General features: G+C 39.3%; 6 long non-coding RNA genes across 14 annotated transcripts in view; all 6 read left to right on the plus strand.

Moving 5' to 3' along the window:
• Positions 1–9017: 9017 nt before the first annotated feature.
• Positions 9018–51992, plus strand: LOC135415268 (uncharacterized). The gene is made up of 7 exons (XR_010431036.1): positions 9018–9379; positions 9541–9834; positions 11623–11777; positions 18322–18477; positions 20752–20956; positions 38998–39184; positions 51774–51992. It is a non-coding gene; the product is annotated as an uncharacterized LOC135415268 (long non-coding RNA).
• A 2382-nt stretch (positions 51993–54374) lies between these two features.
• On the plus strand, positions 54375–71218 carry LOC135414096 (uncharacterized). The gene is made up of 4 exons (XR_010430570.1): positions 54375–55361; positions 56406–56488; positions 57509–57553; positions 71141–71218. It is a non-coding gene; the product is annotated as an uncharacterized LOC135414096 (long non-coding RNA).
• Positions 71219–73339: 2121 nt separating this feature from the next.
• Positions 73340–77243, plus strand: LOC135415269 (uncharacterized). Its single transcript, XR_010431037.1, has 3 exons — positions 73340–73493; positions 74247–74302; positions 77099–77243. It is a non-coding gene; the product is annotated as an uncharacterized LOC135415269 (long non-coding RNA).
• Positions 77244–90106: 12863 nt separating this feature from the next.
• Positions 90107–96059, plus strand: LOC135414100 (uncharacterized). The gene is made up of 3 exons (XR_010430581.1): positions 90107–90218; positions 92726–92826; positions 95802–96059. It is a non-coding gene; the product is annotated as an uncharacterized LOC135414100 (long non-coding RNA).
• Positions 96060–99698: 3639 nt separating this feature from the next.
• On the plus strand, positions 99699–126772 carry LOC135414098 (uncharacterized). 8 transcript variants are annotated; one of them, XR_010430575.1, is made up of 10 exons: positions 99699–100197; positions 100310–100408; positions 100992–101111; positions 110099–110529; positions 111100–113559; positions 115287–116438; positions 117276–117434; positions 118154–118760; positions 120439–120571; positions 125470–126772. It is a non-coding gene; the product is annotated as an uncharacterized LOC135414098 (long non-coding RNA). The 8 variants fall into 8 exon arrangements; XR_010430574.1 differs by having other exon boundaries at positions 99700–100408; positions 118154–118361; positions 118699–118760; XR_010430578.1 differs by having other exon boundaries at positions 99700–100408; positions 110099–110158; positions 110466–110529.
• Positions 126773–130205: 3433 nt separating this feature from the next.
• Positions 130206–144179, plus strand: part of LOC135414097 (uncharacterized) — a 17401-nt gene continuing 3427 nt past the window's right edge. Inside the window, exons 1-2 of one of the 2 annotated variants that reach the window (XR_010430572.1) lie at positions 130206–130348; positions 132536–137556. This is a non-coding gene — a long non-coding RNA (uncharacterized LOC135414097). The remainder of the gene's footprint in view (positions 130349–132535; positions 137557–144179) is intronic. The other variant, XR_010430571.1, reaches the window with a different exon arrangement.

Here is a 144179-nt window from a genome sequence, read left to right on the forward strand (position 1 = left end):
GTAATGTTATGATTGCTTCCTTCAAGAAACTGTCTGAATTTTGGTAGATCCAGATAATTTGGAGCAGGGTGAATTTTTAAAGCTCTCATGGTATGTGTGCTCAGCTTTGAAAAGTGGAAAATTGAAGCTCTTGCTGGACATCCAACTATTCTCTTTATGGGCTCCTCTGTGTATGCTTCACTCTTCAGTTCATTAGGGCATTTGATCTCGGGGTTTTTTTCATTATCAGTCTTAGAAATAATCCTGTCACTCATTGCTTCCCATAGTATTCCTGTCTGTGAAGGACTGGGACACTGAGAAGCAGCAATGCCAGTGTTTGAATGCTGATTGAGAAAAGCTGATGAGACTAGGGAGATGTTCTTAGAGATTATTTTTCTTTTCTTTCTACTAGCCTCCACAATTTTAAACAGAAGTTTTTTCTGAGTTCCAGCATAGCTGACCAGGCAGCTTCCTTGGGGATACTCTGGTCACAGGCTCCGGACAGGACAACTCTCCGTTGTCTGCAGAGATTCTGAGGGGTTTGTCCATAATTTGGGAAGAAGCAGCAGCAGGAGGAGTTGTGCTCAGTGCTTTCTTTTCTTTGGCTCCTGCTGGGCCTTGTTAAGTTATTAGTACTTTCTTCAGAGGAATGAGACTCCTGCAAGGTCCCCTCTGTGCCCTGCTTTCAGTCGGCAGACCTGGCCTGGAATTAGTGGTTTGCCTTCACACTGCTTGCACACTGGAGTTGTTACAGCTGTGAGCAATTGCAGTTGGCCCTGGCAGCCGGGGCAGCGCTGTTCTTCACAGCTGAAATGAACACAGACCCTTTAAAAAACTTGAGAGGGATCTCTGAGGTCAGCTCCGAGGAGTTGTTTGTCCTGACTGTGAAAATAACTCGATTGTAAAAAAACATTTATGACACTTTCAACTCTATCAGGCAGTCTGTGTTGTCAAGATTATTTTGAAAGATAGAGGATAGACTGGGGATAGAAATATGCTTATTTTTTAAACAAGCCGAGATTAGAGCGAGCGTTTACGGTTTCGCAAATCAAAGAAGCCTGGGACTTGCGTCTTTGGAGACCCCAAAGGCCAGCTCTGCCAGCCAGAAATAAAACTTGCTAGATAAGACAGCATAGCGACACGCTGAATCCCCGTCCCTTGGCGACACGGTCCTGCTGTGCTGAGCTGCCTGAGATCTGCGCCATCCACGGCTCCCCCCTGGGAGAAGCACGACCTTCCGTGACCTGTCCATGCATCAGCTCGTGGCCCTGGAGGTGGAGCTGTTTGCACAGTCCCTGTTTGATTTTGTTGGTTTTGTTTCCCAATGGTTGCTTCGTTTTGTCCAGTGCCACTCGTCCCTTTCTTCTCACCTTTGGAGAATTTTGGGATGTATTCCGGACTTTGGCCGGTGTGGCCTTGACCAGCCCCTTTTTCTAGGGGGTGGAGGAAGAGGAGAATAAAAGAAACCAACAACCACCACTATTGATTCTGGCTTTGTTAGTGTAAATGCCACTGTGCTACAACAAAGAAAATCTAAGCATGCAGCCTAGATATCTGACTTAGAAATGTGTGCTGGTAACTGAGTTTCTGAGGGTTTTTTTCCTATTTCCTTTTAAAATTTTTTTCTTTAATTTTTTTTTCCTCCCTTGAATATGATTCAATTAAAGAACCTTTTTGACCAAATTTGGAGAGAATTGGGTTAAGGCTTTTGAAGAATGCCTTTCTGCTCCAGCTCTCAGTGAGATTCATCCAAATATATGAAATGAAAGGGTTGTTGATACAGTTTCTTTGGAAGCTGTGTTGTATTTTCTCCATGTTTCAGGCTGTGTCCCTGAGCTTGATTTTTGCCTGTTGCTCTTTTCACTGAGCCTGAATCCAAAGTAACAAAAATTAAGAAAAAAAGAAGAAGGACGGGAAAAAAAAGGAAGGGACAACAACAAAAAGATGAGAACTTCTGAGTCTGTTTTCATTTCTCTTCTGTGGCTGCCATAAAAACACTCTGCCAAGATTTCCAGTGAGCACTCTATGCCTGGACAGCTGTAAGGGTAAGCTGAGGCAGGGGAGTACTGAAACAGAACTGTTCAGAAGTCCTTTGTGGATTCAATAATTGTGGAAATCGATCCCAGTTTGACTGTGCCAAGCTCCATGTCCCTCAACAAGACACAGGATTTCCTTTCAAGCTTAATATCAAGTTTAAACAACAATTCCTCAGGTTCTACCTAAATTTTTGCCACTTTGGCTCAAAAGTTTGTCAGCTCCTTTTCATCTCGGTGGTGGTAACACCATCCCCATCCTCTTCTACCTCTTTCTGCCTTTTATGGAAAAATCCTTCAGCTGCAATAAACTGGGCCTTTTTCCTTTCCTCTTGCTATTCTCGTAAGCCTCTTCTGAGACATCTCAAGCATCAGTGCCTAAAGTCTGTAATAAACTAGAACAATAGTGGCCTTCCCTCTGTGTTTCCCTCTTGCCAGTCGTATTGGCAACTCCTCGTTGCCAAGACAAGTCTTTAAAGTCAGTCCTGCATATTACCAATCTCTCCATCTGACATTTTGTTCCATAGACAGTGTGCTGTGGTTTGTGATTATATTGTGTGTATCCTTGACTTCATGAGTAATTGCATGTCATAAACATTACTACTGGAATAGTTTTGACAGTCTTCCATAAGAATACTCGACTAGCTCTCCAGTATGCCTTCCCATAACATAAGAAGTTATTTATTAGAGATAACTGATTTGAATACTCTCTTTAAGAGTGGTCTAATTTTCTTTCTGCTGCTTTTTTTTTTGTTATTGTTGTTGGGTTTTGTTTTGTTTTGGTTGGGTTTTTTTTTAATGATTTCAGCAGTTTTAGAAATTGGCAATGCTTAGACTTGGTAAAATTTCTTAGTAATAAAGGATTCCCTATGTCTTTATGGTTCTGCTTTTGCTTTGTCTTTAGTGTGGTATCTTCTGCCTGATCTGTAGTTCTATTTCGAGGTTGGATTAATGTTTTTTTTCCAGTTTAGACTTCTCTGAATTTTTTTTGTAAACTTACACCTGTGGGGTAGGGGTTTTTTTAAGGATCAGAGGGGGTTTTTTGTTTGCTGGATTTGTTTTTTGAGGAATTAGGTTCCCCACACGGGCTGGTAGAAGAGTTTTTCACATTTTCCATTAACAAGACTGTTCCTGGGGAACAATAATCTCTCAGGTATTGCTAAGCAGTCATGGTATGTTATCTGTGGTTGACTTTAGTCTGTTACTGCCCAGACTGCCAGAGTGGCTCCTGAATGGTCAGACTGGGAAGTTTTCTTAACAGCCTTGTTGATGACTGAAGCCAGTTTTAGCTTACAGTGTAACTTGTACATATATGTGTGTTCTACATATCCCACTTTTCATGCTTAGTGAAATAATATTTACACTTATTTACATTCATAGTAGTATGATGCTTTGATGTTAACACCTCGGCTTAGACATAGTTGCCAAATGCTGTTCCTTAGCATGTTACATGTGTCCTTCCCTTTAAAGATTTTAATAATTTCAAATAATGATTTTTTAAAACCATTATCAGACTGGAAATGCATCATAATGATGTGCATATCATTCACAATAAGAACTCACTGTCTAACAAAAAACATCACCTTGATAGGGGGGCTCTTTCAAGGATTCTTGGCCACTGCAGGAGATTCCAGATTAGGATTTAGTGGTGACAAGTAGATTAAGTTGCTTCCAACTTAATCCAGAATGGACTAGAAGAACAAAATATAGATTGGTTTCCTGACAACACTTTAAAATCTAAATCCATATATTTTCCATCCACTCATGCTGAATAGAAGTTGTGAACAGCAAAACAAAGGAGTTTTAAGAGCTGTTAGTAAAAGGCTAAAGAGCTTTTGTCTGAGCACAAATAGACCTAATTAACTCACTGTAGGGAGCAGAAATGACTTTGTGTTTGTGTCACAAGCACAAAATCTGGCCAGCATCCCTGTTTCAGTCTCAGACATAGTCTGCTACACCACAAGAGTGACTTAATTTCTTTGAGTGGGACCTAGATCCATTTTTAGGTGAATAAAGAGTGGTGGATTTTCCAAAGTTTTCCATTGATTGTATTGATGTCTGGTTACAGATGATTGTGCTTAATCATCCAGGCTTAAAGCTGCTGATCTTAATTGGTGATCACATATGTCAGGCGTTATTGTGATGTCTTAAAATTATGGAGTTTGTACGGCCACTATCATAAGAGGGCTGCCTTGAACTGGGTAACATGGAATTTGTTTTAAGTCAAGCTCAGCCTTATCTGGTTGTGCCAAAAAGCTTTAAAACTTAATAATCTACCGTGATTGAGTAGCAAAAAGCTGCTCTTGCACTCTGTTTATGACTACCTGCTGCAATGGGAAGAGGTAGGAAAATAAAAGATGGTGGGAAATCCATCTGCTGTGATAAAACTACTGTTGGTTTACAGCATGACAGTGTTTGTTGACAATGAGAGGGAAAAACTATAGAGATGGGGTAACATTTCTTCCACCTGTTGTTAAACAAGGTGTGTGGGCTTTGTTTATCAAGGCTGTGTTCTCTACAGCACTTATTTGTGGAAAGAGAAATGTAATCAGAGGAAAAACTCTGCTGAAAAAAAAATAGGAGTGCTTTGTTGTGCTGCTGTCAGCAATCTTGTTACTGCTGCTGGCATGACTGTATGCTGTGATTTTTTCATTGAAAAGCATTTTTTCTGGAATTTTACATGGCATCTGCAGAAAATGCCCAAAGGCATAATGGCTGAGATGCCCAGAACTAATTGCCTGCAACGTGGAGGGAAGTTCATAGAGCTTCTATTTTGAATGAGCATCTCCAATTACTTGAGGACATTTTTAAAGCAGTGGTGTATTTTACAGAGGGAGGGGGAAAACCCAAACACAGCTTGTCAATGGAATCTGTTGACATTGGCATTCAGTGCTGTAGATATTAACAGTGGGATAATACTTGCAATTCATTTAGCCTGAAAACAAAAAGCAGCCAGAGTAAGGCCAAGGTTTAGAATAATGAGTCTCCAAAGGTAGGTTCCTCACTCAATGTTTATTTGCTTAATAAGGACGATAGCTTTTTAAAAAGGTGTCAAGTACTCACCAACTGCTATTAATATCAGCAGAATTAGTAGCAAAGGAAATAACTAAGAATGGTGGCATAGTCATTAAGTTGATTTCGGGCAAGTTAATCTGTGCATGTGGTCAGAGACAAGCCAAGTATTCAGTCTGCGGGTCCTGGCCCAAATGAGCCTACTATCTGATGTAAAATAATATCAAAAAACAGAATTGTGTGTTACAGACAGGAAGGTAACAGGGGTAGGAGAAGAAAGATCCTATTGTCAGCTCAGGGAGGTGTACATTTCTCCGGTGGATTTGATGTGGTGTTTTAACTGTCCTCATTCCTCCAGGCAGCATGGGAAGCAAACGTTGAGGGATGAGGTTGCTTGGCAGGTGGGCTTGGCCTGTGTGCCCTGTGCAGCAGGGGCAGCATGGAAGGTGACACTGAGGCACCTGTGTGCCTTTGAAGGAGGAGGCAGGAGACACGGGCAGATTGGAACACACATGGCCAGTGTGATGGGAGCTCAAAATGTAGGCTTGCTGTGCAGGGGACTGAATTAGTGTCAGATGACATCATATGCAATTACTGATTATATTTAGAATGTGTGGTAATATGTTCTGAGACCTTCCATATGTTAATTATGCAAGCTTCGATGTACGTCTACAGGAAGCTTGTGAAGTCAAAGCAAGCCAAGGTAGGGAAAATATTTTCTCTATATGAACTTTAAACATAGTTCTGCGAGAAGGTAACATGCCACAACCAAATTTATTTTTAGTTTAAAGTTAGTTGTCTTTAATGTACACAAGATTTGTGTACTCGAGTATTAGGGCTTAGTTGATATTTTGAGACATGAAAGTATTTGCTCCATTGTTATCAAATGTGATTTTTGGGAAAAGCAGAGAACAAATGTTTCTAATGCATTACATTATAAAATTAATTTTAAGGCTCAAAGACCTCTGTGGAATCTGCTAGCCAATATTAAAAATATTGCCTCTGAAATACCTTAAAAACTTACTGTATGTGGATGAGCTAAAAAATCCCACAAACAAGCCCCCTTCACACAACAAAAACCCCCAAACCAAGACCCAGAAAAGCTCTTGTAAATTTACATTTTATGTGTAAGGTCTCTTACTATCCTTCTGACCATCCTTACAGTGATCTCAGCAGCATAATACCAAATACTTGAAAATGTGACTGTTCATGCTGATAAGCAGCTTTGTGTATGTGAATAGCCTGGGCCCTTAAACTCAGGCAAAGGGAAGATTAAATTAATTAAAAGCACATTATTAGTCTAGGCTGAAGTGGAACTGGGGTAGACTACCTGCAGAACTTTCCCTCTACCTTTAAAAAATCCTAATCTATTTTACTGCCAGTAATGCATGGGTTTCAGCTAAACATCTGGGGGAAAAAAGTAATTTTTATAATTTTTTTTAAATAGAAAGTCTTTGTCTTTTGCAGAAAATCTAGTGAAAAACTAACTTTTCTGAACAGATTGAACAGTTTTGCCTGTGTACTTAACAATTTGATTTGAAAACACTGCAGGAAGAAACTGTTGGAAATTGTAGTTCAGCTGTCTTATGTTTCCAGTCTGTCTGGATAGATTTCATAATAAAAATTGCAAAATTTTTGGATAATTAGATATAATCTGTTTGAGGAGCTCAGTTCAGACATTGTGTAAAACAGTAAGTTCTCAAACTAGAACATGGTATCAATAAAGACTTCAGATTTGAGATGCAGTAGATATTTTTCTGTAGAAAGTCTACTCTTCTTTCTCCTCCTCCTCCTCCCCAGCATTTACTAGAAAGCTTAAATTTCAGAGTTTTTGTGGAAAATATTTGACTGACCTGCTTAAAGCTTTTTGTTTCAGAATAATGGTTCACTCAAAACTGCTTAAAACCAAAGCTGTGATTTAGCCCAGGTCGCATGGCAACATGTCAGGGCTGAGAGGTGTCTGGGGCAAGAATTTCCCTTCTTCCTTGTCTTTTGACAAGTACCTCTTCTCCCCCAGGTAATTTCTCTGTTATATGTGGGACTGAGCTACTACTCTGCACACACAAGGAGTATAAATACCTCTTGGAATATTTAATTGAAGTTGTTTTTGTAGTAAAATCCAACGTGGGAGTGTCCCATCACCGGTGTTTGAAATGTGAACTTGCGCCTTAACATTTCACCTAATGCTGCCTTTTTTTCATCAAAGACTTCCAAATATATAACATTTATTTCACTGCCATGGTGATATGAAAGAACAGTGACGGCACTTGCTGTCATTGGACAAACTGGGACTGTTTGCTCTTCTGAGCTGGCTAATGAGGAAATGGAAGAAACCAATATCATCAATCTCACATTTTTGCGCTCCGGTATTTTTGTGAAAAGAGAATTTTTTTTTTTCCTCCCCACGGATAAGGTGGAGTAATAAACTTTTCCATAACTTTCCTAAACCAGATCACATAAGTGCTGTGGAATGGGCAGGCAGGAGTTGAGTGACCCTCAAAGTCCTCTGTGGTGTGGCTGTAGCTGGTGTGAAGCAATGGAAATGACTGAATGCTAACATTGAGGGGGGTGAGGAACCAAAGGGAGAAATTTGTGCTGGTGGTAGGGAAGGTGAAATGGGCATCATAGGGACAAGGTAAATAGTGCACAGCAAAAGTCTTGACTGGAATAGAGGTGAAGGATGTTTGATTTTCTGTTAAGGCAGGCGGTTTTGCACCAGGTGTTAGTAATAAAATTTTCTGCAAAAGAAAAATGAAAAATCACCTGGGCGAATGCTGGAATAACCTCTGTTGGACACCCTCATTTGGGCTGACTTTAAAAGGGAGTAGAGGTATCTTTCTGCTGTTAGAAGGAGAGCAACAACTGGGAATTGTACTATTATGTGAAAGTTCAACTTCCCACATTAGAGACATAACGTTGCAGAGTCCAACAAAACCCAATGCAAGTGAGAGTATTTTAGGTTTGATTTTGGTAAGCTGTGAAGGCCTAGAAAATAACTTTGGCAAATAACTTTGAACAATATGATTGAGCATAAATACAAGAGTTGTCATAAAATGCATTTGCCTCCATTTTATGACTGCATTGTTGTAGTGGCTGGATAGAATATTTTCAGACACCACTGCCCATTTCTTCCTTGCCTGTTTTTGTCAGAGTTCTTCAAAAGCTGCTCAGCATGAACTCCAAACTGCTTCCCACGGGGTGCAGTGTTATCTCTTGTTCTGATTTACAGCTACCCAGGGAAGTTCATCTGCAGCATTGCTGTGTTCAGGTTAACTGTCTATATGAAAATAATGTGCTTAAAGTTTTAGAGTTTCCTGTCCTTTTAACGGTGCTGCAGCTTTGGTGTTTCGAGATGCTGGAAGCCGATTCTTTGCCTTGGAAGGTCAGTCTCTTGTTTCGTAAGAGACAGATTGGGAAAGGCTTCATGCCTTTGTCTTTTTTAAATCTCGTATTTGGCTTCTTATAAAAAAGAGAGATGCTTATGGGAGCGTTGATTTATAGTTTTGTCAGTATGAACAAATAGAAAAGCCAAGAGATGACATCTTGACATAGATTTTCTATACATGTAGAACCCCCCCAAAATGCTTAAAAATGGAAGTCTGTCTCCTACTGTAGGCTCATCTATAGGTGGGAATAGAAGAATAATGAGCAAAGAGAACTGCTATATATATGAGAAGTCAGCTGAATAGCATCCTTTCCTAGTGTTATGCCAATAGAATTACAGCTTGCCACTCCAACTGTCTTTAATCATTTGCTTGTCCAGATCAAGACACCTTGCCTCTTTGAATACTTCATAAAATGCAATATATGATATATATAATTTAGAATAATATATATAAATATATGTAAAAATAACATATAACTATATAATTTCTGTATAATATATATGTCATGTTGGATAATGAGCTGAAACAGACTCTTTAAAGAAATCCCTTTTGCTGTTACAGAAAGGAACAGGATTCCCATGATGTGTATGTACAGTGCAGAGGGAACTCAATACCCAGTTAGTAGTTCACTGCATGGCATTTAAAATCAGTATAATGATACCAAAATTAGCAATGGTTTATAACAGCAACCTTTTCTTTGCTTCAGGAAGATTTTAAATACTCATGGCCAGGATCTTACCGAGAGGAAGCTCTTCAGAGGATGAGGGTCTTCCTTTGTTGCTGTTGACTGGACAGTGAATTTCCCCAAAGGAGAAGGAACAGAATTTGGTGGCATCCAGAGAAAGCCACACAACCTCATTGCAATGCTCACTTGTGAACAGACTCACCTAAGAGGAGAATCATGCAATCTCTGACCATCTGTCCATTATCTGCAGCTGGAACTAGATATTGTCCAGAGGAGAAATGATGGTCAGTGAGTGAGTTCAGTTCAATTCCCTTCCCCCTTGTAGTGCTCAGGGATAGACCATTGAGTGCTTTCTGCTTACCAGGGTAACTACCTTGACTTATAAAGTCAAATAGTCTGACTGACTTGTTAGGCACTGAAAACACGGGGCTTGGTCTCTGCTTAGGCTCCCAAATGTAAATAATAGCACAGAGGTGCCCTGAGGATTGGAAGAGGAGCTTGGCTTGGATTCAAGGACAATCAAAACAACAGAAGAGGCAGAACATAATCAGTGGCCTCTCTGATAAAGGTCGAAAAGCATCTATGGCAAAGGTAAAAGGAAGGACCCTCAGAGCCCCTACAGTTGTGTTCTATCTTTGGACTGAAGGGGAAAACTGCAAGCACTGAACAGCATCCTTGTGGTACTGCACTCGAATTTAAGGACTTTTCCTGGAAACAGCCTAAGTGCAACTCCAACCAGGTAATAAAAATCCCTCCTCAGACATTCACCCTAAGAACTGACGTAGTTCTGATGCATAAAGACGCTGAATTAGTTGGACAATGCTGTAATCTTCTTCATTTCCCAATGCACAGGAATTAAAGAACTGAGTAGTGTTAAAACACTTTGAATGCCCCTAAGACCTGTTTGGATGGTTCTGGCTGGAGAAACTGTTGTCCTGCCATTCTTGTGTGACCAGAGCTCTTTGTCTGTGTACCTCTGGTGTATCTAATGCACACCAAGCAAATAGCATTGCCCCATGGCAATGCCTGCTGCCATTTCAGGTTTGAAACTCTTGTTATTTCAGATTTTAGAAAACTTGAAACTCTCCACTTTGGTCTGGCTTTGTATTGGTTTATCTTCATGTTCAGTTTCAAAAAGAGGTTTGGCTAAATGAGACACTGCATAGCTGTGTGCATAGTCACAGATGTGCACAGTTGGGCACTATCTGAGGCTTTCCCAGTTGTGCTTTCATTCCTTTCTCCAGTTCATACATCCAAATGGTTCCTGAGAGAAGTCGAGCACCAAACATAAGAGAAAATATTTTGCCCTTTCAAGTTTGAATCTCTAAATGTTACTGTTCCCCTTGAGGTCAGTGCAAGATTTTTATTTCCCTGTTCTAAGCAGGGTAGAAAATTGCCAGTATTTTTTTTCCTCATCTTCACAGGATTTATCCATGTGCAATCACTGCTGATTGGATTCTCCCTTTTCAGGCACCCAGCTGTGCTGCCTGAATGCTCACCCCAGCCTGCCTGCCAATTTTAAATGCTTTACAGGGTCATGTTTTTATTCAAGCCAATCTGAATTGCACAGCACATCAAATGTTCCACTTCAAAAAAAACCAAAAAAAACCCCACAAAAAATCTGCCCAAACTAGCTACCAAAAACCAAACCTACCCTATCCCCCAAACCCCAACCTCACGTCTTATATTTGTGGGATATCCCACTGCAGAATGACATTTGTCATGACAAGAGCTGCATCTGAACAGAAGTGAAGTTGGGCCTCTCCTGAGAATTTCGGTGGTTGGGTTGCCCTGTTCCTCCTTGAATATCTCACCTTTTCTACCAGGGCAGAACTTTTTCCTTAGTCATCACCTTTGGAAGCTTAAGTTGCTTTATGGCAACAAATCTCTTCCAACCACCTTCTGCAGGAAATGGAAAAAAAATGTCTTGTCATATAATGAATGAAGTTGCATAATTGTTTGCCCATGTTGAAATCTCCATTATTTTGTTCAGAAGGTCCTTTCTGAATGTACTTTTTTCTTCACTGATTTGAAAGCTGAGGTACTTTTGTGAGCCAACCCATTATGAGCTCGGGAGAATGAAAGCTGATTTTGTGGCTCGAGGGGAGTACTTTGTGAAACTTAAAGTATTCATGAGCTTTTTGACTACAAACCAGAGAAACTGCAGTAGTTTTAGTTTTGATTGCTGTGGCTCAAATTACTGTCAGAGACATCTCTCTCCTGGATGATTGTCTTCAAAGTATTTCTCCTCTTAATATGCTTGAATGATACCATGATATGTTCTGGTTAGGCTGCTGAGGCTGCAAGATAACAAATGTGTGTTTACATAAGTTGTCACTGTTCTTTCTCTTCTCTCTCTTTTTTTTTTTTTTTGGTCAAAAAGTGTGTGATATTTTTGTCAAAATCAACTCTTGAACACTTCTCCAATGTTATTGTCATAACAGCTTCTGCTAAGAAGGCTTTAGAGGGTTCATCAAAAACTAAAGATAATCTTTGAATAATAACATATGTAAACTTTAATTCACAGACCTACTGGAAATAGTGGAAAACTGAGAAAAAGTTGTCATGGAAACCACTAACACCGAGATATGGGTGAAAAAAGAAGCTTTCATCCAGAGACCACAATTATTTGCAAAGAATCTGTGAGCTTCTGAAACACTTTTTTCCTGCTCAGTTCTGCTGGTAAGACTGCTTTTAATTTTCACAAATATATGTGTGGATTCACATGTGTACACAGATGAGGAACACTGTGCTTTGTGCTAGATAAATAAAAAAAGAGTTCTGGAAGATGAAATTGCTGAGGATCAAAGAGACAGACTAAGAGGAGGATTTTGTTGGCCTCTCATGTTTGATTAAAGGTTTTTCATTTTTGATAAAATGTGTTTATGTTTTATTGACTGAGCACAAAAGAGAAAAACGTCTGTCTGAAATAAATGTATGGGCATGATGTGGAATAAAAAGAGAGTATCTGACAAGCCTGGCTGATCAGAAAATGAAATGGCAACTGAAATCAAGAAAAGGAAAGGAAGTCTGTGTTTATAGTCTGTATTTTAGATATTCTTCTGTTGAGTTTGCATTGCCAAAAGTTATTCAACATTCCTACCAAATGTGTAGTTTGTATTTAAATACGGATTTATACAGCAGTTGTTTTTAATTCAGATGTTTAAATTGTTTAAAGATTGCGTTGGACAATGACAGGTCTGCCTAATTTAGGTAGATCTAAAATTAAAATGTCGCCTCTATCTTTACAGAGCTCTTTCAACTCAAATATTTCAGTGTTACAAAATTCTTTGGAATGTACTGAACTGACAGTTCTGCACAGAAGACTCAGGCTATGTTCTCAAAGGCCTGTGACATACACTTTGAGAGATCTGAAGTACAGAGTGACTTCAAATAGGGAAAGACAAGTCAGATCTTGAATTTTTTTTCTGTTTCATTCAGCTTCATAAGAAAAATACATTTATAGAAAAGGTTTGAGATGGTTCTTCAAGACTAATAGAACTTAGAACAAGGTTCTAAGCTGGAACAGACAGAACAAGACACGTTATTCAAGGAATGAACAAATCTCCAATACAGCAAAATAGCATATGGATAAGGAGGATTACCTCAGTTTTTGTAATAATCTCATAAAAATAAGGCCTGGCATTTCTTGGTTTGTTCCTGAAACATGTATAAGCAATCTGTATTCCTCTGTGCCTGCCATGCAGCACTTCTTTTCAAAATTCAGCATCATTCAATAACAGGTTTTGTGTCAATTTTGCAGGAAACACTTTTCAGGTTGTGGTCTTTTTAGACCTGGATGTTCTTAGGTCTGTGATGTGCTAGTGTGCATGGAGTGGTGGTTGTTGTCAGTATTACTGTGATGGCTGGGCACTCAATCCTCCTTTTCCTCACAATGTTGAGAAGGCTTAATAACATACAAGAGGTAAATAAGTAAGACTTAAGGTCAAGTTCCAGCTGAAAGAGCTGAAATACTTGGAGAAAAATGAATCTTATAAAATTGTAATCCTCGTTGTAGCTCAAAAACTGGGTAGTCAGCTAAACACTAAATTTTCTTTCTAGAGGCACTGCAGGCATATTCTTGCTATTACAGATGGAGGGCCTAAAGTCCACAGAGTTCAGTGGATTGCTGCTTTTGGATTCTGACACAAAGCTGGGGAGACAGGCTTATACCTCAATATCAGGCTACTCTGTGCTGGCAAGCTCTCATCAGTGTCTTTCCACCCTATCTGTTCTGACTTGGAGCCCTAACAGCTTCATGGTATGGTTTTCATGGAGTTACTCAACTATTGCTGTCTTCCTTCAGTCACAGGCATTGATGACTTCTCTCCCTATTTTATTTGTTTGTTTATTTCTTACTCTAAGCCTAGGTTCCTATTTCTAATCCAAACAAACACATTTTTGGAGACTTGCATCACCTGCTGCTGTGGTATTTAAAATACAAATGTAAATAAGCTCCCAGCTCTTCTCTCTGGGGATAAGTGCTTTGGATGTTTGAGGGGTATTATTTCTGGTTTGGTTTGCTGCCCTCTGTCTAATGCAGAGTTTTTAAATGATGCTGTGCTTCTTTGATCACTAATACTTAGCCTTTCCAATGAGGGATTATTTACTGTTGCACGCTTGATTTTGACTAGGAATAGTGAGGCAATAACCTTACCTCTTAATTAACCAGAATTCATGATGCAGAGTTTAAGCTGAGACTCTGCTTTGGTGTCAGTGCTGTATGACTCACTAAAAATCCCAATACAATAGTAAAAAATCTTAACTGGCAAAATGATCACTCTTGTTTTAGCACTACAGGCCCTAGAGACAGAGTTAGTGAATAAAGATGTCAGACCCCTAGATACCTGATGAGAGCTGCTGTTGACTCATGCTAACAATTATATAGAAAAAGTAGGGTTTCTTCTGCATTTTGAGTTTGCCAATGAAACTTCATGTTGAACAAGAATGACATAACTGGGCCAGATCCATCTAGTCCTGCCTGTTGTCTCTGACAGCAACAGTAGTGGCAATAGAAGATGGGAAAAAAGAACAAGGCAGTGTTATAGTTCCTGAGCCAAAGGTAGTATCTGAGTTTAAAAGCAAGGTATCTGGCAGGTTGGGTAGCAGCTCTTTATTCCCCCTGCCTCATCTGTCCCCAGTGTGTATTTATTGCTGTCTGCAAAGTGCTGCACTGACATTACTGCGAGCAGGACCAAGGGCTGCAATGCCTCAGGCTGCAGTAGTGATGTCCTTCACCTGAAGAGAAGGCCAAACCCTAAGCCAGAGAAGTCAAATAAAATGGCTTGTTTTTTCTGTAGCTTGAATTGATGCTTTATCTTGAAATGTTAAGGGGCTGCGTTATGCCTGTGGTAGAAATCATTCTTACAAAAGCTTAGTTGACTACTCTGCCTCGTTCTGTTGATACTGGGATAAAACAAGTAAAGGTTTAATAAGGATTTCAAGCAGCTAGCCCACACTATTCATTTTACATGAATGGTTATATACTCATGGCTGTTTAGCTATTCATTACCTTGCCCTTCAGAGCAATTGCTAACTAAAGACTAATTCATTCCTATTTTTATTAAAGCAAGTGTACTTGGTGCTGTTATGATGAGCAACAGACTAAATCCATTGTGGAAGAGAATTACAGCTGGAGCCAGAAGGGGTTTAGGAGATCAACATAACAGTTTTTGGTGGAAGAGAATGGTAGTTTAATAAAACATGAAGCAGGATTAATGGTGTAGATAACCTTAAAATACTGACTAGCAAAGAGCATAGTTGCAATTATACATACATATATAGTAGTTACTGGCTGATGGTGAGTGCCTGTGTTTCAAAAAGACAGTGAAAATGGTATAAAAGGCCCTAAAGACTGATTTTTTTGTGTTCACATAGTTTAATTTGAATGTTAGCTAAGCAGAGAAGCAAAAAAAAAACTAAGTTATTTCTCCCATTTTGTGGAAACTTAAACTGGTTCTGGAAAATGAAATTCATGATAGCAAATTTCACAGAGTTTAACTGTGGTGCTGTAAATGCTGGAGCAGGCTCAACAATCTCTTGGGTTGGTTTTCCATTCTCAAGCAAACTGACTCTCTGTTCCAGGACCCCCACCATGCTCCAGGGGTGTCCATGTGGCAGGACATGTTTTTCTGCTGGGAGCAGCCTTTAACCTGCTCAGCATGCAAAGTGCTGCATGAAGCTCCCACAAACGGCAGATGATTTCTTTGGTGTCAGGTTTTTGGAGACTTTTAGCCATGGGCTATGCTGGGAAATGAAGTCTTCCTCCAGCAGATTCTTCCAGACCTCTGAGGGCAATAAACTATATTTTTTCCCCAAGACCTCACTCGTTAATTTTATAGATGCTCATTTTTTGAAAATAAACTCCAGCAAGCATTTCCCATGTGTCTTGGTTCAACTGAGATGTGTAATAGGTCTTTGCCATAGCCTTTTGTACTAATCTTTTCATTTAATTCACAGCAACAGTGAACAAAAATTGATAAGATAGTGCTGAGATTTGCTCACAACACCCAGTGTCAACAATATGGCATTATAGGAATGGTTTGTGACTGAATTGCCATTCACCTTTTGTTATTGTTGAGATTTAGGCTATGTACACTGAAATGTCACTTCAATGAGGGTTGTTGTTTTTTTCTTAATATTTAATGCATTTTTAATAATACTATGACATAATTTCAAAGATGTTGTTTTAGTTCTGCTAGAAATTGATCTGGTTTTATTACACTTTCCAACACCAGTAGTACCTGGACTTATGCTAACAGATATTTCATAATAGCTATGCTTTGTTTCATTTGTTGTACACATGTCAGGTAATCATATGCCCACAGGTATTTAGGCTTTGTTCCCCCAAGCACAGGTTTTTGGTGCTACATTTGCAGTGCAAGAGTAGAAGTCTTTGGTGCTCACTGAAGGAACTTGCCAAAGAGGTTTGGAAAAACGGAGTGGCTTCATGCTTGATCCTTTCTTCTGGGATGTACTTGTGATGTGAGGCAGTTGCTGTGTGACTTACGACCAAAACCAGTATGGCTTCTTTTAATAACGCTCACTTATCTTAACATCAGAGCATTTTAGTATTAAATCCTCCTTCTGGGCAATGAGTGTGGGTTCTAAGTCAATAACTTCAGTGTGGGCTGAACAGGAGCAGGGTGCTGTGTGCCCCCATGGCTTCTGCACGTGCCAGCCCCTGAGTGTGCTGCAGGCTGTGAGGAGGGATGCAGCAAATGTCTGTTACATGTTGTTTAGTCTCTCAGCTTTTGCCCTGGAGGGTGAGTGTGCATGCTGTTGTTTGTACCATTTCCTGGGGGTTCTGCTTCAAATCAACCCAAAACTGTATTCTTGTTGTAGAAACAGAAAAAGGAAAGGTTAAAGAAATGTGCTCTGCATACAGGTTGGGATGTGGTAAGACTTGCCTTTAGCTTCTGTGACAATTTTTTGACTGTCCTTCGGGAAAACTCCATCTCCAGCACAGTGAACTTCACCTCTACATAAACAAAGTTGTGTTGTGCTAGTGTGTCATCACTGCTGACAATGTGACTTTCAGCCTGCAGCTCTGGGAGAGCTCTTAAACATATACCTGCAGTACCTGAAGGACATTTTGTAACGAGCAGATGAGAACGGTGACCTGGCATTAGGCTTTTTTTTTTTTTTCCATGTGGAAAGCTGTGATGGGAGAGCAGAGTAAGTTAGAGCTGCTTCTGATAGTCTGAATTGCACAGGAGAGGTGTTTCAGCATCTTTATTTATTAGAAGCTCTTGGCTTTCTGTCTGTGCATGCTCTGCTGTTGTGCTAGTGTAGTAGGTGTGTGTCAGTTAAGACTGTGGCATCTTCCACAGAAACAGGCTAAATCCTTTAGTTGATTTGAGATGGTAAGAACCTACCAAAAAGACATTGCTTCCAGTTTCTCTGTGCAGTTGAAAGCAGGACGATAGCATTCAATAGGGAATTAGACAGGAAACAACTTCCTATTTCTAGAAATTCCTTTGTCTTTTTTTGCCCCCACAAAAAGTTCTGTAGAACTTGATAAAGAAAGTGGAGTTTAATGAGCTGCTGCAGCAGTATACTGAAGTACTTGTTCAAGTTTCAGCAGATAGACAGTCCTTTGGAAATCTGAAGATTAAACCCTGGCACCAGTGGAGTGAGTAGCAGACTCCCATTGACTTCAGTGAGCCAGGATTCAATCTAATTTCCTAATTAAATGATCCTGTTCTTCAGAAAAAGCATTAGAAAGATAAATGGTCGGTAATTGCTTTGGCTATTTTCAGTGAAATCTATTTGCTTAGGATAACGTTTTTCCATGACAGTGACATAACTACTTCTGTGATTTCAAACTGTGCAAGAGATGAATATGAAGGTGAGGTAGTATATTTGGGGATTATTCTCTCAAGGCAATGATGTTGGACTCCCTTGTTGTGGTGAATCAGTTTCCTTCATTTGCTCAGTGTCCTGTTTCAGACTGTTGAAATCAAAGACAGCAAAAGATGTTTAGAATACTTCTGCAAACACCAGCTCTTGAAATAACATTGCAGTTTTTTACATTCAGACATGAATATAATTATTTAGAAGATAAAAGCCTGTGCGAGGAGGATCTTTCTCTCGTGAACGATTTCACCATTATTCCTTTTGATCTAATTGGCCTAAAGCAAAATTCCTCTATATTTTCCATTACAGAGGAAGAAAAGGGAGGGTTTTTTGCTGCTTCAAGGAGAAAAAAAAAAAAAAAAGTGATTTGACTGCCTCTATTCAAATAAATTGTTCTATTTACTACTTTTGCACTGGAGAATTATTTCGCATTTTTAGAAGTAGTCCTAGAGATTTGAGCAGGTTTTCTGAATGAGGTGAATTGTGTGTTTTAAATAGAACAATAAAATCAAAACCAAAAGTTACCTGAACAAGTCCCACTGCCACAAAAGAAAGAAGATCACATTGTTACTGAAAATGTGGGTCACAGCAGGATATGCTTCATATGTTTAATTGAATCTTTTTATGAATGGCACACTTCCGTGCATGTCTTATGAAAGGAAACACAATGTTTTCTCTTATTGGGAGGTAGGAGCAAGACTTGTATTAAAGAGATTATAGGGTATGATTTATTCACCACCGGCTGCCAGTGCTTCTGACCTGTGAGATGATACCTTATGAGAGGGCTTTCTAAGGGCAGGGGAGTTGGGATTTTATCTGATGCCCTGGGGGAATATGTTGTTCAAGGACACGCTCTCCTGCTCCGTAGAGATCTCAACTCAAAGACCAGCTGGAGGGTGGAAGTGCCATTGGAACACTAAATCTGGTAATGCAGCATTTGAAGGAAGGTTGTTTCTCCTTTTCCATGTCCACGTTGAGCAAGGGAGTACAGCACAGAGACACTGAGTTACCAACAGCAGCTCAGGTGAGTATTCCATCCAGCATTCCATTTCCAAGCAGAGAGTTCAGCTGTAAGCCAGCCCTGTTTCTGGTTCCTCTGTTAGCTCACACAGAGAGCCACCTTGAGTGTCTCTGCCCTTCATTGTGTTGTCTTTCCATCTTGGACTAAGTTTGTCAGGGAGCCAGACAGAAGCCTTTCTTTATGTCAAAATATCCTCAGCAATGAAACTGTGACCCAGGCAGAGGGTTAACTGCAAAAAAAAAAAAATCTAAAAAAAAATTCTTCTCTACCTAGGAAAAATTATCCAAGATTACAGTTCCCTTGGACTCTGAGAGAAGACAAGACTCTAGCAAGACTGGAGAAGATGCAAAAGCAGTTTACTGATCCTCTTTATTACTACATCAATCCACAGGGATGAGGTAGGAAGATGATGCTGGATCCTGTCTGTACTGATACAGAATTGCGTGGGGATGTTTTCATTTGATTTAAATGTATTCCCTCTGATGGTAAGATAACTTCCTGAAAGGAAATAACATCTGATTTGGACAGATGTCTGTCATTGTAATTATAAGCTTTCAGGTGGTTAATGACAGCAAAAATGGTCAGATTCAAAATATTTAGGCTGCCTCCCAAGTGTGTTCTAAATCAGATTGAGCCCTTGCACAGAAACCTGAAATAAATAAGCACATCCTCCCTGGGGCCTCTTGCACATGCAGACAGAAAACAAATTTTGTCAGGGGAAGGTAAACTGTGTTTGGTAAAGCCAGAAAATGAATCCATACAAAAAGAAAGAATAAAATTCTCCTCTGTATCATTAGCATGAATCCACTTCACTATTTCCTTTCCAATAACGTCCAGAATTGGGCCACAGTTTCAGTCCTCCACTTCTGATTTGAAGCAATAACAATAATAACCACAGAAAGGTTTTAGAAAGGCTTTTTGTTTGGTCCTCCTTAGAAGGACTAGAATCATCTCAGCCAAAGATTTAGGGGGTTGATTTTAAGATCTCAGCTCTGCTGCTTTCTTTTTTTCTCTCTCTCAACAAGGTCCTCAGCTGGTGCAATTTCTTATCACGAAATAATCTGTTCTATGTCTTGCAGGGAAAATATAATCTTTGTTGTCTATGTTAGCCAAGTCATCAGCAGGGAGAGAGAAGAATATTTGAGCCTCTTGAACACATTCTTTGCTTGGATTTCTTGCTTGCTTGGGAGTGTTTTCTTCTCCCCAAACACCATTCAAAGCAAGCACTTTTCCAAGCCCTGCTCATTACCCAGGACTCCCTTTCAATACCAGATTCATATTAGTCAATGTTTATGCAACTTTCCAAATGTTACAAGAGAAGGAAGAATTCTTTGCCAGCCATAAATCTGGGATGTGGGCATATTTGATGGTAATAGCTCATCACATGAGCTAATTAGTAGGTGATTACTTTAACATGAAAGGAAAACATAGTATAAAAACTTTATTGTATTCCACTTGTCCTCCTCATACAATAACCCTGAGTTACTTCCATATATTTTTTCCTTTTTGTTTTGATTTTAACATCCTAGGGCTGTTAAGTCTGCTTTACTGCTTTTCCATATCTTATTTCAAAATGTGACCTTACGCAGGATTCAGTTCATCAGTTAACAATTAACAAACAGGCTTCTTTCCAATCATAAATAGTTAAGTTCTTTAAATGATGTTTATTCTGATCTCTCTTAAAGCAGAATAATTTATGCAAACTCCTCTAACCTTGAAATGGAATTCAGACTGCCTGCAATTACCTGCAAAGTTCAAATTAACACAGAAGCCTTTTTCACTTCACAAGCATCTTTTTTTTCTTTAAGTTCAGGGTCACTCCTCAGCCTCACCTACAGAAGGCAGAATGGTTTTGGCTTTTTGTGTCCTGTTTTCATGTCACATCTTCTTAAAAGGATGAGCAGCACTGGCCCTGCTCCAGTGTGGGCTGAGCGACAGGTCGCTGGCAGCAATTGGCAGCTGCCAAGTTATGAGTGGGCAAATTTTCTGTGTCCTGCACCCCATGTTCCCACTTTGCAGCTCTCTTATAGCCATGGTTGAAAGATGGCTTGCAACAGGTAAGAAATCTCCCCAGTTAGTGGAGCTTCCACTGGAAAAGGTGTTTCCTGTGTACCCATCCACTCAAAATTTGCCATCTCTGCGTCTGTGACAGAGTGAGGGACTCTTGGTTTTTTTCCTGCTAGAGTAGAGCAATCATGGAATTTTCTGTTTGATAAAGGTTTGGAGGTTTTAAAACTGCACTTGCATGGAGCTAATATTACCTGTCTTTTTTTGAAGTGTCCATCCTGCAGCCACCCCCGATCTTTGGGGAAAAAAAAGCGAAGGAGTAGCCATGTGGAGAGGCTCCTGTCTGGATGATTCCCCAGCTCACAGCAATCTGCCAAGAAGCTGGCAGGGCCTAGGCTCATCCACAGTGAAGCTTGGGATCCCAGATCACTTTGAGAGGCAGCACCAGTGAAGCCAGCCTGTGAAAAAGCTGGAGGTAGGTCTGTGCTTGCTTACAGGCTTTCAGCTCCCTGTCACACGGTGAGGAAGAATTCGGGGATTAAGGGTAAGGACGAAGTCAGCTTTCAAGCTGATCCTCTCTCTGAACCAAGTCATTCCAGTGGAACATTTCAGTGAGAGTCATTTCCCAGTGGAAAAATGTAGTGCTGGAACATCATCCGGCCAGCTCTTGTTCCTGTTTTATTCAGGACTTGAGCACTCTGGTCCTAATTCTTCAGTTCCTTAAATTTCATCCAGGCATTTACACCTGTCGGATGTGGGTTTAACAGGCTTTGCTGTTCTGCTTTTATGCCTTTCTTTGTACTTTTCCCAATATAAATAATACTAGAACAGCAAAAGCAACTGAATAAATGGCTGGAAGAAATGAGATGCAATAAGAAACCAAGGTGTTCGTTTTCAGAAAAGCAAGATCTATTCAAAGCCATTGCCTATCTGGTTTTTAGGTACTATTTACTCAAAAAGGGAATAAAGTATATTGGAAAATTTTTGAAAATCGGTCCCTCAGAGGAAAATCAAGGATTGTACCTGCTGGCAGATGGTTTGGTTTGCAGATACCTGTGGTTTGTGCCATGTGCCAAAAGTTGTGCTGAGTTAGTTCAAAGGCTTGGGATGTCAGGGGGGAGAACAACAGGACTGCCTGAGTTCTGCAGTCAGCTGGACTCAGCTTATGAGACTAATGCAAGAGAGGAGTTATCCTCCTATCTCTGTCCTTAGGTGCTCTGAAATTTAAAAAAGTTTTTATGGCATTTTGGGAAGCCTGTGATCTGATTCTCCACAGTGTAAAAATCAAGCAGTAAAGTTAGAATTGTTAGAAATTTCTCAGCTGCTCCTTGTGGCTCTTGACGTGGTTGTAAGTGGAGTATATGTGGCCTGACCATTTCCATAACTGGTTGCTGATGGTGTCCCAGGGCTGGTCCTGGCAGTTTGGGCATTTGGCATGCTCTTGAAACAAGCTTATTTGTGATAGGGAATTGACTGGGCACTCATCTCTCCCTCAGGTTCTCGAACACTCTCAGTGCAGCTGAAGGGACATAATTAGCATTTTAAATAAAGGCAGTGCTTCAATGAAATTATTTTGGTTAAGATGGCCCTGTGGAAGGGTTTCAGTGTATATTTTATGCACTCATGATGGCTTGCCTCACCTGAAAGACTGAGGTCTGCAGTAGCTGAGGCTTCTGGTGGAGTTCAGGAACCTCTTCAAACAGAAGTGGGTTATGCCAAGTCAACTTCGAAATAATAAAATTTGAATAATCAGTGGCAAGAGATTGCCCTGCTCAGATAAACTTTCTGTAAGTCCATGTGTTTTTAGCATTCATAGTAAGATAATGCTGAGATAAAACTGTAACAAGGTGATCTAGCTCCAAGATCACAGAGTTGAATTTGGAGAAGCTGATGTATAGCTGCATTGCTTTAACAGAGAAAAGTGTGGGTCTGAGTCAATGGTGTGTGTTTGGGGTCTTGGTGTGTATCCTAAAGGTCAGACACCTGCAGAAGGGAGAGACTTTATGACATATACACCACCTTCTTCTTAACACTCAAGCAAGTCAACTAGCCAGTTGAAAGTTTGGTGTCTGAACATACCAGTTGGTCATAAGATGAATGGCTGTTTAAGAGAAAATGGCTGTTTATGCCTAATTAGAATCCTGCCAGCTGTGTCTGCATGGCTTTGGTCTAGTGAGGCCCAAGAACATCTGGTCCTCATAAAGACTATGAGCACAGAGAGGGATTTTGGTCGATGGGAGGAATGCATCGCTCATGTGACTGCGAGGCAGATGGCAAGAAGTGTGATGGTAGAAAAGTTCCTCTGGGAGTCCCTGGTTAAGGGAAGCATGTCAGAGTCAATCTCTAAACACTGCAGGCCATGTTAGCTGGAGGAACTTTCTGCCCACTAAATTGTTTCCTGAGGCAAACTGTATCTGAACAAAATAGATTTTTGGTGTAGCATGTTTTCTTCCTGCCTTGATGAAACAGCTGGCCTGTATATCCACAGAAACACACCATGGCTCTTATATTATTTTCTGCAAGGGATAATCAGTAGTGAAACACTGGAACATGGAATTCTTAGCCTTTTCTCCAGCTTGTTCAAGAAAGTGATTGTGATTAAAATAATGAATGAATGAAGGAAAAGAACTTGGCCTCCCATTGTTAAAATGTTCTGTATTTCACCAAACTCGTTAATACATTAATCTTCCAATCCTGTTACTGCTGGATTGCAAATAGCAGGACTTTCACCAGCTGTAGGGAGTCCTGGATCCCTGGAGCTTTGATAAGCAGAGAGAAAAGTCTAAAAGTTCAGCATATGAGGAAAGAAGCCCAGATTCCTTTTCTGGTGAATAATAGCAGTGAAGTGGTATTGTTCCTGTGTTTGCATTAGCTCGTGGAAGTCACACAGTATTCCCCTTGTGCGGCATCGTTTTGCCTGTACGTCCTCTTGACCTGACTATTGCAGCTCTCTGGCCCAAATCCCAGCTCTCCAGCAGGAGCAGAATGCTGCAGTCTGCCCTCTTATAGATGTGTCAGGAAACATGAGTGTCAGCCTCGTTTTCTAACAATTATGTTGACTCCCATCTGCTTTAGGATCCAGCTCGAAGCGCCCTGCTCTATTTAAAACTCTGTTTGACAATCTGGATATTAGCACCAAGCACAGGACAGCACAAGACTTCTCTTGAAAACAAAATAGATAGAAAGGAAATAATTTTGTTGAAACACGTTAGTGGATATTAAAAGCTGGACTTTGTTTCAGTCACTGTGTTCTCCATGCATCTGACAAAAACAGTGTCTGGCTTATCTGTTACAGAAAACTCCTGTGATCAAAACTCATTTCAGCTGCTGGAAACCATTGTAATTTTCTTATTGCTCATTATTTACACCAGGAGAATGAAACCTAATTAATTTTTTTAGGTACTTTCTGTGATTGCTCGGCTTTCTCAAGGGAAAACTGAGGTCAAGAATCAGAATTCTTGGAAGGATTTGCTTTTTCGAGATGGTTTCCAAAGGTTTTCATTGCACCTGGAATTTGTCAGCCATATCCCCTTGGGCTGTGCAGAGAGAGCATTATGCATGAACTTTTGGAGCTAGTGAAAGAGGATGCTCCAGGATTAGAGTCTTAAGCAGTCACACACACTGTTCTTCCTGTTCCATTTCCCCTCCAGTCCCAGCACTCCCAGGTCCAACCTGCTTTTTTTGTGGCAGAGATGATACTTTGGGGGTAGGCAGTGACAAGATTGTGTAGTTAAACTGTGAGTATCTTTTGAGATAAAATTCACAGCCTTTACCTAATCAGGTGAGATTAAAATACTGCAGCTCAACTAAACTTAAAAACATTTATGGTTTTCTCTTTTTGGTCCAAAGACCCTCTTATCTAAAACAGATGAGAGCTTTTCTTTGTCTTTGGAATTCATTATTCTTAAATTTTATGCTTATAAACAAACTATCAGCACTTAATGAAATGAAATACTTTTTAATAATGGCATCTATACTTTACAGTAGTAAGAAATAAAACTTCACAATAGTCGTATTTAATGAACAGATAATCAGCACCTCTTCTAACATATTTAAATGAGTTTAAGGAAGTGGGGTTTTTGGTTATAATATTTGGTTTTCCTTTATTTTTTTTTTCTTACAATGAGATTTGGGCATTTAAATCTTAGAGTGCTTGGAGAACAGAAGTCTTACTCCGTTTTTGGCCTAGAATTCAAATAGGGGGGAAAACTGTCAGCCTGGAGCTGGATAAAACATTTCCCAGATTTTATAGGGAGTTTGAACTTGGGATTCTGAACTCATTCATTCCAAGGAAAGAAGCCAGACAAGAAGCTATATGTATTGAAATATTTTATATGTATTAAAGTATTTGTATGGCTCTCATCATGAGTTTTTGAGTGAATAGGTTTGGATCTAGATTTCAGCAGCGGTCGAGAGCCTGGATCAAGGCTTTAATTTAGGGCCATCTTGCGTTTTAAATGGCTTCTGTGGGTTTATGACCTTACTTGCATTGATTTTTTTTTTGTGTTTGAAACTTGATGCATTTCAGACACTTCAATGATTTAAATTGGCAAAGCATAGCAGAGTTGTTTGCAGGTAACTTATGAATATCATGGGAAGCTGACACCTGTGATTGTCAACCTTGACCTCCAGCCATCTTTGCTTTAATTAAAATCTTTGTGAAGAGCTTTGTCTAGTCAAAGGTCTCTGAGGAAAGGCAAAAACACAAGTATCATTAGTAGTAAGTGCACCATAAAAGCTTAAAAATAGAAATTAATTTCTAATGATAGAAAAAAGGAGAAACATGTATATATTATATATATATGCACCAGCTCAAGCTTCAGGATAAATTGCCTAGGGATATGGGAAAATCTAAAAAGGCAAGAAGTTCTGTGTTGCTTCCTGACATTTGAGCAAACAGGTTTTTGCAGCTGTGTGTAATTACAAGAAGTTAGAGAACTGTTTATTTAACAATGATATATTTATACATTTACTAGGAAATACAGCATTAGTCAGGCATTAAAATATCTGTTAAGCTATCCATTATAGTATCTGCAAACTGAAGCCTTTAAGTAGTCATATTCTTCCGTAGTATTCTTTCATACAATCATTTTTCAGTTTCCTGTAAACACAACAAGAGAGGGATAATCCAAGGGGGAAGTTCATGGAAGTTCACACAGAAACAGAGGTGTGCACCTTGAAGTTTATTTCTCTCCCTGATATAAATTTAACACCTGTTTACGTGTCAGGGCTTCTGAATTTTGGGGTGGTTTTGGTATGTTAGCTGCACTTTTGTTAGGTTAGGAAAGTGTAGTATAGTATATTCATTCCTGATGGGGAAAACTGAGCTCTGGACTGATAAATGCAAAAGGCAGAGGGGAGACTTAGATGCCCAAATCCAAGACTAACCTCTTACCTGCAGGCACATCTGTAAGTGAAGATTTTTGACCATATGAAGTAGTGCATGTCCTGAATGACTTCTGTTACAGCAGAGCAATCTGCTGGTGTGCATTCCCTCCATGGCCTGGCTCCTGTCAGGATTCACTCAGGGTTTATCCTGTAGACCAGGCTTCACGTGGAGTGTAGCAACAGCCTCAGCATTCATGAGAAAAATGTGTGGAGAAGGGCTGGATGGTGACAGTGCTCCAGTTTCCACACCAGTCTCGTGGTTAGAGCATTTGATGATGTGATGCAGTCTCTTCCCTATGGGATTGTAGTCCACGTGCCATAGATGGGGTATTCTTGAAAAAAGAATGCCCCAACTATCTGAGGATAAGTGATATATTGAAAATACTTGAATTTCTGTTCTTCCTTTAAAAGTGTTCTGTTAAGTTAAAGAGGACAGGGAGCTGAAGCCAGTTTTTCAAAGTCACAGGCTAACATCTTACATATTCATATTGAAACCAGAAGATGGAATTTAGTTTTAATATTTTTCTTGGGTAATTTGTCTTCCTTCTTCATCTTCTTGAATTAATTTAGTGGTGCTGAAAAGTTCTGAAATTATTTCCTGGACTAGTTTAATTATTTAAGACAATGGGACTTGTTTATTTGACTTCACTGTGAATTAGAACAAGTAATTTATTTAAAGGCAAGATACAGCACGAACAAGCAGTAAAGCCAACTCTCCCTTCTCTTGTTCCTCTTACAGAGACACAGAGGCACTCTCACTTGTAATTTCAGCTTTGATCTCTAATCATGGAAACACATTGTTCTCCAGACTTTTTCACTTCAACATTGAGAAAAGGTTACTAGTAATGATGTGCACACCTTCCACCTGGAAACTGGATTAGTACCATAAATTCTCATCACAGAATTTATCAAATGAGTACTAGAGTATATAATAAGTGTTTAGAATAGATTTTTTTTTTCTGGTTTGAAGCAGTTAGATGGTGTTCATAATCATATGATGTTCATAATCATAGAATATTAGAATCATTTAGGTTGGAAAAGACCTCTAAGACCATTGAGGCCACCCAGTAAAACAGCACTACCAAGGCCAGCACTTCAACAATGTTTAAATGACTCCCTTTCTGGCACTTCTGCCCAGTAGATTTCAGGGGTGGAGAGCAAAACAGAGACTGTGATTGAAAATGAACAACCAGTGGGATGAATTTGCTATAATGCAGCATCTTATTATTGGTACTGCAGTGCATCTTGCCCCCTCACCAGTAGGCAGCATATTACTGATGTGCTGTTATTGCAGCTGCAAGAGTTTTTCTGATTTGCTGATTTTACTGATAGATCTCCTGAAGTGGGCAAAGCTCTCCCATCAGCCAGCTGGTTTCTGCTTGTGAAGGGTAAATGTGGGAGCCCTTTTTCCCTGCTTGCAAGAATATAAGTTTTTGACTTAATTACTAATTACTCCAGATTCTGCTCCTGTTCCACTCAGGGTCAGATCTTTGCAACTGATATCAATGAGAATGTGATCAGGGCAATGGAGGAGAGGGTGCATCACAAAGAGAGAACCCCAGTAACTGTGTGAGGGATGTTTTCCCATCCCTGCAGAAAGCTGACTTTCAATTTGGTGTAAAAGGCAGACTAGGCACTCTTAACCCATTCTAGGATTTCTTCCACAGATAGAAAATTAAACAGTCTCTGAAGTAAACAATAAAAGATGGGAACCTGAGGGAGTAGCACAGGAAAGGCAATGTTGTCAATCAGCTGGGAGGTAGTCTGAGTGGTGGAGAGAGTATACAATGTTTTATCTCACAGTGGAGAAGGATGTTGGTACTCTACCTGATGTAGAGTTATTGGGTCTCAACCCTCTTTTGGGCAAGAGCTAATAAGACCTTATTTCTTTTGATGCCACCAACTATGGTTAGAAAACCAGCACTGAACAATGCTGTGACACTAGGGGGGGAAAAACCCCAACCCACTGACTTTTGCTTTTGGTCTTACTCTTTTAAACTCTGCTAAAGAGGGATGGAACTGATTGGAGTTAATTTTATGGAGAATCTTAAAGAATATGCCTTAAGGCTTTTGCTTCTTTGTGCTGTTGGTGATACTGCTGGAAGGCTACATGTGTTGCTCTGGTAGAACAATCATAACTTCCCATTGACTTAAAGTACCATCTTATTTACTTCAGTGAAGGTGACTTGTGCAATCATGATTGCATTCAGACAAGGTGGTTATTTGCATGACATGTTCTGCCTTAAAATTATTGTCTGCTTGCCTTCCTTAATTTTAAACAGCAGGATGCATCACCCTACAAACACCCTTACCCTGCAAACCAACCTGAATCTGGTTTTGACCTTTCTATTTTAATAATACTTTACTTTTCATAATGTTAAGAATCTTTTAATCTCATTCTGCCTCAGGATATGATTTTCATCCTTCTCCTACTGAAGTTAACAAAAAGGCTTCCATTACATTCAGTGGGAGGCAGAATTCAACCAACTTTAATCCTTTTCAAAACAATAACTGGTTCATAGACTCACTTGCTGCCTGAGCCCTCAAATAGGAAATTACAATCTTAAAAATAAGGGAGGTTCAAGTCCCTACTTTTCTGATGCTTACATCTGCAAAATGAACTTATTTGTCACTTTTAAGAGAAAGAATGCTGTCTTGTAACTCTTTCATCTGTTATTGCTCCCATCTGTGCATTCAGTGCAGGGAAAAACTCTTGTAGTAATGACTCCAAACTTCTCATGGTAGTCCTAAATTGACTCCTTATTAATTCTGTGTTTTCCTGGCTGTATACAGGGATGGGAATGTAGACTGTATGGTGAACTGCTGTGAGGTTACCCTGCTGATAGTAATATTACTCTAAAATTATATTTCTACAATACGTTGCTTGAATCTGCACCCTAAATTCACAAGGAAGACATAATAAATTCTGACTCTTCCTGTAGATTCCAATAATCCCCAAAATCACAGCCAATCTTAGCTTTTCAACCCTCTTTGATACCCAGTGGTCCTGTATCTTTTACAAACAGTCATTATTATTATTGCTTGATCTTGTTGCTGCTTTCTGACTATTTTAATCCTGCAATTAGTCACGTGTGCTCCACAGAGCTCTGTAGAGGCATAATCAACTTTTCTGTAAAGACAGGAGATGAGCTTTGCAACTGGCATGTTGTGATGGGACCATTTGGGACCCTAATGAATATATTAAACGGTCTGGGGGAGATGGGAACTGTTTTGGGTTTATCTGAAGACAATCTTTGGAGCAATTCAGCAAAACAAAATAAGGGGAAAAAATTTGTTTTCAGCACTTCAGTTGCGACATTGTTTGCTTCAAAATGAAATGCTTCAGTTTTAGGTGACTTAAACTTCAGGCCCAGTTCCAAAGAAAAACATCTCGATTTAAGAAAGAATATTTTAGCAAAAACGTTTAATTATTTTGATGGACTGCTCCTTTTTTGTGCCCTCCCCTTTCCTGTGTCTGAAAATGCCAAAGTTGTGGCACTAGAGCTGTAGGCTGACCTTTACTTTTTTTGCCACTGCATTTTTTGCATAGTTCCAGTTGTCCTCACTTCACACCAGAGTGAAAGACAACAGTGAAAGCAAAGCCTGGACAGTCAGAGTTTCCTTGAGCGCCCTCACAGGCCTTGAGTCACGTTTGAAGCCACGTCTCTGGGCTTTGCTTTTGTCATCTACAGAACACAAATGGACTAAAGATAAAGGCTAACAGAAATTGTGTTCAAGAAAAATGTCCTGGGAGAGACTTAAATATTCCTGTCTTAAGGGTGTAACCGTTGGAGATGAAGGGGTTAAAACTTCTCTGTGCTTATTTTCTGGTTTCTGATTCTGCCTCTGGAGCAACTGTGCTGGTCACTGCAAGGAGTAGGAACACTTAACCAGATAGAATACTAGTTCCAGCTGGTACAGCCACTTCTAAAATCTCTCCTCTGTAGTGAGATGGTTATAATTAACTGTCCTTTCTGGTGTTTGTGAAGACACTCAAATAAAACCCCCCACCACTATATGAGAACAAAGTGCTATCAGTGGGTAATGCTGATGAATGCAGTTACTGGTTCAACAGAGCACTTGTGGGAATTTGCCCAGGATTAATCTTGATTTCCCAGCACATTTGCAGGTGAAACATATTCTGAAGTGAAATAAGAGGTTAATCATTAGAAGGCAGCTGACTGCTCTAAGCAACGGCCTTTTTCATCAATGCTTCTGATGCAAATAAAAACCCCAAACAGCTCTAAAACTAAATATAGCATAAAAGTCCTCAAAAGCCAGTCAATAAACAGTAATTATCTCTCACAGCTGGAAGCATGTTCTGCTTTGAGTGCAACCAACAAACTGTGCTTGACTGTGTGATGATTATTTCAATCAGGTTATAAAGGAGAATGCTATTTGGGAGCTGCTCACTTGGAAGGTGTTCTTGTAAGTGTGTTCTGTTTCCAAACCCTTCTCCTCCTTTCCATATTGCTACAGACCTTGATAAATGGTAAAGCCTGGCTGACTTGAATGCAAAATCAATTTATGATTCAGATATTGCTCTTGGGAAGAGCTTCATCAGCTCTCTGCCCTGTGTTCCCTCTTGCTCCCTCCTGTGCAACCACTGGCCTCAGCAGAGCCAAGCAGACTTTGAGTATGGGATTGATCCTACCAGGTCCCATGGATGAATGCCTCCTGAGAGGTGGTGAATCACAATATTTTGGGAAGGGGAAAAGGAGCAGAATAGACAATTTTGCCATGTTTCATCGTCCCAGGCACAGCCATTTGAAAAAACCTTTGAAAAGAGCTGAGGAGTGGCCTAAGCTATGGGAGCTTAAGAAACACAGTCCTTCCTGACTGGCTACTCTAATGCTGTCAAACTGAAGGACAGGTTTGAATTGACTCTCAAAATTAACATGTCAGCAACCATATCAGGAAACTGAATTTTATGACGTTCCAGTGATGTGTCCTCCTTATTCCAGGAAATGAAATTCTGTGTCCCACCACCAAACAGTTCACAGAAATCCTGGGCTGGTGTGCATAATGTCCATTTCAATAAGAGCCACATTTTTCAGTATCATCTTGCAATACATGGGACCTGTTTTAGAAACAGCATGACCTTTGAGGTTTTGTTTTTCCATGCTAGAATGATGGTTGTCTTCTGGAAAATAGCATCTATTCTGATGTTCATTCTCCATTTCTGACAGTATCCACGTATCCAGTTGTTTTCTCAGGACATAAATAAAATAATGCAAGGCCCTTGTAGATGGATGTGCACTGCGTGTCCATACTCCAAATTGTTGCAGACTTCCCTGTATGTGCTGGGTTGTGAAAAATTTCTACCTGAGATGCAGCTGCAGTTTTTAGATATTCCCATCTTTCTTCTTCCTAATTGGGTTGGTTGAAATTTTCCCATTTGTTTTCATATCTTTGGTAAATTTGAGAAAGCAAAGAGGCTGCCAGTCATTTTAGTTATTAGTTAAGCAGAGCTGTTTTACTAGAATGACATGAGCAAGGAAGGTTTGTTGGTTGTTTTTTCAAACACTGGCCTCTCTTACTTGGAAGACATTTCCATTTTTGTAACTAGTATCTTGGGATGCTGAATGTACCTTTTACTTCATTGAGTTGTTCAATTTGTATTTCATTACTTTAAAAGTATTTAGATTGTCACTAGAAGTTGAAAATAAAAGCTGTTTCCATTCTAGGTCAGGTGCTGCTTTCTTTTGATTTTGCATTATTTGTGCTGCGGGTTAAATTTGAAATTACTTCAATTCACATGAGGAATAAGAGTCTGAGAAGTTTTGTGGAATATCTCCATATTTTTTTTTTTTACCCCTACTGTAGCCAAAAGGGAAGGATCCTCACTGTGGTTAAAAATTGTGTTTGATTATTTTGCAGTATTATATTGTGTCTTACTATGCTTGTTTTGGGGATCTTTATAAACTGGTATGGAACAGCAATTTCAGCAACGATTTCCAAGACAAAAAGAAGTACAAGAGCAAAGCAAAGTGAGCTGTTGGTGGAGTGGTAAATACTCAGCTTGCTTGCTCTAGGTTATTGTGTGCCATGGCATGGGATGGCTGTGGAGTCTCGGGATTTTTTGCTAAACTAACCATTCTTCTAAACAGAATGTCAGGCAGGACACATAAGATATGTCTGAGGGTTTTGCAGTGGTGCCATTTCTAGTGTGTACCCGATCTATTCTCAAGAACCATAAAGCTTGCTCTAGTTCAGAGGTATTTTTTTCCTTTCATTGCTTTTTTCCTCTTCCTTTTTTCTAGTCTTTCAGGAAAGGCTTTATCAAGACCACTGAGGAATAGGATAGATGGAGTTGGGTGTTCGCAGGTAGCCCAAAACATTGCAAAACTGTGATAGACCATAAAAGTATGATACAGTGCAGAAATTCATCACAATCAAAAAAAGTTCTCCCGAGATTAGTGTAGAACAACATATCTTGGTGTAGTTCAGATGTTCTCTCAAGGCTACATTCTTGGCAGCTCCTCACTTTGGCTGGTCTTTTTGTTTTTCCAACTGTATATGGACTTCTTTTGTTTCAAATTAGCCTGTTGATTGGCTGCAGATGTACACCAAAATGTCCTTTGTTTTAGTGTACATTTTCAAGTGAATAATGATTAGCACTGGTTGGAAACTTTTCCGTTGAAATGATTTGACAGACATTTGTGGTTACAGCAAAATTGATATTTTCTGTGGAAATGCATCACTTTTGCCAAGGAAAAAAAAACACAACTTTTTTTGTCAAGTCATCCTGAAATTCATGGTTTATTTTAGGTCAGCTCGTTAAATGGCTCTAAGTTGTTGCATTGTTTCAGGACACTACTTAAGACTTGTCTTTTCATGACCTCTTTTTTCTTGTTGCTCTGGGCTCCATTAATCAGTCTGTTCATCCATCAGTACCTCTTGCTGGAGATGGCAGGATAGCAATCTGGGAACTGTAGTAGCTGGGATGCCCTCAGAGAGAGAAAATATCCCAAAGAGGAGGTTGTGGATAAGAGCACAGCTCTTGTGGGGAAAGTGCAACAGCACTAAGTTTGCAGTTACAACTTGGAAGGGTTTTGGTTGCTTCCTGTGCCAAATGTAGTTATGGAAAACATAAAGCTTTCTTTGGAAAACATTTGTATCTGGTAATATATAATAATTAATAATTATTAATAATTTAATCCTGTCCAGGATTACAATCTTATTTATATGATGCCTCCTGTTAGCATCTGTAGTTTTATCATTGTATTTCATTCTGCTGAGGTACCTTCATGCTCAGTCTTAAGGCTTAAAAAAACCAAAACCACAATAATAATAATAAACTCTTTTGCTTCTTTTTATTTGAATTTTGAGGGTATTTTTATGAAGCCTTTAAAACTCCCTCAAGTCCCATCTTGAAGCTCTTCTCTACAAGCACGAAGGCTTGAAACTTAGCTTTCATTAAGAAAACACAAGATCATTAAGTAATTACTGTTTTTCAGGAACTGTGGCTCTAAGGGAAAAAAATAACATTACAAGACTTTCATTGGTATATTGAGAGCTGGGTATATATAGTGCAAGTTTTCCAATCACATGTGAGAGCCATTGCACAGGAATAGTGGTGATACTTGTTTTGGTGGTGATTGCAGCAGATTCCAAGCCTTTAGGAAAAATTGGAAGCAACTTTGACATTATTATCTTTCTTCTTGCTTCATAAGGACCATAGTGTACACACAGCAGTTATGTATTGTGTGTCAAAGTGTTTTTGACAGGACCAAATCAGTCAAATGAAAATCCTTTCCCCAAGAAAATAATGGATTGAGGGAGTAAAGAAAGGAAGAAAAAAGAGAATATGGAAGGAATGAGGAATTAGTGGCAAAGAGGTCTGGGAGAAAGGCTGCCAGACCCTCCCCTGGTGTAATTTGTTTTCACTGACTCCAGTGGAGCTGTGTTGTTCCATAGGTGAGGAATTGCTGAGAGTGCACAAGGTTAGCAGGTAATGTGTCATTGCTTGATAACTGGAAAAATGTAAGATGGAAATTCTCCTGGCAGCGTTCTTACCCCCTAGCCCCAGTGGCCATTTCAAAAAGGCTGATGAATATCTGTAGCTGCCCAGGGTCAAACCATCAAGATCACTTTTCAGCATCCTTTTGTCTTCTCCCACTAAGATACATTTCTGCCTGCAAACTACAGCTCAGAGCTGCTGTGAGCTCAGTTGTGTCTTGACAGTGAGAATACCCTGCATAAAAATATTTTTCCTAGAACTCAACAGTGGGCCAGAGAAATTTCTCTGAAGCCTGCAGTGATGTGCTTGGGGTGAATTGAATCCACCAAGTGTAACTTGGGCCAAGCTATGATGGGATATAAGCAAGCGAAGAAGCCAAAGTCATTGGAAAACTTTTCACCTCCAACTTACCAGTGTCCTGAGGTGAAAGTTTTCTAGTATTTGTTAGTCTGATTTGGAGCTAAGATAAAATCTTTTTTTTCCTCCATTGCATTTATACCTCACAAGGAATTTTGTTGGAGTTTGTGCAAGACAGAGGAAGTCCTTCTTCCACTGCAAAATTACATTATAAAAAAATCTACAAGATTTTTTTTTTGTTATACAAAAATGTTTGTTTTTAAAACAAGCAAACAAAAGGGTACATTTTTCTCTTTTGTGTCCTTTCTCATACTTTTGCTAAAATGGTTATCCCTAGCCTTGATTTTTGCAGTGGCTCCGTCTCTATGACTGTAAGTCATTAAATGTTCACAAAAGTGAATAAGCTGCTTAATGTCCTATTCCCCTATGACTTGAGACTTTATCTAAAAAATCCCCCCTAATAAACATCCTCCCAAATCCTTAAACATCTGTCTTAGTACTGTGCAATTGCAGCATGGAGGAAACAGAAGGGACTCACTAACCAAATGTAATTCCTGTAAAACAGGGACATAAGGAGATCAGATTGATAACTGAGCACATCAAGGATTTAACGTTATCTAAATACTTAAAGTCCATGCTTAGGCAAGTACTAATAACCTCAGACAATATCTACAATATCCTTAATTTCAGAGAGAATAGAAAAGCCCACTCTTTTGTACCAAGTAATGTACACAGATAGGGGCTCTAACTTATTAAAATTAATTTTACAATTAGAGAACACACTGAATCTGTTAAATTAGCACATAATGACGGGAACAGATGTCACTTACTGCTGAATGAGCAACACAAAATATCAGGAGTGTACTGTGCAATGCTGTCTCATGCTCTCTGACAGCCAACTCGAACTCCCTGAAGTCAGCCTGCTCCTTAAAAACCTTATCCTAATGTTTGTCTAGCCAGAGGCATATTGCAGTGGTGACAGAAGGCACCCCCACTGCAAGTCCTAACCCTTTCCATCCTCTTTCCTCAGTCTGCCAGAAACCCTAGGCAGAGTCTATTCAGTGTAGTCATTCCCCTCCAGGGATATGTCAAACAGAAAATCAAAGTTAATTCTCCAGAGGCCTCTCTTGGACCAAGCCACATACAAACCTAATCCATAATTACATAATTTTCTATTGTCAAACATAATTTCTCTGGGTCAAGATGTTACTTATATCTCACGAGAATGCAATTTTTTTCAAGCACTAGGTTAATTTAAGGCAGAGTTGTAGACTCTTGCTTCTAGCTGTGTGATGCCAGAAAAATCATAGGAAGTATTTTAAAGGAAGAGCAAAAGGATTGAACACAATTTTACTGTGATTAAAAAGAGAAAAGAGAAAATATGATGATTGGAGTGTAAAGGGTGAACAGTCTATAGGTTCCACTAGGGCAGACATTGCTGCTACTTTGGTGATGGGAACCTGTAATGTGGCTTTTGTGTATTTGATTAATAAGCAAGATGGGGTTGAAATATTCTGCACACCATAGGCATGCACTGTTGGCTGCACATTACTAAAAATATGCAAAGGAGTAATCAATAGCTTGGAGTCATCTGTAGGGTATCTGAAGTAACCTGGTGGAAAGATTGGCCATGCAGTGGTTCTTCAGCATCCTCAACACCCCTACAATGCTGCTGCAGAAGGCTGTTGCTGTCTCTTCTCTCCTCCTTGTGGCTTCACAGCAGAAATTGTACAGGCAAATTACAGCCAAAAAATGAAGTGATAGTTTAGTACTAGGCAGCTTTTAACTGAGTGATGTTATAGTGTGAGAGATTTGAAGAGACAGAGCCCTCATTCCCAATCTGTTTACACAATTACATGAATCAGTCATGGATATGGATAGTCATATAGTCCAGATCTACTTTTTGTGAGCGAGCCAGGGACAAGCTGGTTCCCACGTGCCCCGAAAATGGGAGTAATGTGTTTTTTTCAGAGTGCCCTTTGCAGCAGTATGACATGTGATGTGAGGCACTTGAGGTTTGCTGGCCATACAAACCCTGTTCCTGTTCTTGTTTGGTTCAATGCAAGTGATTTTGTGAGGAAGTAATTAAATCAAATGAAAGCATTATGTTCTCCAAAGAAACAGCAGAAAGCCAGAACAGTATTTACAAACCATATACTCTTGTTGAGCCTCCAGCTTGTTCAGGAGGGCTTTTCTGCTCTAATTCTTCTGATTTGCTTTGGTGCATCGAGCAATTCTGTGACTTAACAAGTGTTCCTATGGACACATACACACAAAGGTCTTGGATCACGTGGGAGTTTCACTGAGTTCTTCTGAAACAATAATATGGTTGAGATGAAAGAATTCTGATCCTGTCAATTGAAACACTGAGCTTCAAGCTCCACGTTTGGCAGCCATCGCTAATACTTGCTACGTCCTCGTTTCTTATTTTGGAAAGCTCAATTTCCTCTCCAGATCCTGAGTGGCTGGAATGTGTCTTTCAATTCCAAGAGAGAACTGCAGGCATGGTCTCCAGGATGCCTGTCCAGCGTTAATTTTTCTGCTGAGGCGTGTGAATATGAGAACATTGCATCCTTGGAGCACACCTGTCTTTATCATTGTTTTTGGGGGGGAAGTAAACTTGTTCTTGGTGGTACCTGAGTGTGCTTGGTGAGTTGAACATGTAAGATCCTGCCTTTCTTTAAGCTAATTATGTTTATGGTACATGTGTATTGTAATGCTGGGAAAGCCATATGAGACTTCAGCCTGCTGAGAATGCTCTCAAGCATTTCATTTCAGCAGAAACCACTCTGGTCCCTCAACATCGCTCACTGTGAGCTGCGGCGGGCGGGATAAGCAAAGTGGCTTTTGGGATCTATTTTATCACACCTTTAGGACATAAGCTCAACAATTTCTTTCGTTTTGCTTGCAGCTGAAATGAATTAGCTTTTTTTTTCACCCGATTCCCATCCCGGGCCCTCCCAGGCATCCCTGTTCCAGGCGAGCCCACGAGAGGGCACCCGGGACACGCCGCTCCCGAGCCCGGGCAGCTCCGGCGCTCCGCTCGCTCGTTTCTCCCGGGGAACTTCGATTCTAAGGGACTGACGAGCTTCAGCTGCTCCATGTCACCCTTCCACAGGTGTGGGATGGACCGTGTGCGTGGGCACCCTCACCTCCGCCCGCTAAAATCCGCTGTTCGTTTCGCGAAAACAAGTAGGCAGCCAAAATTGAACGGGCAGCCCCGTGGCAACAGCCCGTTTTTGTGCTTGTCCAAGCAACAAGAGCAAAAGTTTTCTAGTAAAGTCGGGAAGCTCAGAAAAATATTCCAGCTTGCTAAAGCTAAAAAAGAAACAGAACTGAGTTGCTTTGAGTTTCCAAGTTTAAATGATGTTTATTCTCATCTTACTAGGCAAACTTTAATGATTTTCCTGGTGTTATTGTCATCCGTGCCATTGGTTATGGCAATCACTTTGTACCTCTGAGTTCGGGTAATAAGTGCTCAAAAAATAGATGCACTTTATAGATCCAGGCACCTCTCATGAGAAGATGTAGGTCAGATAATTCCTGTCCTCCACCTTTTTTTTTTTTTCTTCATCCTTCTCTATCTGTGGTTGAAAAGGACTGCTGCTGGAACTAGAAAGAAGTCAGAAATATTAGCCAGATTAAAATATGCTTCTGCCAGCTCCACCTAATTTCTTGGGAAGGGATTAGCTGCCTGAAAGCTACAAGCCAAATAAATCATCAATCTGCCATCAAAGTGTCAGAGAAAGAAACACTTAGCTAGAGAACTGTAGAATCATAGAATGGTTTGGTTTGGAAGAGACCTTAAAGGTTATATAGTTCCAATGCTCCTGCCATGGGCAGGGAAAGCTTTCACTAGACCAGGTTGCTCAGAGCTCCATCCAACCTGGCTTTCAACACTTCCAGGGAGGGGGCACCTACAGCTTCTCTAGGCAACCTGTTCCAGTGCCTCACCACCCTCACAGTAAAGAATTTCTTCAAATTTCTAATCTAAACCTGCCCTTTTTCAATTTAAAGCCATTCCCCCTTCTCCTATGACTCCATGCCTTTATAAAAAGTCCCTCTCCAGCTCTCTTGGAGTCCCCTTTAGGTACTGGAAGTGACTCTAAGGTCTCCCTGGAGCCTTCTCTTCTCCAATCTGAACAGCCCCAGCTCTCTCAGCCTGTCTTCACATGGGAGAGGTGCTCCAGCCCTCTGATCTGTTCCTTCTGTCTATCTTGAAATAGTATTTTACAACAGGAGGAATTGCTTCTTCAATATTCTTATTGTTTGGGGTTTTTTTGTTTTGACTTGTCTTGGTTTTGTTTTTGTGTTTTTGTTTTGTTTGTTGTTGGTTTTTTGTGTTCTGTGGTTTTGTTTGCTTGTTTTTTGTTTTGTTTTGTGTTTTGTGGGTTTTTTTGGTGTGGATTTGTTTTATTCCCCCCCCCCCCCCCCCCCGGGAATGATAGTAAAAAACCCTAGGGGACTTGTTTTTGATGGCTTAGCTGTCCAAGTTGAATGGAAAACCAGAGGACCAAAATGGGCTTGCAATAAGTGAAGAGAGTCTAAGATACTTGTTGTCTCACTAACATTACTGACCTTCTCATGCCAGCAGGTAGTCTGTGAAAGCTCTGTCAAGAGACATTTATTTGGCTGATACCATTCCATATTTTAATCCTGGGACTCTCCTTAGTGAAAACATATAGATTTCAGTTTGTTTGTTATATAAGACAATGGGTATCAACAAGGGAGTAAATACATCACAAATAAGACATCTGCTGTTACTTTTTCTGACTTTTTTTCTTTTTTTTTTTTTCTTGTTTTGCTAGAAGTTTTTGGACAAAACGTGAATGATTTTAAAGCTGTTGGAGACTTTGCAACTTCAGAAACAGGAAGCTAAACTTTGAGGCTACTCTAAGGCTGCCGGAACACTGAGCAGAAGTTGAGGAGATACTGAATGTATCCCATGGCCTGAAGGCAGGATTGACACCAGACCTTCTACACTTTTCTTTGGCTGTGAGTTCCCCAGACAAAACCTTTCTCTTTCTTTGTGTTTTATAGAGCTTTGGACAATAACAGCAGAAACCCAACAGGACTGGGACTGTTTGTGATCTTGTAATAAGAGTGATCCATGGCAAAACACAGGTATCTACTGTGCTCTTCAATACAGCAGCATCATTGTTATCTGTCCTGGGTTAGGCACAGAATAATTTTAATTAATATAGGGAGCTCTATATGCTAAAAAAGCCATCAATATGCAAAGGAAGAGCATATGTATAAAAATTTGGCCAGACTGCAATTTTTGTTTTGTTCTGGAAGTTTAATATTTTCAGGAAAACCTTATTTAGCCCTTTATTATGTTTTCATAACCTTTTAAAACGCAAGAATCAAGATACCTGTGATCACATTTTAATTCATCACATCCATATCCTTTCTGTAGCTTTAAATAAGCTTTTTTTCTTTTTAACTTACTAGTTTGGTTTCTCCATTTGCAAAATGTAGGTCACTCCTTTCTCAGGGGTGACATCAGGGTAAAATCCATTCATGCTTTTGAGGTGTTCCTATTAAAGTTTTGAGGACCGTATAAGTACCGAGGCGTCAAGGAATATTAAACTATCTGCTGCAAATGTCTCTGCTTTTTTTCTGTGTGGTTCACTAGTGAGCACTCAAGAGATGACCTTAGTGTTGCTGGTGGCACTCTTTCAGATCCTGTTTAAAACAACTGTTGAATGACTCACTGTTTCAGGAACATGGAAAGTTTCCCAGAGTGTGTTTGTGCTCCACTGTCTTAGAGTCAGGAGATGGAGCCGCTCAGGAAGGCTGTTGCAGATGACTGAGTGTGCTTATAATGGGTGGACTATTCTCCCCTGCTTTGGAACATCTGCTGGTGATTTTAAAAATGAATCTAAAAAAATAATCTGTTGGCTGGTGCCTGGTAGGAAGCAAATACAGGTTGTTTTTGTGTCGCTGGTGATGTATCTTTAGAGGATTACACATGCCAGTTGCTTGACTTCAATGAAAATTTTCACAGTGGGGTGATGTAGTGTTGATTTAGAATAATTTTTATTTTTTTCCCCAGTACTTCTATTCTCTCTTTACTACTTTAGGCATGGCACTAAGCCTTGCAGCTCAAATCTGAACTCCAAGATCCTTAAAATGTGATTTAGGATGTAGGGTTTTCACACGAGATACTTTCAAAATTGGCATCTCCTTCTTCCCCTGGCCAGGGGGAAGAACAGTCTTCTGATTGTTTCTTCAGTGAAATTTATGAGCCCATGTTTTTGCCATGGCATGCTGTCACTTTGGGAATTATTATGATTTCATGTATCTGAAAATTATTACTTCAGATTAAAAGGAAATAGACTGCCAAGCAAACAGAACCTCGTTGAGTATACAATTGTGTTGGAAACAGATGAGTGAAATGTGAAGTGAGGATGCAGAATCTAAATTGTGATGGGAATTTTCCCAGAATTGGAAAGGCAGGAACTCAGTGCATGGTCTCCAGGTCTGTTCCTGCTGCAGTCCTGAGCACGATGTCACAGTCATCTGTTGTCTACAAGTTTATTTAGAGGGGAAAAAAGGAAGTTAGATATAAGTGACATCTGATATTTTCATTTGAAAATGAAAACTATTTGAGATTAGGAAGATTTGATTTCTTACTTGAATTGCTGTTTTGCTTTCTACATTCTCTTTTTCTCTTTTCCTTATTTTTTTCCCCTTCCTGACTGAAATTCTTTAGTAATTTAGTTGTGAGAAAAGCTTTGAAAACAGTGACAGCAGTGCTCATATCTGCCTGCAAATGAAGGTGGTGTGACTCAGTTGGTCTGGAAATGAACAAATCCTCTCATCTGGAATAAATGTAAATATCTGGTTTATATGTCAATGTTTACTATTTTACTGCTGGTCAAAAAAATGAAGGGTGAGGTGGTCAAAGGAGGAAAATGTGCATGAGATCTTATCTTCATTCAGTCAGTGAAAAATACCTACAGATCTGAGTGGATTGGGTTTCTGAGGGGTTTTTTTATTTTTCTTCATTGAGCATGGAGGAAGACAAGGGAAACAGTTGTGGAGAATGGTGTGTCCTTTGGACTGACTAATCAGTAGATGAAGTTATGAATCTGAACATAGCACCCAAGCTCAGCAGAGAAGAAAAACCCCCAGTACTCCTAAATTCTGCTAAGAGTTAAGGGTACAGAAAGTACACCTTTCTCTCAGCTGAGTTTGAATACTGGAACATAGAATCAAAAATTCATATATTTAGCTGTAGCAACAATTTGAGTGGGTAAATTCAGGGGAAAGATGGGCTTCACTGATAAAAGTGTCTCAAAAGCTGGAAAGTTAAAGTATGTTGTTCTTCTAAGATATTCCTGTCACCTGCAAATTACCACTGCCTGAACAAGATACAGGGCTAAAAAGATTGGAGGTGAGAAGATCTTGGTTGTGATTTGTACTTTGCTTTACAGTGAAACAATTAAGATAATTGTGTCTTGTGAAAAAGAAATAAGTTCAAGTAATGATTTTTGAATGCCCTTATTAGTCTTCATTGTTATGATACACCTCTTTACAATGGTTTTGGTTGTCTCCTAGATCACTATTTTGTTAATTAATCATAATTTCATTGGTTTTTAACTGTTATTATTATTGTGGTTGTAAAGCTTTGCAGTACAACACAATGAAGTCTAATGAGCTGTTGTGAATAAGGTATGAAGGTTACTTGGTTTAAATAATATCTGAAAGAGTGAATTTGGCTCATGAGCTGCTATGACCTGAATTTTCACTAGATAGGGTTCATTTTAAAGTAGCATGAGGCTATGTGGCTTGTTTAAACTTGGCAAGATACTGGTTTTAACTTGCAAGAACCACCTCACTGTATTTTCAGAGACATCTCTCTCTATCTATAATCAATGAGTTTGTAATTTTAAACTTTATATATATAACAACTATGTATGTTTATGTGCATTTAGAAGTTAAAGTGCTGTTTCTATTGTAAAAATTGTATTTGTGAAAAAAATGTTCCAGTAGGCCAGGAGTGAATAGTGTCCTGCAAAGAGCATCAAAGACACGTCAGGGACATTTTCTTGGATGAACTTTTCCTGTGCTGCTCGTTGATTTTATGTTGTGAAATGTTCTGGCTGTTTGTGAAGCAGAGAACAGAGGAGTTTCCTGTAGTCCTAGGAGGTGTCAGGGATATTGGATCACAGCATTTCTCCTAATTACAGCTGAACACACTGGTGCCTTGTGGTCAATGTGACTTAAAAAGGAGAAAAGAGAGATGCCAAGTCTTTGTGCATATTCATTAGACTGATGTATTAAGAGAGAATATTTATGAGAACATACCATCTCACTGAAGTTATCAGAGGTCTTTGTTGGGGGTTGGGTTTGCTTTTCTTTTTTTTTTTTTCTTCATTTTTTTTCCTTTTTTCCTCTTTTTAATTTTTCTTTTTTTTTCCATTTTCTTTTTTGCTTTTCTTTTCCTTTTCTTTTTTCTTTTTTCCTTTTCCTTTTCCTTTTCCTTTTCCTTTTCCTTTTCCTTTTCCTTTTCCTTTTCTTTTTCCTTTTCCTTTTCCTTGTTCTTTTTCTTTTCCTTTTTCTTTTCCTTTTTCTTTGTCTTTTTCTTTGTCTTTTTCTTTGTCTTTTTCTTTGTCTTTTTCTTTGTCTTTTTCTTTGTCTTTGTCTTTGTCTTTGTCTTTTTCTTTTTCTTTTTTTCCTTTTTCTTTTTTTTGTTCTTTTTTTTCTTTTTCTTTCTTTTTCTTTTTTTCTTTTCCTTTTCCTTTTTCTTTTTCTTGTTCTTTTTTTCCTTTTTTTTTCCTTTTTTTTCTTTTTTTCCTTTTTTCTTTTTCTTTTTCTTTTTCCTTTTTTTCTTTTTCTTTTTCTTTTTCTTTTTCTTTTTCTTGTTCTTTTTCTTTTTCTTGTTCTTGTTCTTGTTCTTGTTCTTGTTCTTGTTCTTGTTCTTGTTCTTGTTCTTGTTCTTGTTCTTGTTCTTGTTCTTGTTCTTGTTCTTGTTCTTGTTCTTGTTCTTGTTCTTGTTCTTGTTCTTTTTCTTTTCTTTTCCTTTTTCCTTTTCTCTTTTTCTTTTTCTATTTCTTTTTCTTTTTTCTTTGTCTTTTTATTTCCTTTTTCTTTTCTCTTTTTTTTTTTTTTTCTTCCCCCCCCTTTTTTTCCCTTTTAATTTTTTTTCTTCCAGGAAAAAGATCTACTGGTACCTGGATAATGAGGCACTGCACCAAAAGTATTTCTTAAGCGTAGGTAGTTAGAATAAATATTACCGAGAGTGGCAAATTATCTGGAATAGTTCCTTTTTAAAATAGCCCCATTTCCCACACACCCATATAGTTGTACTCAAGAAAAATGCTGTGGTCCCCCTAGTCTGTATTACAAAAATCTCAAAATCCTGCCCTGAGTTTCCTTTACTTCTGATTAGGATTTGAGAGATTTATCTTATTGCACAGGCTGTGGTGCAAGGCATCTCCTTGATCATAACCCTGCCATGCCAACCCTAAATACTGCAGTGGAAAAACTGTGTTTTCTATGAAGTAATTCCTACTGAAAAGATATTTTCATGGGTTCAAACCCACAGGCTGATGTGGGCCATGAAAACACAACCAGGGTTCTGCCAGCAAAGTTTGGGTGAAATAGGGACCCTTTTTACCCTGCCTAAGATTTAAGTGCAGATAGGCTGCTCTTTGTGTCTTACCTTGGATTCAGTACTACAGGCCATCCTTTGAAATCAGTAGGAGAGCTGATGGAGGGATGTGCAGCTCATCAGAATCCAGGGACAGAGGGGGAAGAGAATCAGGTCAATCACTGGCATTTTTAGCAGCAGTGCCTAAGGGGCTTCTGTGGCAGAATTCCTTTTCTGGGTCTGCAGCTGGCTTGGCTTGGTCTCAGTTGGAAAACATAGGGATGGATCTCATATTAGGGCTTGTCTTTGGGGGAAATAATTTTAAGAATAAGGTATGATCTCAGGTCAGCATCATTATTCTGCAATAAATTTCACATAGATGCTTGGCTTACATTTTAGCCCATGCTAGTTTTGGATATAGGTTAAATTAAATAGTGTGAAGGCAGGTTTACTGTGCAAAAAGAATGTCCATTTGGTGAGCTACAGCCAAGTGATTAGTTACAGCCATTTCCTAATATTAGACAAGCTCTTACAGGTGTTTATACAACCCCTGTCCTGTGAATGATAAAGCATATGGATCATTAGAGCTGTCAATCAAGCCCTTTCATTCTATTAATTTCTGGTGACACAAAAATGCTTTTCTTTCTTGATTATGAATTGAGTGGGATGAGCTAAAAGCCATGATGAAACACATGGTCTCAATCCTCAAACATCCACGTAGGAGAAAGAGTTCCTCTTTTTGCAACATATGTGTGTAACATTCATCCTGAAAATGGCACAGCAGAATTTTAGGCAGATAAAGAACTTGTTTGTACTGTAGATCTAAAACATATGAGAAATTGGAGCTTATAATATAATCACAAATAACCAAAGGTGATTGGAAAACTATTTACTCTTAAATGACAGCCCAGAATATTTAGAAATAGAGAAAAAGATTGTGGTCTTTTTCCCATCAGAAATATTGAAACACATCAAAACAAACTTTTCATGTTGCTTCTAAACAGCCTTTCAGAAATGGTTTTGAAGAGCATGTAAGAAATGGAAGAGAGGAAATGTAATTTTCTATTTCTTTTTTAAAGGAAAAAAATGCTTAAAAAAAAAGAGGTTTGGTTTTTTTTCTCCTTCACTAATAAGTTCTATTTGGGGCTTTTGCTTTTCTCAGCTTTTCCTTTAAAAAAGAAAGACAAATGAATGGAAAGGGATGAAATATCATAAACACCACATGAAAAGTTGTTAAATTTTGCAGTTCTGCAAAACGTGTTCAAGCAACATTTTCAGAGGAAATGCAGTGGTATCATTTTCTTTTGACCTGCAGTCTCAACCGAGGTTGAAGCGTTGAATTCTTTTTTGAAAAATTAAAAGAATTAATCAAAATTCCTTGGCCAGATACAACATGTGAAAGTCACACATTTCATCCTGCCACTTTTTCAGTGCTTCTAGCAACTTGCTATTTGAGGCTTTGTGTATATGCAAAATTTCTTAAATGCTACATGTTGGTCAGGTATATTTTTTGTACGCTGTTGTATGATTCTAGAAGCACAAATTTTTATGCAGGAGATTGAAATTAGCTTCTTCTTGCTTGCAGTACTGAAAATATCATGAACTGATCCAAAGTAAGGGAACTATTTTCCTGTGAGTCCTGGCAATTGGCAACTGTGTGGTTACCTATTTCCCATGACATTCACCTCTTGTCCTTAAGGATAACAATTTTACTGGCAAACATCTTATGAGCAGAGGTTCCAAAAGAGGACCACTCCCAATTTCACAAAAGTCTTTGATTCTTCTTTGCTGTAACTTATTAGTTTGATGTTCTGTTAAGGCAGAATTTTTTAGGGGTAGATACAGATACTTTTGGCTGCAGGCACAAAGTTCTTTAGACTCTTAAATTGGATTTAGTTGTCCAGAAACCTTTGCAAAGCTAGGTCTTTAGAGAGCTGGAATTCACAACATTCTACATATCATTCTCTCATTAAGTCTAAAATGTCTCGAGACCCTTTTGATCCCTAATAAGTTGACCTGCTTATGGTAGAAAGACTGAGGATGGAAATAAAGAGACATAAGAAGTATAACAAGCAGCCCTGATACTGCAGCATGAGAGAGAAGTGGTGAAGTCTCTGGCTTTATGAAAAGATGGATTTTGATGTGGGAGCTGAAGAATGTCATAGGGAGGCTATATTACATGCTGAGAATAGCATCTAAAGACCTATATTTAGGAACCTGACACATTCCTGAAATGTAGCTCTGTAATTATTTTGCATGTTATTGTACGGTCAGATTATTAAAAATGCATCTGATGTTGGATACTAAAAATGCCAGCTGTCATGCTGCAATAATAGCTGTAATTAATTGTTGGTAATAGTTAGCTGTACATGCTGTTTATCTACTGATCTCAGAGCAGTTCATAAAGATCATCAGTATTACTGTCCCAACTGGGAAAGTGTCTTTTTAAGGAAGCCAGGTTTCCTAGCTCTTTGCTGCAGTTCTTCACTTGTGCAGTTCTATTTCAGCTTTTTGCTCTGCCTCAAAACTCCTTCTGCCCATCTCTCCTGACCCTCTTATGAGTGATTTCAGTTCTTTTTGACCCTCAAGGCCATTTTGCTCTGCCACTCACCTCTGAGATTAGCCTACTTTTACCTTTTACAGTACTCAGGCTTAAGTAATACAAATTCTGACACCTCTGGTCAAGCAAGCAATGTTTAGGCCTCAGTAAAATATCCTTATACGGATGTGTTTTCTGAATTGATTTCTGAGAGGATGAAATGGAATAAAAATAGAGGATTCACCAAACTGTGGAGAATGAGACAGAGATCTAAACTGCAGAATCTGCTGCCGCTGTTATCAGCTAGTGAGTGGGTAAAATTAAAAAAAAAGCAATGATTATCTATAGAATCTGAACCATCAGAACAGAAGCATGTAAGTCAATCTGTTTAAAAATCATGGAATCATCTCTGCTTTTCCTGTTATGTTGATATAATTTGCTCTTGTCACAGTTTTCTTGCTTTCATAATGAAATGAAGGAAGTAGAGAATACTGTCTTCTGCACCATAAAATTAATCACTGTCTAATTTCACAGTTGCTTTTTTGACCATTAATACAGTACCAGTTAAGGGGTTTTTTTTTCCATCTGTGGTTTCTCAGCCTATATATTCTAGTTAGAATCTGTGGAAGTGTTCAGGAGTCTACCTGGAAGATGAATACAACCAATCTTTTTATGTGTACTGATTGGCATCCCAAAATCAGTCCCTCAAGACAGGCTTTTCTTCTGTTATCCTGTGAACTCCTTCATATCCGTATCATATGTTGAGGATTTGCTTTCATCATTTTCTCTGTTGCTTTCTGTTGCTGACAGTGTTTATGGGTGCATCAGTGCCTACCTCTTTGCTCTCCAGAACAACCTACTGTTTCAATTTACTTTCTGGATGTTGCACAAGTCCCTCCCATTAGAATCCCTGGCCTGTTTAGGAGTCAGACCTGAAATACAAAATCCATCACAATATTTTGGTTCAGAACAGGTGCTGCTTGGTAGCATGTTCTTGCTGCTCCAGCTCAGCTCATGCATCCTGTTAGTTTATACTCTTTATATATTTATACTTCCTACTGTTAGTTTATAAGTTTATTAAGGACACAGGTGAAGTATAATTGTCACAGCCTTTTAATTAATACTCTCTTGTTTTGCAAGGAGAGAGTTGTTTTTTCTTCTGGTGCATTTAATATTTCTGAAAGGTATCAGATAAGTGGTGTAAAGTCTTCCAGATGCCCCCAACCCATTCTGACAATATGTGTCACAGTTCTTATTGCAGTGTTTCCTTACTGAATGGCTTGTTTATGGGTAAGAGGTTTAGGAGCAAGACAAGTGGAGATCTGGATTTTCTCAGCTGAGACTCCAGCTTAGGCTAAAGTGAATTTTAATAGAAATAGCTATGGACATAATCTCCAACTGTTAAATAGTGGTCTGAGAGAGTGATCTGTCTTCATGCAACCCACTGACTCCACCTCCAAACGTCAGAAATTCTTGATCACTATTAACAGTGTCTCACAATTTAGAAAAAAGCTGTTTTGTACTGTGGAGTGACAAATAGGTCAGGAAACAGAATGTTATGACGTTCTCTAAAACAATATATTGATCCAACCTCAGAGGAATTTGTACTGGACAGAAAGCAACAGTCAATTTGTCAGGGGAAAGAAGAAAATTTACTAGGATTAGGAGAATACACAAATGGTGAAAAGAAGCTGTACTTCTGGAACAAGAGATTTGATGCCAAGTATTTATTTAATTTGTCTTTAAAATTTCAGAGCAACTATCAAATTACTCCTCAAATCCAATTTGGACAGCTTTTTTTCCTGGCACATGTTGGTGGACCAGTACAGTTTAGAAGCCATGTTATGTAGTGAAAGAGCATTTAGGATGAGAACCTCATCTTTTCCCCAGTTCCTAGTAGCACTCTGGACACCTAAGCTATTAGATAAAGCACGTGAGATTTAAGCAGCTCTTTGCAGAAGTAGCTGTCATGGTTTCTCATTTGCAAATCCCATGAATTTGGAGTAGTATGGAGCTCTCCCAAGCTACTTTAAGATTGTTTTGCCCTAAAGCACGTGACTGATGCACTGGTGTAAATTCAGTCCATGTAGACTTTACCTGCAATGTTTGTTCAAACTTGTGGGTTACGGAAAACTTCTTTGTAGCAAGTTTTTCTGTTTTCAAGATGTTGGTACTTCACTTGCTGCAATTAAAAGGAGTTGATTATAGCTTCAGTGTGTTAGGTATCAGACATTCCACGTCTGATTTCATGGGGGAACTGTTAAAACATCTGAAATAACGTTTTGGAGAAACGTTATTTGTGAAATTTAGCTGTTTTATGCAAAAATGAGTTTTATAATTCAAAGAAAAAGACTGCATGTATTTACCCAGGGACACAAATATAGGTTTGAGACGAGTGTGGGATAAAGGCATTGTCTGAGGTTTGAACTTTAAAATTCTGTCCTTACATGCATTTCTCCATGTCACATTCAGAAATGGAAAAGCCCCTTTTTTCATGGATCCTGTGTTGTGGTAACTGTTGTTAAAATTGACTTTTGAGTAACAACTGTTGTATGTCTGATTTTATGAAGTTCATGTTCTCATAGCTGGCAAAGAACGTTACTAGACTAGACTTTCACAGCTAAAAATTAACTCCAGCTCTATCTGAGGTTTCTTTTCAGTGAATAAAGTAATATATTCATTAAATTTCCCTTACTTACATTGTAAGTAAAATTATAGGGATTGACTGCTATGGTCACCGAAAGCAGCTAAAGAGAATATTTGTGGGAAGGAAATTTTAAGCTCATAATGATGACTATTTGCTCTGGAAAACTGATTCAATTCTGCTCATCTGAAGAAATGGAGCATGTGACCTGTGTGTCAGTGCAAGGAAGGTGGTTATGAAAAACTAAATGCTACAATAAATTTAAGTAGAATTTTGTGCTTAAAGTGGCTGGAAGTTCCTAGTGTTTAGGCGAACCATCTCTTCCCTTCTTGTTTCTGCATGTGAGTTGTTGCTTTTGCTCTGTTTGAATCAAAGCACAAGGCTGAAATAAGACAGTTTATGAAGAGCCTGATTTGAAAACTGTTGTCATAGTTATGCATCCTACAGTCACTGAAGCCACTTATATTCTGCAGCCACTCCATCTGATCCTGGGAATTGCTTTCTCAGGAGACTAGTCCCAGAACATCTAAATTTGGGTGCAGAAATACTGGATGGTAGTTATAAAGTAGATCACAAATTATTTTATAAATGGTGACAGCATATATAGTAAGATCTATATTTTCAGTCTAAGTACTGTCTGATAAAGAAAGCTATTGCATTATATCCTGTTGTAATATATGTCATGTTATAACAACTGGAAGCTCCCAGTTAGGAATGTGATTTTCCTGTACTGAGTGCTATCACAAAATACAAATTAAGTTCCCTGCCAAAAATGTTTTACAAACTGAAATTTCAAGTCGAAGTTCTGTGTTTTGTTCAAATGTACTCCCAGCTACTGGAACCTCTGTATCCTTCCACTAAGTTCTGCTTTCAGAGTTTAAAAAAGCCTAACTGATACCTCAGCTTCATGCCTGTCTCTCTCTAGCTTGCAAGAACACACAGTTCTGGAAACTACATTTGGAATTCAATCACTGCTTGCACTGCTTTGTCACAACCCTTAATATTTCCTGTGACTTCCATGCAGCAATTGGGGTTTGTTTTTCAGAAGTATGTGCAAATTAATTTTGGGTACCTATGGGAAATTAAAGTAGCATTTTTGCAAAACTTGTATTTGCAACGTTATTTGAACATTCGAAATTATTTGGTCTACTGAGAAAGATTCAGACCCACTGTTCAATTATACAAAACTGGCATTTGTTCTCTCTGAGAACATCTCAGGGATGCTTTGTATGAGCTGTTTACAGACCCTCATTGCTTCAGAGACTGTACCAGCCTAATAAAGGCTTTGCTTGGTCATATGTTTATGGGAACAGAACCTACACTGTGACAGATCAGAGGTTTTCCCAGGATTACAATCCTGTACCATAACTTGCAAATCTTCTGGAGCTCTTAAGCTCTATGTCCATGGAGATAAAATGTCTGTGTGTAAACAAATGCTGCACTTTACTGTCCAATGCTGTAAATAGGTATGGTAACCTCTCATTGTGACTGCAGATAAAGCTGGGCTGATGGGTGTTGTTTTCTTATATCAAGAACCTGGTAGAATATGACAACTACTAGAGAAGTGTTTATTTAACCACAGATCCCAAATTTTGAGGGACCCTTTAAAAGGAACATACCTTTTGGAATACCTGAATGCTTTCAGAGTGGTGTCTTTTTTTACCAGCTGCATAAGAGGAATGCAAATGGATAATGGGATGCTTTTATTTTTGTAATAGTTAAAAGTTTCAAAGGCCAAAGGTACAGACCCCTGCTATGCTCCATGGTGAACACCCCGGTGGAATGACTTACCACGATAAATGTGTCCATCCATCTGTCCTCATACTATATATAGTCTTTATAAACTTGCAGCTACATAGTTATGTCTTAAAAACAGGGCAGATTTTTCCCTTGTGTATTTGTTCTGGCCATGAATCTCAAAGTCATTCCTTTCAAACCAGGACAGTGTTGCTTGAGGCAGGCAGATACAGTTTTCCTGCGATGACAGTTGTTGTTTTGCCTAAAGGATCAGTGTAATCCTCTTTTAAGTGTATGCTGGCTACCATGACAGGTTGGGGCTGGGAGGCAGAAGGTCTAACAACATGCTTTGCCCCAAGTTTTCCCCACTACACATGGAGAAAATCAAGTATTGAGCCTGCTTTGTGTGTTGTAGTTAAATACCAATACCCCTTCACTCCCTCACGCTACTAGTGCACATCTCCAGCAAAAGCAGGTGACAGTTTTCTACTAAAATCTACATATTCAGAGAGTCAGGCCACTGTGGTGAGAGAAATGTAGAGCTTTCAGTTGTTTATCCATTTTCCTATTAGTCTGGCATTCAGCAGGCTTTTTTTGTTAGTTTTAACAAATTTGCTGCTGATAACATCACTGGCACTTCAGTTCCATCCCAAGAGACTGTTAAAACCCGTCAGAGGAGCAAAAATCCAAAAGCTGAGTACAAATCCTCTTTCACCCCCCCTTGTACCTCTTAACAATATACTTCTAGGGAGATTTCAGCCTCAGTGGATGGGGTGAGATCCAAATGAAGGATAAAACATTGTTCCCTTTACAGCATATTGAAGAATGGTGTACAGTCCTCATCCAGCCAGTCCTCTTACTGCTAAAATCAGTAGTTAAGTTCTGTGAAGAAATGTTTTGCCCTTCTTTGTGCTCCTCAAGTCTAATTAGAGATGATGCCCACATATTGCCTCAACTGACAGTTTCTCAGGCATCAGAGGAGTCTGATCTCACTCCCACTGAAACTGCCAGGAGACTTTCCATGAATTTCTCTGGCAACTAAATGGGAAACTGTTTTTACCAGGTACTTTGATACTTAAAATATTGATGAGTCTGGAGGCTGTTTCAAAACTTGAAATGACAGAAGAGAAAAAAATCCCCCAATGGTAACAGAAAAATCTGTGACCTGAACAGTCTTGAAACAATTGGTGAGTAGTGAGCAGTAATGGAAGCTTGAACAGGCTCTGATTGGCAAATGTGGAACTTGAGATGTTTTACAATGCACCAGTAATGAAGAACTGGTTTATAGACCACAAAATTTTAAGACTTTTTATAAAAAGTGGGATTTTTTGGCACAATGCAGCAGTATAAAGTTTGCTATTCCTTTCAGTTTGCTCACAATAGGAGGGATTCTGCAACAAGATCAGTGGCAAAAATGCCTTTATGTTTCCATGGTGTTTCTCTAAATTAAATATACTTAGAGGTCTGAACGAGTGGGTTTAGTTGCAGGGCTGAGACCTATGTTTATAAAACTGAGGTGTCATCAGAGGGAACAAGCATCAGTGTGGTAACCCTGATGTGCACAGAACAAATCGTGTAACTGGACTCTGAGCAGGGAAATACTTTTTTAAGACTGTTTACTAACAAACTCAGAGGTCAGTAGTACCTACCATCAACCCCCTCTCTTTAAAAATCTTTTAACTGGATATTCCCATATCAGCTCCTATGCAACATGTAGAAGATAATATCATCAGAGATTCTCTCATGCAGTTTTGGTGACTGTAACTTTATGTATGTGATTATTCTATAACACACTAAACACCCTCACTAGAGCAGAAGGTATTTCTGGTATCTCTCCCAACTGATATATATGGCAATATCTCCTAAAGCAGTGCAGGAGACAGGACTCAAAGGCTATTCAAACAACTTTTCTAAGCTTTTTTGTTTATTTAAGAACAAATATGTTCTTTCTGTAACTTGGGAACAAAACATATGCAACAGAGAATAATTACAGAGATATTCTTAGAGAAATGGTATCAGTTCAGCCACTACAGCTGGTATGTAACATGTGATACTTCAGTGAAAGGACACCTGTGGTGGAAAATGAGTCTCAAGTGAGCGGTTCTGTACTTCCATACACCCAATTCAAAGCCTTTACATCCAATCCTAGCAAGCTTGAACTGAACCCTACGAAGCTGTTTTAGTTTTTTTATAATTGAAAATGTTTTCCAGGTTCTTTTTTTCCATGTTTCTAATGTAGTTATTTTTTCCTGTCAGATAAGGACATATTTGGCTGACCATCTAATTATGACACACTGTTGATACAGTAAGTCAAAAGAGGTGTGAGACTGATAGATATAGAGTAGCACTACTGATAAGTTGCTCAAATATTGCATTTTATTTACTTTGCCTTTGCTAACTTGCATGTTTGAACATTACAAAAGATTGAGCACGTGTGAGCAAACAAGCTTCTTACTGTAATCTACACTCTAATAGCCACTGTTTGTAAATGTTTGTGTTCTGGTTTGCTAGCTTTGGAATATGTTTTGGTCCTCCAGTTCACACCTTTCCCTTTCTCCTGGAGGCAAGAACTTACTCCAGCTGAAGCTGAGATTCTTGGTCAAACTTCAACAGCTGGAGCCTTGACAGCTATCAAATCTTGTGAAATTTCACAATAATTGCAGAAATGGGTATTAAAAGTTGTTCCTTTCTTTTATTAGGAATATTTTGTGGGGACTTTGAGCTATGAAGTTGTGCAATTTTTGGAAGGCTGTGTGGATCATGATTAACATATTCTAGTTGATCAGGACCAGGAAATTAGCAAGGTCCTTACTGTGGTCTCTATGGATCACCACATCTACAGTGCCAGAGTGGAGTGGGTGAAGTCACCTGAACCTTTCACTCTGATGAAAGACTGGGAAAACGAGTACAAGGCCTCCATACTTTCCTAGAAGCAAAAAAGTCTGAGTGGCTGATTGCCAAGTGCACCATGCCAAGAGTTGTTGGGATCTCCCACACATTCCAATGGGAATATTAACAGGTCTACATATTGCTGGGTAAAGTCTTCCAAACTTCCAAGAGAGCTATGAATATCTGCTGTTTAATGTATGTACGGTTTGTGGTCCCTTGCTATCCGGAAACTCTCAAAACTCTGCAAATACCTTATGAAACTCTCACACCCAGACAGCTCTCCAAACATTCCTTCTCCTCTCTTTGAACATATGTGGTCTCAAAATCCTAAAACCATCTGGAAGTATCGGCTATAGGCTTCCAATCATCACCTTGTAATAGGATTAGCACCCCATCAAGCCCACAGATGCTGGGCATCTGCTGAAATAGCTGTAATACTTTGAAATAGAAAATGTCATTAAAGGGGTGTGTGCAGCCTGAACCAAAGCTCACCAAAGTCAGTGAATTCTGCTATTCCATGTTGCTTCAGTGGGTTTGGGTTAACCCATGGTCAATAATGACTTTGGATCTTTTGAGTTTTTATCCCATCTGAATATACTCCGAAGTAACTTTTAAAGACTGACTGAGGTGTGTTCTGTCCCTTTATGCTGTGTGAAAAGAAATAATATAAAGTGGCTACCAAAAGTCTGCTCCTGGACACGACAAAGACACTCTGGAGAATCTCTGGAAGAACCTGAATCCACGTCCTTAGGAAGGTGACAAAGGAATGTGACAGTGAGTACTTGACTGACTCCTAGCAGCACTGTAGCCTGTAAAAGGGTAAAGTCCAAAAAAGTTCTAACTTAGGTTTTGGGCTGTCTTAGTGATGTTCCAGACAGAAATCCAATGACCTAGAGTTGGGGTGTTTGAAAGGTTCCTTTGGTCTCTATCCTGCTGCACTGTGGGTGCTGTGCTCTGCCTCCAAGGAGAGCAGTCAGGGAACCCCAGGCTTCTTGGCACCTATTAAGCTCAACTTTCTTCTGTAATTTTATCAGAATGACAAGAGACTTCAGTTCTAACCTTAAAAAACCAGTTATCATTGATAACTTTTACTATTTTAGGGGATCTACCTAAGCCCTATCTATCTTAAAAGACAAGAGCATTTTTAACAGCTACTTGTAGATTCTTGGTCTGTAGGTTATAACTTTTTCATTGCTTGTTTGCCTTTATTCTGTGTTCTTTTTGGTCATTCCATTAAAAAGTGCATCCTGTGTTGAACAATCAATCCTTCCAGCAAATTATAAGCCATTTGGAAAACATCTAAATTAGTGCCATTTTTGACGAGGAGGTGACAATGGCTCTGTCTTCCAAGAGACATAAAAAGGTTATCAGGTATTATTACTTGCCCACTGAGAATTTGGCATGAATTCAAGTCCTTTGCTGGATGTGAAATTTCCTGAAGAAATACAGAGATGTTGTGGGATTGGTTGGTTGTGGGCTTTTTTGAGCAACATGAATTTTCTACTGGAAAAATGAGATATGAGTCAGCATCGAAATTTCTGCAAGAAACAGCAGGCATCTGGGTTTTTGTGTTTTTTTTTTTTTTTTTTTTTTTTTTTTTTTTTTTTGTTTTTTTTTTTTGTTTTTTTTTTTTTTTAGTCTCATTCATATTTTCATTTCACCCATCAGGGGAAGGAATCTAATGATGCTTGTTTCTAGATCTGAACATCATCTGAGGACATTTGGATCTCTGTCTTTGATGTGGACCCATCAAGCCTTCTAAGTAAGTTCGTGAGAGAACAGTAAAGGACTGGAACTGAAAGTCAAATTAGAAATTCTTCAAATGGGAAGGCATGTGTTTGCTGACAGTAAAGGAATTTTAAGAGGCAAGCACCAGCTGTTACACTAATGGAAGAAAGACAGAGCACATTTGACCTGGCAATTATTTGGGGATTTTATTGTAGTAGAACAAAAGGAAAGTCTGAAAACACATGAAAACTCTTATGACTGGGGGAGGGGGAGGTAGGGGGTGGAGAGAAGGAGAAGAGAAAGAAGGAAATTGCACGTGCCTTCAATTGCCCTTTACAGAGTGCCCTGGTCCCAAATGAAAATTAAGATGCAAATTGTTTTGTCTTTTCACATAAACTGCAGAACTTATAAAAGGAAATTCAACTCAGCACGTTCATGTTGGGCTTAATTTGCTCATTCAGTTGTGTTTTCCTGGAACAGTTGAAGGTGGGAAGTACTGCAGGAGTGGTCACCTTCCCCTGAGGTTTCCTGCCAAGGTGGTACCTTTATGCTGTAGCTGCAGGTTGCCCACAGGGTGAGTTTTATCACTGTTTCCCCCTACACCTCACTCATATGCCCACAACACCTGGCACTGTTTCTCTGGAGTCCAACTGGGCAGCTGTGAGGTCCCAGCAGAGAAAGGTGATGGAGATGCCAGAAAGGTGATGGAGATACCAGAAAAGCACAGACTCACATCCCTAGAGAGACTTTCTGCTTCCTGAGTTGCTGTGGCAAATGTCACTAAACGGAATTTAAGATTAGGACAACTGTCCTTGAGTGACAGAGACATCTTTTGCAAAACTTGAGTCAGATTTCTGGCCGAAGTTTGCAATTATTTGAGTCTGAGATTTTGGTGTGGTTTTTTTTCTCTATAGTAGGAATGAAGAAAAGGGATTTGAACAAAGTGACAAAGAACTCAGTGTTCACTCTCAAAATGTACTGAAACAGTACATTTTTTTTCTGTTTGAAATTAATTTTAAGTTATTAAAAAAACCCAAACTGAAAAACCCTAATGTTTTTCATCATCTCTTTTTTCCAGATTTGGCAGTGAAAATTAGCCACCCTTGCAGAAAGTCTGTTACAATAGTCTCATCAGCCAGGAAATGCACAATCTTATAACTGGTAAATAAATTGTTGCTTTGCTCACTTCATGTTTAGACTCGTCATTTGTTATTGTTACTTCTGGCAATCAATTTAATAATTTGGCAACTTGAACAAATATAAAGCTATACATCCAAAATGAAAAAAAAAAAACAACACAAAACAAAAAACCCCAACCCAGTACAAACACTAGAATAAGAAAACTTTGTATTGAAAGGTAACTTTGCAATTAAGAAGTTGAAAAATGTTTAGAAAGAGTGACATTTTAACAGTGTAGTTAAAAAGTACTTCAGTGAATGAATCCACTGAGCTCTGACAACCATGTTTTTTGTAGGTATTCCAATGTAATAGTGGTATGTGTGGAATATTGACTTGATGGATGATGAAGCCACCCACTCGGTTTCAACTGATTGTGAATCAAGCCCTAAATGCCTGGGGATGTTTCCTCAAATTCTTTTGTGCATCTTATAGGGAAAAATGAACCATTTCAAGGGTGGCTGATATTGGGCTAAGACAAATAGTTTTAGAAATGTGAGAGAAGTTGTGAAAGGGCTGCTGTTGTTTTAAGGAACTTAAACAAAATAGATTGCAATTATTTTTCTGCAATAAGAAATGTGGAGAAAAAAACGCAGGATAAGGATGCCATTATCATCATTTAAGAATAACTTTGTTTCAGAAAGAAGCCTAATAGGCTTTTTTTAAAGCCTATTAGGAATAGAAAAGCCATTTGTTTATTATTTCAGTGATATATTTATGACAGACCAAATGTGTCTGGTAAACTGAAAAAATCTGTTTAGCAAAGAGTGATCACTGGAGTAATGTGAACCTTTGCTTTATTTATTTCTGTGGTGCAGCTCTTTTGTGACTCTTGACTTTTTTTCTGACAGTAACACATGATGAGGGGCATACAAGCTACTAATTATATTGTACAAACACACATGCAACACAAAAACTTCGTAGTGCTTCAAAGAAACTACAGTTTGTGTTTTTCACATGGTGTTTGTACTTGTAAGGATCATGTTGTTATTTCTGTCATTCCAGGAGGAGCTGATTCAAAGCCCAAGGAAGCTGTTGAGTGAAATAGCGGTGAGTTTAATGTCATTAAAAGATGTAACTATTAAAGAGAAAATGATTGTGTTACATTCAGTCTAATGTTACAACAGCTGACTCCAGGTGACTGAGTTTGACCTCTGTGAATGCCAGAGATGAAATTGTCAAATTATTCAGGTACTTATTTGGATGAAATGATGCAAAAAGCTGAAAAAGATCCTAATAGGCAGGGAATTCATTGAGGCTAGAAAGACAAGGGTACCTAGTGAAGTGTGAAGACTGGGCTGAGGTTCTGAAATAAAAGGAGAAATCCCACCTAATGAGACCTGAAGTAAGATGAACTAACTGAGAGAGAGGAAAAATTTGCCTGTGCCTGCTAAATCAGGTTCCCATTAGAGAACCAAAATACATTATTTGTGATTTCAGTGTGAAGTGGAGGGAAAATACTGTACCATCAAGGAACCGAATTGGAGGAAGAGCATGCCATGGGCCCTCACTTAGTGCTTTAAAAATATGTTTTTAGCAGTCCTAACTGGATGCATAGCTGAATGACAGTGACCAAGGGAGGAATGTAAAGCTGCCACCCCTCCATACATCATTTGGGGATTCTCTGGGGTTAGGGAGACTTCATCACCCTCTGAGACTCAGACCAAGAGCAGATGACAACAATACCTGGGAGAGCAGAAAGAAATCTTTCTTGGCAAATGTAAACCCAGGCGGGTGTGATGAGCACCAGGCAGCTCCTATCACAAGAGTTAATCCATCCTGTGAAAGTAAGTTTGTCCCATTTCTTGCAACTATTCCAATCTAGCACTTCTCCTCTGACTGACAATTTTGAGCAGATCAGTTAGACTGCTGCCTCTTTTACCTGTCTTTTTTTTCCCCCCTCAGTCTATCCTATTTGCAGGCTTGTCTTTTTGCCCTTTCTGTACTATCACCTATGTCTTGCACTGAAATGGTTTTCTCATTTGTTTCTGTCCATGAGGGAGAGTGAGAAGGAAGAATATGCCACAGGTACTTTAGGAATAATAGAGTGTTCCTGGACTAAAATAATCAAGGGTTGACACACTGACCTTTTCCACAGCTCTGTCTGGCAGGAACAGCTATCAGCTGCTTTGAAGGGCATTCCAATGAGACTAATGAAATGGCAGCCCCACTGCAACCAGCTACTCTGCCTTTCTTTTGTCAGCCAGTGATTATCTGCCTTAGGGTGACTCCCTTTTCTGTTCCGTAGCCAATTTTCGGCTGATGGAGACATATCTTCTTCTGCTTGTCCCCGCTTCTCAAGACATTTGTTGCAGCTGAAACATTAATCTCCTGTGAAGTTTGTTACATGTTTTCTGAGTGTCTCAGGAAATGCTGTCCCCCCCCTCCGTGTGTGTACCCTGGCCAACATCCCCCGTGAGAACCCCAGCCAGTCAGCAAGACGTGAACTCCTTTTTCCTGAAGCCTGGTTGGCCATCATTAATCAAGCTGTTCTAATGGCTTGTTTTGTTCTAAAGTCAACTTCAACTCATGTGTGTGTAATTTCCTGCTGCGTCCCCAGGATCTTTCAGAAGCAGTGACATGATCTAGGGCCTTTTCTGGTTGCTCAGGCTGCTGAGGGATCTCACATGTTATAAAAGCCATGGCTAAGAGAGCAGGACCTTCTTCCTCAGCCCTGCGTGAGTATCATGCTGCAAGACTGTGATGCTTTTCCAAGAAGGGAAATAAAGTCACTGTGGAGATTTGGGGCACACCCTGCTCATTCCTGCACCAGCACTTTGTGAGAAAAAACACTCCCTTGGTGTGGTGCTTTGGGTCACTACCTGCCCCTGATGACTCTGGAAAATCAGAGCTAACTCCTCTGAAGGGACTGATGGACTTATGTGAGGATTATTGACATCAGAATCTCTCTTCTGAGGGAAAGGACAGGAAATTATTAAATCATGGAGGAAAATTATGCACCTTTTCTAGATTTTTTAAATTAATCTTGACAGGGAAGGAAGACTAGGGTGGCAACAGTTTCTCTCTTGCTGCTAATGTGGAGACAGAAGTAGACAGTGTAGGGTGGACTCCCCTCAGCTTTTACTCATGGAGTTTATAACCTTAATGTTGTGTCCCACAGTTATGTGGTTGGTCATCCTGCTGGAGATATTCCACTTCAGTATTATGTATTCCCTGAATGAATCAATGGCAGAACTTCCTTGCCGAGTATATTTATTCCATTTATGATATATTCTCTTTCCACAAAACCCATGCAATTAGTTAGGCCAAACAAAATTATATTCTTTGAAGAAACAAAAGTGTCCAACTGTATGCTTAGGTAAGAACCTGAGAAGATAGTATTCACACCTGATTAGGAAAATAGAGGCATAAAGCTCAGTCTTCAGCATCCTGTAGTTCTTCTGTTCTTCTGTGAAAGCAAAGCAATCATGAGAACTTCAAATGTAACTCTTTGCTTTGCTTTGTTTTTCTTGGTCCTTAAAGAAAGGGTTTCTTATTCGGCTGTATGGAATGTTTCATTTGACACAAACCAGATTTCTCTCTCTCTCCCCACCAACACTCACCCCCGTAAACCCTGTAAGATACTTTGATTTCTACAGTTTCATCATGATATGTTTTTCAAAGATACGTTTTTGATTCAAATTCTGAACAAAAAAGGATTTGTGCTGCCCTGCTTGATATATTAAGAATATTACTTTGTATTAAACTGGTAGTTTAATGGCTTTTTTTTTTTTCAGTCAATGAACTGATTTTGTAGCCTTTGGATGCTCTCTCTATGTTCTACCATGCAGTACAATGAGTTGTATTGCATTTTATTTAGTTCATTATTAGTTCCCTTCCACTTATGATCGTCTTAGTCTCAGTGCTGCAGCTTAGCACTAGTCCTGACACACTGCACTGTTATATTGCCAGTATTGACCAATTCAATCTGTCAAATGAGCTGTGAGATCATCTTTGTAAAAAAAAAGTAATTAAAAGTGGTTTGGTTTACAAGGGATCCTATTACTTGCTTACAATTCTTTAATTCTTATTTTTTTCATGATAAAAAAATGAAATGTGAAAAATATGTGCTACTGTTAGACAAATGGGATGGGTCCTCTTCAAAACCCTCCACTTTTTTTTTTTTTTTTTGCAAGATGAAGTTTGATGTTTTGCATCAATAGAGATGTAGCACAAAAGGAGCTTATTTTTCTGTAGGCAAAGACTAATCTGTGATTAACAGTCGAGGAGGCAAAACTTAAGGTGGTGTCAAGTAATTTTTAAGGTGGCAAAATGCCTGTCAAACTTTTACTTTGTAACGTGTTCATTTTACATGTGAAGCTCCTGGTTCTTCGATAAGTCTGTTAAAAATATGAAGCTGTTCTTATATGGAGGTTTTAAAACTAAATTCCTCTTGCCCTTTAACATCCTTCAGGAAGCCATCTTTCAGAAGGCTTTAAAATATCTGCTGCCTTCTGCATCTTTTCCTGTTGCTTGTCAGGCAGGTTTAAAAAAAAAAAAACAACAGCAGTCTTATATTGATCCATGGCACCTTCCAAAGTAATCATATGCCTTTTATGTGGCTGAATAAGTGCCAGGACTTTCATGGAGCAATGTGAGGGACACCACTGCTGTGACAAAGGCCTGTAAGAGGGGTGTCTCTCATGGGAGGGGAATGCACAATCAGCTCATGGACAGGGGCTGCAGGTGGGGTCAGCTCCAGCCTTTGGTGAGGCAGTGGGTTGCCAGGTTGTTAGAAGCCTTAAGTTCATCCTGCTTGTGAAGGAAACTTCCACAGAGCCCACAAAGGGTGGGAAAACCAGAGGGGTGGCCCTTTCTGGGCTAAGGGTGTTGAGCTCTTGTCAGCACCAGCTACAATAGGACAGGTTGGCTGACACCAGAGGGGACTGGAGCTGGGTTTGGTGGGCTGAACAGCCTCCAAAGGGCACCCCAGCATCCAGTCAGACCTTCACACAGAGGCAAAGGAGAGGCTGGCAGAGATGTGCGGGGAGCAATTCAGAGAGGGGGGTGCAAAGCTGTAAATCCTGCCCACACGCTGAGTGGTGTGATACTTCTGCTTCCTTGCTGAGTGCAATGTAGTGGTGCTGCTGGGAACAGTCCCCACAGCCACTCTGCTCTTAGGGAGCCTTTTCTTTGTTCTGGAGGTTTTTTTCTCTGTGCTTAAATGTTTATAGACTGCAAAAATGCAGGCTGTTCTGTATGGAAACTATACTCCTGTTTGCATCAAGAGGCTTTGTTTACTAAACCAAATAAGAATTAGACATAATTTATTATAATTATTCACCAGCTGGTCATTTAAAAAGCAAAAACCTTGGTACTATGTGCCTGGTGTGCCTGAAGCTGTTCAGTTTAAACCTTTATTAATAATGTTCTCATGGCTTTTTCTTTTAATTCCCATAATGGCCGGATATTGAGCTGCACATCAAAGGAATTTTGGTTTTAAAAGCAATGGTGAGTGCTACGCATTGCATTCCCTCCCCTTTGATCGCCATCAGCAGCACAAATAAATCTCATTAATCAATATTTTCTCTATTTCCTCCCTGCCTTTCTGTCAGTGCCAGAGATCTGTTTCCGATTTGCTTTGCTTTGTTTTAAATGAGGGGAAGATTTCTATGGCTATCTTCTGTCTAAAAGGTAAATTTATCATTACTTGAGGAATGAAACTCTATCTGTTGTAACTAGGACTTGATCTGAGCCTCCTCAGCTTGAGCGTCAAAGCAGGAATATTGAAGCAATTAGAACAGACATGAGTCTGTGAGCAATCCATTGGCCAGGATTCATTCACAGAAAATATTTGGTGTATTCTTGCCAACTGGAGGCAAATTAATAAAAGTCACAGTCTGTTCACAGGCAATTCTTGAGAAAAGTGATAAATTCCCTGAAAAAACTGTGACTTGCCCATCCACTTCCAGTTGTGACTAGAAATTACTACGAGTAACTGGTGTACTCTCCACAGAAGCCTCCGAGACACGGTCCTCTTTCATTTCCTCCTAAATACACAGCTTTGTAGTTTTGCTGTGTGACCCCACACTTGCTGCTGTGGTGTGAACGAATAACCTGAGAAGCAGTTTCAGTATAGTGAATGTGAGGAGGAACTGGAGACCTTTGGATAAAAGCCTCAGTCATCAGCAGTCTCCTCCTCCACAAAAGAGAGAATCCTAACTTTCAAATCCTGATCTCCAAATCCTAACTTTCTTCAAGCCAACTATTTAGGCCATATATATGTCCAGTATGTGGGAATATGGAATGCCTCAAAGCACTGTCTGTCCTTGAGAGCTGTGGGTGACAGAGAGGATCCGGTAGCGGTAAGAAGCTACATCTACATAACTAATTTTGGGAACCAGGAGTACATGATAACTGAAATGTTATCTCAATGTATAGGATGTTCTTAAGGTAAATAAAACTGCTTCTAGCCTCAGAGCTGCCCCATTCCTAACCTTGACTATATGTTAGCCATGCCATACTAACCATTACTTCACCATTCCAAGTGTGTTACCTATTTTAAGGCTTCAGTGTAAAACATGAAATGCAGCTTCACCTCTCTGCATTACCTACACTTGTAGTTTTTTTGTTTTGTTTTTGGGGGTTTTTTTATGTGGTGGGTTTTTTTCCTCTGTTTCCCCCATGTATGTTTTTTATTTGTCTTCAGTTTCCTGGTGCCAAACATTTTGGTGCATCTGCTGCCACCAATGAATGGCTGTGCCGGGAAAATCCAACTCCTTGGGGGCGGAAAGGGAGAGAAAGGATGATTATTTTTCCATTCTATTGAACAAAGCTGGCTTCTGTTGCCATTTTTAACACTCCAGTATTACTGGAATTAATTTGATGCATCTGTTCCTGAATTACCTCCCATAGTTTTAGTTCTTACTAGACTTCCAAACCACTGTTGATTTAGGCCTGTTTGTTCCAATCCATATTGCATTCCCATAAACTCTCTGCTATTTTAAAGCAATTTAATTGCTTTTTAAATCCTTCAATATTAAAGTTACAGTAAATTTCAAGCTTCATTATGTTATTAAACGTACATCTCTAGATTCTCTGTAGTGCTGTATAAAGCCTGGCACATATCACCTTGTCCAAGTATGCCGTGAATATTCATGTTCCAGAGCCTGGTCAGGAACAATTTTATGGGAAATCCACAATGTGTAAGCACTCTTTTTATAGGGATTCTCCAGATCCCAGCTTGAAGCAATTGCTGTTGACTTAAACAGCATAAATGTTGAGAGAATAAGTGCCTGTTGGTCATGGATAATATTTTCTCACAATTAACCTTTTCAGGCAGCTTGCCATTGACAGATAGTTGCTTCACCTTGAATTTAATGTTTTCCTACTTAAAACTATGGGAAGATAAAGACTCATTTAATCAATATATATTTGAGCTGATCTTGTTGAACACATAATTTCATTTGACTGGTGCCACTGTTACTCATCCTCTGTTAGTTTTCAGAGATGCATGTCCTCCTGGTTCTTATGCATGGATTTATTCAGAAGCAGGAGGAGAAAGGTGGGGGAGAAGTGTCTTGTAGATAGGGGTTAAAGAGATAATTCTGGAACTCCCATTAAAATGAAAGGCACCCTATTAAAAATCAGTCTTCAAACATGCTGCTGGGGAGATCCATATTTTCTGCCTTCTTCAGGTTAAAATAATTTAACCCTCTAGTCCATATTTCTCCCTTTCCTTTCCCCTGCCCCAGGAAACAAAGCTGAAAACACAACGGAAGACCTAAAAACTTCCCCTAATCTTTGTCCAGCCTGGGACATAAATTTAGAACAGCATTACATTACACTTCCTATGGCCCCAAGAGGCTGATACAATGGCCAAGAATAGCTGAAATAGAGCAACACTCTGGCCATGTTCCCTCAAGCTCTCTCACACTGGGAACCGAAGCGGGAGAGGTACCGAGTTGCTGGGAAGGTCCCACGCTGCCCAGGGAAACCAGCTGGGCCAGTGCTGCCCTCCCTGCCTCCCTCCTGGGTGTGCTGACATGGATGATTTACAGCACCAGGAAGGGCCAGCAGGCCTGGGACATGCTGAGGAGCTGATTTTGAATAGGTTGTCCATATCAACAGTGAGAACAGTGAGGGGTCCAGAGGTGAAAGATTTATTTTAGGCTGTAAAGAGGTAAAAAAATGTAGGTTTGATACATGCCTTTTCCTATTATTTATCTAACCAGAGTTTCAGCTCCTCACAGTTAGGCTAAAATCCATTTGAGATTTTTTTTTTTCCTTTTTTATTTTTTTCCCCCCTAAAACTGAAGGTAAAAATAACTACTTTACCCAGTCAAAAGCACTTTGCATATCAAACGGTTAGATGATTTTTTTTAATGAAAGAAAGCAGTGGCTTATTTAAAAAAAACAAACTGTGAAGAAAATAATTATAGCCTATTTGAGTTCTAAAACCTGATATTTGGAAATCAAGTAAAGTACAAACCTGTAATAATGTGCTTTATTTTGTTTTTAGTTTATTTGTAATGCTTTTCCTTTGTATGCATGAAATAACAACAGCTCCAGATAGGCCAGTTACCAGCAATTGTAAGGAAAGAACCCACAAAGCATTAAGTCACTCAATTTAAGAGAAAAACTCCTTGTCCTTAAAACATTCCCTGGGGGTCAGTGACTTCAGCAAAGGTGGAAGAAGAGGTGGTAGGTAAACATTTCTGCTTTCTGTCCCACTCTTTTAAACCCTACACTACCTTGGACATTTTGAGCATAACGGATTCCTATGAATAAATGAAGTTACTTAATTTTGTTCTGGTGAAAGAGGAATACTGGTGCTAGTTGTTTTGGTTTTGTTGGAGGAAAGCAATAGTGAAGAGCTGTTAGGGGTGATCTACCTGGTTTTTATTCTTTTCTGGCTAGTCACATCAGTGAATGAATATTTACTCAGGCATCACTTATAGTCTGTATTGCAGGAATATTGAGAGAGAAATTCTTCTTGGTCCTTTGCTTCAGAGCATAATCCAAGGCATATTTGATCTCAAAATTGACATCTTGGGGAGAAAAATGCATACTTGGGATGATGTCCACCTATAATTTTTGTGCATGTAAACCTAAGCAAAATTCAACAACTTTCCTTTCATGTGTAAAATATTGTAATGCACCTTCCCTTTGAGGAGACAGTAACTTTTTAACCTCAATCGGGTGGTTTAACCTGAATCAGAAATCTCAGTCCCATTCTTTGGAAACCTCAAAAATTTCCAAGTGTTGCTGTGCTCAACTTTTTTTCTTTTTTTCTTTTTTTTTTTAATTCACCCCTCTGACATAATGCCCTTCAGATTCCCTTTCCCTCTCTTCAGCAGCAGAAGTGGCATTGGCTGTGTGGGTAGGACAGCACCATTCTGTATTTACTTCATGCAGCTGGAATGTCTCCATTTCCACCACCTTTCAACTGAAGGCTCCAGGTATGCTCTCAGGAGGTCTGTGCATTGTGATGGCACGGTACATGTGTGAGGTAAGCATACAAATTGAAGGCTACAACAGGTGTGCATGTGCCTGTTCTTACAGGAGCCAGGCTGTAAATCCCTCTGTGGGAAGAAAGGAAAAGCAAGTTCAGCTGCCAGACCCAGCCATCGGCTCTGCTCGTTTCAAGCACTTTGTACCCACCTTTGTGCTTGTGAATACAAGAGATCAGGGTGGTGCTGAATAAAGCAGGAAGATTTTAAATCTACTGTTCCTAGAAGTGAGTGACTGTGCCAGGTGCAGGAGAAGAATCAGTCAGGCTGAGACTGAAAACTGAGTTAACTTTTTGTGTATTCTTGGTCTTTAGAAGCAGCTAATTCCTTTTGGCAACAAGCAGAAGACATGCATATTGTAAGATTTTTTTTCTTAAGTGCCCAAGGGGCTTGGGAAAATGAGTCCCATTAACTTTCAATGAACTTGTTCAGCTCAGCCCTGAAGATGTTTTGGGTATTTTTCCCTCTGAGAGACGGTCCAAGTAGTTCCATATCATACGCAGTGGAAATAATGTTCATGTTTGCTTTACTGTTTCTACAATTTGTGGAAATAAGCTGGTGTGAAATTAAATCTGTTTCCTTCTGTCTCTCTGTCCTTGACCTTGCCAGTTCTTCTTGCCATTTCTTCCTTGGCCAAAGCCTGTATAATGACAAAAGCATGGCAGTTGCCTTGCAGCTGGAGGAAAAAAAATATAGATTAACTTCAGTCCTGCATTTGTAGAAAACTTCTTCTTGGCCTGATGGAGGAGGTCATAAATAACCTCTGGCTTCTACTTCAGCCACGATTTTACCTGGGAAGGTCAACTACATACCTCATTTCTCATTTTCTATGGTTATTACTAGTAGAAGGCAAAAACAGAACAGGGAATCCACTGGGACTACAAAAATGCTCGAGAATGCCAGGAAGTGCAGTGAAGCTACAAAGGGAAGTGTCCCCTCTAATTAGAGTTTATAGCTGCTTCTTTTTATCCATGACTGCTTTACTGAAGGCACTTGTCATGGAGAAGCACCCGCTGGTCCGAGTGTAGTTCAGTCTTCTCTTCCAGCTTGGGATGTCTGTGCATTGTACTGGCCCAGAAAGCCTTGCTGTCTGACTTGGCTCTGCTTGGCTACTGTTATTTCTGGTTTACCTCTGTGTGAGCTGAACCACGGGGATGTTAAGTTCATCCAGGCTGAGCAGTTCATTTGCTTCGCATCAGCATAAATCCAATACAGAAAGTCCCTGATTCCAGACTCCCACGGTGTGCACAGCACTGTGTTATCTCTCCCAGCTGCTGTGATGAGCCAACACTGAGTGCTGTGGTACCTACTCTGACTTTTCCATGATTAAGTGAGTTTGGGTATTCACAAAATTAAAATATCTTAACTGTGTAGAAGCTTAACTCAGAGATTGTTCCCTTTTTCTTTATGCTCCTTATATAGTCATAAGAGAGGGAGATAAGATCGTGTTTTGCCTGTTTGGAGAAACAAACCATCAAATCCTGTCAAATCAGAGTCGGCTTCTGGCTTACGTAATCCATATTTAGAGACTTAAGGTAGAAAGTGTGAGCAATTAAGGAGGAATTTATCTGTGCTACTAAAACGTGTGTCCATTTAGCTGCATGCATTTGGCTGACTGGATTTGAAGCTGGTAGCAGATGGGTGCCCAAACAAAGGGATGATACAAGGATCACTTAGAGTAGGAGCAAGTGGAATTTTGGTTTTCCAAGCAGAAAGAAGAATGTGTCAACCTCTTGCAAGATGAATTGTTCATTTAGTGTTTATTTTCAAAGTCTGCTGAAATAAGATGGTTATCTTAAGAATTCCGCCCACTGAAATCTGTGGATTTCTGTAGTTATCTGGTCCCATATCTTTTATTTTTTTGTGAGCTGGAAAGAAAGCAGGGCTTGTCTGGAAGGTAGTACTGAAGTTTCAGTGTCTTCTACTGAGTTAGATTCACTACTTGGCTATGGAAATGATCCCCAACCTATCAACAACTCTGTACACTGACAAACCTAAATTTATTAGAAGAGTACTGACTTTTTTTTATACACACAGTAGATTCTAAAGTGCTTTTTATATAGTTCAGTTCAAGTGTTTAAAGAGAGAAAGCATGAGAAATGTAAACATTGTTGACATGAACTGTTTTCTATTAATTAACTTATGCATATCAAACAGAATGCTGTTGCCAGCACTTTACATGCTGTTCCCTTTCCCCAGAAGCTTGTTTGCCAAACACAACACAGGTTACATGGTGGGAAAAATAATCAGGGGAGTCAAGGCTTGATCTCAACTTCTGCTGCCATGTACATGTCCCTGGCACACCTGTGGACATGTTTACAGGAGCAAGTAGTTCTACTACATAAACACAAGGGGCTGGGCTGCTGAATTACCTCCCTGGAGCTTTCTAATAGGTGCATTTGGAAGTTTTGGGTCTAAACAAGATCTCTGCACTGCTTGATGCCTTCTTGGAAAACTGGCAATCAAAGACTGAGGTGCTGGCTGGGTACTTGCAGCCTTGCTCCTTGGCATCCAGCCCTGGTATTCTTTTGTCTCAGTTCTGCCCAGCGGTTATCACACTGCCTCAGCATGGAGAAGGAGCAAAAACATTTTTTAAAAGTGCAAAGGAAGAAGTAGAATTAAGATAAACATTTACATAACTGGGGAAAATTACCCAGGAAGGACTGGAAATCTGATGACATTCTGTTTACCTAGTGCAGTATTAAAGCAGTTTGTGAGAGATACAAACCAGAACACTTTGTATAAATCACTGTGAATGTAAGGACCTGTGAAGCGAGACAGTAAACATTAAAATTATCAAGCTGGCTCAGCACAATAGAACTTACTCAAAACAAAATTTTGCACCATACCTTTACTAAAATTCTCTTGAGAAGGGAAAAGAAGAAGGTGGTAAAGAGCTTCATGTTAAGAAATGGTACTATATACTCAATATGTAACATCTACCAACTTTGCCCATTCTAACCAAATCTAGGCCTTGCTATTCTGTAAATGCAGGTCTTTCTGAGACCACAAAGTGTTCATCCTTGCTTCATTTTGTTAGAATGCTGTCACTAACATTAGGTAATCATGAGATGTGCTTGCACTTCTCATGCATTTTAGCCAGCAAAGTTGTGCAGAAATCTGGGCTTTGTATTGACCAGTTGTCTGCTTGATACAACCCTTGCAAGATATCAGACCCCATGTAAGAAATGCACCCTGTTGTTTCACAAACAGAGGCTTCATTTGGAAAGCTACCACAATATTTGGCTCCTCTTTCTGAAGCTAGTCTGAATTTTTCATGCCCTCAAATTAGATTAGATGCGTGTTTTCTCCCAAGATTTTGTTGTAATCCTAAGCAGGATTTCTCAAGAGTTAGGGTTCAGTTGCAATATTGGAGGAGGTGCTGGCGGGCATGGAAATGGATATTTCCTTTTTATTTTGGCTGGGCTAATCTAGCAACCCTCTTGATTACAGCATGTGGTGTGTGAAAGCAAGCATCAAACCAATCAGATAGGCAAGGCTGGAAAGGGAAGTAGCTAAAGAGGTCTGGGAAAAATCCACAGTGGGAGATCTGAGCAGAAAAAGAAGTTAGGGAATTATTAATGTGCAGATGGATAAGAAATTCTTCTCCAATGGGAAAGGACCACAGCAGCCACAAAATTCATGTTTTCAAAATAAAACACAGAGATCATTTCTTAATGAAAGCTTCTCAATAATAACATAAGACAAGCAAATGAATTAAAATAACATAACCACCCTTCTCACTGCCTGGGAAGAGAGAGAAATAGTTTTGTGCTCAACTTAAATTTTGTAATAAATACTGTATAAGAACATAAGCTTGATAGCATATGTCATGATAAATGGAGTCTAGTCTACCAGGAGGCATTTATTAATAAAAACTGCAGCGACAGCCAAAACAAACAGGCCTCCACAGAGCTCAAGTTTCTGCTTCATGTTCTTCACTTGCCAGTGATGTCTAGAGCTCTGTGCACAGCAGTGAGACACAGAGTAGCTGAATGATAAGTCAGAAGATGGATACGAACTACTCAGTTACACCAGTAGATATGGAGACACGGAAAAGAGTCTGGCATGAGTCTGATGAGACCAGGGAGTGGTGAAGAGGCTGATGAAGCCCAGGGAACACAGGAGCGTGACAACTGTGAAAGGAGTTCTGGGAGGAGGAAGGATGAGTTGCTTGAGTGCTGGAGCTGATTTATTCACTTTCTGTGGGAATGAAAACTAGCGGCAAATCCCAGTCCACTGTCAGTTCTGAACATCCAGACAGATTCTGGACTCGCATCCAAACAGTGTGTTCCCCTTTTCTTCTCACAGTTTCTTGCCCTTCTCTTTGTCTCTCTTATGTGTCTCTGCTTGCTGTGGTGGCAGCTGTGTGCTCCTTGAGAATGTAGTGTTTGAGGATTTCCCCATGGGAAATGTTTCTGGACTTTCTCAGGTCAATGGGAAGCTGCTCCTTGGATGAGTACCTGTGGTCGATGTGGCACAGTGCCCACACCTACTAGCTGGCAGTAAAATGTAAATGCACCTTCCTTCATTCTCTCTTTGTCAAAGCAGCAGTGTTCACACAGCAGGAAGATGTCAGGGCATTTTGGGTGGTCTAAGCATGTTCATATTGTGTTCTATTTTATTTAGTTTTATTTTGTTACATTTTTTTAACCTTTGGAAGCAGGTTGTGTTTTCTTCCCTTTGAAAGTAAACAATTGATTCCAAGGCCAGTAAAAATGTAATCTCTTCACAAGGCCTGAAGCCGAGCCTTTCCCAGTAATGTTATGGCAGGTCATTGTTCTGTCAAAAGATTATTAACTTTTTTTGGTGTTAAAATATAAATAAATAAATAGGAAAGTTGTACGTGCCCCCTGGGCACTCACTCAGCTATGAAAATACAAAGTACAAGTACATTTCGTGTCACAGAAAAGAGAATAGGGATATGCTTGGAACAATAGCAATCAATTTCAGAAATGCTGTCATTTATTAGGCATGGCTGCTTCAGATTTTTAAGGCATGCATAATACAATCTTTCTCCCTTTTACCCAAGCAGATAAAACTTTTGGTGGAATCAGGACACAACTCACATGAGGCTGTATGCAGGCAAACAGTAATTCATGACAATTCGTTCTGCTCTTCTCTGAGACAGATTGTGTTACCAAAGATTTGGTGTCCACTCTAATAAGAATTTTTTTTTTTTTAGATATGGTTCATCACTTCCCCAGAGCTTAAAAGCCATGTATATACCATGAAGAACAAGATGAGAATTCTTCTCTTCCAGGTCAGCTGCTATTTAGGTATTATAGTACATAAATACATGTCTCTCTATTTCTTCTCTAAGACACAGAGTATCATAACTCGATTTATTTTCCATTACAACAGTGTTAAGTAGCTGTTATCAATGACATAAATGAAGAGTACCGTAATAAAATTCTTCCATAGTATCCAGGAGTTCCTTTTTCACACAAGAAACTCCCCATCCCAATACCCAGAGCCGAACTTGCTGTTGGAGCCCTGGCTTACTGGTGTGTTAAAAGTTTTTGGCACTTGAAAGTAGAACATATAAAACTGATTGGTGTTGAAGCTTAGTTTGGGGAAAAAAACCAAAACATTTCATATCTGATCTCTTGCTCAGCTTTTGCACTTGGGAGGTCTCTGGCTTACTATAAAAATCAGATAAAATTTCGTGCCAAAATCAAGAGTCATAACAATCCATTTAACAAACTTGCCTGATTTGCTGGAAGATCTAACACTTGATCTTCAGACATTTGTCTTTGCTCTCTCTCTCTGTCACTCAGTAAAAGAATACTGTGTTCCTAGTTAAGCTTGTTTCTCCCCATACTCAGTGAGGCCATTTTTGTCATCCTACCAGAGACTTTGTGACCCTAGTTTGGTTGCTGTGGCTAAAAAAGATCGTTGTGACTCTCATTCAGTGTGAAGCTGCTGCCACTAAAAATGACAGGCCAGACTTTTGCCTTCTTTTTTACATGAAATCCTTAGTTGTCTCTACCTCACATCAAGTCCTGGTTTGTCCCACCACAGCTGCTCCCTGGGAGCTTGCTGGCGGAAGGACGGTTCTTACACTTGTCACCTATTAAAAGATTAATTATTTCCGTGTTGAAAACACGTTGGGACCTTTTGGCCCCAGGTTGTGATCTGTCACATCCACTCTGTTCTTTCTCACTTGCTGGAGCATTGGGCAGGGCCAGCACGATGCCATCAGGCAGAAGGGTTGTTCTGGGACAATGGAAGTGGCAGATGTAGCCAGGAGCAGGCGATGACTCACAGCAGAGGAGTCCTCCTGCCGCGCTGGATGGGGTCCTGGCACGCTCCGCTCTGTGACTGGGAATGTCATGGCTGGCTTTGGCGAGATGTGCACAATAATTATCCAGTGGCTTAAGGAGGAAACACAGAATGAAAAACATTCTGTAACTTCAGCCTCAGTGACAGCAGGGTTATTTTGCTGCAGTGTGACTGCTTCCCCTCAAGCCAGCTCATGTATGGCATTTTGTAGCCGTAACATGACGCTCACCCTGCTTCACCCCAGAAGGCTGGAGCTTCTCTTTGCCATGTCACTTCATCACCTAATTGTTGGTTGTATGCATTATGAGAGGCAGTGCTTCTGCACAGCAGGCAGAACTGAACCTTGTTGCAAGTCCATTAACTCAGATGGAGCTACCTCCAGAGATGAATGTGTATGGAACTTCAGCGCTACTTTAATCAGAGTATTTCATATTCATGAACCTGTGTGTAAAGGGAGCTGTGTAATTAAGATCATTCATAATGCTGTAGGGTATTCAAGCTAAGATAAGGAAGGTAACTTTTTTTTAAGGGCACAAATTGATCTCATGCTGGTGTTAGGAAAGCCTGTTCCAGTGCACGTGTTCGGTTGTGCTGCTGTTCTCTGAGTGCATGTAAAAACAACAATAAGGTTTTCTGATAAATAACATAATCATTTTGCTCAGTGTTGATGACTGTAACCAAGGCTAAAATACAGTGATGTGCATAAAAACTGTGGTGAATCAATGCAGTGCTTGTCTGTAGCCTCCTCCTGAACACTGGGAAAGGACAAGACTTCGGGTGATAAACTGCTGTGCCTTTCCCTTCTCTCATCCTCCTTAGAATTCCTCAGCATGTGAAAAGACATGCATCTTCTTCTGAAGGGAAAGAAACACAGCAGGTATAAGGCATATGCACAGTCTCATAGTATCTCACTGTTTGCCTGGCTCATTCAGAGCCTTGAAACTCCCCTTCACCTAAAATATGACCTGCTGTGGGAAAACAGAGGACTTTCTGTCCCCAGGAGTCTGCAAATGGTAGTTATGGAAGAGGTTTAAAAATGTGTTTCAACACATCATGCAATTAATAATCAGCTTTGTACTCCCTTCTGGCTTAAGTTACAAAGGAAAGAGGCATTCAGCAAGGCTGTCCTTGCTTTCCACAAATCTCACAGCAACTTGCCATGAAATTGTTCGGAAGAGGGGCCTGAGAGCTGATCCACGGAGGCTTGAGAAGCAGCTTGTCTGTTGTTGCAGACTGAGCCCTCTGCTTTTGGGGTGAGTTTGGAATTTTCCTTGAGAAAACTCATCTGAGGTAGAGGAAAACACCACCTTCTCCCTCTCTTGGTGAAGTGCAGATCCGATCTGGAGAAGAAGCAATGATTTTTGTTCCACTTCCTTACCTGCTGGTTCTGAAATCCAGGAGACAAAACTTCCTTCTCCCATGGCAGCATCTGTTAACCTGTTGTCAGTCCCTCCTCTCTTCAGTGTGGATATCTCTAGGGGCTTGTTTGTCCCACAACCTGCACCAGGTCCCCTAGTTCCTGACTCAGTCCCATGTATTTGCCACTTTTTGTGAAAGTGGAAATGTTATTGCCAGATTAATCACCTGGGAAGCTCTCTAGGTGGATCTGAAGTCTTTGCTTGGGGTTCAGATTTACACAAATGCTCCTGCTCTTATTTTTGTATCACTTTACTGAAGAAAAATGCCTTCTTAAATTTGATTCTGATGTATTATTCTTATTTCCAGTCGAATAGTTTTCTGTCCTCAAAAACAGTCATTTGCAGTTTCAGTGAAGGCTCACTAGAAGTTTCTTTGATATTGTACTTTAGAAAATATGACAACTTTTGCTGTATTCAATTCTATGCCTGGCAAGAACACTGTTCTAAATGACACTGGAAGTCCTGAAAAGCTGATATAATTTGATATAGCAATCTTTGTGTCTCTGCACAAATAGTCTTTCACAAGAATAATGGTATTGTCTCTGATGCTCTTGTCAGGTTCTAAACAAGATTGTTCTTGATTTGCAGAACTTACCAGGATGCTGATAAATGGCTGTCACCCCTTATTGGACATGAATTCATTGGTGAGTGAACTGACCCAAGGTTTAGATCACAGAGAAGTAGGTCAGGTTTGCAAAGGGGTTTGAGACTCTCTAAAGAAATGCACTGCTGCAAATAAGATTGCAATGCTGAACAGAGCAATCCTGAACACACTGTATGCTTCATGCAGAAAACTTGCAGCAGCTGAGGAAGAACAAACGATGGTTGCAAGTGGCAGCACTTGCAGAAATTTATCTTTTAAGAAAAATAGACTTCTAAATGCTTTTCTTGACATGGAAATCCAATATTGTTTTAGCATCCAAGTCCAGTCTCGGGCCTATGGAAATACCTTTGCCATTTCTTAGGGCTAGATACTTTCCAAAGCATAAAGTAGCAAATATGAATGACTACATGTAAGGCATTATGCAGTAATGAAGGTTTTAAGTGAAAGCTAAAAGATTGTGCCATAGAATTTTCCATGAACTGTAATGGAAGATGCATGGTTAAACCACCCATACTGCAATCCTTATTTTCATTACAAGTTCTACCACTGTCTTCTTGCCCTTCACTGAGGTCTCAGTTGGTTTTTGTATTTTTCTTTTTCGCTTTTTCTGGTTTAGACAAATACCACAGTAATGAATATTTTAGAATAGCTTCTAAAATAATGGAATTTCTATAGTTTTTCACTGTTTTCCCCCCTCTCTTTATCCATTTTTACAAATAGATAACCAAGAGCCAAAACAGTTCTTTGGTTTCAGAGGACTCCAAGCAAACTATCCAGGAGATTCTAGAAAGCTCAAATAATTTATTTCACAGTAACTCATATATTTATATTCCTGGGCATCTCTCAGCTCTGGAAAGAGGGAGAAACACCAAAGTACTGTGGCACAGTCACTTTTTTAATGATATTCCTGCTTTAACCTCAAATGGGAGAACTTGCCATCTAGACAAATGTCCTAACCACCCAGACCTATTCCAGTATGAGATCCTCTAAGTTCCTGTGAGAAGCTTTAACATCTTGGGGTTTGTTCTGAAGAAATGCTTTGGTGTTTTTAACTTCCTAAGCCATTTCAGGACAAAGAAATTACTTCAAACTCTCCAACCCTTTCCTAATATTACATTTTATAGGTAGGTGGATCAGTACCTTTTATTTCTGAAAGCAATAACTGCTAAAATGCATTTATTGAGTAGTTTTCCAAACAGTAAACTTATTACTGGTAAATTATAAAAAAATAGTATCTAAATTAGTTTGGTAAATAGTATCTAGCTAGCACTTTATATAATTTTGGTGCATATGGGATAGAGAACTAAGATTTTATCTGAAGAGTTGTGCTTTGGAAGGAGATCAGATAGAGTTTCTCTTCTGATGGCAATTTTGTTTTGCTTCAGTGTTTTTCTCTGGAGGATCTGGATTATTGTAGCCAAATAGAAAAACATCTTTTCCCGCTGATTTGAAAGCAAAATGGAAGAAAAACTGATGTTCTAAGAAAAATTACTCCATAAATACAGAAAAGGAAGAAGAAAGGAATACCCTCAAACCAAACAATCAAAGAGACCCATTTTCTTTTCGGGTTTTCTTTTTTCTTTTGGTGATGACATTCAGTGGTTGATTAATGTTGCGTCAGGCCAGGTTTTGTTTAGCTACATAATATCTTTCTGCAAACTCTCCCCACGCCTTTGTGGATGGTGACAAGAGCTTGGATTTTCCTAGTGATGATTAGTGCCTTGGGGCTGTTCTCAGTGTGGTGAGTGATGCTCTGATTGTCCCTTCTCATCAGGCAACATTAGAAGCAAGCGCTTTCTATGGAATTTTTCTTGTGCCAGAGGATGTGCATCATTATTCCAACTCTTTGGCTTCTCTCCTTCATTGAAATTCATTTGGATCTGCAAAGCTGTCCCGTGAGCATGAACACTGTGCAATTGGAAATACCCCATTCCCCTCTAAACTCTCTCTCCCTTTATACCCATTTGTACAAGACATGGCTCATTCTCCTTTCTCCTGTAACTCAAGCACTGAATCAGGCTCGGTAGGTTCTGCTAATGCTCCTGTCACTTCTTTTTTTAAATGTTCGAGCAAAAGTGACCTGGCCTTTTGGTATCTCAATCGCCTCGTGTTTTAAACAAGGATAAAATCCATTCCTCCTTCACTCATTACCGATGTTTCTCAATCAGAGCAGCCAAGTCTATTAATCTGAAAAGGAAAACCAGAGTAGCCACAATTGTGTGTTCAGCCTTTGCTGGGAACTGCTCCTCCCGGACAGCACCCCTCTACTCCTTGTTGTGCTCCCATTCCTGCACTTTGGTTGGCCTTTCCTGAAGAGTCTCATTCACGAGCCATATGGGGCTACCTGCCCACTTCCAGATCCGATGGCACTGGAGCCTTCCTCGTGGATTCAGTAGCACTGTCTGTGGTGTGGAATGTGTCAGAAGAACAGTCAAAGTCAGTATGTCTGCTCGGGTAGCACTGACACATAGAGTTCAAAGAGTAGAGAATTATATGTCTGAAATGTAATTTTTTAGAGGCCAAATAAAAAGAACTGAAGAATGTATATAATACACTCTGAAGTAATTGGGTTTTTTTTAAAATTTTCAGAATTTGTTTTAGACCAGTCTCCAGAAATTACATTTGAAAGTTTTTTGGTTTGGGTAATTTCGAATACTCTACTCTTTCATTGTGTGGTAGAAAATCACGTAAGTTTGCTTCAGAGATTGGTGTTGCTTCATTTCAGTATTAAATATAAATGCATTCCATTTTTTTTAAAGAAACTGGTTAATTTACTACATAATTTCCTGCTTATTTTATCTGTATTTGTATCTCTTTTGCAGTCCCTGTGTTGCAGTACCTGTGTAAATAAGGATTTAAAAATTGAAAAAAAAATGTTTTGGTTCCTACAACAGAATCACAGAACAGAAGAACATTTACAGAACCACAGAATAGCTCAGGTTGGAAGGCACTTCTGGAGATCGTTCAGTCCACCCCGTCTGTTCCAGATCAGCTACAACATGTTGCTCAGGGCTGTTTCCAGTTGGGTTTTGAGTATCTTCAAGGACAGAGAATCAACAACCTCTCTGGGCAACCTGTTCCAGTGTGTGACTTCTCTTATAGTAAAAATCTTTTTTCTTATATTTAAATGGAATTTTCTGTATGAGTCAGACCTGTCTTATTTACTATCTTCCATTGGGTAGGATTCTCCCATATTGGTAATATCCTCCTGAGACATTTTTTTTCCTCCAGACTGACCAATTCCAGTTCTCTCATCCTTTTTATGGTCCAATTTTTTCATTGGCTTTGATGGACTCAGTCTGTTAATAAAACTGTGTCCCTCTTGTACCAAGAAGTCCAGAACTGGGCACACCACTGCAGATGTGGCCTCACCAGTGCTCAGTGGAGGGCATGGATTACTTCTCTCAACCATGTTGTCAACACTCTTCCCAATGTAACCCAGGATATTGTTGGCTTTCTTTGCTGCAAGGGCACGTTGCTGGCCCGTGTTCAGCTTGGGGCTCTGACTTTCCTCACCCCGTCCCTTCACACTCAAACACAGTCTCTTTATTTCTCCTGAGTCACCTGTCCCTGCTTCTACCTCTTGCATGTTTTATTTTCATGCTGGAGTCATCAGGAACATCTTGTTCACCCATACAGGCCACCTGTGCATGACTGTTCTCTTGTCAGGACAGAAGAGCAGTTGGATGAGTTAGTCCCAGCTCTCCCTTCTCTCCAGGACTGTCTGCCATGGGATTCTCCCAGGCAGACCCCGGAAGAAAACAGTGTGCTTCTCTGAAAGTCCTGCTTTTTGCCTTGTTTCCTCCTTACAGGATCCTGAACTTCACCATCTTGTGGCATTTCAGAGAAGCACCCACTCATGCAGATTCCCCAGAAAAAAAAGAGGTTCCCCTGTAGTGTCCTCTCAGCAGTTCTTTGTTTGGGTGTACTTGGCCTCCTTCTGCCCTGTTGTGGTGCATCAACTCAGGACACTCAAAACAGAAATGTTAATTGCTGATAAGATTAAATGCGTATCATAAATGAATTTCCACTCATAGTATCAACACTGGATATTAAGGAAAAGACACTGACTTGCAATTGTCAACTGTGGTATCTTTTTTTTTTTTCTCTTTTTTTTCTGATATCTGCATTTACACTCAACCCTATAGCTAAGCTGATTCGAACTAGCTGTGGTAAGAACTGTTCTGCTGGCTTGCTGCCCAAAAATAATGTTCCATCATTTCCTGAGGGGGAAAAAAATTCTTGTAGACTTGCGGCCATTTGTCCTCACATCTATTTGCAGCTCCCTATTTCCCTTGAGAAGCGTCCAAGAACATTTGGAAGTTGAATTTTCCGATGTCCTCACTGATCTCCACCCCCTTCCCACTCCAGTTCTTGGAAGGACCAGCTTATGAAGACAAATCTCCCACATTCCTTAATTCCATTATTCACTACTATGTGTCCATTTTATTTCTACCCATCACACAGCGTTTTTTAGCTCCTCCTTTTTCTGAACTTACTTGGAGATCTGCCCCCTGTAACCCTTACAGATGCATAAACATAAAAAGTGGACACTTCGTCATGTTGCAGATCTTATTTAACAGCAGATCCAGCTATCAGTTTATCATTAGGCAATGTGCTGACACACACATCCCTGAGGGAGGTGATTGTGAGCTGTTGGAGACAAAATGATCGAGATTAGTCTGCCAAATATATGGTAGGTATTAATCATCATCAAATACAAGCTGAAACAGCATTTTTTTTTCTCAGAAAAGCACTAAACTACAATTCAAATCTTGTCCTTTTGTCTGCAGAATTACTGTAGCATGCAGTGAACTGGTTTTTTTTTTGACTGAATCAACTTTGACAGCGTATTGATCTAATAATTTTACAGTTGCTTTCTAACATTACAATGTTTTCTTTTCTCCTCAGAATTCCCCTTCAACACATAAACATATGGATTTTGATAAAATTCGACTGAATACACATACAACTTGCATTTTCTCCATAAGGAGATTTCAAATAAAGTCTTTATTCTCTTTACTTGATATTTCCCCTCACTGAAAAGACCAAAACCTACTGGACCTTTCCAATAGGTGTGTGCCTCCTTATGCTTGGAACAGAGTTTACTTAACATTGCATCTTTGAATTCAATATCCACTCCTCGATACACAGAATTAAAGTTAATATGCTTGTATGAACTACTTAAGCTTAAGTCAGGGCTTGATATCTTCAGCCTAGAGAGATTCAAATTCAGATTTTTCACAGAGTAGATTGAACTGCTCCTCAAATGCAGTAGATGACTCAGTTTTCCACTTCTCAGTGTATCTGTTTTGTCCTCACTGCAGAAATCAGTCTACCTTTCTTTAAAATAAGTGCATTCAGTGTTGCATGTGATGTCAAGGAGGGAGCTCTAGTTATGCTGATCATGGTCTTAGGAGCATGTTGCAGATCACAGTGTAACTGGTGACACCAATACAATAAAAAAGAAAAAATGTTTTGTTGTTCTAGTGCCCCTAAATTTGCATTCAAATAGATATTTGTGTAGCTAACAGATCACTTAAAACTGTGCTCTGGGCACCTCCTAATACTGGGAACTCAGTATAAGTAGCAATTTGCCATTAAGATTTTGCCAGGAGTGACTAAATGGCACAGTTAAATTTGCAGTGTTCCTTCAAGGTTCATTTCCTTTCAGGAAAAGATCAGCAGTCAAACAGAACAAGAGCTGTTCTAGAGAAACAGGATAATCAATTAGCGACTACTTTTAGCCAAATGATTTTACCCATTAGTATTTTTTTCCCAGCACTGTTTTATTAGAACAGCTAATGATGTTAAACTTCAGAGCCCAGATGGATTTCTTGCTTCAGACTGGGGACTGAATATTGTAGGGAACTTAAAACTAGTAATTTTGGGAGGTTTGATCAGGAAAGAGAGTAAATTTCTCCATTAAATGACTCTTTGTGGATAATATCATCTTCTACATAGAAACTGCTGAACTATTAATATAATACCACTAAAGCTTTTTTAGTTCCCATTTTTTGGCATAAAGATCTCATGTTATTCTGCTGACAGCATTGCCTTAAATGATACAACACAGAAGTATGTTAAATACATTACTGTTTCTATTTAGATTTGCAAGAACTTACATCTGAAAAGAGGAGGTGAGAGGATGGCTATTTAAAATGCTTTTTCCTTCCTCACATCAAATACAGTAGGTAAATCTGGTGCTGAAATATTATTGTCTTCTAGTTATGAACACAAGGTATCACTAAGCACAGCTTTCTAAAAAATCTCTTGTAGGAGACCTCCTGAGAATGAATTAGGGAGTGATAACATTGAAATAAAAGGGTTTGTGTAGCAGTAGCTGGAAGTAGAAATTGGTTTGTTCTCCTGCCAAATGGATATATACTGACTTCACTGGGCTTATTCAGTACTGGGGGAGCAAACTGTGTCTTTGTTGAAACCAGTGACAGAACTCTCACTGACCTCAGCAGAACCTGGAATTAATGCTCTGTTTCTCTGTAACTTATGTTTCCATGTAGTTTATAGGAGGGGACTTTTTTGTCTTGGTCAACGTGGTAGGAGCCAGTCAGAACGTCAAGGAGATCTATGAAGTAACTGCAGACTAATGTGAGTGGAAATGAGAGGAGAGTTTGACCTGCTGTCTGTTGGAGAGGAAATGTGAAGTAATGAAACCAGAGTGCAAGGAGACCACTAGAACTGGAAGATGAGCTGCTATTTGGAAACAGCACGACAAGCTGGAGCTCCAGGTTTGCTGTAGCTAACATGTGACATGGAAAGGAGGGTAATTTCTTATACCCAATCCATTATCATTACAATTGAAGCTAGAAAATGTTTGACTGCAGTGTTTCTTTCCAAATTCAGGCAGGAGTTGTAGCAAATACGTAAAACCTGTGGCTTTCCTCAGCAAATGGAAGGATACGTCAGCTGAGCTTTTCCTGTACTCTCAGTTCCCTGGAAAATTATGAACATCGTAACATATTCAGAGATGACATTGATGCCAGGTCACACAGCTACTGGCTGAGGAGTGCTGAAGTGCTCTCTGAGGATGGTTAATGTTTCTTTTTATTGCATAGTCAAAATAAGACAGAGCTATACTGCAGACTCTTTTCCACTTGTACTCTGGGGATTCTTAAATATTTCACTTTTCCTGGTGGCTATATGCAGCAAAACAAAACATCAGCCAGTAGTTTATGTTTTTGCTGCCTGCTTTATTTAGCACCAACCCTGGAGTGACTCTGGGCATTTATAAAAAGAGAAGTCTCACAACACTAAGCCCATGTGAAAGCTGGTGTTGGCTTTCCCCTGTGGAGATTAAAAACAGAGGGTGTGCCGTGCAGTGCCAAGCCCAACTTCATGGCTATGGTAAGCCAGGGAGCCTGTCCCATCACTGACTGTGTAATACTCTCTGCAGAAGTGCGTTGGGGATTAATGGTATAACTTTTTCTGTCACTGTATTTCCAAGTGAATTCACTCATCTGAGGATGTGACTGATACTTAAAACCGAGCCCTGAATCTAAACCCGTGCAGGACAGTCCTTCCCAAGAGAAGGATGTGTTGCAAAATGGACATGAATTGCCATTTGTCAAAACCTTATATTAGTAAAACTGGTACTAGAATAGAATATAAACATTTTATATCCCTGAAAAGTTAGGAAGTTCTCAGTGTTATCGTAATGAGACCTAATTTATTAGAAGTTATGGAAATATAGCTTATTTCTTTCTGTATTTCACTGTCTTCATGCCAGTAAAAGATGGTCAATGACATGTTAATGTTAGGAAAACACTCAGGTTCTTTTTAGATGTCTTAAATTTTACAAGCTAAAAGAAGAGAGACAGCCTAGTGGACATTTTCCTCAGGTTGCTGTTCAGCAATGGCCACAGTTCAGAACTTCCTCAAAGAGTATCAACACCCTTATGAACAATGTAAACCAGCCTGCTGGCATTGGAGAAGTACCTGATGGTAAGGGCTCTGAAGAAAGCATGCTCTGACAGCCTGTTTTGCTTATAGATATGGATGCTCAGAACAGGAATCTTTTTTTTTGAGGAGGGCTCAGCACAGAATACCAATAAATCAATACACCAGAAATGCTTGTGGGACAAAATATTTCAGTCTTTCAGGCAGTTGAAGTCCAGACATTCAGGGGAAGTAAGTTAAATAACTGGTGGTGCATTTGAATGAGAACATTCATCTTGTTTGTCAAAGTCTCACAGAAATTCTTCAAAATGACAGAAGCGTCTGACCACATTTCCCCCTTTCCCTACCCTGAATGAACTTGTGAACTAGTTAGGCGCTGTCTGGGTTCCGGACATTTCAATAGTTTTGGCTCTATTCTAACATTCAGCCTAGAGGAATTCCTGTTAATTTTATTTATGCTCTTTCTTAAGCTTTTGTTTTTTTACTTCAGGCCTTTTCTGCATGTTGAATGGGAAAACCATTTTATCTGATGAAATCTACGCTTCCACAATTTTGAGAAATGGCTCCTTTCTCTGAGAACATCTTATGCAAAGACTGAGAGTCGAAAAATTCCTGAAATTTATACTGTTTGTGAGATACACATGGATCTAGACTTCATTTCTGTGAGTGACTCTGCTCTATATATAATGAGAAGAAAGAAAAGTTTGATGCTCTGCATCTGAATTTATTATGGGCAGCTCTAAAGCCCAAACAGTTTTGGGGTTTCTGCCACTGAATGTATGAGTATGCTGGAGAAGTGGTGATGGGGAGGGGTGCTTGCTACTTCCTTAGCAGGAGGTGATCAAATAAGCAAACATCTGGGGTGTACTGGGTATTATTATGTGAGAGTCTACAGATAGCAAATCCAGAAACTTGGGTTTCAAGCATGTTCTCTTGGCACGTGTTGGAGCATCAGGAGAACTACACTGAGAAGCCTGGAAGAGATCAAGGTTTCTTTTGCAAAACGTGATGTGGAAATAACCATCCTCATGCCACAAGTATTGTGCAACTTCCACCGTCAAAAGCAACGTTCTCTCTCAGCTGATTTTCTGGATAAGCATCGTAATGCAAATAATCAAGGTGAAATGGTGCCAAATTCATCAGTCTCGTAGATCCTGGGTTAGTCTGGCAGGTGGGTATGCTACCTAAATTCATCCTGTTTGATGTTTGTTTAATGTGGTGAGGCAATCCTGCTAAGCCTTCTGACTTAATAAATCTGTGGTTGTACTGACCAATCCACTGAAACTGCACATCAATTCCTTTTGGTGTAGCTTCAGACATAACTGCCATTTTGCCTGATGAAGCTTTTAAATATGCCCTGATTTTTTATTTTTATTTTGGAGATGTCAGGAAGCTTCATGAAAACTTGTATTATAATGCTTACACTTGGCTCAGAGTCAATGAACGTTTTCCCCTCCCTGTTCTTTCAAAGCCTACGGACCTCATAGAGAGATTTAGAACGTTGGGTTTGCTTGACCATCACTCCTTTTCTGTCTCTGTTTTTATCTCCACAAATGTAAGGCATAAACCAACATAATCATCCTTGGGCTATAAGGAAGAAGATCTTGAAGGCAGTAAAAAAAAATCTGTTTTTATGCTCTTTAAATTAAAAAAAAATACAATTTTACATGTTTTTGCAATTCTCTGCAGCAGATAATGCTGAAGTACAAAATATTAATGAGGACTGTACCTTGTTCAGTGGAAGCTTTATGGTCTGGTTCTGCTTGATTTACGTAAGATGGGTGTTTCTGAAGAAGAGAAACACAAAAGAGTCTGCAAATCCTATGCCCTGATAGATGGTACATGCTTTTTGAATGGCATTTTAAAGGAGCTGAGCAGCAGTTGAGCAAGGAAGTGAGAAGAGTTGATGTTATATTATTGCTTATGAGACTCCTGATTAATTCATGTTGGCCTCCTGCCACTGTGGACTCGTGGCACCACGCAGTATTCACCTGAGCTGTTTGTGCAACTCCCGAGGGAAGAGAGTTACTCCCTTCTCCATCTTCCCACAAATTGTGCAAGACAAAAAAAAATTGATGTCTCCGTTGGTTTTCCAGGTACAGTGACTGATACTTGTCTGAAGTTCTGAGATCAAACTGGGTGAAACAAATCTACTGCAAACAAGAAAGCGAAACAGAAATGTGTTCTAGCTGCTTAAAACTTTGTTTTCTCCCCACTTCACACTTAGCTCACCAGGCAGATTCTTCCCGTAGAATAACTTGACAGTTCACTTTGGAAACAGTCTTCTAGGAAAGGTGAGACTGCATCATGGGCTGTGTGATGAGGTAGGACTCTGGTCAGATGAGAACTAGCTCAATACATTATACACCAAATTTATAAAGCTGGCTTTGACTTTACCAGGACAACAGGAGCCTTGTCTAAGCACCTGGCCCCAGGACTGGCACTAGTTATGAGACTGGGCTTGCTCTTAGAGTTTCACTGGGGAAAGATTTAGCACCAGGAAGTTTCCATTTGCTTGCCTGCTTGTGTAACGGAGGGTACGTCTCCTTCTTTACTGTTTCAGGTTTTTCCTGGCTCACACAGCAGCATCTTGTAACATCATAACACCCTTTATTTAGACCCATCTGAGGAGGAACTCAGATTGGTTGTTTATTTATGCTTGGAGGTGGGTTAATGTCTTTCTCCACAGCTTTCCTTCAGCATAGGGTGAGAAGGGACTGACTTAGCTCAAAATGAGGCAAATTAAATATTGGCAAAACTAAGAGGAAATCTGATTTCACTGTCAGACTACTCTAAATGACTAGTTGATCTACTGATTATTGGGGAAATTTTTTTCAAGAAGAAAAAGACTTGAGTTGGGTTTGCATTTAAAACTTAGAGCTATGTTATCAGACTTCTTTCACAGCAAACCTCTCTTAAAATTTTCTTTCCTCTATTGTTTTTCACATATCTCTGCATTTCCAGACCCTGACCTCAACTGTAACTGGCATGAATATGTCCACTTGGGAATTTTGGATGTTGCAGTACTTGCTTGATAAGCATCCTCATCTGGTGATGATATAGGCAACCTATCATAAATATAACCTCTTTCTAGTCTTAAACCCATACCTTACATTGAATGAGCAGTGTTCACAGGTGTGTATAAGTACTAGAGAATCATGGTGAGACTGAGAAAAACTTCTGTAAATGCTTCCTTTAATGCTATGAGCATCTCTGGTTGGATTGCTCAGAAAGAAAATTTCTGCATTAAAAATGGTAGTGAACCAAGTGCTGCAGAGGTAAATGACAGGTGAAAATACGTCATAGCCCTGCTAAATACTTTGAGTTCACATTTAACAACCAACACCATTAATGTGTAAGGTGGTTGACACTTCTGTTTATGACTTAAGATGTTTGTCTTCATTGACCCACAAGGATCTCACACATTTGGTGCTTGTTCTTTGAACTTTCTGTAAAGGCCCCTGGCAATATGAATCTGCCCCTCTGGAACCTGATGGTAGGACCCAGCTCAGTTGTCTTCCTCACCTTTAGCTTTGGCTACGCTTTGGTTTCTTCCTGTGTGCGGTGGGACAGAATTGGAACGGATCTCTGTCATGAGCAAAGTGATGCCACCTTCAAGGGCTCTTTTCTGCCAGTAGGACAGTGCTCAGATAACCAGGGTGGGAAGGGTCTGCTGCTCAAAGCTGCTGGGTTGTCGGGCAGGCACAGAAGTCTCTGTATCCTACTAATTATTTGCCTTTTTTTATGCCAGTTGCTAGAAAGCATCTTAAATGTGTCCAGTTAGGTCTCCTCCTGCTCCCATTTAATCACAGAGGAGTCTCCAGCTGACTTTACTGGGGCAGAATCCAGCCCATTGTGCTGGTGGCTTTGTTTTCAAGTGCTTGACTGAGACCACTAATTCACTGCACCCAAGTCAGATGGTTGATTTAATTGACAGCTTTTTCAAAGAGAAAGTTTGTCTGCACAGGCTTTTTCTTGATGCTGTCTCATACATGGTTTGTTTCGTTGTTTCTTTTTAAATCTCTGTTAGTTTTTAAGATAAATCTGTTACTTTTTAGACAGTAAAATTAAAAAAAAAGCAATCTGTACTTTAAAAAACAGCATGCCTCCCTCCTCCCAAGTTAAAAGAGTGTGCATAACCCTTCATGTAGAAGTAGCAAATGATTTTGTTCCCAGAACCACTTTGAAAGGTATAGGACCTTCCTCCTGGGACAGCCCTGCAGTGGGACAGCTCCATACACTACTGATCACCAGACTGTGCCATGCCAGCCCGTGCCAGCTCCCTTTGACAATGGAAGGAACCTTTCCAGTGACTGTGAGGTATCCAGCTCTAAAGCCACGTTTCACCCCCAGCTGCTAAGCAAACTCTCTGGACTGAATTATGAACTCTCGACCCCTCTTACTTAAATTTGCAAAGTCAATATGAGCAGTTTGGAAGTTTACCAAAACAAGTATTGCCAAGGTGAATTGTTGGACAAGAATTTACAGTGTGGTCTTCAATGCCTTTGACTACAGTTGTTCTGCATAATGATATAAGGTCTGACTAAATCCAAGATACTGCTAAGCATTGTCAAACCTATCTTGTGGTTTGACAAAATATACTTTGTGATCTATTAAGAACGTTTTTAGCTGATGGCAACTGTTCTTGCTAACCTTAAAATCAACACAAAACTATTTGTTTTAAATATTTAAATCAAGGTTTCCAGCAATGCAGAGTTCTTTTTGTCCCACATAGAGAAGAATCCCATACCACTAAATGAATTTCCAGTTTTGCTACTACTAACAGAGCTCAATACGATTATGAATATGTCAATAATTTCTGCACCCTGTGTTGAATGGAAGGAGAACAAGGGGTCACTATGTAGTTCATATTCCACAGCAGGATACATTCCACTGAAAAAGTCCAGTAAGTAAGATGTGACTATGGGAAACAACAAAAAAGGGAGGAATCTTGAGTTATTTAATTTTTCATTATGTAATTAAGAGCCGTATTTTTCCTTGTGAGTCAACTAGTATTGGGACCAAATTTAATTTTGGGACCAAAATTTATACCTGAAAATGTGGACTGGAATGCTACTGATGGGGGGGGAAAAAATGATGCAAGATCTTCAGCTTGTATTAACTTTCATGGTGCTTCTGAGCACCAGAGTTGTACTGGTCAGGACAGTGAACTGTACTGGAAGGACTGAGTTTGTCAAAGTTAAAATAAAATTATAACCCCAAAAGCCTTGATCCTCAAAACTACCAGTTTCTTAAGCAGTTTAAACATTTTATCAGTTGCATTTAGTATCTATGTATATGAATTGCATCTATAATTATACTCAATAGAGAGATCCCATGGTCTTTCATTAATGAGGTAGAAAAACACTGAGAAGAGATGTAGAATCAGGCCTATGCTCAAAATGTATTGCTGCCACAGTAAATAGCCCCAGTTGAAGAGCATGGCAGATTTACTTCTCTTGCAGAAGACATAAAGCACAACTGTGGCCAAAACCAAGCAACAGGAGAGATTCTGATGTACAGTCTGCTTTGCTTTGTGTGGTTTCATGCTTTGCTAATGCCACAGTACCTTCCAGCATGCATAAGCCAAATGATAAACTGTCTTAGGTGACTGTTCTGTGTCAGTGTGTCCCCAAGAAGAAGCATCAGGATGTTAAACTGGCTAGGTTTTTCTTTTTAAAAGTTGTTGAAACAAACTTGCATGGAGGAGAAACCTCAGACAAAATCATGTTTTATCATCTGTTAATGTATATTGTTATTATGTTGAATAATTTCAGTCTATTTTTATCTTAAAAGCCTTTATGTTTAAAAGGCTGACAGGCAGAAATCATCTTGGTAACTGGGCAAATCTCATTTTGAATTCCTTGACAGCTTACAAACCTGCAACTATGTGAATTTTTTTAGAGTGATATTAGGAAGTGTAGACACACTTTCAATCGAGATCAAATACGGATCTTAATATACAGATTGGATAGTCAAATGTCCCCTGGCAAAATCTGATACAATACCAAGAGAGATGGCCCTTGATGCCAAAAAATCAAGAAATACTTGAGATGTGGCTTATTTCAAAGGCTGACTTTCTGTGAGAAATTCCAAGCCTTGGCAGACGAATCCAAGAGGAGGACTAGAGGCCTTGGGGTGTGTAGAAGTAGAACATGATTTTATAGTTTATGGTTCTTGATGAAACTTATTTGAGATATTACCAGTGAAAGCATGGTGACATTTAAAGGGAACCTGTGTTTCTGCTTAGAATTTCTTGGCTAGCTTATTGAATACTAAAGTCACAAAACTAATGATGGAATCAAAAATACTGTGTATTTTTTCTGGATTTGTAAACATCTATCCCTACTCCAAATTAGCAACACTGAGTGCAGTAAATTAGTCCTAGAATGTTAGGTAGGTACTGTGTTATATGTGAAAAACATACAGGGTTTGTTGTTGTTTTCTAATAACATCATTTTGTAAACAAGGACAGAAGTCTACGATTGTCAGTAATATCATAGAATGGTTTGGGGTGGAAGCAACCTTAAAGATCATCCAGTTCTAAACTCCCTACCATGGGCAGGGCCACCTTTCACTATTCCAGGTTGCTCAGAGCCCCATCCAACCTGTCCTTGAATATTTCCAGGGATGGGTCATGCACAGCTTCTCTGGGCAACCTGTGCCAGGGCCTCACCACTCTAACAGTAATTTCTTCTGTAGATCTAACCTACCTTTCCCCTCTTTCAGTTTGAACCCATTAGTCCTTGTCCTATCACTTCATGCTCTTGTAAATAGTCTTTCTCCATCAGTAATATATGTCCTTAGAACTCAAAGAGTGTTTCTCTAATCAAGGCAATTAACCCCCTTCTCTTACAGTCTTGATGCTGAGATGAAAAGTCTCCGGCATGTTGGTGCTGTGCTGTATAAAATTTTGACTTCTAAGAAGGGAGAACATCTTAAAATTCTACGCAGAAAGCAGCTCAGTTCTCTGAGTGGATGAGTCAGTCAGTGATGATTTTTCCTCTGCCAAATCAGTCAGTGGCTGAGGCCCCTCTTGCTGTGCAAAACCAATGGAATGGATGAGCAATATCTGGTGGGCTAGAGAAGAGGTCTTTAGATGGTCTCAATAAAACTAGAGAACACAGGGCACAATATGCAAATGCTCTTTCATAAGCTGCGCTGATCAAATGCTGTTTCCTAACTAATAAAAAACCTAATTGCTTGAAGGGAAGGTCACATATGGTGATAATAACCAGGGATTGCACCAAGGACAAAGATCTTCATTAAAAAAAAAAAACTTTAAAATTAAAAATGTAAATTTCTACTTAATATTGGGTGCAGAACTTACTAGAAGCCAGGAACATTATTATATTCCTCTCTGTGCAGGAGACTCAGAAGACACCTGTCAGTGCATATTGTTTAGCTCTTGTGGCAACTGAGTTCTGGTGTCTGTCAGACTGTCCAGTCTGCCTGTTGACACTGGAAAGCCCTTAGGTGCAATAGAAGCAGAGAGCAAGCCAAAATGGATGGTATTGATGCTGCATTATCAGCACTAGGTGTGTTTTGAGGCAGGAATTGGACTGGATTTGGTCTGGTCCCCTCTAATGGAAGTCCCCAGGATCCATGTCATTTGAAGCTGTCGGCAGGGCTGATCTCCTCCAGGCCCTGCGTCCCTGGTAGAAGCTGGAGGACATTTGGTGCACATCTGGAACAATGTTCAGTTTCCTCCTAAGGAATTTAGTCCATGTGTAGTGAAATAACTCTGAGAATCAAACTAATACCCAGCAAATGGGCATGACCTGGGAATTTAACTCAAAACTGCGTGACTGCTCTGAACCGAAACAAATGTAGGTGTCATGTCTTCTCTCCTTTGTTGGACTTTGTGCTGGTAGCCTGGTAAAGGTAAAGAAGGTCTGTCTTCAGGAATAAAAAAAAGATTTTCTTTTTTTCTTTGCAGGCAATGTGGCATTGCTAATTTGAAAATCAGCATTTTTGTTGACTCAAATGCTATACAGATGAATCCTGTCTAACTCTGAGCACAAGTCAGGTTTTCCAAGGTAAATCCTGTGACTGAGAAACATTAAAAAAGGGAAAGAAAACTTTTACAATTAACCTCAAATGTGCATTCATGTGTAAATACAATCATGAGACCTGTCTAAATGTGAAATCTTTAGATGTGTTTGAATTTGTTTTATTTTTCTGAATGCAAATGATCATGTGTGCAAAGAATTATTTTAATTAGCATAACTGATATAGTTTCTTTTGTTTAACTTCATTTCACATTGCAGTAAGGGGGGATTTTGTTTCTCCTGACATGGGTACAACTCACCTTTTTGGAAAGAAGTACTGTTACTTCAACAATGAGTGTTGCAATTTATAAAAATATTTTGCTGCTGCCCAATAGTCTTGAAGGGGAAGAAAAATCTTTAGAGACTCACAGCCTGATTCTCACACATTTTTGCACATAAAAATAAGGCTCATTACTGAGCCTTAACCCAAAAAAAGATCTCCAAAGAGACATATCTTATTAATATATTACCTTTTTAAAGTCACTTTCCCAAACCTCTGCTACACTTATAACACCATTCCCTTTCCCCATGGTACCTGCTTAAAAGAGATCAAAGGATTTTTTACAAATTCATATTGATTATGGTGAACTGGTTTACTCAGAAAAATATTCTGAATTGTTTCAGGTTTAAATTTAAAAAAAACAGCATCTTTTTAGTGTTCAAATGGTTTGAACAGAGTTCTGAATACTGAATGCACTACTAAGCACTGCAGTACCATAGGAAGTTTAACTCACACAGTTTATACCCTCTTTCAAATGTCAAGCAAAGTAAAAGGTGCTGTTTGTGTAACTCTTAGTGGAAGCTCTCCTGCATGCTGCCAAAAGGCAATTCTTACCAAGTTCTTATGGTCTACATATGAAGTATGTAGACAGTATGTGTATAGTATGAAGATGGCTAATCAGAGCTTGCTATGCAATTCTTAGTAGAGTATAGAGAGAAAATGAGATAAAAGTGTGAAGGGCGAGGTTCAAGAAGAACCAAAGAGGGAAAGTGCAGTGGGAAGAGGGATAAAAAAATATGTAAGCTCCTATCTGCCCCAAGGAGTCCAACAGTGGGGGACCAAGTGCTCTGCAGTGAGTGTTTGGGTTTAGAAAGGAGATGGCAGAGAATCCTGACTTGCTCAATGGAAATCTTGACAAAACGTCTGGTCTCAGACTCATTTCTCTGATAGTCGTTCAGATTGCTCCTGTCTAGTTTTCCCTATGCATTCTTTCCCCTGCTTTACTAGGGCCTTGAGACATAGAAAAGAAGATGTCATCTCAAGCTAATTCTATAAACACTGCTATCAGAAAAGACATTTTAAACTATCGTAAAAAGACTCATTGTGCAACTGAAGTCTTGGAACAAGAGTGGGTTATAGCTCAACCATTGTTAAAGGTTAATGTTCCTATCATTGCATTCCTTTTTCTAGTTCCCATAACCAGGCTGTAATGATAGATAAATATATGAGCTATTTCTTTGTGTTGGCAAAATCACAATTCAGAAAGACATAGTTTCCTAAGTTATTTTTAAACTAATATGCTGGTTTATAGCTAGATGAACAAACCCATCTTTTTTTAAGTGAAAGGAGAAAGACTTTTTATGTTATGTTGCTTTTGCAGAAAGTGAGCGTTTTTATCTATCAACACAGAGTAGCAGCTTTATGAAGTCAACTCATGAACTGAAAAGGAAACTAATTAAAACAATAACATTAATTTTCTGTTGCCAATTGTTAACCAATCTGGTACTTTCCAAAATTATTTTTACGGTTGTAAAATAATTTGAGTGTCTTTGCCATTGTTTTGTATTGTTACGTTCCTGTAAGTGCTGAATGCTGATTCCAGGGCAGAAATTTTATTTACTGTTAGCTGACTGAGCAACAGAGTGTGCACATCTCTCTTCCCAGATCTTTCAATTCCCCTGCAAGGAGCAAAGTAATGTCTTCTCTATTTTGGTGGATTTCTGTGCTTCTTGATTAGTGCACGAAGAGTGCCTTTTATCAGTGAGGTATTCTGATATAATATTATAATTCCTAGGCAACTCTGCAGATTGAGGCCTAAAGGTTTTCTTATGGCGGGGGAGGGGTAGAGCATCTTAGCCCAGGCTTTCTTTAGAAGTCAGGAGCAAGAATATTTACTATTCACAGTTTAATCAGATTTGGAGAAGCTTCTGAGTTTCCATAAAATTCCTCTTGCCCAGCACTACAAGTCTGCTCAACCACCTGCAGAGTCTCAGGTGCTTCTGAGCTGGTAGTGATGGATCTCGTGTGTTGTTCACTCTGTGTTTTACAGGCAATTTTCTGAGTGAGTCTTTAGCACAGCTTAGCTGTGCTGTGCTCAGCACCTGTTCAAAAAGCTTGAATACCATTTTACTGCCACTGCTTACGGGTTTTCTCATTCAGGGACAAACTGAGAGGAAGAAGCAGGCCAGTTGCAGCTACCTCCTATTTTTGGAGTCCAATCTACTGGAAATGTTTCTGAACTAAAAGTAATCCCAAACAATTTTTTTTTTTCCAGGAAAAGAAAGCATCCTCTTAACCCTTTCCTGGCTTGTGGTGGTTTTGAAGGAAAGTAAATAATTGCCTCTTTAACAATCTCAAGGGAAATACCTGTGAAAGGTAAGTCAGATGAGACATTTTAATAGCATGATTCCATGGCAGTGGTATATCCTAGTGAACAGAGCCACTCAAACTGGGGCCCCAGATGGTGTCTGAGTAGAAGACCGTGGTTCCCTGCAGAGGTTCAATAATCAGATTGTTCTTTAGAGTGTGTGTTAAGTGTCCTTAAGCAAGAGATGGATGGGGAGCCTTTCTAAGGAAATTCTTATTGAAACATTCTTGGTTTTTTAACACAAGACAAAACAATGAAGGTACTTCTGAAATTGCTTTCTGTCTATTAGTGGTATATCTGCTAATACTGTTTAGGTAAATTGTTAGGTAATCTTTTAATGAAAAATTTAGCCTTTTTATTTAAAAAAAAACCCAACAAACAAACCACAACCCCCCAAAAACCTCCAAAAAACAACCAAAGGGAAAGGCAAACATGTATTAACCTTTCAGCAAAGAACAAATACTGCCAGTGCATCTTTGTGAACAGTGAACCCTTTATTCATTTTCTGAAATTGTTAACTCTGAAATCTAACAAGCCCTCAAAAAATTTTGGGTGCTAGCTCTTTGGTTCCTGCTATATTGACCCTGAATGCAAAGAGCCAGTAATAAACAATTTTAAACTCTGTTATCATTAAAGTAACCTCCTGCATCTCTTCTTTTGTGCAGATCCACTGTTCACGGTGCTGTGTGTTGGTTGTTTACACAGAGGAGCACATAGTACTGTTTATAAGCCTCATGTGAATATAACTTAAATTTGCCCCTTGTTAGCACTGAAGTAGCAACTCTAATATGTTTTTTCAAATTCTACTTTTTCTCTATAGACTGCTTTTAGTCTCCTGTGCAACCCTTCTGTTGTGTCTGACAGAAAACATCAGAGAAAAGAATCTATGGCATTTGAGGAGGAGGTTATTAGGGAGAGCGTGGTGGCAGTAGTTTGGACTAAATATGTTTTAATAGATACAGGGGTACAAAACTGCTGCTTCCATAGCTTTTGCCTCTCTTTCAATGATTTGGTAAAGATTTGAATTTCTGATTTTATTCCCAGCTGTGGGGTTTACTATATTAAAATTGAACAAACATTATCTTTAGTATTGTTTTATGTGCTGCTGAGACGGATATCACTAAAGGATGAGACAAATGTGTTGTATCTGTACAGCAGGAGAAACACAGGGCAGGGATACCTGCCCTTTAAAAGAGCTTCAGTGACTAGTGCTTATATGAAAAAATTATGTTCTTCTTTTCTTGACTGACACCATGTACTCAGCTCTTTGCAAAACTTAGAAACTCAGCATCACACATTATGTCTGGTTTGTCTTCACTGGGATTATAAAATTAATATGGTTTCAGGTACTAGTTTGGGTGCAACCTCTTCAAAATCTATGCAAATTTTAAGCAATGAAGTAGGCCTATAGATTTTGGCCTCTGGTAAAAGACTATGATAATACAACTAATTACATTGTTTACCCACAATATGCAAGTATTTGTAAGAAAGCAAAAAAAATCAGTGACATTGAAAGAGGTCTAAGAGCAGTTTTATTCAAGAGATCTCTTTAGGGTTAAGTAGTATGCTTTTTGTTTACACAAAAAAGCTCTGTTTAATTAAATAGGGTGATATATAGTATACACACTTTGGTTGATGACACATAACATGAAGAATTGGGAGGTTATGCTATATATAATAACCCAGTTTGCTCAAGGCTGTCCCCTGAAGTTTTACTGAAGATGTTTTCAAAGCCTGCACAACTACCAGATTTCATGAACTTCCTGTAAAATGTCACCCATGCTTATGCAGTACAGTTTATTCCTCCAATTTTTATGGAATATAATGCTAAATACTGAGGTTCTGCAAAAATCAGCATGACTTTATTTTTTGCACATTTTTATTCAGCATAGAAATTAATCTAACTCTGAAGCATTCTTTTTATTAGAAGCAGCAAAATTATAGAGCAATTTTTGCTAAATTGAAAATTAGTATGTGATTTGCTGGTTTCAGAGTTAGAGATATTATTTTGTTAAATCCAGTTTTTCTTTAGTATTGCTTTAGGTTTTTAAACTTAGTTGTGACATTTCTGTACAGTAAATTAAATATTTTTCAAAGTTATAAATTTTTAACTTGGACTGGTGTTGAAATTGAAAACTTCAGCATTGAGACACAAATTTTAACTTTTGAATCTTTCACAAAAAATGAATAAGAGCATAATGAATTGTAAGAAAGGACTGCATTTTTTTTCACTGTAGGTATTCTAATTAGATTTTTGCAAACCCCAAAACTATTTCTAAAAACATATTTTGCAATCCATTCCACTCCCTCTGAAAGCACAGTGCTTTAAATAAAAACAGTTCAATTTATCTTAAAGAAGTAAACACTCAAAATCTTGCAACAAAGGAAATTTTGACAGACATTTTTAAACTGCATCTGATCAGACTATCACATTAAAAATATGAAACACGATTTGTAAGAGGATATGAACAAGTTTGGGTGGATTTTTTTAATACATTTGTGACATTTCCATATGAAAAGGAAAATGCATTTTTGAGAAAGTAATTTTTATTTCATAGTAATAAAAAAAATTAAGCCCTGATCCTCCTTTTACACTTAGGTATTACTAAGTAATACTTTTTTGAAATATACATATGGTAGTCCTTCAAGTGCAAGGGAACTACCCCTGCCTTGGAATCAGTAAGAATATTCATTTTAATTTATCTGAATTATCTTCAGTGTTTGAGGATTTAGGATAAAAAAAAAAAGTCTATTATTTCCAAAAGAGGGACAGCATTTGTTGTAATATTCATTGATAGGAGAAATTATCTTCTATTAAATATGACATAATATGTTTACCTGTAAAGATTTAGTTCAGAGACATGAAAAAAATTAAATAGAGAGAGAAACTGATAGCCCAGAGTCTCCATACATCTTAATTTTTCAGCAAGACTTTATGGTAGCCCCTGAAATTTTTCCATCTTGTTCTTCTGTTTTAAAACAGGCTTTGCACAGATTGAACCCCAGAATTTTCATTGTGAGAAACTGCAGCATTTCAAACCAGATTTTTGTTTGGCACAGGTAGTCTAGATGTCTTTTACATAGGAATTTCAGTCCAGAGGCACTGGATAATTCCAGGTAAGCATCCAGGATGGCCACCATGCTCTTACTGAAATGGTTTTGCTGGTCCCTCAGCACCCTTCCACTGAGTGCTGATTCCTCTCTGCCTTCTGTGCACTGGAAAACGTTGACAGTTCGATCATATTTGGGTTGTTTTGACATTTGATTATCACCTATGACTGGTGTGAAAAAACCTATCTTGCTGTGCTGGTGCAGCTCTATCTTATGGTGGAGCTTTGCAGATCTGCAGACTGATCTGTGTGTGCACTCAGACTGTACACTTAGAAGGCTCTCACAGATTTAGTTGTCTTGCCAACAACTTTTGTTCAGTAAAATTGGCCGGCTCTTCCCAGCCTAGGAAAGAGAAGGCAAGGCCAGAGTTGGTCCTTACAGGAAAGGGAGGGTGCAGCCCTGCTAAATTGGTGAAGACTTTTCCCTAGCTCTTAACTGGGACTTAAGCTGGATGCTGTGGTGCAGTTGTGAAGAATGTTGCTCTGCAACCTGAAAGAGAAAGATTGATTAGGGAACTTACACAAAAACAAACCCATCCTTCCCTTTCTTCCCCCTTCTCTCTTTTCCCAGCCCTTCACTCAAACAACCTCCTGTAACAAAAAAATATTACTTAAAAATGTGTGACACATTCTGAGGAAGATTGCTGGACCTAATTTCCTTTCTGTTTTTCCTTGCCTCCCTATATAACCTTCAATGTCACAGCTCAGAAGCTTTCTTTGGCAAGAGGAGAGGGTTGTGTCAAGAACAGAGACAGCAAGTGATATGCTTTAGTGTATCATGATATAAATGCAAACACATAGCTTGGGTACCAGGCGAAGGAACATCAGGAACTGCTGGGGGGAGAGAACAGGATGAATGTGGCCCATGAGAAATGCCACTGTAGGATACAGTCATGCTTTTCATGGTCCATGTATTGGTCACATCATGAATATTTTTTCTTACAACTGATTTTGTTGCACATATAAAGTTGTTTTTGTAGTAACAGACCACGCAAAGATGGCTGGTGATGAATGTGTCTGTCTCTTACCTGTAAAGCAGATTCAAGTAACAAGAAGTAATTGTCCTGCTCTGTTCTGCTCTGCAGAATTTTGAATATTGTGGCAGTTTTGGGCACCACAATATAAGAAAGGCGTTAAGCCATCAGAGAGTGACAAAAGGAGGGCAATGAAGATGGTGAGGGGACTTGAGGGGAACCTGTATGAGGAGTGGCTGAGGGCACTTGGTCTGTTCAGCCTGGAGAGGAGGAGACTGGGGGAAGACTTCATTGCAGTTACAACTTCCTCAGGAGAGGCAGACACTGATCTCTTCTCTGTGGTGACCAGTGACAGGACCTGAGGGAGTGGCCTGAGGTTGTGTCAGGGAGGTTCAGGTTATATACTAGATAAAGGTTCTTCACCCAGAGGGTGGTTGGGCACTGGAACAGGCTCCCCAGAGAAGTGGTCACAGCACCAGGACTGGCAGAGTTCAAGAAGAATTTGGATGACACTCTCAGGCACATGGTGTGACTCTTGGGGATGGTCCTGTGCAGGGCTAAGAGTTGGACTCGATGATCCTTGTGGGCCCCTTCCAACTCGGCATATTCTCTGATTCTGTGAAATGGCTGCCTTGAGAGTGTAGTCAGTGCCCCATTATCACTCTTTGGGTGTTCCCATTTACAGTGCAATCCTCTCAGCATCACCTTCATCCCTGTATGATGTCAATAGTTGTTAGATCCCGTCAAACATCACAAACAGCAATGACTCATGCTGAGGCAGATGTAATTAATTACAGTTGCATTTTTTGTGCTAATACTGATGTTTTTCGCTCCTTATGTAAAAGAAACAGGGAAGAAGGGAAAGGGACAGCATTCTCCTTTCTAGTAGCAACGTTATAAAGAGTTTGTAGCTTTCAAAATAAATGACTGTTCTTTTCCAATTTTTTTTAAGGGGGGAAAAATATCCTGCTGAGATGCAATCTTAAGCAAAGTACAAGAAGTTCCCAAAGGATGCTGAACATGAACAAAAACATTTCCAGCATTCTTATAATAATACTGTGTTTACTTTGTCAATTAATGATTCATTACCCAAAACAGCTTGTGCATTACAAATGGCTCTGCACTGTATTTATGGAGCTGCAAACTGTAAAAGGCAAAGATGGCTTCACTTTTCTTGCAGCCATTTGTTTATCTGAATAGCAGAAAACAGACTTTTAGAGAGAGTTAGTATATTATATGTTTGTTTACTTAGTCTTTCTTCTAGTGTCTTTGATGAGGAGCTCATATCCTATCAAGTTTACCACACTAGAAACGAACAGGTCTGGGTTATCTTTATTTTCCTTTACAAAGTGACAGTAGGAATGTAGGCAGGACTTACAGACTGGATATACAGCCAGGAGTTAGTCCCCTAAGTCTGGGAGTATCAGGTAGAGGACTTCTAGTCCTGTTTATTTCTTCAGATTTAAAGAGAGCCATAGCATGGCCTCTACCACTGCCACTGCTCCTGGGTCTGAGAGACACCTGGGCCACAAATTACCTCTATTTCCCTTTCAAGAAGACGTGTTGCCCCATTACCAGCACGGGCAGAGGAGCAGTGTGAGCCCATGACTGCAGTGTGCCCAGAACTGAAGGTACAGAGGCAATGGGTTTCCAAGAGCCATCACAAGTTGGTCATGCAATTACTGCAGGACAGGAAAGAGGTCAGACCAAGCATTCAGCTGGCGTAAATCAGTCCAGCTTGTCACTGACTTTAGTGGAACTGGTTGATTTATATCCGTTGAGAATCTGACCTGTCACAGACAGAGATGGAAAATGTAGCACAGTTGGATTCAGTGGGAGTTGTGCTCCCCTGTCACGTGTGTAATATAACTGAGTTCCTGCAGCTGTGGGAGCTGCATCTCGGATTTCCCCACTCTGGTGGTGTTCTTCAAATTATGGCAGAGCTCTTCAGTCACAGAACATTTTTGTTTTATGTTATTGCCATTAGGCCATCTGAGCTTGGCTAAACATGTGGTTGTAACTTTATTAGACTTCTCCTAAAATTAATTTCACCCTTGATGGCTTTCACCTTGATAAATTGCATCATAAATGGACATAGGTGAAAGCTGGAATCTTCTTAGATTAGTCTAAAATGACAGATTTAATGGTTTTATTTTACATATAATAGTTACAGAATTTGATCCAAAGCCCAACATGGAGAAACTCTCTTGTCTTCAAAAGACCATATTAAACAGACATTGCCATTGCTGGTGCCAAAAGATTCAAGTTGTTTATTTGCAGTCTTATCTTCAGAACAGTTTGTTAGACACAAATCCACAGAGGGATTTGCTCAAAAAGCCTCAGATATTCAACTCTTCCAAGAGAGTCCAAGGTGCACAGACTCCATGTCTAGCATCCAAAGGCAGAGTCAGTACTTCATGAAAAGAAAAACAGCCAGGGCTTTTCATATCAGCAGGTAGAGAGGATAAAGGACAGCAAATATCTTGTATCTGAAAAGGAGAGGAAGTACACTGTGCTCAGCATCACTAGACTATACTGCTCTCCACTTGGGATTCATGTAATTGAGCTCACTTGAGAGTTGTGAGACATAAGAGCTTTGGATCCCCTTAGAAGTTATTATTGTTTTAAAAATAAACCTGGCATTTCCTGATTGTGCAAAATTTGCATATTTCTTGAATATTAGTGTATCAACACAGAGATATTAATCAGTAGTATCAGATAGTGTCTGCAAAATCATCTTTACCTCCCAGAATTTTTTTTCATTCTTATCATTATCAGTTTTTATGAGCATTATGTATCTTGTGAATGTTAGCTAACTAGGCTGATATAAATCTTTGAGCTGTGAGAACTGAAAAGATACTTGCAAGCAATTGTGCAATAACTATATTAAAATAAAACAAATTGGGTCCAAAGTCTAGACATTTGCCTTTTAGCTATATGATTCTTATCTCTGTCATAGAGTTTCTCCATGGAGATGGTCAGTCCCCACAGAAGAAAAGATAAAAGGTCAGCAGCAGCGTTGGCCAAACAGTACAGTTTGAACTGGTATAGTATAATTTTTCCTTATTGAGTTAATTAAAAGTGTAAAGCCAAATTAAGCATTATTTTCTCTGATAAGCCTTCTATATGTTCCAGTAGTAGCTCTTCTGCTCTTCGAAAAGCCCAGGTCTGGATCCAACACCTTTTGGAAAACAGTAAAATGAGGCTGATTTCCAGCTGAGCAAAAGTTGAACTCAGATATGGAAACTCAATAAGGACTTTACTCTGCAGGTCAGGATTCCAGAAGAATTTCAAGGTATCACAGGCAAGTCCATGCTCTCCAACTGGTTCCACACATCCTTTGGCAGGGAATGCTCTTTTCAGGATTTTCAGGAACTTACAGATGTTTCACCACTGTGTCGTTTCAGGGCATGGCATTACTGTTTCCTTCCTGGAAAGAACATATGGGGAGTTAGATGGAGATAAGGCCATGCAAACTTGAGATCCTCTTTTGAATGGCTTCTTTTGTGAGTATACTGTGTATCTTTGCAGACTAGTGCTGGTAGCCTTTAATTTCCCCTGCAGAATTTGACTCAGTGACTTGAACTAAGGGCTTTGCATGAATTAACACACAATGGGAGTAAGTAAAGAATACCTACAGGTACAGAAAACTGCTCAAGAAATAATCTTATGTAGAACTGAAAGGATGCTGTGGCTTCAGAGCATGTTCAGTTTGCAGTTACATTAGCAGTCCTACAGAAGCCACTGGGTGTTGTCACATAAGAGAGGTTATGAGAATTTGGACTCCTAAGCAGATTTTACAGCTATTAAGTGATATATTGTGATTTGCTTTGGATTCTGTAGAGGAGCTTTTGTCCTCAGAACATACAGTGGAGGAAAGAGAAAAAATAATTATCTTTTTGGAGAAAACAGATCAAGATAGCAGGGTTGGTACCAATCCTAAGTCTGATGGGATACAATTGTCTGTTTTCCCTAAATGCTTCTCATTCTGTTTTGATTTATGAAGAAAACTTATGGAAGTTTCATTGTAAGGCACTGGAAACTAGACAACCTCAGAATACAGGTGATCTTTTGTTTATTTAATGTTAGGCAAGCAGACAGAATGGTGGAGAATTCCTGTGCTTACATCTTTCTTTCCAAAATCCTGTTAGATGGCCAACTCAGATGCTTTTGTAAACCTGGACTAGTGCCTTCATTTAGCCTGTCTAGGTAAGCTTGTATTGCATTCATCAATGTCATAGTACTCCAGCCATGTATTTGATATTTTTTTTTCTTTTAACTTGAAAGCATATTTATAAAGTGTATTATTTTTATTTAATGGTTCCTCCTTTTGGAAACTCTGGATAACCATTAATGTATGGGCACTACTGATGATTCTTTTCTATTAAGCATTTACACTTTCAACACTGGAAATAGTTTGTTTAAAGCAAAAGCAGTTTTATCTACCTGAGCTTCAGACAATTCTCTTTATCTTTTCTTTTTTGAGGGGGAATTGGCAATAATTCTTAAGAACAAGTATTTTCATATATAATAAGAAAGAATATGATCAGAGAATGGTTGGAGAATTGCTCACAGCACCTAACAAAGATAACTCAGAGGGTGTTCATTATTAGGTAGTAGGTAAATTGCTTGAGATGTGGTAGAATTATTGCCTGTTGATATGTAAAATGAGTAACTGGTTCACATGGGTTCTTATGAATTGGCAAATTCAATAATAATATATTTTCACTGTTTCCACAAGTTTTGCTGTTTTGAGAACAGAAGAGATTTCAATTTACTCAAGCATAACCACTATATGTTTTTACAACCAAGTTCACGATTCCCAGCTCAGTTTGCTCCCTACTTTATCAATTCCCTCCCACCACGATTTCTTGTTGCAAACAGAGAGTCAAGACCTATGAATAAATCCCCTGCTGTCACCTCAGACATGCTGTTTTGAGGTTGTTTTCTAGCTTATTTCTGTGTTGACATCTCACAGTCATGATTCTCTCTCCAACCTCTAATGTTATTTCTGAGCATTTTTTCTTGAACTGCTTGAGACTGTTGACAGGAACCACTTACTGAAGAGCTCTACTGACACCACTCATAAGAATGCCAGAATCAAAAAGACAGAGGATCATATCTTTATAAACTGAAATATTTGAATCAGTAAGAATATTCCTTGTCTTCTGGAACCACATGATTTCACCCTAAATTGCTTCTCTAGCACTGAGTGAAATAGCAGTCGAAGTTATTTCTTCTTGGACAATTCTTTTTTTGCAATTAGTTTAGGTGGGAATTGAGGCTATTACCATCTCTTGGAATGTTTCTCTCTCTGTTAGATCTCCTTCTCCCAAATTGCTCATCTAGTGTGTTTGTAGTGTCAATTAGTCTCCCACAGGGGTTTTCTTTTGGGTGTCTTTTTAAAGAAGGCGATTTATGAGGTTACCCTTTTAAAGTAATGAGAATGTGCTTTATTGCAGGACAGACATGGTTCAGCCTCTCTCACAACACTAACTCGAAGTGTTGGAGCCAATCTTTTCAGGGGGTTTTATTCAGGAAAGTTTGCATGGAGCTGTGTTCTGTCAGAAAAAGTGAGTGCCAGCCCAAACATCCTAAGCACCTCCTGACACAACCTCAAGAGAGAGAAATAAAATTCGAAGTTTTGAACTATAATAATTTAATAACCCACCACTTCTAAGACTGGCACTTGACTGCTTGCATCCACTGATACTGGCAGACAAGGAACTTGGCACCCAGAACATTCAAAATCCTTCTCCTTGAAGTTCACAGTGTCAGTGCTATGCTTGGATAAAAATTTTTGTTTTAAATTTCATACCTGCCCTCCAGAATTGGGCCTGTAAGCATCTGAGGTTTTGGATTCAGGCTTTTTGCTAGTGGATGCATTCTCTCCCTTTATAGACCCTGTAGAGTACTACAATTAAACAACCTGAGCTGTTTCTGTGCTCTAACACTTTCCTAATCTCGATCCTGGACTAAAAAACATGAAGAAGTAGCATACTTCAAACCCACTAGAAAATAACTTTCGACATATGATAGTTAAAGCTTAAGCTAGTTCCTATCTTATCCCTCTGTGTATTTATAATCCCTCTTGAATTCCAGCACATTTTGTTTTGACATTTTTCTCAAGAGTTACCAAGACTAATATGAGTAGTTTCAATCTACTGCAAAACTTTGATACAAAATAAAATACACCAAAGATTTAAATGATATAAACAGCTATGTAGTGAATACTTAACCGTATCGTGGCAGGAGAGCTCAGGGACTCAGTTTCAAAATGGAATTTTCTTTGTCGTCCCTATCTGTTAAAATACATTTAGTTAAAGTGGTTATGATTCTAAACCATGAAACATAAAGCACTGAATGTACAAGGCATCCTTAAATGATTTATTTTGATACTTAAGAGATGTATAACAAACAAACTGGGGCTTTTTTTCATAGGTCACCCTCCTGCAGGAGCTCTTCTAGCAAAGCAAGTGCCTTTATGGCACAACCCCTTTGGTGTCCCCGTGGCAGCCTGTGTGGGAGATCCCACCACATTTAGCTCTGTTCAGGCTTAAAACTGAAATCAGCCTCACCATGTTTACACTGGGGAAGACCAGCAGCTGCCCTGGTAGTAAAAGGTTGTCTGAAACAACTGGTAGTTTTACAAGATGAACCAGTACTTTTTTTCCCTTCCACATCCCACCCCCCGACCTTCTTTCATTGCTTAATCTTGCAAGCCCATTCCAGCAAAACACAGACTCACTTGCCACTTAGCCAACACAAGTAGTGCTGTTTCCTGTTCATTGCTTACCATGTTCCCTGCTTTTGGAGAGCTGGCAATTCCAATATGGCAGAGGGAAGCAGCTGCTGCCCCGAAGTGCCTGTGGGAGGGTGCCTGCTTTTTTTGGTTCTTCATCTCCTCCGATCAGTGAGTGCCTGGTCTGCCTTCCACATGGTCTGAGACCTGCACGTCCTTTGCAGCATTGCACCACATAGACTAGAAAGGTTGAATTGTGCAAACAATTCTGTGATAAAATCCCTGAGTTGTCTCATCCCTTTGGAGACCTTCTCCTGTGGGAAGGCAGGGAGCTGTGCCCAGATGTCCTGATGGACATATTTTGAAAGTATTTCCAGGCAAGGCTGAATCGACGCTTGTGGACAGCCCTGCTTTAAATGCATTTTAACCTTGTGCAAAATTAAGCCACAGTGTAAATGTCTTCAGATTAAAAGTCTTCTTAAGAAAATTGCTTGGATATTATGTTGTGAAGTACTCACAGCCCTCAGCTTGGATCTTGTGCACCTATGTCTAAGGCACTATGTCCTACTTAGAACCCACCCTCGTAAAAGAGACAGTGAGAAACTGGAGCAGTTTAAACAGTGACATCAACTGTGTTTTGAGCAGAATGTTGGGCCAGATGGCCTCCATAGGTCCCTTGGCCTTATATTATTCTGTGGAGCATTGATCCTCTCAATTTTGTGTTACTGATGTTTTCAATATGAGTGTCAGGCTGTTCCTAAATTACTGTACTTTATGTGTATGGAGAAAAACAAAAGCACACGGCCTATTGCTGCAGAAATGACTGTGGGAAAAAGGATTTAGGCATGTGGTTGCAAATGGTTGTACGTTTTCACTAAAAAAGGAATCAGCAGTAGCATAAGCTCTACTATCATCTATGTTCTTTATCTTGTCCTTAAATCACAGAGGTTTGTATACATACAAATTAAGGACACACTATACAATGGAAGAATCATTTCTTTTTAAGTCTCCAGTTGATTGATAGTGCAAATAAGAGAATTTCTAAAATGAAGAAATGCAGTCCTAATTTCCTGAGTTATGTGCTTACCTTTTTGTACTATATTATTGAATTGAGATGTTTAGATTGCATTTTTTTTACTGTCATATTGCAGTTATGCCTGGTTATTTTGATTTAAGTTTTTTTTAACTATTTGTTTAAGGAACTTTGGAACTACAGTAATTTATTTTTTTTGTCAAATTTCATATGAGTTTATTTAACTCTATCTTGCAATGTTATTGCTGCACACAGTGTGAAAAATTGCAGTCATCAAAATTGGTTTAGGAGGCCAATGTATGTGTCAATATTACATTTTTTTTTTCTATTCTACAGAATTGTAGGATAAAATGTCTTTCTAATTGCACAGTCCTTTCCCTTTAGGACTGATTACAAAAGGGAGGGCTCTTCCAAAGTACTTATTATGGTTGTTTCTTATTTCTGTTACAATTGTCTGAGGCCCCAGTCAAAATCATAGTCATGTTATTCTAGGCATTAGTTTAATACATAGAAGCAGTTCTTGCTCAGTGAACTCATATTTAAGAGGCAATGCAAATAGATAGAAGAAAATATAGAATCCATTCCTTTACAGGCATCTTGAACTTTATCTTCAGTGCAAAAAGGCAGCACAAAATGTGTTCATAAAACAAGACTGCTAACTGAAATTAAAATTTGAGTGAATCGATGGAGCAAAAGTCATAGTTATCTGAAAAGATGTAGCTGCCATGGTGGACATGAGATTAGCAAGCATAAAATGTGCTGCCTAGAATTCTACTTTGACCAAAATTACTTGACATAAAAATATCATCTTTCTAATCTTCCCTACCATCCGCTGTTGCTGATACCTCAGCAAAGGGTTTTAGTGTTGCTTATGAGGCTTTTTGTAGTGAGAAATAATGAACTCCTGCCTCGAATTCTGATTCAATGAGAGGCAAACTAAATGTAAATTGTCATTACAAAAAGTTAGATGTCTCTTTGTTAAGGTCTTCCTTATCCTGTGAAAAGATACTACCTGGCTTTGGTCTATATCTTTATGAAAATGACCATTTGTTTGAAAAATGCAATTAATAAGATCAATTAATCTCTTATTTGCTTTCCCTCTCCAATTGATTTTAACCACATCTCCATGTGTAATAGGTCTAGTTAATTGTCATTGCAAAGTTAAATATTTATTTTGACACCAGCTGTTAAGATAAGAGAGGACACCTTCCACCAAAAACCCATGTTCAAAACTAACTTTCTCATATAACAGAAAAAAACCCAAATTCATTATTCACATTTCAGTTGTATTATAGGTGTTTATAATTGATTCTAATTCTATTCCATCCTTTTATTGTTCCAGTGGGGTGCTCTTCATTGCTATTGCTGACCCACTTCCAATAGTGCATTAAGCTATGTGATTAACATCTGTCACATGTTGTTTGTACTCTCATCTTCTCCCCAGGGATGTAAGTGTGTGCAGTGAAGTGTCCTGTTAATTTGTTATTTTAAATATGCATGTAGCTGTGTATTTATTAAAGAAGGCAAGGTCAGAAAAATAGGCCTTATGTGTGGACCAAAAAAGAGTAGGTTCGTGATGCATTTTTTCCTCAGTCCTGATGTCAAATAATAGTATTGTGAGTAAAATTAACACAGAGACTTCATTTTATAGGGGTAATATGATGTCACATGTTCTTTTTACAGCTTCTGTCGCTGTTTTGTTTTGCTACATTTGTTCTTACAGAATGCACGTTTGCTTACCAGTGAATTATCCTCAGTCCAAAATGCTTTTTGGATCATAGATGATATTTATCTCCAGGAGCAACGCTGAAGATATCATAAGCATGTATATGTATGGTACTATCTACCAGTATTTTAACCTTAGAAGAATTAGTACTGCCAGTAAAAACCAGTCCTTCATCAAGAAGTGATGGGCACAGTTTTACAGGGGTTTAATTTTTATTTTATTTTTCTCATTTGTGGTTTCTGAAGTGGTTCCTTGTGCAACTTGTCTTTGCTTTCCTTGCTCATTTTTTTGTCCAGTTTATTTCTGGTCATCTTGGCCTATGCAAAAGCTAAAAGCTGCGAGCCATTAGCTTTTAAAAATGTGAAAACTTGTTTTTGTAGTTATTGGGCTGTTTCAGACTAAAGTTTTGGAAACAGCTGGGCGGCTAATCAGTAACTTTCTGAGAAATGCTAATTAATGAAAAATTTAGTGGTCTGGATTGCTTTTAGAGCAAAAGGCTTGCTCCTTGTCAGGTTTCTATATCCACTGGATGTTTGCTTTGTTATCCTAAGAGCACTTTCTAAATGGAAAAAGGAAAGTTTGAAAAAGAATGCACGATAACAGAAAATGAGAAGATTATAAATATGAACTCTGGCTCTCTTAAGTGGAATGGCTAAACTTTTGGGGCCAGGATTTCATCCTGAAGGTTTCTGATAATGTTTTTTCAAGCTACAGAATACAAGTGTGAGGAAATACTATTATCAATGCTATACAAAAGTGGAGGATGCCAAGAACTACAGTGTATTTTATGTCACAATGTTTTCTCTGTGCCACTGAGAGTCACTGTCACCAGACTTCCCACATGGGACTGATTGTCACACTCAACTCTTTGAAACAATCATGATTGCGAAATTTGGCATATCAGGTTTCAGTACTGCCACTTGCATCCCTTCTCCTTCCCTCTTTGTTGACTGGCCTAATGTAATTCTTCATTTTGTTCTGGTTTTGCCCAGGCTAATCCAAAAACTGCAAAAATATCCATTAGCTTTGATTCGGGTTAACTAGGTTTCCAAAGCTTAGCAAGCTGATAGAACAGTTCCTATTTCAAGTTACATTTTTCAGATAAAATAAGACCTCTGAGCCACTGTTGGTATAGCAAGGATAGCTAAGATTGCAACAGAGAGAAGACCTGGATACAGAAGAGACTATTTGCTCCACAAAATCCATTTCAAGGTTTACCAGGCTAGGCTGAGAAGTTGTCATTCATTAAACTGCTCTAACAGGACACCTTTGAGTGACCATATCCTCAGGCAGAGAGGGCCAAGATTAAACTGTTCTGTCAGAAGTAAAGCAAGAGAGAAGATGGCCGTAAAATTGGACAAGAATTTTCAAAACTGAAGAGAAAATTCAATTCCTGATGTTAAGCTGAAAGACTGCCAAAACTTCAAGAGCACACTTGAATTAATCTTTCTCTCCTGTATCAGATGCTTAGGAGTCCAGAATGAAGGGTCTGTTTTGTGCCATAAGCTCTTTTCAGTCTGCCCCTAGTATTCAGCTCCTGCTTCTGGAACCTCTTATCCTCTATGGCAGTGGGAGATGACAGAAGAAGTCTTTCACTTCCAAAAACTAAGTACCACAGATACCTGGCCTACCCAAAAATCCTAGGCCTACCCAAAAATCCAAAGGCTGGGCCTTTGGCCTCTGTGTAAGGTACTTAATCACTGAGCCAACAGGAACTTTGTGACTACACCTAATAGTGAGCATGAGTTACTGAAGTTGCCATTCTTCCTGTCGAATATTATTATAGGGGTAATTTCTCATGTAGTTAATTATGTCTAATGTCAAATTAGAATTTGCCAGTGTTGATTATAATTGGCTGTGTTTTGCTGCACACGGAAATTCTTAATGCTGCGTTGTTTAAATCATAGTTCTGGATTAGCAGTTCAGAAGGATTCTTTGGAGTGAAGAACTGACAACTGTAATTGTGCAATGGACTAATTGAAGCAGGCTAAGCAATTAAGGAATTCTATTTATAGCCAGAAAACATTTCCGACTCTTCTTCCCATCCTCCTCTTTTGTTACCTTATGTACAAGGGAAAGAAATAACACAGTTTATATTCCCATAGTTTCACCAGAAACGATGAATGTGTTGTGTAAAGGTAGACCCAGTGGGCAGCACTGAGGTCTGAATTAGACATATGTCAAAATGTGGGTTTGATGGCCAAGTCAGGGCCAGGGACAGATTCTGATTTGTGTGAGTCAAAGCACTTGGCAAATGTCTTGATGAAATTTCTCATCTTAAATGGAGTCCTGTTCTTATGCTCATCTTCTGGGACAGTGCTCCTCTTGAGCAATGTGGGTCAGCTGCTCCCTTGTGAAAGTTTCATCACTCATCTTGGTCTCAGAAAAGTGACAGACTGTTCCTTCAAGATTTTGGCAACAGCTGAACCTCACTGGAAGAGGGACCTCTGCATTGTTTGCACAGGGGCTGGGGCCAAACCCATGAATCTGGTTTATGATTCAGGGGTTGGAGTCTGAATAATCTGCAGGAATTTGTACTTGGAGTTCTGGTTTTGGCCTATTGTAACTCCTCTCTTGTTTTTATTTCTTATATATTGATGAGGTATTTGAGCAGTATAAATCACAAGGAATCAAAAAATATATGACCCAGCCTGGGGCAAAGAGCATGGGGTTTGCTTTGTCCTCTGACTCCTATCTATCCCTTGCCCTCTGTTTTGTGATCCTGAGAAGACAGGGTCCATTTTTCATGGGAGGGGAGATGATTATCACTAATGCAGAGAGGCATAAGAGATTGGAATGAAAGAACTAAGGTCATAGTCCATGGCAATCAGGTGAAATAAAATTTTGGTTGCTATAAAGATGGTAACTCTTTAGCAGTAAGGAATTAGTTCTTGCAATTTTTATGTGGCACTTTTGTGTCAGAGCAGGGTGCATAGCAGCAAAAAGCACTGTGATATCTCTCATGTTCCATTTCTTTGACATATTTTAATCATTGTTCAAAATTATACCAAAGGTCTTCTCTTGGATTTCTCTTCCCACAAGAGATGACATAATTTCTTTGCTGCATAATTTCTATTTGGTATTGGTATTTTCTTTCAAAAGTTAAAAATTACTTTTCTCGTTGTAGAAGCAAATTCCCGTGCATTTTATTTCATACTGCAATTGAAGTTCTTTTAATTGGAAAGACTTTTAAAGGACTGAGGTGCTAGTAAGACTTAAAAATTATTCACTTTTAACTCAATTTTACCTCACTAATAGGTTAGCATTAGTTTCCAAACACGTATGTCCCTTTCGAAGTTCTTAGGTTACACATTAAGCACAACAAGTATTATGGTCAATTGCCAGCAGTCCAGATAAGATCAGATAAGATCTGCTATTTCCAAAATGACATGAAAACAACCCTTCTTAATCCTCTAAAATTCAAGAAAAAAAATAAACAAAAACTCTGAGGTATTTCTATTTGTCTAGAGGTAAGCCCAAGTATTTCTTTTTCTACAGTAAAACCTTCTGCTGTTGCTAGTACATTAACATTTAGGGACTAATCAAGGACAAGGCCCCACAGATGATTTCCTACAATCCTACTAGAGATGGTGGGAAGCAATCTGGCAAGTTATTTCCTCACTGTGGTCTACCATTTTGACAAACCTTCAATAGGAAAGCTGATTTACATCTTCTTATACTAAGTGTCTTTCTAGGCTTTATGGCCCTAAATGTGCCACCAACTCCTTCATCAGCTGGTTTTCCAGGCTTCCTTGGTGAGTAGCTACAAACCCAATGCCACCAAGGTTTGATCCAATGTAGCCTTTCACCCTTCTGCTTTGCAGAACAATCAGTTATTTGTGTTGGCTCTCACTGCAAAGAGATAGGCATGAAACAGAAGTACTGCTGTTCCTGTGAGAAGGACAGAGCTAGTTTGTTGCCTCAATAAAGAGGAGCCAAAGGCTTGGAGAGCCTTCAGGGGGCGCAGGAGGCTGCCTGTGTGCCAGGTGGACTTGCTGGGGAGGCAGCCCTGTGCCCCCAGGGTGCAGAGCAGACCCAGGTCCTCCCACTCTCTGTTTGCAGGGCAGCAGCAGTCGTGGTGTTCCAGGAGGACCCTGTCTCTGTGTCATTGATCACACTGCTGATGGTAAGACAGGCTCCTTTGCTCCACACGCTCAATACCCAGTTTCCAGGTCATGAGAAGTGTGTGGATGAGCTCTAGACGTAAGTCCCCACCCTCGATACAGCTGAGAGGTTTCTGGGAGAAAGCCTTTGTGAGGGATCTGAGTGGCAGTTCACCTAGAACTTGATATAGCATTGATGGGAACATGCTGAGGAGTGTGCCTTAAGTCAGACAGTGTTGTGGGAATCTTAATCACGAGGACATTGTGTTATCTTGGAGCTAACAAGACAGGCAATCCCCTACAAAAAATAGCTGTTAAGCCAATATATTTGCCATTATACTGTCACTGTGGGCCTGCTGTGCTTAAGAGCAAAATCATAATCTTGCTGAAGGCTCCTTTATTGCCTACACCATTTTTCATTGTTCAGAGATTCCAGTTTCTCAAATGAAAATTAGGGAACGTCATTCCCTTTATTGCTGAGATGTGCTTTGTTGCTAAGCATTTTAACTGAAGTGCTTTGAGGCTAAGATCAAGACAAAGCATTTCAGTGTCATCTCTTTGCTAAATCAATTCTCTGATGTTTATGTTTGCAGTAAAAAGGACCTAACCACTGAATCAGCCTGAATATGTATTAAGATGACTCAGACTGAAGAAATATGAATGCTGCCTTTGTAAACTGTAATATGATCTTCATCTGCCAACATACCACAACATTAGGAGCTTAACATCACGCTGAAGGACATGAGGGTTATATGGATTTAAAGATGTTGAGTTCATCTAGATAGAAAAACTCCATGCAGCTCTACAGGTTGGAGGACAATGTAGCTTTGAAAAAAAAAGAGACCTGTGGGTCCTAGTGGACAACAAACTGAACAGGAATCAGCAGTGTGCTCTTGCAAAAAAAGAAGGTTATACACATACTGGGTTGTACAGGTGAGAGTGGAAGCAGGTTGAGGGAAGAGAATCTTCCCCTCTATTGCTCTAATCACAACGATAACAACTTTATTTTATAGAAGTCAGAAATCCATAAAATGCCTTACTGACTGTTAGCAAGGAAGATCCTTAGAGAAGTCTTGCCACCATACAGAGACATTCAAAAATATCAAGCAACTACTGTCTAACTCCACATTCATCCATTACAATGAAAAGAGGCTGTTGCTGATTATGAGCTATGCACCTTTTTGTGGTTTTGGAGAGATTCTCAGCTGTTCATTAAGAGACGGAATTGAAGCACCTTTTTCTTTCTCCAGAAGAATGCTGACACCAACAGAAAAAAGTATGAATTGATTAAGGGCTTGCCACTCCTAAGGATTTGCTTCAAAGACAGGCCAACAGCTTCAGTCATATTGCTGTGCATGCAGTGATGGAGTTGCTTGTAAGCAGTAATTGAGTGCTACACTAAGTGCTTATGATCACACAACTTTTTGTGAGCCAGAAAAATAGATTGCAAATGCCAGTGTGTGGAGATGACAGCCATTGCATATGCCAGATTTTGCTCCTCCACCTGCAGCTGAATTCTCAGTGCTGGAATTCCTCCCGTGCCTTTTCAAGCCAACCATGTCATGAAAATGGCTGCCAACGATTTATCCAGAGCTTGGAATGAGTCCTTGGCTGGATGGGGAGGAAGAGGTTGGCCAACAGAATAAATGAATAGAGTTGAAATAATTTTTAACCCAGCAATTTGATCTGTCTGCTTACGAAGAAAAACTTTTGCTTTGCTATTCCTACAGGAAATCAACAGATTATTTTTGTTTTAGTTACATTATGTGTAGCAAATTTGGATGTACTGCTCCTAAAAAGATTGACCAGATGTTACACGTGATGCTCTGGAATCAATGCTATGATGGACACAGTTGAATGTGTCAGCCACCAATAAGCACAGTGTTTCCCTAGGATATGGTCAAGGATCAAATTCACTGCCCTGTCCTTTTGAAAGAATTTCTGAGTGTCATAGGTTTCTATACAAAATGGCTTGAACTGATTTTTATTGTTACTGTGAACATTCATTTCGACAGCCTCAGCTCTTTCACAGCTATTTTGCACGTCACACTTACTAAATCTGTTGTATTTGATGCCAAAACTGCCTTCAATTCTGGTAAGTTACAGTGTTTTCCCCAAGCAACCTGGTTTGAACTGTTACTACGGCATCATGCCTTTTCCAGGGAAGCAGTAGGATCAAATGGCTCAGTCAGAGATGTTTAAAAAGGATTACAATAGGCTTACTCCCCATTAGTCAGCACACTTACTCCTATCCAACTACTGGAGTGAGCCCAGATGAGCTAAACATGGGACAGGTCAAGCTAAAAAACACTTCTGTCAGTTCTTCCTGTGTTAAAGTTGTGACACAGGTAAAAATAAGCTGTGGAGTCATCTTCTGTAATTTTATTTCCTTTGTGTTTGCAGAGTAAATCAAATCAGAATTGCAAGAATCTGTGAAGCTAGACCAAGTTAAGTTGCCTTGCTCAAGCTTTTGGGAGTCTTTACTGGAAGGAGCACTTTCAAAGTGTCAAGCAATACATAGAAAGATCACAGTAGAAGTGAGTGCACACTGACACATGGCTATGTTATCTATTGGTATGTGCACAGAGGGAGCCTGTAGGACAAGAGGCCAATTGTGCTGCTCTGTTGATATATGTAGGAGTGTTTTATCTCGATGCAGAAAAATTAATAAACTAATGAATGTTGTTCTTCCCTGTCTCTAGTGCTACAGCAAGAACCTGACATACAGGAGGGCCTCATTCATGGGGCTTTTTGGTATTGTGTTGGTGATACTCCAAAAGTCATGTTCAGTACTCCAAAGGTCGTGTTCACTTGGCTGCCTTGGTTTGTGTCAAAGGGCAATAGGGAAAGAGAGAGAACATGTAACAAGAAGAGTAATGGTGTGAAAACATTGCCTTTGTTCCACTGTTATTTAATCCATCATTTAATCCCTTCAGTAGGCTTGCAGAGGATGGGATCAGCAGAAAGAGAAAAGCATTGAAGAAGATATCTGGAAGAAGGAAAATGAGGTTGTCAGAGCTTGGGTGACAAGCACGTGTGAACGTGAGACTAAGGTGAAACACTTTTATCTTTTGTTGTTGAGCTAAAAATTGAGGGGGAAAAAAGAAGGAATTAAGCTGACCTTCTTGGATCCAATTAGCTGTACAGACACATTGCTGCTTTGGTGAGACTGATGTCCACTGGCAGGGGTAGACATGGTGGGATCACAGGTGCCAGTACCTGCCTGCCTGGCTGTTTCCTGCCGGGGCAGAGCGCCGTGCTGCTGCCCACAGCTGCCAAAAACTCTTCAGATGTCTGAAGCCATAAAGAAACCTGCCAGTCTGAGTTGCCAGACCTACTTGAGCCCTTAGATTCAGGCTCCTATCAGGGGTTGGAGGAAGGGGGAAGAGTGAAGTGCAGTTCTTTTGGGGTCTGGGCTCGTAAGATGATTGTAGTGGTTCTGAGAATCCCCTGTCAATTGTCACCAGCCCTATGCAGCCTTCTGAGGTTCCTAAGTGTTAACCTCAGTTCCTAGGATGAACTAACCTTCTTCTTCCTTTGAACTTAGCTTACTAAATTAGTTTTGACATAGAATATTTGAAGTACAAACAGTCTATAAAATGTTAGTGAATAATGGTCTCTTTCCCCTGGCATAAGAGTAACAAACCCAGGCAAAACAACCAAATACTGTGCAGCTGTACCTAAACTGAATAACATGAGCTCTTACAACAACCTTCAGTGCAGAAATGAAATAAATATTCCCTAAGAGTTTATTGATGATTCCCATTATGACGCAGTACATATGGTTCAATTAATTCAATAAGGTTTTATATATAAAAAAAATTGAACCTATAATTCTGCCATAATTGCCAACAATTAATATTACTTCTGTAGAAGGAAAGTCTCCTCAGTTTGATTCTTGATAATTCAGTCTCAGAAATCAGTAATTTGCCTTTATTGCACTGGTGCCCCTTGATTAAAAACAGAGAACACAACAACTTAGAGTGATTTCTAATTGAATTATGTGTTTTTTAAAAAAGCTATTTTATATTAATGATTTCTTATGATGGGAGGAAAAAAATATCACTCTCTAGCCTTTCAGGAAATGCAGTATACAGATAACAAATCTCTTAATCATATTTTTCTTTCTACAAAACTTCACCTATGAAGTGTTTTGAGAATTAATATGTAATCTTTTCATCTGAATAATACCATACTGGAAGTCTGGTTTATGTAGTCCTACCATAACATGCCTATGAGTCCTCAGAAAATATTAGAAGATCCCTAATGCCTTTCAAACATGGGGCCAAATTATTAATGTTTTTGCTTCAAATTATAAATTAGTGCTTTTTCTTCATTAAAGACTGTAGAGTTCAGATTGTATTAAAGCAATAAAGAAATCAAAAAGTTCAGCAAAAGAGAACCTCCCTAAACTCTTTCTGTCTTTATAGGAGAGAATGATATTAGAGTTACAACTAGCTTTTTACCCTTTTTCATTTTGATGTGCATCATGCAAGGTTTCTTACAATGAAAGATATTTCTATGTAAACTTTTTTTTTTTGGTTTAAAGTAGAACTTGTATGCTAGAACTCTCTTGAAAGTAGTCTATAATACAACACTTTTTCTCCTCTTAGTTTATTTTCCAGTGAATACGTGTGTTAACTTGAAAAAAAAATGACATGAAAAATTATAAGACAAAGAAAACATAATAATGATCCCCTAAAATAGATAAATCCATGTGAGTTTTGCATTAGAAAGATTCTAAGGATGTGTGCATATTTTTGCCACTGACCCTCTGTAGGTGACAGGAAGAGTAGAAGTTCAGAAACATCACACTCAGTGCCAGAGCTGCCATCAGTCTGATGAACAATACCAGGTTGGATGTGGATCTTTACTGAGGCTCGAGAGTGCTGCATGGCATACTCTGGGGTCCTGCTGATCATTCAGGTCTGCTGATCATTCAGAGCTGGCTGGAGCATGCTGGACATCCATTCTGTTCCTCTTCTTTCCCTGAGAGTAAAGGTGTTGAGAAGTAGCTGGTATTCATCTGGATTTTATTGTCATATGGGTAAGATATTAAATTTTTTTTTTTTTTTTTGAAGCACTGCCAGGACCAATTATTTATATGTAGCTGGTGAAGAGATAAAAATGAGCTACAGATTGACTTTGATAAGAGAAAATTAATTATTCTCACGGTATAGGATATATCCCAGTACCATAATGCAGGAAAATAGCCCCAAGCAATGAGTCCTGGAAACTACAGTTTCATTCAGTCAGCCCAATGCTGCCATCTCCAAACCAGCAACTTAAGGAAGCTGTGTAAGAAAACCACTTTGTCACACTGTCCAATTTAGTAAGTAGCATCAGAGGGGTTGGGGAATAATCTTGTGCTGACTTTACCCTACCACCACTGCTACTCATAGGTCAGATACTTCTATTATATATTATAAAATCATAAAAGCAGGGTTGAATTCTGGCCTGCATTGTGTATGTCAGAAGATTCTTTTGTCTGAAATGTATGTTTTAAAAATCCAATTCAATATATTTTTTTTTCCCCCGGGAAAATAGTAATATAAAGCAGGAGTGACTTATGGATGGTCAGGGGAGAGAGAAGAAAATGGGTCATGAAAAAAGGAGAAATAATGAGACCAGAATCACTCCTGCTATTATGGGTTCAACATTTTTGCCTGTTATGTGGTGTTGATAATGAATTGAAAGAACAGTTGTTTATTGAAAATCTGGGAATAAAAATAGAGGTTTGGCTGTTGTTTTACATGGAAAAATGCTGCAATGTGTAAAAAGAGCTATATAAGCTACTAAATAAATAGTTGTCTAAGAATTGTCATTACTCCATCTGATAGGAGCCTCATTTTTCATATTTATTACCTTTCAGGATAATGGAAGATGATAAATGAGTTTGTGAAATTGGGAAATAAGCTATGCTTTTCATCAGGTATTTATTAAAATATGCATTTCTGGACTTAGTAAAAATGTGAACATAAAAATGTTGCTCATCTAATATTGACATGTGCTGAATAAGGTCATCTGAGCAATCCTATCTCTATACATTATCAGTATTTTTAGAATTCTTTTATGGAATTCATCCTGGCAGGTAGTTGATCCCAGGAGAGACATCAGAATCTTAAATGGGCAGAAAAATAAAAGAACACTGATCACATGAATATTTATGAGAATTATGATTAGAGAGAGCTTTTAGCTACAAAAATTACATCTTGATTCAAATTTACTAAAAATTTATAGATGTTTCTTAAAGTATCCCTGAATTAACACTTAACAGGCCAATTCACTGCTGTGAAGTTGAAAGTCTTGTAGCTACTTTTTCCCTTCCTTTTTTAGTAGACTTTGGGTTCAAGGGATATTAAGCCCACTCGTGATCTGTATGAGCAGTCTGTGTCCATATGAACAGTGAGTGATCAGAGATCCAAGTTGTCAAATATCCAAATCATCCTCTCTAACTTGGAAAAATGGACCTCTGAGTACTGCATAAGCCTTACAAGGCTTAGTTTGGGTTATCCCAAAGCTTGGATTTTGCTTTCTATCCCAAAGATCAGATTTCCCCCCCCTGGAAATTTTGAAAATAGTGTATTTCCATCTGTTATATCACATGAGGCAATATTTGGCTTATGTGCATTGGCTGTGGTACTGCTTTTTTTAATGTTTCTCAGGTCAGCAAAGGCACCATTCACTTTTTGTATTTATATTCCTGCTCTGATATTTCCTCTCTTCAGAATTCCTAATCCCTTCAGTTCCTTTCCCCCTTTTCTTTGAGGAAAAAAGTCTGGCGGTTGAGATTGCAAAAGCTGCAGACACACTGTGAGAACATCTGGGAATCCTGACAGTAAAGTGTTGAGTCCAGCAGCCAAGTACTTGTCTGAGACCTTTGCTTTGCAACTGCTGGGTTATCTCTGTCCTTTGAGACCAATATCAAGTGAGTGTCTTTTTAAGGGGATCGGTGGAAGTGTCATCATGGAAACATTTGCTCATCCTTTCAGTCACTTTATCGAGTTCAGTGAAGGGGTGGAAGAGGTTCAGGCTCACAGGAGGCTTCCTGGTTTGTGTTATGCCCAGCTGAGATTCTGTCCCCAGGCCTGATGCAGTGGTGGCACCAAGCAAGGGATGTGCTCATTGATCCTCAGCTCTTCTTCATTTTCCCACACACCTTAGGGGGTAGTTCTTATGTTGGCATAACCTCTCACCAGAACTAAACCCAATTAAAATCTTCACCCCGAACTCTGATGTTTTTAGTTTCTATTTGTATCTTTCTGTATCTTTACCCGAGTTTTAAAATTATTTTCAATCAGAATCATTGCTTGCCATAAAAAAAATTGCCATTGCTCTAGTTTATCTCGAAAATCAGACTAAGCTTTCTGCCTTACAAGCTCAGCAGACCCTGGGGGCCTTAAGACTTTCCTGAATTGCTTGTTTTAACACATCATATGACTACAGAGAAAAAGCACAAGGCAAGGAAGACATTTTGCTACTTCTACCATGCAACACTACCATCAGCATGAAGTATTTGAATGAGATGACTTTATAGACAAAGAACAGCTGGTAATAACTAGAGGGAGACAAGAAAACATTTGCAGTAGTTTGATCCTGGGAAGGTGTTCCCTTAGGTTAATTTATTTATTTTCTGACCTTTTGCAGGTCTTTTTACACTACCTTTCCATCAGGTAATATGGTTGTTATGGAGTAAATCAGGGATAATCACAGCACTTGATTAAAAGCAACAAATTCAACAATGATTATTTTGGAGGTAAAGAAGTAAAATTGAAAAGTCTACGGGGGAAGCAGACCGAGAGTGCTGTAGAGATACCAGCAGGGGGGAATGCAGGTGAGACCACAGAAATGGCAGGTGAGCAGTCATCCAGGTTTCATGAAGGTCTCCTCACTGTACTATGATCTGACTTGTGTTAGGCACTTTTTAATGCTTGTACTGCCCTGGGGCGCCCTGAAGCCCCCAGCCCCCAGGGCACTGCCAGCCTAAGCTGCACTCTGCCATTCTGTGCTGCTACAATTACCTCAAAAGATAGATTTCCAAAATTTTTTAACCTTAAATTAACCTCAGGGAAGTATTCATAATTCCCCATATCTCTGAATATTCCATCTTATTGCACCATACACTGAAATACAGTACCTGGAGACACTTGGTACCTTCCAGTGTGGTAATGCCTCTGTTCTTCATTCCTCAGGTCTAAAGATCCAGAACCTTTAAAAGTCCCCAGAATGCTCCTTTCAAGTCTAAGAATCCACAGTAAGTAAAAGTACTTTTAAAACCAGGGTTTTATGATGCAATTAGACATTCTTTTTAATGGTTTCCAGAAAAAGAGATGAAAGTAACAGTACAAGGAGTAAATTAAACTTTAGCTTTTTAATGCTGATAATAATAGATAAGTATAATTATGCTAAACACTACACCTATTCTGAGAGATACATCTGGAGTACTGTAAGTACTGCTAAGTAGACTGAAGATATAAAGGAAAAACTAAATAAGAGGATAACAAAACTCTGAATATTCACATCATGCTATTAGCATGAATGTCTAAATGACAAGATATTTTAGAGGTAAAGAAAATAATACAGATTTCTTAACATATTTCATACAAATACCGATAGTCTAAGAGTAATTACTGAGTGCAAATGGCAAAATTCCATGAATTATATTTCATGCAGTGAAATGGAGCACCCACCTGCACTAGGAAATAATTATTTCATAAGTACTGGTAAAGATTCAGTATGTTTTTCTTTTTTTTCCCCTGTCACAGCACACAGATGTGCTCATTTTCAGAAATCTGTCAGCCACTTATTGATTTGGACTTTAAAAATACAAAAAATTTCCATCAAAACTTCCTGAAATCTGTCCTGATTTAAATTAATTCCTCTAATACCTGCAACTGGACTCACACTCTGCTATTTCATAGAATCTGCCCAGCCTGTACTCGTGCTTGGGATTGCCCCAACCCAGGTGTAGGACCTTGCACTCGGCCTTACTGATCTTCATGAGGTTTGCACAAGCCCACCTCTCATGTCTGTCCCTCTGGATGCCATCCCTTCCCTCCAGTCTCTCCAGTCACCCTCACCACACAGCTTGGTGTTGGGAGCAAACTTGCGCTTGATCCCGCTGTCCATGTCACTGACAAAGTTGTTAAACACCTTAAACAGTTAAACAAACATCTCAAACATTTTAACATCTAACATTTTAACATGTTTAGTGGTGCTGGTCCCAATAGCAATCTCTGAGGAGCGTCACTCGTCACTGCTCTTGACTTGTACATTGAACCATTGAACACAACCTGTTGGAGGACAACCCTCCACCCAATTTTTTACCTACTCAGAGGTCCATCCATCAAATCCATGTCTCTCCAGTTTAGAGACAAGAATGTCATGAGGGACAGTGTCAAATGCTTTGCACAAACCCAGGCAGATGACAAGTCCAAGTAGATTTCTTGGCCCTCTGAAAAGAAACGGGGATTCTCCATGCCTCTTTATAAATACCTGATATGAGTTTCCCGGCTTATCCAGAGGGCTGAGACCCAGGTGCATCACAGAAGAGATGCAGCTTTTGGACTTCTAGGGAAAAAACTGGCTACCCTGTCCCTCTTTTAGGTATCAGTAAAGCTTCTGCTCAGACATGGTCATGTATAAGTGTGACTGTATGTAGGTTATCACCAGGGCTGGCACAAACTGACCCATTGTGCAGCCCTGCCAGAGGTCTGTGACTGCTCATGGAATATTTTGTTCGATCAATGTATTTTGAGATTTTTTTGTTTGCTTTTGGAAGAACTGCTTAGCTGTGTCTTATAGACTGTTCTTAACAGTGCACTTGACCCTTATGTCTGCAAGCAGACAACCGAAATGCCTTGCTGAAGTCTCTTTCCAGTTTCTTGTTTAAGTTCTTAATAATTCCGATGTCTTTTATTTTTTTTTTCCAGGCTTCACACTAAAAGGTTCTCCAGCTGAGTTATGCCCCTTAGTCATGGAATTCACACCCCACCCCCTCCACTGACGCAAACTTTGGAGAGCAGCTCTATGGAGGATAACCTAAGTGCTGCCTCCAGAGCTAAAGTGAGCTGTCCTTGCTTGTTATTGTAATGTTGATATACATATCTTCCTTTCCTCATCTGTTATATCCTAATGTCATTAGGATGAGCCTGCAGCAATTTTAAAAGCTGGCTGCACAGCCTCTTTGACGTCATTACAGAAAGGTCTCGGCTGCAGACCCTGCATATACTGTCTGTGATATAGTGTATAAAAATCCATGTCAGTCCTGGCTCTCAGGGAGCACTGGAAACGATTCAACTGTCTGGAATGGGCAGATGGCTGCTATCAAAGTTTTATTATCACCATCATTATTATTACAGTGGTTTGTGACACATATTGAACTTTCAGACTGGTGTTAAAGCTTAAATATTTGAGCAACACTTTCAGAAATTCAAATCCTTTCCAATTCGACTCCAAAAAGCGGGAGTACGTTTTTAAAGCTAATTAGACAGATTGCTTGGTTCCACTTCCAACTTTCAGAATAATTATCTCAAAATTCTTGTTCTCATGTAAACACAACTGTTAACTATTTTTAATTGCTTTGATTTATTGCAGAACTTAAATTCAGTACATATTGAACGTTCAGCAGGGTGGAAAGAAAATCTGAGTTAGTTAAGGGTGCATATGGGTTGGATTGTCTACCAAGTCTTTTTCTCTTTGGAAATGCTTGTAGTCAACACAGGCTGCTAGATACTGCCTGCTGCAGGCATCCTCTATAACCAAACATATCAAGGGATATAGGATTAATTGGTACACATTTCTTTAAAAAAACTGAATTTGCAACACGTGTAGGTTTGCTTGGCAATTGCAAGAGTAACATCTTGTTTTTATCTTGTAGCTACTGCCTGCATTCTGTTGGGCATTTGGGCATTTCACCTCTCATGATTCTCTTGTGATACATCAGCAGATGGCTGAGGATTTTTCTGGGTCATCATGATGGTGGCCCAGTCTGAGCTATGTCTCCTGTCACTGAATTGCACTTGTCCTTAGTTTTGTCTCCACTGCTGTCCTGCAGCTCACCAGTGTGAGGTATACATAAACCACTGCTGCTTGTACCATTGCCTTTTTATGGGTTTATTTGGTCAATGACCTGAATGCTGCAGTGTTGGCTCTTGTATTCGTTGTTTGGGTCAAGCTTTCTGTTTGACTTGGTGTGCTCTTCCCTCTGTCTGCAGCTGGCCTGACAGCAGAGGTCCTCTCAGCTGAGGTATGATTCACTGGCATATTAATTTCCATTTTCAAGAGGGCATATTGGCCAGAATTTCTAGGCAGACATCTTCTCCTGTTTGTTTTTCCTTCACCATCTTTCCCCCACACCCAGTGATGTCTCAGGCAAGGTATCTAGTAGGCAAGCTTTGATTTATTGACTAAGAGACATTACCTTCTCTTCGTAACGTCATCTTCTCCAGCACCTTCATAGCACCCTGGAGTCCCTTTCAGTGTCGGAATCCCCTGTTATGCCCCTGAAATTGCTTTTGTTGCCTACATTGGGTCTGGGAAAAGAGCAGCCAAGCAGAAAGGGACCTGGAGTTTGGATTGACAGGAAGCTGAACATGACCCAGCAGTGTGCCCAGGTGGGCAAGAAGGCCAATGGCATCCTGGCCTGGATCAGGAATGGTGTGGTCAGCAGGACCAGGGAAGTGATTCTTCCCCTGTACTCAGCACTGGTGAGGCCACATCTCAAGTGCCGTGTCCAGTTCTGGGCCCCTCAGTTCAGGAAGGATATTGAGGTGCTGGAGCAGGTCCAGAAAACAGCAACAAGGCTGGTGAAGAGACTTGAGCACAAATCCTATGAGGAGAGGCTGAGGGAGCTGGGGTTGTTTAGCCTGGAGAAGAGGAGGCTCAGGAGAGACCTCATCACTCTCTACAACTCCTTGAAAGGAGGTTGTAGCCAGGTGGGGGTTGGTCTCTTCTCCCAGGCAACGATCAGTAAGACAAGAGGGCATGGTCTTAAGCTGTGCCAGGGGAGGTTTAGGTTGGATATTAGGAAGAAACAGCAGTGTTGGATCAAGGGTTGGACTTGATGATCTCAGAGGTCCCTTCCAACTGATTCTGTGATTCTATGGTTCTATGATTCTATGATATGCTCTTTCACAGAGACAAAGGGAAATAAAGCCACTTTTTATTCCTCTTGTTTCTAAGTGTGGTTCTATTCTGTCTTCTGTAACAGTTTTGTATCCAGGTAAGTATAACAGTAATTGTATGCATAATTTCACTGCCCTTCCTCTATGCTACAGTTGTGGAAAAGTCCACTGCAAATAAAAAACTGGGTTTGAAGTGGGGGAGAAGGGGAGAGGCAGGCAGCTGTATTACCTGACTGACTAGAGCTGCTGTACTCTGGATTCAACACATTCACTTACAAACTATACTGAACAAAGCTTTTCCTGGGCATTGATTTCTGCCAGCGGCAGGAGCTGCAGTCTGTAATGGATCCAGAGGTCAGCTCCCAGTGACGCAGTTTCGAGGAACACGAACAGAGCCAGTCTGAGCTCCAAAAAAATCAATCACAGGGAAATGGCCTCCAGTTTGTAGCCGTCAGAAAAAGTGGCAACAGTGGGGCATTACGGGCCATTACCCCACTGCTTGTCAGCTCAGTGTCTTCTCCAGAAGAGCAGGGTCAATCCCTCTGCAGAAGTTTGGACCGTGTCACCTGTAACCAGGCACAGCTGAGCTTCTAGGAAGTTTGTGTAAGGAAGGACTAGTGATTGTCACAAATGTTTATTTTTCCTCTTTTTCTTTTCGTACCTGGTTTTTGGCAAAATTGGGCGTGTGAGTCTCAGTGGTGCCAGAGCTCATCTCCTTCTGCTGTTGAGGGAAACTCACTGTGCCTCAGCTCTTTTCTTCCCCTTTGCTGCCTACAAGGCATGGCTCTGTAGTGAAGGTCACGGGCATCACAAATCTCAAACTGGGAAGGAAGGGGAAGTGTGTGCTGCTTGCTATTCCAGACATGACCGCTCTCAGAGGATCACTAATTGTCTCTTATCGCACTACGTTTAAGTGGAATGGAATCTCCTGAGAGACTTAAAATAACCTAATCACCAAGTGAAGGCAGTCTAGGGAGCCTCTGTCTGCGCTGTTTTCAGTTAATTTCCCTGGCAACCTGGAGCTGTCTGCCTAGGAAGCTGTGTCTGTATTGCCTGAAGTTTTTCTCAAACTCTACTCCCACCTGATAGCAGGTAAAAAATACATTTTGTTGGCATCTTTTGTATACATTCTCTTGTCTTTCCCCACTAATTAACATGACAGATAGTGGCATAGGGAGATGGAGTGAACCGTGTAGACTAATTTATACAGTGCTTAGGGTTCGATGTATGATTTAGATATGTATCCTCTCTTCTACCCCCTCACCTAAGATATTCAGCCTGACTTACTCACATCTGTACTTCTATGGTTGTGCAAGCATAAGTTACTTGTCAGATGTGTATCTGACCTTGTTTTCAGAGGAAAATAAGGCTGCAAGGAGAGCTGAAAAAAACACCAATTAATGATCAGATGAAGCAGCGTAAGAAGAATTGACTTAAAAGGATAAATGAATTTAAGTTGTGGGGTGTTGCCACTGGGTTGCTAATGACACTCAGGCTAGTTCACTCACAGGTGATTCAGGAAACTCCTTGCCCATTTCTGGGACAACCAGCTTTTGACACAGGTTTGTAGGATCTGCAGATGTGTGACCAGCTTTCCACACCCTCCGAACTGCACGTCCACATCTTCTTATGATCAAGACCACAAACATATGCTTTTTGAGCTATGAGGAGAGTGATCTGAAGGAGACTTGCACATGCAAGACATGATGTTAATTCCTGAGAGGTCCCATCCCTGTACCCTAAGGCTGAGTCTGGTGTGCAGCTAAGCCCTGCAGCAGGCTGGCAGTGTCTGCCTTGGCAGCTCCTTCTGGCCCACTTCCCCTCATAGCCATGGGTGTGGATTGACAAAACCGTGCTGCTCTTGGCCATGGCAAAGCCATGCTTAGGGTGCTCAGAGGCAACATGTGGTTTGGCAGTAGCAACTGGCCCTCCTGGAGAAAAAAGGTGTCCCAGTGAATGGAGAGAGGATGAAGAGGGAGTGCCCTGCACAAGTTGTATCTCTCCCAGGCAGGTCAGCTCGTAGCCCAGGCATATCCAGCAAGTGGTACCACTGGATGGGGCTCCTGAATTCCAGTCCTCAGCAGCCTGATTCTGGATTGCTCATTCACCTCCACAGACTGCTACAGCGGGCTGGAACCAGGACAGACTGTTCAGATTAATCCGACTGTGAGCTCGAGTCTCCGTGGTCTGAGTTAAGCGCGTTCTTCAAATAGGTTTGACATGGATCAAAGGGAATTAAAGCAGAGTTTGCATATAACAGAGTCATAGAAAGGCTTGACTTTAAAAATCACCCATTTCCAATCCCCCTGCCAAAGGCAGAGATGCCACCTGCTAGACCAGGTTACTCCTTTGTGATCCCACTCACTTGAAACCAGTGCTAATTCCATGAAGTTTTTCAAGTGTATCAGCTACCTATTATTGCTGGATTTTCAGCTCAGCTACCTACTAATCCATGAAATTTTCTCTGTGTTTCAGAGACACATACATTGCTATCCCTGAACTCTTTGGGTAGAACCATTTATTCTATCAAAAGTCTTGTATTTGTATTTGCTGCTAGATTAAAAAAATAATCAAGAAGAGTAAAGGGTAACACAAGATTGCTTTGTTAAATTTTTCCAGTTTTTCACAGAATATTCTGTTTTTTCTCAATAATAGTTTTACTCTTTATTTATTTATTTATTACATGGCATTTTGCTGTAGGACTAGAATCAGAGAAGTTTGAACAGCAAACAGATATTTTCTATGTTTGGGGTTTTATTCTTTAATGGAAAATTCTAACAGAGTGCTTCTTTCTTATTGCTTTTAAAAACATTGCCCCTTGACCTATTTTATTTTCAGGTTTACCTACATCCAGCATTCTCTGGGAGAATGGAAGAGAGAACATGGAAGCTTGGGAGAACATGGAAGCTTGGGAGAACATGGAAGCAACAGGCAAGAAATAAAAAGCATTGGCCTCATAAAATTACAATATGATCTCTGAGTTTGGCTGGTGACCATGCTCTAGAAGCCACAGCAGACAGGACACAGAGTCAGTTGTGAGAGACACTTTGTATTCTCAGGACTGTTCATATAAAGAAAATTATTCCTTTAATATGGATTAAAATGCACACAGGTTTAGTGGTCCAGAACCAGATGTGTGACAGGTGAGGTAGAAAGGAAAGGGAGTGGGACACCAGGGAAAGAAAAGAAACAATGAGGTGCTCAGGAAACCTGAAAACACCATTTTTCTTTAACAAAATAGTAGATGTTTATCTTGGGAGTCAGTATTCCATAGGTATATAATTTCATGGATATATAAGAAACAGTATTTTTGAAGATGTTGGAAATACGTCTTTGTGAACTTCTAAAAACTCTGAAAAACAAACACTTATGGGATTTTAGCTTATTGGATTTGCTGATGTTTTTTCTGTGGACCAAGAGATGACTTGGCATTTGAAAGAAATAGATGAATGGGACATCCAGGGTATGGACATTCATTTTCATTTGAGATCATTTGACTGCGGCTCACAAAAAGAACATTTTCATCAGTCATTGCTTGGTTAGGATTTAAGACTATGGAAAAAAAAAAAGAAAAGGCAAAACCAACTGTGAAATACGGTTTCTAGATATAGTTAGATTTTTTGGCCATCTTGATTTCCTGGTGCCCTGTATTCTACACACAGTACTGTGGCCAGAACAAGCTACTGTAGATGTGAGAAGAAAATGCAGGTCATCCTGATCTAAAGCACATGTCTCAGCCACTCTATCTTTCCTCAGAATTTAGCCAGTGGTAACACATTAAAACACTTATGAGTCCATTCAGCACAGGGCTGTGTTACATATGTATGCTGGCCTACTCATTAAAATTCATGAGTAGTAGTGCCTTAAACTTGCCTACTACAAGGATTTTTTTGTTTGGATAGTCCAGACAGGCTCATAAAAGCCACCAGTACTTTATATTCTAGATCCAACTCTGCAGCAATAAAGCTCCTTAAAAATTGCATAGATACAGAACTAAACCAAATGCCACAATATAAAGAAAACTGTAAAAATCCCACACTGTATTCTTAAACTGACAGCTTAATCATTCCCTGTAAGATTAGTGTCTGCGCACTGGCTGAATTAAAGCAGATCTTACATTTCATGGCTAGAATTCCAGTAAAACTGCAGCATGATACGCAAATATTTTCTTCTCCATTGAATACTCCAAATTAATCGTTTCTGGAAAGGGGGCTATTTTTTTTCTTGAAGAATGGTAACATAAATAAGTTCTTAAACTAGGCTAGTAGGTTATATACCAGACTGCCACTAATCCTTTTAGCTAATCCATCTATTTTGTCATTCTCACCTGAGAAGAGGTCTTTTTTCTTCATTTCTTACAGAAAGTTTAATGTTGGGGTTTCACACGTTAGAAAAGACTTCACGATGTGTACAACGAGACAAATGTGTGTAATCCTGCTGATGTGAGAACCACTGTGAGGGAGGTTTTGGACCTTGTGGCAGAGACTCCTGTGACAGCCTCAGAGTGAGTCTGCAGGCAAGTTCAGCTCTAGAAAGGCTTTGCATCTAAAATGGTTTGGTTTTAGAAACTATGTACAGACTACTTATTGGAACTAAGTGAAGTATTTAATGAACCTGTCTAATCAGTTATGATGAGAATAGATGATATGAGTTTCCCACCTAAAATGGCAAACCTAAAAAATAAAAGAATCTTTGAGTCCTGGATTATGGAAGAATTTCTAGTTTTTTTAAATCAAGTTTGATTTAAATTCTCAGCAAAAATTACCTTCTAAACATATGTGCAGGATCTTAATTATATCTTTTGAATATGAATTCTGCAACTACCTACAGACTTTTTAGCAAACCCTATAAACTAGGAAATGCAGCAATGATGAGTAATCACTGATATTTCCATATTTTTAATGCTTACATTTCAATTGAATTTATTTACTGCAGTTCCTTACTTTTTCACTCTTACATTTTCTAATTTTTTTTTTCTTTTTGAATTGATAACCTAATAGTCTGAACAGGTCTTGGGAAGGTCCACAGATGTTAGTAAGGGATTTTGATCTCTGGGCATCACAGAAAAGGGACATTTGGAGTGTTCTGCAGAGCAGTAGGAGTCCGTGCTTGAACAGTTAATGGAAACTTGCCAAGGATCACCTTTACTCTTTCCATCCCCTGTGAAACATGATGACAAGTGACTTTATTTGTGGGTCACTTGAATTTCTGGTGCTTCCCTTGTAATATAGGCAGTCTTTCCTCTGCTTTTTTAATGAAAGCTACACTTTTTGTGTCCTCTGCCTTTCCAAAGGACAGTTTTGAAGTTTTCTGTTTGTCATGCTCTAATGTGTCTGTATTAAGTTGTTGGTTTAGACTAGTCAAACCCCGTAGCAGTGCAAGGAATGCAGTGGTGATGGTGCAGAGCTTGCTGTGTGCCAGCTGCTTGGCTATTTACCCAGCATTTTTGGGACAGGGAGTAGCACCCATGTGCCTGCAATTTGCTTTTTTACTTATCAACGTAATTTGTGATTTGCAATTAACAATCCCTGGCCTCTGGTACTGCAACACATGTCCCATTGAGCCTCATCCTTGCTGGGATTATGGTAACCTCTGGCAGAGGAGCAAGTGGGAGGCTGAGAGTGATGACTTCTGTAGCTGTCCCAGTGCCAAATGTGATGCAAGGGGTTGGTTTGAGAACATCTGTGAGCTGCACTTGAGGAAATGACCACTCTGCAGGTATCTGCTTAGAAGAGCAACTAAAAGCACATTGCTCCACTGGGGAGTCCTAAAGGAGATGTGGCATTAGATTTTTTTGTCATATGATATCATTTAATTTAATAAAATAGGCTAAAGGAGAAAAGACTTGTCATGGTTTAACCTCAGACGGCAACTTAGCACCACACAGCTGCTCGCTCTCTCCTCCCTGTGGGACAGGAGAGAGAACTGGAAGGGTAAAAATGAGAAAACTCATGGATTTAAGATGTAAAGCAAAGGCTGTGTGCACAAGCAAAACAAACCAAGACATTAATTCCCCACATCCCATGGGCAGGCAGGTGTTCAGCCATCTCCAGGAGAGCAGGGCTCCATCATGTGTAACGGTGACTTGAGAAGACACTATCACTGTGAACATCCCCTTTTCCTCCTTTTCCCCCCAGCTGATATGCTGAGCCTGGTGCCATACAGTGTGGGATATCCCCGTGGTCAGTTGGGGTCAGCTGTCCTGGCTGTGTCCCCTTCCAGCTCCCTGTACACCCTCAGCTCAGTCGCTGCTGGGGCAGTGTGAGACGCAGAAAAGTCCTTGGCTCTGTGTAATCCCTGCTCAGCAATAACTGAAACATCCCTCTGGTGTTGACTCTGTTTCCAGCACAAATCCAAAACTAGGACAAGTAGCCTAAAAGACCCCCTCTCCTTTCCCACTTTCTGATAAAGCAGCTGAACTTTACATGGAGCTGGACATTCCACAGGCAAATAGATTGCACTATGAATGACTTCATGTAAACATAAAATATTAGAGAAGCCTGGTCCTCCTTTAAATCCATTTCATACTGTGGCCAGAGAACGTGCCAGGTGTGTCTGAACTTTGTCACCTTGAGAAAATCTGGAGTCTTTCCCTTCTCACAGGCCTGATGTTCTTCCTTCCCCATTCCCACTCTCCGTGTTTCCCTGTTTGCCATGCCCTGCTTTATCAGTGTTAGATCAATCTTTCAATGGGAATGAATCTTTGACCGACCTTCCTCATACCTTTTGCTGTGCCATATAACTCTGGCAGGTCTGAAGTGGTTTATGGATTTTATTTGTTTACATAACTCCAGTGTGAAGATTACTCTGTGAAAGTTCTCAGAGCGTCCTGAGCAAAAGCAGGAGTTCAGCTCCTCCTTCAGGACTCTTTATAATTAATGTATTTTGGAAGAAAAAAAAGGTGGGATTTTTTTCTTGTAGGCTATCTGGGAAAGTCTTACTTTCTCACAATAAATATCAGAGTACCTTTCATTTTTGACCAACGAGGTGGCTTACTGACAGGACTCTGGTTTCTGGTGTATGTAGGAAACTCAGGCTGAAACTCATAACCTGTCTATCTCGTTGTTATTACGGGAAGAAATTTAAATAATATATATCTGTTTCAAAGAAGTTGCATAGTTATGCCATTGCCTTGCTCTACTGCAGCATCTGGGATTCATCAAATTATTATACAGCTGGTTAGATGTAAAATACATTTGTGTACTCAGTGCCTGTGTTTTCTGTTTCTGTGAACTGTTGGTGTTTTATTGTCTCTTTGTTTCAAATAAGCAAGTTTTTAGTACTCTATATTTGGATTGTGTGGACAGCTGAGTTTGGCAGCTTACATCATTCTAACCAAATTTCGATTATGGAGAGAATTAGGTTACATTTTATAAAGTGAATCTATAATTCATTTGAGTCATTGTGAGAAGCAACAGATAGTGTTACCCTTATTGGGCATAAATAGATATGTGAAGACAAATAAATATTATTCTGTTTATCCGTTATTGGAAAGAAATTTTATTTATGCTTCAAAGTATAGCATCGCTAGTTTTAATGTTACACTTCAATTACAACTAATTTTGTATCTCTTTTTTTTTTTTCTTGAAGTAGAGGAGTTAATTGCAGAGAAGACTTGATCTTAGAAGCTGAACCAGATGGTGATCTGGCCAGCAGGGACGTGTGCTCCTTCAATCCGCCCGCCTTCCCTCAAACTGAAAGCAGTACATCAACACTGGTAATGCCAACTTCCATGACCTCAGTATTCAATGATGTTTTTCTTACAGTCTTACCATTTTTCAATCCCATAATTTTTTGAAGCCCTGCTCATAATTTTGGAATAGCTGAGAGTTTAGCAAAATGGATTCTCACCAGGGATAGTGATTATAGAATATTTTTGAAGTCAAAGTTGTTTTGACAACATAGGAAAGGTTTCCTTGCTTTCTGTTTCTTATAATGCTTAATACGCTGACAGTCTTTCCTAGAGCAATTCAAGAGTTTAGGTCAAGAGATTAAAAAAAAAAAATCCTCTCAAACTGCAGTACCAAATATTCTATTTGTTCTTGTACTCATGAAACAATTCTTGTTGTCTCAATGCTGGTGGAAGAGTTAAGGAGTCTTTCACTGATTTTGAGCTTCATGAAACAACACCCTGCCTTCTTTGCATCATCAGCCCTTGGGTTAATTACACTGCTTCAGAGCAATGTGGTAATGAAGCTTATGTAGGTTGATGATAAAGGATGTGTTGACCATCAAGAAGAGTATGGGGTTTAAGAGAGTCTTAGATGAGCTTGGCAGGCAGGATCTCAACCCCTACAGGCAGTCTGCTGTGGGATCACATGCCATTTGTGCAGTGATGTGTTTGTTGACAAATGTGACATAAAGAAATTTAGGAGGAAAAAGAAACCACATTTTCTTAAAGTGTTTTAGATCACTTTGTGGTCTAACCACATGCTCAAAAACTTCCTGAGATGGAAACAGTCTCCAGATGACCTACAGGCTTTAAAACTTACCAAAACAAAAAGTTCTCTACCACAAAAGCATTCCAATTGTTGTACTCTGGTTGAAAATAGTTTCTCATCATATGCTTAAATACTGAAAAATGTTCTGGTTCCTTGTCACCTTTTATTCTTCTGCAGAAAATATAAACTTCTTATAGTTTAACATAGCTTTTGGCTTATGGGATAGCTTTGTATACACAGCAATAAATTGGGGCATACAGTAAAACTTTAGGGTAACTTGCCAAATTATCTCCAATGTCAGCCAGGCACAACTGTTTTTCTTGGCATCAATTTCCACAGCATTTAAACAGCATAATGCACATTTCTACCATCTTTTTTCAGAAACAGCATTTTCATTGGAAAACTAATCTACTGTGAATCTGGGGAATAACTGACCACCATGTCCAACAGTAATTTCAATTTAACAATATAATTTGTCCTAGATTTCAGTGGGACTTTGAGGATTTATCACTGAGGCTAACATGGGTAGAGTTTTTTTCTGATCCTTGATATGTATGCTTTCTTTTACAAGTTTCTACCCCGTGAGAGCATCGACACTGTACCTTTCCTTGGGATTTTGGGTTTCTTTGAGCATACAGAATTGTGCAGGTTATATATTTCTCCTCTATACCCTTGTGTCTTCTGTAGTCAGATGTAAATGCACTTCAATTTGACTTACCTGGCTGTAAACCAGGGGGCTGTTAATCTAGATCTCTGCACAGCCTACATCACCTGCTGAAGAAACTTGGCTCTCTGCTCCCAGGACTACATTGTTGTCAATACTGGAAGTAGCTGGTCTCAACCCAGTTTGGGAGAGTTTTCATGAGCTATTCACACCTTTCATTACAGGCTAATATGCCCTTAACTAGTCAAATATTTATTGGAATCCAAGCTAACGTTTGGAGCCTGGTTTTTAGCTCTAGTTCTCTCTCTTGGCAGTTCAAAGGAACCCTAAACGGGATGCGTGTTATGTTTGTATAAAATTATGGAATATTAAGGCAGGAGTAAATGATCAAATTTTAAGGCTTCTTATCTTAACATTGTAGAAGTATTCCCTGCTTATAAGTGCACTTGTGCATCTTGTGCAACCGTCTCAAAGCTTAAATAGGCACAAGTCTTCAAGGTCTGTGTTCACAGACATTAATACACGGCGACCCTTCCCTCTCTCTTTCCCAGTAAGCAGCTGATCTTCTTGTCTCTGCTCATCTGAGAAGATAAACATCCTTCAATCCAGGTCCCTCCAATCACAAGTATAGTTAATATATTTTTCTCCAACTAGCTAGGATTCATTCTAGTCAATAAACTTCATCATTTGGAAGGATTTACCTTTATGTACTTCAAAGATCTTTATTTACCTCAGTTTTATATGTGGCTTCACATCTGCTCCTAAAAATAAACCTATGATTTTTTTTTTTTTTTTGCAGAAATTGGAAGCTAAACTAACAATTCAATAGAGAAACTTCAGCTTTTCTGTGAAGGTGGTTATTAATGATTTAAAATAAAACAACATGATAAGTTTCAAGGTCAAAAAGGATCCACTGTTTTTCAATCTTCTTCAACCTCTCAACTTTTAAAATTTAGGTTGATGGTGGAGGTAGAAACCTATAGAATTTAGACCAACTAGCAGCATACTTTAATTATTTGTGGCTATTTTGTATTCCTTAGAAATAGTCTGTAGACTGCCAGCACTGGATATAAATGCCTTAGAAATGAGAGTTCTGGTTCTTGGGGTCCATTTTTATTTCTTCAGGAGTCAGCCCTTACTTTTTGTCAGTTATAAGACCCTATCTTTAAGTTTTTTAAGCTTAAAAATTTGTACAGTTGGGATATTAGCTATATCCTTCTAGGAGATGTTATTAAGCATCATTATCAGCGAAATACTAATCTTTTTACATCTTTCAGAGTAAAAGACTAAGTATATTACAAACTAAGCAAACATGATTTAAATAATAAAACAACTTGAGGTTTGAAAAACTTTAATGGTTGGACAAACTGTATCTGACCCATATAGTTCTAACACTTGCAATTCTTGAAGATGAAGTGGCTGCTATAAGGATTCTTTTAGTGTCACTTTAGATATTTGTCAGCAAAACAGCATAGGATAGTTCCCAAACTATAATTTATTTCCTTTTTGAAGCAACAAATGCTTTCAGAAAGTTGCCGTGACTGTGGGAAACATATTAATAACACTTCTAAGCAATATTTCAGTTTTTGTGGAACTTTACATCAAGTTCTGACCAGCTGTACTGTTATGTCTGCTAAAAGCTGGACTATAATAAGTTCTGGGGAAAGGGCATGCCTTCAGTACATGCTTATGCCTGTGGTATAAGGTTCTGCTTTCTGCTCCCAGCCTCCCTGACTCTCAGACCTGCTGCACGTAACACCTCTGCGGTTCTGCTGACGTCTTTGCCTGAACTTTGTGGTGTGGTTTTTATACACTTTGTTATAGCTGAACACAATAGAGGTTTGTCTTGGTTTAGAATTCAGTGCACAATTAACTGTTCTCTCCAACAAGATAAACAATACTGGTTAACTATTCCTTTGTGTGTAAAGATAAATCTCTAGACGCAATTCCTGACTCTTTGTGCTGTGTGATACGTCAGCCTGAATACGCAAAGAAAACAGAGCAAGAAATCATGCCCACTTTCCCACTTGCATTTTTTTTTTTTTTAATGAAAAATGTGGGAAGTGAATTAGAGGCTACATTTTCAAACTTGATCTTTTTAGGGTATTATTTCACCAGGCAGATTCTACGCAATTAGGAAATGAATGGACAAGTGTATTGGCAACAACCCGATTTGCCACACTGGTTTTAGTAAGAATTTCTGTGCTAATTATTCTGACTTAATCTGCAAGTTCACATTTTCTACCCAGAAATCTATTGATCCTTAGAGTTTGTTGCTTTTGTCTCATCATAGAGAATCTATGAAGATGGAAGGTGCACATCTTCCAACAGAGTCTCTATTTGGAATATGAATTACCAAGTGCAAACAAATATGATGTTTGGAAAATTGCAAGATCCATTCCAAACATTTTACATACTGTTGGGCCCTACTGACCTTTTTTTTCTATCCTTGACAAAGCAACAGTTTGGGTTTAGTGCTCATTATTTCCTTTGTGAACTGCTGAGCAGTTTTGTATCTCCTTGTGTAAATCAAACCAACGTAACACTAATGAAATTCTTGAATACTCTTCCCTCCTCCTGTTGTGACTCTTTTTTTCCCTGTGTCCTGGATTTTTATAGCATAGAATTACAGTATGTGAAATGTGAAGCAGATATGCAACATACAGCAAGTTTTGGTATCCCTCAAAACAGAGGCTGTTCAATTACTGATACAGAGCTTGCACTAAAAGTTAATCTAAAAGTTTCAAAAACTTGCCACGCACTGCTTCTTTTCATATATCTTTCTCTTTTTCACACCATCCATATTAATACCTAGGAATCTCCAATGGAAAAAAAGGCATTATTTATCTTCTCTTCCATTTTTTCTGCAACAGGATCAGATGTGATTTTTCTCTAAGTAATACATCTTGCTTCAAAAATACACATATCTCTTTTTATGTTGCCATTGATTTCAAAGGAGATAAGGCCTTTAATGGAATCCACCACTGACCTGAGACTTCTGAAATATAACACACGCCCTCAAGTTGACCAAGGGTCAAATACACTCCTGTGCAGTGGGTTAGCACAAACCTTATCACTGTAAGTGCCTCATAAATCTTGAAAATAGGAATTTTCTCTTTAGGGGCATAAATTTTGCCTAACTCTAGGTACACCTTGTAGTGAATGTAGATGTTTGGAAAGGTCTTTGATTACAGTTAAGAAATTGAGAACACCACAGGTACGAATATTGCAATCCAGTCTTTATTATCCAGTGTTCATAACACTGATTTATTAATGAAGCTCAAAAGAAAGAGATGTGACTTAATATGTTAGATAGTAGCTGTTCCTAGTGTAGATTTACCATTGTTTTGTGCGTAACCAGGGTGAGTCACTTCACTTTTGTAGGTATGAAAAATATAAAATAGTGTGCACGAGAATATTTCCTTTGTGCCTAGTGTGGCAACAGAATAAAGTAATATTAGTTACTAATCAATTACTATTAGTTAATGCATCTGCAGCTTTATAAGGTGTAAGTAATATACAAAAGCAGCTCTATGGAATTTTTCCCTAAAGGCATAGAAAGCCATATCTACTTTGGATGAGTTCTATTTTCTCCATGTCAGCTGCTTTAATCTTAAAGCTCTGGAATTCAAGCTGTGTTTATGGATTACCACTGATCACAATCTGTAAGACTTTTATATCCTTGACTATGCAAACTTAATTCTGGTCCTATGTTTCTAGAGAAACTGCTTGTGGAAGCAAGATTTAAAATTTGTTTTCCATTAGTATTTAAGCTCGAGATTAAAATTCACACTAATGAAATGAAGATGTACAATTTTACTTAGAAGCTGGATGTGGGAGGATCACTAAGCTGGCTAGAATTAAAAAAAAAAAACAACCAACAACGAAACCAAAAACCCAAAACAAACAAAAAACATAAACAACCCCCCAAAAAAACTAGCACTAACTGGCAAATATTTCAGAAAATAGTCAGACATTGCTTATGTGGGTCTAGCAGACAATTTAGAAACAGAAAGTATTGTCATGGGTTTTATTACTCTCCCCTATCATCTGGGGGTTCTGTTGGTGATTGTTTGTGTGAGGCTGGATTTTACATTCAAAGTGATCTCTGATTGTAGAGCCACAGACTCAGTAAAGTTAGAAAAGTTAAAGTTAGAAAAGGCCTCTTTGCATGACCCCAAATAGGGTCACCTGGAGCAGATTTCCCAGGACAATGCCCACTCAGATTTTCAATATCTCCAAGGATGGAGACTCCACAGCCTCTCTGGCCGACTTTACAGTGTTTGATCACCCTCTCAGTAAATAAGTGTTGTTTTGTATTAAGATGGAATTTCATGTGTTTGGGTTTGTGCCCATTGCCTCTTGTCCTGTCACTGGGCCCTACAGAGAAGCATTCTGGCTTAATCTTCATCCCATGGGCTGATGCCTGGCGTTATTCCTCCCCAGACTTGGCACTTCCCTATGTTCAATTTAATGAGATTTCTGTAGGCCTCTTTCTCCAACCTATCCATGTCCCTCCAAACACCAATATAACCATCTTGATCACAATTTACTCCTCTACTTTACATATAATTTGAAAACTCACTGCAGATGTACTCTGTCCAATTTTCCAGGACATTAAAGAAGAGGTTAAATGGCAAGGACATGGTATCAACCCCGAGACACACCACCAGTGACTGGCTTCCATCTGGATTTTCTGTGACTGATTATGCTTCTCTGGGCTCAGTCATTTAGCCAGTTTTCAATCCACCTCCCTGCACTTATCTAACCTGTACTTAAACTATTTATCTATGGATATGTTATGTGAGAGAGTGTCAAAAGCCTTGCTAAAGTCAAGTAAACATCATCCATGGCTCTCCTGTCACTCACCAAGATAGTCAAGCTATCAGGCTGGTCAGGCATGATTTACTCTTACCTGCTTCTGACTGCTCCTGATAACCTTAATATTCTTCATGTGTCCAAAAAAGGTTTCCAGGATTATTTGCTTCACCAGCTTCAGAGGGATGGAGGTGAGGCTGACCAGCCTGTAGTTCCTTGGATCCACCTTCTTGCTCTTTTTGAAGATAGAGATGATATTTGATTTCTTCCATTCCTCAGAAACCTCTTCAAATTGCCATAAGTTTCAAAGATAAGCAACAACATCAGCCAGCTTCCTCAGCTCTCATGGCTTCATCCCATCAGCTCCCATGGACTTGTGTGTGCCCAGTTTGTTTAAGTGTTTCCTAGCCTTGCCCTCCTCAATTGAGGGTAAGTATTTCTTGCTCCAAAAATAAGTCCATTAAAATTAAGATAGAGCAGCATACTGCCATCAGTATTAAGTCCTTTGATTTTAATCTAATGGAGCATTCTGATTTTGGTTTTTTTCCCATCAGAACAAACCTGGAAGATGCTGAGCATCCAAAATTCCACAGGCATTTTCTTGGCATCTGAGTTCTCAATAGCATTATGTAGGATCAGCCTCTCCAGAATTGTTCATAAATTTCCTGTATAAACTTGAGGAATAAATCTTGGAGATATGACATTCATTTTGTTTGTTATTTTAGGCCACTTTATACTTGATCTGATCTTCAAGGTCAGTGTTCTTGTCTCTTTTTTTTTTAAGATAAACAAATTTGTATCCTTTTTTGACCAGGACATCACATCTCAAAAGTATGTGCGACAGAGCTGCAGTTTACATTTCATCTGCTTCAACAGTTGGTTCTGACAACTGCCAGGAAAGGAGCATGGCGTTGTTCACTGCCTGGATTTATGGCTGTGCCTTCATCCTTTCTGTAAGTCCATGTTGCAGCAATGTCCTGGGAAAGTTTTTATCTGACGTGGGTAGGTGATAACACAGTGGTCACACCAATGTGAAAAAATGGGGATGTTAATGTACCCATAGCAGGGTTTGCCAACAAACTGTTGTCTTCCCTCCACGCTGTGTCTGTGCTCTTTACCAAGAACCTTCCCACTGAGGGATATTCTTGCAATATTCTAAAATTTCCACATCAGGCCTTTAACAGAAAGAATTAGTGACAGTAATCCAGGCAGTTTGCATGTGCCTCGATATATTTATACTGCAGTTTTTGTTTGTGATCTCCTTGTGGATTGTTTCGTTAATCTTCTCTCACTTTTCAGTCTACCCATTATCACTTTCTGGAGATTTCCCATTGTTTGGTCCCCTTGGACCAAAAATTTAGGCTAAAATCTTGGTCATTAAACACAATTTCTGGTGGGAAATGCAAAATTTTGGAAATTCCCCAAATGACAAAAAGTCTGCAAATTTTCACAGGTCATTGTGATTCGTTGTTTAAATGTATTGTGTGTATTATATGTAATATAATATTATTTAAAGGACTAGTGGCACAAAAGGGATCAAAATTACAAAGTCTAATCTATACACTTTCTTTAGAAAAATTATCAGAAACTCTGTTTCATTTGAACACTTTTGCTGTTGAAAAGTTATTAGAATTGGTATGTGAATTGCAGTAATTTCTTCCTGGGAAACTGATCCTTTAAAAAAACTATCATTGTTGTTTTATCAGTAGCAGCATTTGCACAAGATTTTGCATGATTTTTCTGTCTTCTGATTGGTGAGCAAGTAAAGTTAGCAAAACCAGTCTGTTATTTACAAGGAGTTTTGTCCTAACTCTGTAGTCTGTTCTTTCCCACTTCTCTCAGCTTTTAAAAGAAATTCTAGGTATGTTAACAGAGGTCATTTCTCTGGGACACTGTGCCGGGAAGAGCTGGCAATCTAAACAAAAAAGGGAAACGAGGGTAGAAATGTTAATGTCACCATTTTACTAATGGAGTTTTGATAAACACACTGAAGTCACCGATTAACCTTGTCACAGAGCCAGAAACTGAACCCTGTGACCCACTCCCTGGGTCTAGCACAGTAATACCATCTTTTAAGAAGGAGTTTTGCCAGAAGTGACAGTGAACAAGAGGCAGTAAAAACGAAGCAATTTGTTGTTTATTTCCTTATGATGGCTTACATTTTACAACTGTAGCACCAATACTGAAATTCACTTCCAGCCATCACAATGAATAAAGCCATTTTCAATAGCATAGACATATGTCCATTATCAGGCAATAGACATAATCTATTTACCATTTAGGCTAATTTCATTTCATTATTAAGACATTTACATAACATATCACCTTTTTCCCTCCCACACAAATATTACTAGTCCTGCTCTGACAAAAGTAGTTAATGAAATACTGGCCCATATTTCAAACTGTAAATAGGTTTACTTATCTAATTCAGAAAGCTGCCATTGCCATCGTAGAGAAGCAAAGAGAACTTCCTTCTATTATTTGTAAACTGCAGGAGGCTAAATAATCTCTTACATTATAAACAGCACTCACACACAGATATTCACATACACTGCAAAAGAATTCATGCTTTGTCTGGAGTAAAATGAAGTCCCAGAGGTAATTTCTGGACTGTGTGGGAAATAGTGCCTCCCGCAGAAAATTTATAGCCATGATTGTTTAATAGAAATGAAAAATATAGTGTTAAATGTTTTTAACAAAAGCATTCAATTGTTTCATATTTTTCATCTGACTCTTACCGCTGCCAATTTGTAGAAATTACAAATCCTGGACCAAGTTTTAGGTCACTTCACAGGAACTAGTTTAACTAATTCCAATATATTGTTTTGGTCACATCATAAAATTATTCATTGAATATACATTTAATTTGAATTTATTGCTGGCCTACACTGAAAATAATAGAGTTTATACCAAAGCTCATAAAAAGCCATTTGGGAGTAGTATTAGAAGACACTAGAGAATTTTTTTATTTCAGTTTATAACTGACAGGAAGAGTTGTCTGAGGAACAGCAGATTATTAGTCTTGAGAATGATCTTTTCAACCTCTATTTAGGAGTAGCTGAATGCTGTAGGTGTGATTACCAAACAAGCAAAAGCCTTCCACTGCAGATCCTGAGGCATCCATTCAGTTCTTGTCCTGGGCTGATACCACCAGCCTCCTCACATGACCCTGCTGCAGTTGGACTGGAGGCTTCACATTGATCAGACACGGTAACAATTATAAGCTCCCTTGCCTGCTGTTTCCTATAGAAGCTGCCACGGGCACGCTCAGCCTAATGAGTTTTCTCATCTGTTATGATGAGTTTCTCATCATCTGCATAGAAAAGGGGAAACTCTGAAGCGAAATTCAAATTTCCACTCATTTTCTTTAATCAGAACGGGGTTTTTTTTTCTGAAAAGAACAAAGTTTGATTTCCCAACCTGACTGCTCTCTGAAAAAAGCCCAGAAATAATCCTGTATGACCTATCTTTCTCTCTGCTTATCTCAGAGTCCTTTGCACACTTTCAGGGAGGTGTATTAAAACCCACTCTCTTACCTTTACTGTCTTTCCCCTTTCCAGCTGTCCTTCCCTTCTGAGATCTCTGATAAGGTTTCTTTGGAGTTTAGGGGGATTATCAGCAGGTGCACAATTTCCCTTTTGCTTTAGCTTCTCTGTCAGTAAAAGGAGCATAAATACAGCTTGCCTTTTCCACAGCAGCTGTGAGCCAAAAGCTCATGCTTATAAAGCACGTTAGGCTGGGTACATGCTAATGTCAGATAAGGGTAGGTGGGTGATTGTTATTTCTTTGGCTTAATTGATAATAGGAATAATTGAAAGTGAAGATAAAATTTAACCCTTTGGACTTATGTAGATTTGAGAGGCTGTATTGTTTTCATCCACTGACTCTGATGATGTGAGTTTTATCCCTGAGGAAAAAAAAAAATTGATCCCAGCAGCAACACTGAAGAGAAATCCTTTGATATGCAGGGGAAAAAAAGTCATACATGCCCTTTGAATCCTCTGTCCCTTTCTCCTCCAATCTGAATTCACTTTTCCTTTGTATAAGACTGGCATTAAACAATGAAAACCTCGAGACACTTGTGGTCTTGCAGTCACCATTTAAGGGATGCTGGGAGCGAGAGAGAAGCACTAAATTGCTTGTCTAGTGATAAGCCAAAGCTATCATTCACTACATGGGTTTTGGACCAGGCAAGGGGTTCATTTTAACTCTGTACTTGCAGAGATTCCTCGTAGTATGTTTTCTACTGCATTTCAATCCCTTACTATTAACCAATGATGCCCAGAGCAGCTTTTTTTTGTTGTGCTTTGAGGAGAGCTGGGAACTGTAGATGGATGATGCAGACACAGCCAGGTATTTCCCTGCAAAATATCTATCCAACAGCTATTCAGCTTCTCTTGTTTAGCTAAACTAATAATTTAAAGATAACAATCAGACATTTTTCAGCAAACCCCTCACTGAAACAATTGCATGTTTCATAGTTTCCAAAAGCTTCCGCAAAAGTCAGCAGATTTATGATTTAAAGAAAAACACCCTATCACATTCAACAGCTTGCAAAAACAAACTTCCTCCCAATTTTGACGTTCCCTGATCACAGTGTAACCTTGTTTAAAGGGCAATTACTGGATAAGACCTTTGCAACTGTTTAGTTGAAAGCTTAATGCTGTCTCAGTGAAATGTTCACAGTGAGTATCTGCTGCTACTCGCTCTCGTGGTGCACTTGAGCTCCGCTTGCTCACAGCAGCTCATCGCGAACAGGTTGTGAAAGAGCTGACCTTTAGCAAAGAGGAAATAATCCTCAGCCCTTGAAGACACAGAAACTTCCACAGAAATTAATCATCACTTCTCTAGTAACTTCTTTAGGGGCTGGACTGTGCTTTTGGGACCCAGCCCTAACCTCACGGGGTCACAGTTCTTCCCACGCGCCACTCCTGGGCTTGAGAAAAGGAACTGCGAGCAGATCTGGAAAAGGAGCAGGTTTTTTTCTCTCTGGGTAGCCAATTCAGTCTCCCAGGTGGGAGTATTGCCATGATACTCTCATTTTTTTACTCGATGATTCTAAGTGATGTGAGGAAAATACAGCACTAGAGCCAACGCAGTGCGTGGTTAAAGCTCGTCTGTGAAGTCAATGGGGTCTTCACCATTTTCTGGCTCTTCCTAATTAAAAAAAAAAAAAAATTATATTTTTGTTGCATAACTAATCTTTATTTTCCTAATGCATGCATTTTTCAGGTCCCAGTGTTTCCCTGTCCCTTATGGACTGGGTAAAATAACAGTGCAATCAAAAATGCTTTCAGTTGCTCAGCAAACCATAGCCCATAGAATGCTGCATACTACTTAGGAATATAACCACAGAAAAATCAGGAAGCTAGGACATCTCTCAGAAAACATAACTAGACTCTATTTCACTTATTCTCTGAGGTACCTTTAAAAATTCAGTTATGTAATAAATGTGGTCGGGAATTATTTGTTGAAATGGTTTATATGTGTGTTGGAAAGGGGCACTTCATCAGAACCACAACTCGTTTGGTTGTTTTTTTTTTTTCTGAAATGTTATTCCAGTTTCAATAAAACTTTCCACAACACAGATACTTAGAGTCCAAGGCACAATTTGGTGGGACTGGAGCTGGAGCTGGTAGCTGGGGGTGTCTGTCCAGGAAAAGTTGTTAACCCAGAGGCTGCAGTGTTTGCATAAAATGTAGCAGAAACAAATCAATGCACTTTGCCCATAATTAGAATCTAAAAGACAATGTGTAGTGATGAGAAGATGAATGTAATGGAATAGCTTTCCAACAGGAGTAGCAAAAATACTCATCTGACAAGGCAAAGGTCCTATTTTAATTAACAGAGGGCTTCATAAACTTCTGTTTGTGCAAGGGATTATTTATTTGTTTGCCTGGAATTGCAGAGAGGGAAAGAGAAACACCAGCAGGCCCATTGAAATCTTGTATTTTAAAAAAGCCCCTAAAGTCTTTTCATCTTGCTGACATATGGTAGCAGGTTTTGAGCTTAAGGTGAGATGGAATAATAAAACTGTTCCCTTTGCAAATTTATTTGTGAACTCAGGCCTCATACAAGCATTGAACTAGTTGCCCAAATGGTAGCTAAGTTATAACATCTAAATTTTGTGCATTTTCATGCAGTTGCATTCCTAGTTATACTTGCATTTCTCAGTGTACCAAAGCCCAGGGACAGGGAAAATGTGACAAAGAGCTGCTGTGAGGAACCGAAATTATCAGCTTAAGTATCCTGAAATGGTCTTCATCAGCAAAAGATTCTTTAGTGTCTCTTTTCTCTCTTTTTATTTCTAGGCTGAAATATGTGCAAAATTTTAAAAAGTAAGGCATCATATTTTCAGCAGGAGAATCTGTGAAAACCTTGAAAGGTACAGTGCAGTAAGGCATATGATATTTCCTTTCTGCTCCTTTGAAATTATAGACAGAAGTAAAAACTTGTTCTTTATGTATTGCGAAATTTTAGAATTTAATAAAAACAACCTGGTGTTGTTAAAAAAAGAAAAATAATACTTAAAAATTACAGTAGTTCCCAGTGAACATAATTGTCATCACCAGGCCAAAACCAACTCTAAAATTGACAGGTCTGTCAATTTTAAGATGAGAGAACCTGAAGTCATTTGAATTTTAGGCAAGTAATAGAAAATGGCAGATGGTTTTTTTCCTGAGAAAAGAGGGGGTTAAGATCTAGATAGCCTATTCTGATAATGACATATTAAATAGAGTACTTATTTTCAAACTGATGCAGGAAAACATGAAGATCTACAATTAATTAATTAATTAAAAATAGTTACAGGTGCATCTAATCTGCTAGGTAGTTTGTCATTCACATTCTATAAAACTAAAGAGTTCTAGCACCTAAAATGCTAACAGAGTGAAATGTTACCTGATAAGATGTACCAACAAGCACTTATAGAATTGGGTGCTGGATAAGGAGAATCAAGGTCTTTAAAAAAAATTGTGACTATTAATGAACTCTCATTTTTCTGTCACCTTTGAACACATGGTGGTATTATCCTGACAGGATACAGAAGAGCTCATTCCTTCTGACATGATTTATGGGAGATCAGTTCCAGTAATGTGTCCTGGTTGTATCAGTTTTAGCTGATAGAAGAAAAAAAGTAAGATTTTACCATGCTTTCAACTTTGTCAAGAGACCAGAGGGAAAAAAACCCCAAACAACCAAAAAACTATCAAGGGAAATTTGTACATATTATTTTGAAGATGTGCTTTAGGGCTGGGGTTAGTTTCTCTGTCTCTCACTATGTCACACAAGGAGCCTAGATTAGTTGTAGGGCTTCACAAGGGAGAGGTGTGCTCCCTCCAAAGATATGCTGCTTGAAATCCAAGAAAGACCTTCTTTCATTTTGGATTCCTTGTACTTTTGAAGGGGATGGGGATAGGGGAAGGGAAAGGCATTCCTAAACAGAAATTCCCAAACTGTGATTAACCAGCCACATAATTGATGGTGGTAGCATTTGGCACTGAAAAAAAAAAAAAGATATTATAACCATACATTAGTATGGGATAGTACTAATCCTAGTTCAGAACTTACTGGTGAGGGACTGCAGCTGTTTATTTTAAAATCTGTTTGTTTGTTGAATCTTGCAG

This window comes from Pseudopipra pipra, chromosome 5 (assembly GCF_036250125.1).
Source record: "Pseudopipra pipra isolate bDixPip1 chromosome 5, bDixPip1.hap1, whole genome shotgun sequence".
NCBI classification, from domain to species: Eukaryota; Metazoa; Chordata; class Aves; order Passeriformes; family Pipridae; genus Pseudopipra; species Pseudopipra pipra.